Source organism: Chlorocebus sabaeus, chromosome 1 (assembly GCF_047675955.1).
Source record: "Chlorocebus sabaeus isolate Y175 chromosome 1, mChlSab1.0.hap1, whole genome shotgun sequence".
Lineage (NCBI taxonomy): Eukaryota > Metazoa > Chordata > Mammalia > Primates > Cercopithecidae > Chlorocebus > Chlorocebus sabaeus.
The window spans coordinates 6,648,109-6,784,715 of NC_132904.1; the positions used below are offsets into that span (position 1 = coordinate 6,648,109).

At 52.1% G+C, this 136,607-nt stretch overlaps 7 protein-coding genes and 1 long non-coding RNA gene across 20 annotated transcripts in view; 4 read left to right on the plus strand and 4 right to left on the minus strand.

Moving 5' to 3' along the window:
* Positions 1-4,022: 4,022 nt before the first annotated feature.
* Positions 4,023-41,331, minus strand: GSTP1 (glutathione S-transferase pi 1). Its single transcript, XM_007964474.3, has 8 exons — positions 41,103-41,331; positions 6,799-7,072; positions 6,485-6,520; positions 6,082-6,188; positions 5,880-5,967; positions 5,413-5,516; positions 4,466-4,573; positions 4,023-4,287 (listed from the first exon to the last, which is right to left on the minus strand). The coding sequence occupies exons 1-8, from the start codon at positions 41,232-41,234 to the stop codon at positions 4,099-4,101; spliced, it is 1,038 nt and encodes a 345-aa protein (XP_007962665.3). The 5' UTR covers positions 41,235-41,331; the 3' UTR covers positions 4,023-4,098.
* A 3,582-nt stretch (positions 41,332-44,913) lies between these two features.
* On the minus strand, positions 44,914-49,183 carry LOC103216792 (uncharacterized). 3 transcript variants are annotated; one of them, XR_012095155.1, is made up of 4 exons: positions 49,055-49,183; positions 48,154-48,267; positions 46,890-46,994; positions 44,914-46,102 (listed from the first exon to the last, which is right to left on the minus strand). It is a non-coding gene; the product is annotated as an uncharacterized lncRNA (long non-coding RNA). The 3 variants fall into 3 exon arrangements; XR_005240557.2 differs by having other exon boundaries at positions 44,914-46,719; XR_005240556.2 differs by lacking the exon at positions 48,154-48,267 and having other exon boundaries at positions 44,914-46,719.
* A 19,449-nt stretch (positions 49,184-68,632) lies between these two features.
* On the plus strand, positions 68,633-73,166 carry CABP2 (calcium binding protein 2). Of its 3 annotated transcripts, none has more exons than XM_007964602.3 (7): positions 68,633-68,795; positions 69,365-69,539; positions 70,097-70,127; positions 70,893-71,027; positions 71,923-72,032; positions 72,143-72,290; positions 72,914-73,166. In XM_007964602.3, the coding sequence occupies exons 1-7, from the start codon at positions 68,740-68,742 to the stop codon at positions 72,937-72,939; spliced, it is 681 nt and encodes a 226-aa protein (XP_007962793.2). In that variant the 5' UTR covers positions 68,633-68,739; the 3' UTR covers positions 72,940-73,166. The 3 variants fall into 3 exon arrangements, with proteins under 3 accessions (XP_007962793.2, XP_037853518.1, XP_072878816.1); XM_037997590.2 differs by having other exon boundaries at positions 69,365-69,535; XM_073022715.1 differs by lacking the exons at positions 68,633-68,795; positions 69,365-69,539; positions 70,097-70,127 and having other exon boundaries at positions 70,697-71,057; positions 72,914-72,939.
* Positions 73,167-84,400: 11,234 nt separating this feature from the next.
* On the plus strand, positions 84,401-86,602 carry CDK2AP2 (cyclin dependent kinase 2 associated protein 2). 3 transcript variants are annotated; one of them, XM_007964712.3, is made up of 4 exons: positions 84,401-85,091; positions 85,403-85,500; positions 85,595-85,727; positions 86,081-86,602. In XM_007964712.3, the coding sequence occupies exons 1-4, from the start codon at positions 85,010-85,012 to the stop codon at positions 86,146-86,148; spliced, it is 381 nt and encodes a 126-aa protein (XP_007962903.1). In that variant the 5' UTR covers positions 84,401-85,009; the 3' UTR covers positions 86,149-86,602. The 3 variants fall into 3 exon arrangements, with proteins under 3 accessions (XP_007962903.1, XP_007962962.1, XP_072868108.1); XM_007964771.3 differs by having other exon boundaries at positions 84,402-85,232; XM_073012007.1 differs by lacking the exon at positions 84,401-85,091 and having other exon boundaries at positions 85,246-85,500.
* Positions 86,603-87,724: 1,122 nt separating this feature from the next.
* On the plus strand, positions 87,725-102,157 carry PITPNM1 (phosphatidylinositol transfer protein membrane associated 1). Of its 4 annotated transcripts, none has more exons than XM_007965160.3 (24): positions 87,725-87,903; positions 88,884-89,002; positions 90,365-90,579; positions 90,670-90,791; positions 90,997-91,221; positions 92,660-92,986; positions 93,066-93,161; positions 93,245-93,352; positions 94,900-94,961; positions 95,055-95,305; positions 95,583-95,772; positions 95,881-95,988; positions 96,226-96,383; positions 96,469-96,674; positions 97,560-97,730; positions 98,336-98,500; positions 98,706-98,854; positions 98,975-99,085; positions 99,561-99,677; positions 99,851-99,999; positions 100,084-100,233; positions 100,329-100,512; positions 100,858-100,986; positions 101,628-102,157. In XM_007965160.3, the coding sequence occupies exons 2-24, from the start codon at positions 88,925-88,927 to the stop codon at positions 101,889-101,891; spliced, it is 3,735 nt and encodes a 1,244-aa protein (XP_007963351.1). In that variant the 5' UTR covers positions 87,725-87,903; positions 88,884-88,924; the 3' UTR covers positions 101,892-102,157. The 4 variants fall into 4 exon arrangements, with proteins under 4 accessions (XP_007963351.1, XP_007963265.1, XP_007963190.3 ...); XM_007965074.3 differs by lacking the exon at positions 87,725-87,903 and adding an exon at positions 88,022-88,309; XM_007964999.3 differs by lacking the exon at positions 87,725-87,903 and having other exon boundaries at positions 88,827-89,002; positions 100,370-100,512.
* A 641-nt stretch (positions 102,158-102,798) lies between these two features.
* AIP (AHR interacting HSP90 co-chaperone) lies at positions 102,799-111,344 on the minus strand. Of its 2 annotated transcripts, none has more exons than XM_037998953.2 (6): positions 111,099-111,344; positions 107,187-107,366; positions 104,442-104,630; positions 103,690-103,866; positions 103,459-103,592; positions 102,799-103,116 (listed from the first exon to the last, which is right to left on the minus strand). In XM_037998953.2, the coding sequence occupies exons 1-6, from the start codon at positions 111,195-111,197 to the stop codon at positions 103,044-103,046; spliced, it is 852 nt and encodes a 283-aa protein (XP_037854881.2). In that variant the 5' UTR covers positions 111,198-111,344; the 3' UTR covers positions 102,799-103,043. The 2 variants fall into 2 exon arrangements, with proteins under 2 accessions (XP_037854881.2, XP_007963579.2); XM_007965388.3 differs by having other exon boundaries at positions 103,451-103,592; positions 111,099-111,343.
* Positions 111,345-123,942: 12,598 nt separating this feature from the next.
* TMEM134 (transmembrane protein 134) lies at positions 123,943-128,921 on the plus strand. Of its 2 annotated transcripts, XM_007965537.3 has the most exons (7): positions 123,943-124,184; positions 125,114-125,178; positions 125,611-125,700; positions 125,813-125,889; positions 128,151-128,195; positions 128,395-128,448; positions 128,577-128,921. In XM_007965537.3, the coding sequence occupies exons 1-7, from the start codon at positions 124,011-124,013 to the stop codon at positions 128,657-128,659; spliced, it is 588 nt and encodes a 195-aa protein (XP_007963728.2). In that variant the 5' UTR covers positions 123,943-124,010; the 3' UTR covers positions 128,660-128,921. The 2 variants fall into 2 exon arrangements, with proteins under 2 accessions (XP_007963728.2, XP_007963790.2); XM_007965599.3 differs by lacking the exon at positions 128,151-128,195.
* A 4,265-nt stretch (positions 128,922-133,186) lies between these two features.
* The window catches only part of LOC103217640 (calcium-binding protein 4), a 6,265-nt gene continuing 2,844 nt past the window's right edge, over positions 133,187-136,607 (minus strand). Inside the window, exons 4-6 of one of the 2 annotated variants that reach the window (XM_007965949.3) lie at positions 135,958-136,067; positions 135,080-135,227; positions 133,187-134,967 (exon numbers count right to left, since the gene is read on the minus strand). In XM_007965949.3, the coding sequence (XP_007964140.1) occupies positions 134,939-134,967; positions 135,080-135,227; positions 135,958-136,067 (287 nt within the window). In that variant the 3' untranslated portion in view covers positions 133,187-134,938. The other variant, XM_073012121.1, reaches the window with a different exon arrangement.

Below are 136,607 nucleotides of genomic sequence, written 5' to 3' on the forward strand. Positions count from 1 at the left end.
AGCTACTCAGAAGGCTAAGATGGGAGGATCGCTTGAGCTTGGAAGGTCGAGGCTGCAGTGAACTGAGATCACACCACTGCACTCCAGCCTGGGCGACAGAGCAAGACTCCATCTCAAAAAAACAAAACAAAACAAAACAAAAAAAAAGAAAAAACAGTGCAAAAAACAAAAAACAAAAAACCAAAAAAAAAACAAATAAAAACAAATAAAAAACAGTGCAAAAAACAAAACAAACAAACAAAAAAACAAATAAAAAACGATCTTGGCTCACTGTAAGCTCCACCTCCCAGGTTCACGCCATTCTCCTACCTCAGCCTCCCAAGTAGCTGGGACTATAGGCGCCCGCCACCACACTTGGCTAATTTTTTTGTATTTTTAGTAGAGACAGGGTTTCACCGAGTTAGCCAGGATGGTCTCAATCTCCTGAACTTGTGATCCGCCCACCTCAGCCTCCTAAAGTTCTGGGATTACAGGCGTGAGCCACCATGCCTGGCCAAAAGTTTGTGTTTTTTCTGGCCTATATATGGACCAAATAGGGGCTTGTGGACTTTGGCTATTGTCCTCAAAGCAATACCATTCTGCTCTTGCATCCAACTTTGAGCTTCCTCAGGTCCTATCAACATATGTGTAACTAGTTTACTGAGGTCAGGGTGGAGCCCATTCACAAATAGGGCAGACAAAGCATTTTCTATGCCGGACAGGAATACCTTTCATTATTGCTCTTAGCTTAAGATTTTAACCACGGCATAAGGGTAGTTAAAGAAACAGACATGGTTGATTTGACAGCCTAACTTTTATAACTTATCTAGCTGGGTTTTTTTTCATTGCATCATCAAGGTGGGAAAGTAACCAAGCAAAGAAGTGAGCAGATTCAGAGGAGGCAGAGGAGGCTAGTGAGAAAGAGGGAGAACTTAGAAGCCTCTGCTTGCCAACCAAAAATACATCCCATTATTTCTGGGGTGTTTGGGATCCTCCCTCTTTTTTTTCAATGCAGTCTGGAGATGAGCAGTTTTGTTCAGGTTAAAACTTCCCCACTGTGGCCACCAAAATTCTAAATTATTTTTGGTAAGATTCACTCATTTCTCTAGAAGAGCATGAGTCCTGCGATGGAGTCCCAGACCCCCTGGATTTAAATGAACCCAGAATTGTTTGTTTTCCTGGAACCTTACCTATTAGAGGTCTTTTACTAAAACCATTTCAGTTTCTGTCTGACCCAGTCAGATACCTGAAGCCTCCCTACAGGATTCGTTAAACTTCTATCACAACTTCCAAACCCAGTCCAGATCAGCAAAACTCAGAGAACTCAATTAAAGTTCTGGAGTTTGTATGTGATATGGTTTGGTTTTGTCCCCACCCAAATCTTATCTTGAATTGTAATCTCCACGTGTTGAGGGAGGGGCTTAGTGGGGGGTGATTGGATCATGGGGGCGAATTTCCCCCTTGCTGTTCTCCTGACAGTGAGTTCTCGTGTGCTCTGTTGGTTTAAAAGTGCGTGGAACATCCCCCCTCACCTCCCCTGCCACCATGTAAGATGTGCCTTGCTTCCCATTTGCCTTCCACCACAATTTAAGTTTCCTGAGGCCTCCCCAGCCATGCAGAACTGTGAGTCAATCAAGCCTTGTCACCCAGGCTGGAGTGCAGAGGCATGATCTCGGCTCACTGCAGCCTCTGCCTCCTGGGTTCAAGGGATTCTCCTACCCCAGCCTCCTGAGTAGCTGTGATTATAGGCATGTGCCACCATGCCCAGCTAATTTTTTTGTCTTTTTAGTAGAAACGGGGTTTCACCATGTTGGCCAGGCTGGTCTCCAACTCCTGACCCCAAGTGATCTGCTCACCTCAGCCTCCTGAAGTGCTAGGATTGGCCGGGTGCAGTGGCTTACGCCTGTAATCCCAGCACTTTGAGAGGCCAAGGCGAGTGGATCACCTGAGATCAGGAGTTTTGAGACCAGCCTGGCCAACATGGTGAAACCCTGTCTCTACCAAAAATACAAAAATTAGCCAGGCGTGGTGGCATGTGCCTGTAATCCCAGCTACTTGGGAGGCAGAGGCAGGAAAATCACTTGAACCCATGAGGTGGAGCTTGCAGCTGAAATGGTGCCACTGCACTCCAGCCTGGGTGACAGAGTGAGACTCTGACTCAGAAAACAACAACAAAACCAAACCAAAGTGTTGGGATTACAGGTATGAGCCACCACACCCGGCTTAGCCTCTTTTCTTTATAATCACCCAGTCTCAGGTAGTTCTTTACAGCAGTGTGAGAAGGGACTAATACATCTGAGTGGGAATTACCGGTGATGACCTTGAAATATGCTGCGGGAAGCAGCATGCAGGGGGCTCAGTGAAATGCCTACACCTGTTTGCTCACTGCTCCTGGAGGCCATCATTAGGCCCAGGATGGGGAGAAATCCTTCAGATCCTTCTGATGTCCTTCTGAAGGATCCTACTTCTGACATCAGATCTGCTGAAATATAAACTTAAGCCCATTTACATTTTAAAGAGTTTATTTGAGCATTCAGTGACACATGGATTAAGATGGCAGCAGATCAAAGCAGCTAGTGCCTTAGACAGGAAGCAAAACCTAATCATGGATTTGCAGAAGCCAAAGAAAACAATTTTGACTGGTTAGAGTGAAAAGTCCCAAGTTAGAGGTTAGCTGGCAGTTTCTGATTAATATAGTGTATTAGGCTGGGTGTGGTGGCTCACGCCTATAATTGCAGCACTTTGGGAGGCCAAGGCAGGTGGATCACCTGAGGTTAAAAGTTTGAAACCAGCCTGGCCAACATGATGAAACCCCATCTCTACTAAAAATACAAAATTAGCTGGGCATGGTGGTGGGCACCTGTAATCTCAGCTACTCAGGAGGCTGAGGCAGGAGAATTGCTTGAGCCTGGGAGGCGGAGGTTACAGTGAGCAGAGATTGCACCAGTGTACTCCAGCCTAGGCACCAGAGTGAGACTCCATTTCAAAAACAAACAAAACAAAACAGTGTATTAGTCTATTCTCACACTGCTATAAAGAACTATCCGAGACTGGGTAATTTATGAAGAAAAGAGGTTTGATTGACTCACAGTTCTGCAGGCTTAACAGGAAGCATAACTGGGAAGCCTCAGGAAACTTACAATCAGGTGAAGGGGAAACAGGCACATCTTTATCAAGGCGGCGAGAGAGAGAGAGAGCACGATTCTCCTGCCTCAGCCTCCCAAGTAGCTGGGACTACAGGTACCCGCCACCACGCCTGGCTAATTTTTGTATTTTTAGTAGAGATGGGGTTTCACCATGTTGGTCAGGCTGGTCTTCAACTCCTGACCTCAAGTGATCCATCTGCCTCAGCTTCCCAAAGTGCTGGGATTACAGGCATGAGCCACAATGCCCAGCCTAGATAAATTTCAATGCTTTTCTCCTGCTCAAGTCTTTAGTTCTCAGGCCCAGCCAAAAAACCCTAAAAGGACAGAGATAAAATTTTGCCTGCCCTACAGTATCTTAATGGCTTTGTTTCTCTGGAGAATCCTAATAATCCTAATGTCATTGCTTGCCTAGGACACACCAAAACTCACAATTCAGCAGGAAGCCAGGAGAGCCCCCATCCAAGCAGAATGACCCTCCCATCCACTTGGGCTGCTTGGAGCTACTCAGCTAATCCTCCAAAGTCCCAGGACAGGGAACTCCTCACATCCCTCCTTCCTAGAACCCCTCATTGCCCTCCTTCCTGGAGTCTGTCCCTCTGACAGGTGCCTCCTGGGCCTAGAAAGCATGTTTCTACACGACACTTCTCCTTCTCTACACTGTGTGGTGCTCCAGGACGGTGACCATGGTTATTTCTCTTTGTTTCTCTCTCTCTTTTTTTTTTTTTTTTTTTCCAATTCCGGGTTGTGAGGTTCAGTAAACACAGCCAGGCTGAGGGCTCCAGGAAGCCACTGACTATGCTAGAGCAGCCGTTTTCTAGCCCTCTGCTCTGCCCTCCCCCCGACCTCCAGGCTGAGAGCCGAGAACCCCTTCCCAGGAAAGACAGTGCTCACAGCAGCTTTCTTAGAAATTGTATTGGTCCTGGAGAAAGGGAGGCAAGCAGCCCCTGCCTCCCGCTCAGAGTCCCCCCAGCCCTCACTGTTTCCCGTTGCCATTGATGGGGAGGTTCACGTGCTCAGGGGAGGCCAGGAAAGCCTTGAGCTTGGGCCGGGCACTGAGGCGCGCCACATATGCCGAGAGCAGGGGGAACGCATCCAGGCAGCCGGGGGCCAGGACCTCATGGATCAGCAGCAAGTCCAGCAGGTTGTAGTCAGCGAAGGAGATCTGCAGGGCAGGAGGGCCGGGGACTCAGCCAGCAGGAGCAGGCTGGGGAAACTGGGGGTGGAGGGCCTGATCCCATCCCCTAGGTCTGCCCCACTTTGCTTGAACAAATGGCTCACACGTATGTCCATCTGTAAGCAGACGGTGGCGAGGAAGGCACAGGATGGGGCCAGATGCTCACCTGGTCTCCCACAATGAAGGTCTTGCCTCCCTGGTTCTGGGACAGCAGGGTCTCAAAAGGCTTCAGTTGCCCGGGCAGTGCCTTCACATAGTCATCCTTGCCCGCCTCCTGCCAGACACCACCATGTATCATCCTCCTACTCTCATCCCTCCCAGCCCCTGAGACGCCCCCTTTGTCTGCCCCAGGCCAGAGACCAGAGTCTCAGATTCTCCTCTGCTCGCTCCCCACAACCAGGCTAGTACCAAATCCTGTCCATTTCAGCTGCCAGTTCATCTCTATTCCATTCTGCCTGTCCATCCTTGCTGGGATTTCTCACCAGATGATTGCAAAAGCTTCAGAGCTGGCTTCTCTGGAGGATCCTTCCAGACCTCACATTCAGACACAGCCCTGTTCAGACTTCTCCATGGCCCCCATGGCCCTTAGGAGACTCCAAACCAGCGGGTTCAAGGCCTTCAGGACCTGGGCCTGCTCCCTGCATCTCTATCTCCTTACCCACCCCCGACACACAAGGAAGTGTACACACACACACACACACACACACACACACTCTGCCTCTGCTAAACTGGTCCCAGGTCCCCAAATGTGCTCTGTGTCAGCATACTTTGCTTAGCTAAAAGTGCCAGCACCTCCATCCAGAAACTGGTGACAGATCCTCCTCCGCCTCTGGCTACTCCAGGAAGCCCTCGCCACCCCAGGAGATCAGAAACCACCAGCTGCTGGAGGTCTCTGTCCTTGCACTCTCCCCCACGACCCGTTACTTGACTGGTTCATGTCCCAGGCAATGAGAGTGCAGGTTGTGTCTTGCCCCTGGCCCAGAGTTGACCCAGCCCCTGCACCCTGACCCAAGGAGGGGTCAGCCCGAGCCACGTGAGGGGTAGGGGGGTGAGGGCAAAAGAAGCTCCTTTCTTTGTTCAGCCCCCAGTGCCCAGCCTGGTGCAGATGCTCACGTAGTTGGTGTAGATGAGGGAGAGGTACTTGCAGCGGAGGTCCTCCACGCCGTCATTCACCATGTCCACCAGGGCTGCCTCCCGCTGGTCCTTCCCATAGAGCCCTGGGGTTGGGTCGGGGGGAGCAGGCAGCGTGACTGGGCGCCTGATCAACACACAGTCACCGGGGATGGGCCAACCACGGGGCTGTCTGTGAGCCCCAGCCTGGGAGGAGGGGAAGAGGAAGTGCATGGAAGGATGGGAGACTGCCACACAGGAGGTGCTCAGAGCTCAACTGGCACCTGAGAGGCAGCCTGGCACAGGGGAAGGGCTGCAGGCACCCAGGCTTGACCTTGGGCAAGCTACACAACCTCAGTGGGTCTCAGTTTCCTCCACTCCAGAGGGCTGCGGGGCAGCTGATTGAAAAAAGGGGTCCGGGGGCAGAGGCTTGCCCACCCTTGCCCTGGACTTGGAGGTTCAAGACTCACCAAGAGTGCGGCCCAGGTGACGCAGGAAGGTATTGGACTGGTACAGGGTGAGGTCTCCGTCCTGGAACTTGGGGAGCTGCCCATACAGCTGTGTGGGGAGGCATGGCTCAGTGAGGGGCACTGAGCTTGGCCGTCCCCCGATCCTTGTCACAGCCCCCTAAGGCGCAGCACCCCCTCCCCTTGCCCGGGCATGGTCACTTACGCAGGAGGCTTTGAGAGAGCCCTCCTGCCAGGTCTCCACTGTCACCACCTCCTCCTTCCAGCTCTGGCCCTGGTCTGCCAGCAGCATGCGCAGGGCCGCGCAGCGGCCTGCGGGGAGGGAGAAGCACGAGATGTGGGGACCGGGCAGACCCCGCCTCGCAGCAACCCGGAGGAGAGGTCAGGAGTGCAGGGAGGGAACAGGGGAACAGAGATTCCACACAAGATTTCACACAACACTGGGGAGGGGAGCAGGCATGGCGGGAGAAGCGGGGCACAGGGAAGGAGGCCCGGGGTAAAAGTCACACGACGGAGGGATGGGGGGGGGTTCGGTTCTCTCCGCGTGCGCGAGGGGCCGTGGGCTGCAGCCCTAGCCCCTGCCTCCCCTCCCTGCCAGAGGCTCCTACCTCGAACTGGGAAGTAGACCACGGTGTAGGGCGGCACTGCAGCGGACAAAGAAAGGTTTGCTGGAGCCCGGGGGAGGACGCCAAGGCGCGGTGCGCGCAGCCTGCCCTCCCCGGGTCCCATCCCTGCCCGAGGCGCTGCGGACCCCTGAGAGCCGCTAACGGCACTGGGGACTTCCTGGGTACTCTGGGACCCCGTCCCGGGTCTCGAGGTGGGCGAGAGGCCCTGCCGGGAGCACGAGCCTTATGCTGTGGGTTGGCCCCATGCTGGGAGATCCGAGCCCCATCCCCCGGGGGCGCGGGCCGCGAGGACTCACTGATGGCGCACGCGGCGGCGGCGACGACGACGAAACTCCAGCGCAGGCCTTGCGGCCTCCGAGCCTTATAAGGGTGGTCCCGCCCAGCTCCGCCCCAGTGCTGAGTCACCGCGCCGGCCGCGCCTCTGGAGGGTCCCGCCGGCTCCCGCCGGCCCCAGGCCCGGCGGCCGCTGCACCCCGGGCGTCGGCCGCAGAGGGGCGCCTCGGAGCTCCCGGAGTCGCCGCGCAGCTGGCCTGGGAAGCCTTTTCTTCTTCCCCAGGTGCCCAGCGGGGCCTAGGGAGTAAACGGACAGCAGGAAGAGGACGGCAATGAAGTGCGCACAGCTACTGGCGCGTCGGGGCATCGCGGGGGGAGATTCCCTAAGAACTCTGCGATCCCGGAGCTTGCACACACGATTCGCTGGGCAGGGGAGAGGGAGGGGTGGAGGTCACTTAGGGGAGGGGAAATGGCTTTTATTTTATTTTATTTTGAGACGTAGTCTCACTCTGTCGTCCAGGCTGGAGTGCAGTTGGCGCGATCTCGGCTCACTGCAACCTCTGCCTCCCGGATTCAATCAGTTCTCCTGCCTCAGCCTCCCGAGTAGCTGGTGCATGCCACATCTGACTGATTTTGTATTTTTAGTAGAGACGGGGTTTCACCATCTTGGCCGGGCTGGTCTCAAACTCCTGACCTCAGGTGATTCGCCCGCCTTAGCCTCCCAAAGTGCTGGGATTACAGGTGTGAGCCAACGCACCTGGCGCTCCTTCAACTTTTATTTAAAGTTCTGGGGTACGTGTGCAGGACGTGCAGGTGTGTTACATAGGTAAGCGTGTGCCATGATGGTTTGCTGCACAGGTCATCCCATCACCCAGGTATTAAGCCCAGCATCCCTTAGCTATTCTTCCTGGTACTCTCCCTCCCCAGCACCCCGCTCAACAGGCACCAGTGTGTGTTGATCCCTTCCATGTGACCATATGTTCTCATTGTTCAGCTGCCACTTATAAGTGAGACCATGTGGTCTCACTGGTTTTCTGTTCCTGTGTTAGCTTGCTGAGGCTAATGGCTTCCAGCTCCATCCATATCCCTGCAAAGGACATGATCACGTTCCTTTTAGTGGCTGCACCTTACACTATTTTCTTTGGCTTTAATGCATGCTTTCTGTTGATTTGCAGATCTTCATTTATTCTAGATATTGATCTCTTGTTGGCTTTCAATATGACAGACAGCTTCTCCTATTCCATCAACTGTCAAGTTTGTCCAAGGAGTCTTTCATTAAACAAAACTCCTTAATTTAAGTGGAATCAAATTCATCAAGGGATTTTTGTGGTGGGGAAGGGGTTGGTGTTTACATTTTGTGCCTTTAAAACTTCATTTAATGCAGCCATAAAAAATAACCAAGATCATGTCTTTTGTGGGAACATGGACGGAGCTAGAGGCTATTATCCTTAGCAAACTAATGCAGGAACAGAAAACCAAATACTGCATGTTCTCACTTGTAAGTGGGAGCTAAATGAAGAGAACTTGTATCACAAAGAAGGAAACAACAGACACTGTGGTTTACTCGAGGGTGGAGGGTGGGAGGAAGGAGAGAAGCAGAAAAGACAACTATTGGGTACTGGGCATAATACCTGGGTGATGAAATATTCTGTACAACAAACACCCATGACATGAGTTTACTTATGTAACAAACCTTCACATGTACCCCCAAAACTAAAATAAAAGTGAAAAAAAAAAAAGAAATTTCCTTTAAAGTCTTTTTCTTTTTTAAGAGCTGTATGTTGCCCTGGCTGTTCTCAAACTCTTGGCCTCAAGTGATCCTCCTGCCTCAGCATCCCAAAGTGTTGGCACTACAGGCGTGAGCCACAGCCCCCCGCCTTCAAAGTGTTTCTTGACTGCCCTGGGTCACAACAATATTCTCCTATGTTGTCTTCTAGTAACTGTGTCTCTTACCTTCACATTTTTTTCTTCGTATTTAGAGGCCACTCTAGCATGTGCTGTTGGCTAGGAAACCACTTTTATTATTCTCTAAGTAAAGGGCCATTTTCTCCAGCACCATCGACAGAACAATCTGATCTGACTTACGTGTTTTTGTTTTGTTTGTGTGTCTTTTGAGACAGGGTCTCGCTCTGTCACCCAGGCTGGAGTGCAGTGGCACAAGGACAGCTCACTGCAGCCTCAACCTCCTGGGCACAAGCGATCCTCCCACCTCACCACTCCCTGCCCCGCCCTGAGTAGCCAAGACTACAGGCCCAGCATGCCACCACGCCCAGCTGAATTTCTGTTGTTTGTTTGTTTTGAGATGGAGTCTCACTCTGTCACCCAGGCTTGAGTACAATGGTGTGACCTCAGCTCATTGCAACCCCCACCTCCTGGGTTCCGCCAATTCTCCTGCCTCAGCCTCCCAAGTAGCTGGGACTACAGGCACATGCCAGCACACCCAGCTAATGTTTGTATTTTTATTAGAGACAGGGTTTCAGCGTATTGGTCAGGCTGGTCCTGAACTCCTGACCTCAGGTGATCCAACCACCTCGGCCTCCCAAAGTGCTGCGATTACCCCCGTGAGCCACTGCACCCGGCCATTTTTTTGTTGTTGTTGTAGAGACAGGGTTTTGTCATGTTGCCCAGGATGGTCTCAAACTCCTGGATTCAAATGATCCACCTGCCTCGGCCTCCCAAAGTGCTGGGATTATAGGTGTGAGCCACCGCACCCGGCCTCCTGTGTTGAGTTGCCGTAGGTAACTGGGTCTGCCTGTTGGTTTTCTGTGCCGTTGTATTCATGGTCTATTTGCTCTGGTGCCTGTACCACATTTTTTTTTGTTTTTTTAAAATCACTATGGTGTTATAAATCTGGTCGGGAAAAGCACACCCTCCAGCTTCTTTTTCCTTTTCTTTTTTTGACTTTTTCTTTTAGTTATTTTTGGATCTTTATTCACCTACAAAAATGTGATAGTAAATGTATCAAATTTCTTGAGAAAATCCAACATTTAAAAAAATGCTGTTAAAAGCCAGACAAGGTGGCTCATGCCTGTAATCCCAGCTACTCAAGAGGCTGAGGCAGGAGAATTGCTTGAGCCCAGAAGTTTGAGACCACCCCGGGCAACACAGCGAGACATCGTCTCTAATCTACCTGCATCAACTGTGTCTGTTGAGAAGTCTGATGTCACATGGAATCTTGTTATTCTGTGAGTCATCTGTTCTTTCCGGAAGCTTTTTAAAAATTATTTTCTCTTTTTTTGTTTTTTCATTTTTAAATATTTTAGAAAAGAGAGACAGGGTTTCACTGTGTTACCCAGGCTAATCTTGAACTCCTGGGCTCAAGCAATTCTCCTGTCTCAGCCCTCCCAAGGTGCTGAGATTGTAAGTGTGAGTCACCATGCCCAGCCTATTTTCTTTTCTTTTTTCTTTTTCTTTTTTTATTTTTTGAGACAGGACCTTGCTGTGTCACTCAGGCTGGAGTGCAGTGGTGGGATCATGGCTCACTGCAGCCTCAACTTTCCAGGCTCAGGTGATCCTCCTCCCTCAGCCTCCCAAGTAGCTGGAACTACAGGCGTGTGCCACCACACCCAGCTAATTTTTGTATTTTTTATAGAGACGGGGTTTCACCATGTTGCCCAGGCTGTCCTTTTTTAAAATTATTATTATTTAATTTTCACCAAAGAACTGTGATCACAAAGAAGCTTTTATAATTTTTGTCACCTTGGGTTTTCTTTAATTTCACTCTAATCGTCTAGGTTTGGTGCTCTTCCTGGCTTGCCAAGCTCTTTCTCTGATTTGGCCTCTTGGCCCTTCGGTCTGAGGTTGGTCATCTTTGTTCAGTTTTGATATCAGTTTTGAGAAATGTATCTCCATTGTTTCTTCTGAGATTCCCTCTTCTCCATCTTCTTCCTCCTCCTCGTCCTCTTCCTCCTCCTCCTCCTCCTTCTCCTTCTTCTTCTGACTTGCACTATCTATATAACAGCCCTTCTAATCTATCTCCTATCTCTTTACTGCCTTTTTTTTTTTTTTTTTTTTTTTAGACAGGGTGTCGCTGTACTGCCCAGGCTGGAGTATAGTGGCACCATCTCAGCTCACTGCAATCTCTGCCTCCCGGGTTCAAGCAATTCTCCTGCCTCAGCCTCCTGAGTAGCTGGGATCACAGGCTTCCGCCACCACGCCCACCTAATTTTCATATTTTTAGTAGAGACAGGGTTTCACTATGTTGGCCAGGCTGCTCTCAAACTCCTGACCTCAAGTGATCTGCCTGCCTCAGGCTCCCAAAGTGCTGGGATTACAGGCGTGAGCCACTGCGCCTGGCCGCTTCACTGTCATTTGTGTTTCTTCTGGTTTATCTTTCCTGGGAGAGTTCCCCAGCTGACCTCGTCACTCACCTCTTCATCCTTAAGTCTCATACCTCGTATGATTCATCCCATCTGTTATTGGCTTTCTTTGATTATTGATTTTATATCTACTCTTTCTTTTTGTTGTTTTTTGTAACTTCCTATTGCCAGTGCCTTTTCTCATGTCCTCGTGCATTTCTCTTGTGTGTATTCTCCATCTGTGTGCTCCACTCATTCAGCATCAGGGGATATCCTTGTCCCCTGAGATGTCTCCCCTGGAACCGGTGAGCTTGTGCCCTTCCCCTGGTGGGACTGGTCATTCTTTTGGGTAATATGCCAGCCTGTGGCTTCAAAGCTAAGGAAGGAGATACGCGCCACCAGACCACAGCCAACCTCTCCCCTTTGCTATCACTCTTCAAACAGAGCTTGAGGTCAGACCTTCCCCTTCCCAACCTTGCGAAGCAGTGCTGGGGGAGGTGGCTCCCCACATTCTAATGTGCTGGTGCTTGGTGTTTCCAGGGAAGTGCGGGAGGGAGGGAGAAAGCCCACCCCAGTCAGTCCCACTGTTCTCCCCAGTGCCTCCCCCAGCAGAGGGTAGCAGAGGCTAACTTCAGTTTAGCCTGCACCAGGGTCAGTGTTCAGCAGTGACATCCCCTCAACAACTGCAGAGAGTAGTAAGAAAGGAACTGAATGCAAACTCCTTCCTTCTGGCATCCTACCATGGCCACCTCCAGCCACGCTCAGCCTCCACACACACACACATCTCCACGCACATCTACTCACATCCCTGTACACCCGGACACACACAGGTTCACAACAGCCTGCAGCCTGCAGGAGGGGCTACATCTCACTTTATTTGTTTAATTTTACTGTTTTCCTGAAATCTCTGTTTCTCTCTGTGGTTTCTCCCATATTCCTACCGGAGAGGGAACTGAAAGCTCATGATGGTTCACCATCTAAATCAAGGGTTGGGACACTACGGGCCTTGGTTCATCACCTGCTTTTGTAAATAAAGTTTTCTTGGACCCCAGCCATGCTCACTCATGTGTACGTTATCTATGTTTGTTTTTGTGCTACAATGGCCCAAATGAGCAATTGCAACAGAGACTATGTGGTCCTCAAAGGTTAAGATATTTTCTATCAGCATTTTCAAGAAAAATTTGCTGACCCCTGATCTAGACCAACGTCCAGACCCCAGCCTCAGGAAAAGCTAGACTTCTAATGTCACCCATTCGACCTTCGCCAACAGTGGCTCCATAGCAATGCCATCTTCCCCTTGCAGTGCCCAGCGCCTCCCTGATATCCTGGTAGCACAGGAGGGTTCCAGGCCAGGGTGGGAGCCATTGAGGTGCTCCTGAAATGTACTGTGAGGATGAGCAGATCTGGTCCAGCTTAATCTTTGTAGTTCTGAACTCTTATCCAAGGGGAAGGTTCCCCAGTGGCCTCACTGAGCCCAGGCACAGGGATGGATGGGCCGCAGGCACGGGCTCATGCTTCCCTGAAAAGAGTTGAGGATGCCCATCTCAGGGCTGGGAGCTCTACGTGGTGCTTGGAGCACCAGTTGTCCTGAGCAGGTGTACTGAAGCTGGGAAAGCCCTTGGCCTCTGTCCCTTTCTTGGTCTTGATCCACGGCTGTCCTGTGCCCACCACGCTGCTATGTGCAGCCAGCCCAAGGGCTGGGACTCCGTCAGGGCAGCAAAGGCTGAGCCGAGGTTGACTGCCCAGCTCAGCAGGGCATCGAAGCAGGCTTGGGCTTGAGTCCAACACTTTCCCAGAGGCAGCTAGCGGTGTGGGGGCTGGATGTCCAGTGCTCCAGGCCTTTGCCCATATCATTTGTGGTGTCCCAGCCAAACCTGACTCACCGGGGCTGCATTTAGTGGCTTAGCACTCACAGTCATCCTCCCCAAGCCTCCCAGAGTAACTGGAAGCCCAGTTCATCTTCTGTCCTTGCTGGAGGAGGACCCATGGGTGGCAGTGAGCGTTTTCCAGGGAGTCTCCACTTGGTGCCAGGATGCTGGCGTTGGCGGTGCTTCGGGGATGGTGGGAACAGCCTCAGACCCCGCTGACAGTCACATTCCTTCAGACTGCATCTGAAAGTAACCTTGTCATCCAGATAGACCAACCCTCACCTCTGCATCAACTCTCCAGGGCTGGTGGCCAGTGTCCTGCCTGCTTTCCTGAGAGCCTGGAAAGATGCAGTTAGCGGAACAGCTCTTCAAGGAATCCAGCGGTAAAGAAGGTAAGTGCCTTGCCCTGGTGGCGCTAAGATATCATCTCCCATCCATGGCCTCAGGGGTGAGAGCGCAGCCTCTAGGCCGGGTGGTCTGGGATCAATTCCCGGCTCCTCCTTCACGTCACTCTCCGCAATCTTGGCCGTGTGACTTGCAACCTCATGCTCCCTTTCCTCACCTGCAGTGAGGACAAGCTGAGGGCTTCAAGAGACGACCCTTCACGCACAGCGAGTGCGTGGTAAATGCCAGCAGCAGTCACTCATACCCTGCCTGCCTGGTCCTCTGGGGCTGCGTGGCCCCATCCTGCTGAGCCCTCCCCAAGGAGACCCTCGGCTTCTCCTCCTCCTGCCTGAGGGGACTCTGCAGAGGGTGGGGGCTCAGAGTCCCCTGGGCTGAGCCCTGTGGTCCTCACCTGGATATTTCCAAATGCCAGTTCTGCTTCCAGGATCTCTGCCCGCTCCAGGGCTGGCTCCAGGGAGTGAGGGCCCTGACATGCTCTGGGTTCAATCCCAAAGCACCCCCGAGAACCCTCCCACACCTACCAGGGGCCAATGAGCTTCATCCCAGAGTGGGAGAAGCCCCAGCCTCAGGACTCAGGCCCAGAGGAGGCTTTTTCCTTCCTGCTCCCAACACGCGTCTTAGGATACTCACCAGGAGCCCCACCCACCTCGCCCCTCCTCTCCAGGCTAAGCCCCAGGCATCGTCCATCTCAGACCCAGTCCTGCCTGTCCCAGACCCAGTCTCCAAGGTTCTAGAACCCTCCTGAGGCAACACCAAAGAGTGCAGAAGCCAGGACAGCTCCACTTGGGAAAGAGATGCAGCTCCAGTTTGGAGGGGACCCAGAGCAGTAGAGCTGCCCCTCCCCACCTTCCTCCTTGAACACAGGTTTCCTGGGTACCTACTATGTGCCAGGCATGGCTGAAGGCACTGGGGACACAGCAGGGAAGGAGACAAAGTCCCCGCACTTTGGAGTTTGTGTTTTATCTACTTATCCATGCGGAGGAAGACTGTCAGTAAGTCTTCACAGGAAAAAGGTGTCAGTCCCTCTCTCTGTGTTGGCAAAACTTCCCAGAATTATTTCTGTAATCACCCCCTGCTGTCTTAGGCTGGGTCTCTCAAAAGGCAGAGCCCAAGACGGGGCTTGAATGTCGTAGCTTGTTTTGGGGAGTGGTTCCAGGGCACGGGAGTGGAGGATCATGGAGAATGGGACAGGGCAGGAGAAGAGCCCCTCTGAGGTGCGTCATCGGGCTGGCACTGCAGTGGCACCTGAGGCTGCTGTCCTCTAGGGACTTCTGAGGAGCCAGGTGGGACAGAGGAGAGGGGACTGTATGTCCTGCCTCCCCCCTTCACTCAAGGGCTCATGACTGCTGACGCCTGCACTCCAGGTCTCATCTGAGACCACCAGGGAGGTTCCAGGAGGTGACCTGTGCTAGAAAGTCCTCAGGGCAGAATCTGATAGCCACAGGTGCTCTGAGGCAGGGGCTGTCAGGTGGCACCAGTGGGAAGCTGACTGTGGCAGCCGTGGCTGGAGACCAGGCAGGCAGAGAGCATGGGTGGGGCGGGTGCGGCAGGCCCAAGGTCTCCACACGCCCCGTCTTCCTGATGTTCCTCCTTCCTCTTTTTTTTTTTTTTTTTTTGAGGCGGAGTCTCTGCCACCCAAGCTGGAGTGCAGTGGCACAATCTTGGCTCATTGCAACCTCTGCCTCCTGGGTTCAAAGTGATTCTCCTGCCTGAACCTTCTGTGTAGCTGACACTCACTACCACGCCCAACTAACTTGTATTTTTAGTACAGATTGGGTTTCACCATGTTGGCCAGGCTGGTCTCAAACTCCTGACCTCAAGTGATCCACCCACCTCGGCCTGCCAGAGTGCTGGGATTACAGGTGTGAGCCACTGCGCCTGGCCTGTTTGTTTATTTCTTTTCAGAGACAAAATCTCTCTCTGTTGCCTAGGATGGGGTGCAGTGGCACAATCACAGCTCACTGCAGCCTCTACCTCTGGGGCTCAAGTGATCCTCCCACCTCAGCCTCCTGAGTTGCTAGAACTACAGGCATGCACAGTCACATATGGCTAATTCTTAAAACTTTTTGGCCTGGTGCGGTGGCTCATGCCTGTAATCCCAGCACTTTGGGAGGCCAAGGCAGGCAGATCACTTGAGGTCAGGAGTTTAAGACCAGCCTGGCCAACATGGTGAAACCCCGTCTCTACAAAAATACAAAAAAATTAGCCAGGCATGATGGCAGGTGCCTGTAATCCCAGCTACTCAGGAGGTTGAGGCGGAAGAATCGCTTGAACCCAGGAAGCAGAGGTTGCAGTGAGCCAAGATCCTGCCATTGCACTCCTGTCTGGGTGACAAAGCGAGACTCTGTCTCAAAAAAACCAAACAAACAAATAAAAAAACTTTTCCATAGAGACAAGGTCTTGCTATGTTGCCCAGGCTAGGAGGCCCAAGTTTTTAAGTTAAAAAGACAGAGGCAGTTTCTAAGTTGTTTACCAAGAATTTATGATAAAATAACATAAGTTACTGACTGGCTGTACATTGTTCTTTGTGTCACAAATCCCAGAAACGTGAACAAAGTGAGGGAGGCAGGAAACAGGAATGAAATGCCTTTAAACAATTGCCCAGGCAGGGTGTGGGTGCAGGCGCGAGGGTCGCTGGAGTTTCGTGCTCACATCTCTCTGGGCCTGATGAATTTTTCAGACTTCACACAGCTAAGACTTCTCCGAGCTACTTTTCTTTGCTCATCTCCCTCCTTTTCATCAAGATCTTTCAAAAAAGAAAAAAGCATCACAAGTGAAATCATTTTCACTCCTTAGTCTTAGCCTTGTATCCCTAGGAAGGCTCCTCCCTGGCTGGTCCCATCTGACACTGTAGGGTGCCAGGGGAGAATAGGTCTCAAAGAGGAATTTTAAGAGCACCAAAAGCCAAGTTAGGATGGCATCGCAGGGGGCAAAAATGCGACCTCCGTCTGATTTATATACCTGTTGCCACTTCGTCTTGGTGTTCAGAATACAATGAGCGTAGTTTTCTCCGGAGTAAAACGGGCCAGGTGTGGTGGCTCACACCTGTAATCCCAGGGCTTAGGGAGGCCAAGGTGGATGGATTGTTTGAGCTCAGGAGTTCGAGACCAGCCTGGGCAACATGGCAAAATCCTGTCTTTACAAAAAAGTACAAAAATTAGCCGGGAGTGATGATGTGTGCCTGTAGTCTCAGCTACTTGGGAGGCTGAGGTAGGAGAATCCCTTGAGCTCAGGAGGCAGAGGCTACAGTGAGCCAAGATCACACCACTGCACTCCACCCTGGGTGACAGAGCCAGACCCTGTCTCAAAAAGAAAAAAAAAGGAGTAAAACAACAAGAGACCGATAGCCCAAATATAAGTGTACATAAGAATCACAACCGGCCAGATGTGGTGTCTCATGTCTGTAATCCCAGCACTTTGGGAGGCAGAGGCAGACAGATCACCTGAGGTCAGGAATTCGAGACCAGCCTGGCCAACATGGTGAAACCCTATCTCTACTAAAAGTACAAAAATTAGCCAGGTGTGGTGGCGGGCACCTGTAGTCCCAGCTACTCAGGAGGCTGAGGCAGGAGTAGCGCTTGAACCAGGGAAGCGGAGTTTGCAGTGAGCTGAGATCGTACCACTGCACTCCAGCCTGGGTGATAGAGCGAAATTCCATCTCAAAAACAAAAACAAAAAAAGAATCACAACCAGAGTTTGTCAGAATGACAAAAACAAAAAAAAAAACAAAACAAAAAAAACCCTATTCCATCAGGGACTCAACTAAAAACATCGTGAAGGAAATTAAAACCCAGTCCTTCTTTAGAGACTTGTGGCCAGGAAATGAATCAAGATTTAGTCAAAATTATAGGAAAACAATAAAATCTCAAAAACAATGGTCAGGGCTGGAATCTAATAACAGGTATGCCACAGTTTACTTTTGAAAGATTCATTCTCTCTCTCCAGTTCTGCATTTCTATCAAATAGAAATCTTAGTAGGACTGATCTTCTTGCTAAACAAGTTTTGGTCTTATACTGGCCTGATTATTTGCAAAAAGTGCAATAAGAACAGTGAGTGGCCAGATACGCTCTTTTTAATTGGCTTTGCTGGAGCTTTTTCATAAAGAATCTCAGGTTGGACTTTTGAAAACCTCCCCAGGCTTTGAAGCCAAGCCAAGGATTCATGATCAGCCTGTGCCTGTAATACCTGTATGAATTGGGTGAATTCCTCTCTTCTCAAGGTCCCAAATATCTTGAGGTTCCTGGGCCTGTCAGACAGTGACATTCTTTCCTTACCACAATGTAGGGTTCAGCCCTAGAGGGCCTATGGGTTTTTCTCTTCGTATGCGGAGTCGAGAGATTGTAGAAATAAAGACACAAGACAAGAAGATAGAAGAAAAGAGAGCTGGGCCTGAGGGACCACTACCACCAAGACTCAAAGACCGGTAGTAGCCCCGAATGCCTGACCGCGCTGCTATTTATTGTATACAAGGCAAGGGGGTAGGGTAAGGAGCGTGAGTCATCTCCAATGATAGGTAAGGTCATGCGAGTCACGTGTCCACCGGACAGGAGGCCCTTGCCTATTTGGTAGCTGAGGCAGAGACAGAGAGAGGGGACAGCTTATGTCATTATTTCTTCTATGCATTTCTCAGAAAGATCAAAGACTTTAATACTTTCACTAATTCTGCTACTGCTATCTAGAAGGCAGGGCCAGGTGCACAGAGCGGAATATGAAAGTGGACCAGGAGCGAGACCACTGAAGCACAGCATCACAGGGAGACATTTAGGCCTGTGGATAGCTGCGGGCAGTCCTGGCTGATGTCAGGCCTTCCACAAGAGGTGGTGAAGCAGAGCGTTCTCTAACTTCCCTGGGGAAAGGGAGACTCCCTTTCCCGGTCTGCTAAGTATGTGTGCCTTCCCAGGCACTGGCACTACCGCTAGACCAAGGTCTGCTAAGTAATGGGTGCCTTCCCAGGCACTGGCGTTACCGCTAGACCAAGGAGCCCTCTAGTGGCCCTTGTCCAGGCTTGATAGAGAGCTCACACTCTTGCCTTCTGGTCACTTCTCACCGTGTCCCTTCAGCTCCTAATTCTGTATGGCCTGGCTTTCCATAGGTAATAAGTATAGAACAGGTAATAATTATAGAACAGAGATTAATATAATAATGAAATAAAGAGTAATGCTACAAACTAATGATTGATAATATTCATATACAATCATGTCTATATTCTATTTCTAATATAACTATTCTTATTCTAATTGTTTTCTTTATTATACTGGAACAGCTTGTGGCTTCGGTCTCTTGCCTCGGCACCTGCGTGGCTTGCCGCCCACACCACAAGGTTAGGAAGCTTGTAAGGGAGCCATAAAAACCAGGTACCAGACCAATCTTTCCAAGGGCTTTTTACTGGCTCTATACAGTCAACTTCAACTCCTCAAAACAGTCTGGTCATATCTGAAAATATGCCATTGCAGTCAAAGCCTTGGTAAAATTACCAGTGTCTTCAATGTGCCCAGTTACAAAAGAAAACATTGACTTATAGAACTTACACAAATAACTATATTGCAATAAAATAAGAATAGTCACAAATAGTGTTCAAATTTTGGAGAAATCGGGTGGAGAGAAAGGTAAATATTTCCATTTTGCTTACAAAAGTATACTTTGCCCAATGGCTGTGAGTTATAAATAGCTCAAAAGAAAAAGTTTTCTTGTTTCTAGAAAACAAAATATAAAAAGAATCAGCAATGTTTCAAACAAACAAAAGACATAAAAATCATTTTAGTCCTCTATCAGTTCAGTCCTACATAATTAATTCTTGTTCTCCTTCATGCTGGGTTCACAACCTTCATGAATGCATCAGTTCTTTATTAGGGTTCTGGAAGTTTTTACTTAGTTCAGTGGTTTGATCTCTAAATTTAGTTACCAAAGCAGGGTGCAGTAGCTCATGACTGTGGTCTCAGTGTTACCGGATGGAAAGTCTTGACTGTGAGTTCTCCAGGTTCTTGGCATGTTGAACAAAGAACTGAACAAAATGCACAAACAAAGCAACAGAAGATGAAAGCATAGATTTATGAAAGCAAAAGTACTCTCCACAGAGTGGGAGCAGGCTCAAGCAGCCCTGATTACAATGTTCTTTAGGGTTTTTATTAAGCCAAAAGAATTTGGTAACACCGTAGGTGCCCTGTAGAGGCTTCCAATTGGTTACACCCTGTAAGGGATTGGCCTGTGGCCAATCAGAGGCTGAAGTGCAGACTCCGCCTGTGGTCAATCAGAGGCAGAAGTGGAGACTTCTGTCTCGTTATCACAGGAGTGAGGATGTGGCCTGTGTGCTGCCTAATCTTGCCTAGAACTGGCTGCCCCGCTGTTCTTTTGCTTATGCCTTAACCCTTTGTTACCCTAATTCCCTGTTCTATCTTACCAGCACTTTGGATAAGGCAAAAGGATCACCTGAGATCAGGAGTTTGAGAACAGCCTGAGTGACACAGAAAGGCTGTCTGTACAAAAAATTTAAAAATTAGCCAAGCATAATGGTGCATGCCTGTAGTCCCAGCTACTCGGGAGGCTAGGGTAGGAGGATTATTGGAGCCCAGGAGGTTGAGGCTGTAGTGAGCCGTGTTCACACCACTGCACTCCAGCCTGGGTGACAGAGTGAGACCCTGTCTCAAAAAACATACACAAGCAAACAAATATTTAATAAATAAATAAATTTACTGGAAACCTGTACTCAAGAGTACTTGTCAGGATCCTTTTCTGTGAATTTCCTTAAGAAGTCAATTTTGGACTGTAGCTGATTTTAAACTACTTTTTGAGAATCAAAGTAAAACAATAATTGTCTGTGGATGACAAAAAACTTAGACTAGCCGTGGTTAAAGATGCAACTGACAAGGAAACTTAGTTATTTCTGTGACATACAAAAATTTAACAACATTATCACTGAAAACATATACCAAGACATGTCATTTTAAGAATCTCATACAATTTTGGAACACATTAATAACACATTTATACAAATACAACTCAAAGAAAGTTAAACATCGGCTGGGCATGGTGGCTCATGCCTGTAATTCCAGCACTTTGGGAGGCCAAAGCAGGTGGACCACAAGGTCAGGTGTTCAAGATCAGCCTGATTAAATGGCAAAACCCCATCTCTACTAAAACTACAAAAATTAGCCGGGTGTGATGGCCCTCCCCTGTAATCCAGCTATTCAGAAGGCTGAGGCAGGAGAATTGCTTGAACCTGGGAGGTGGAGGTTACAGTGAGCTGAGATTGTGCCACCGCACTCCAGTCTGGGCGACAGAACGAGAGTCCATCTCAAAAAAAAAGAAAGTTAAACACCATTTCTTATTTGACAGTGCTCCATATATGATTTTAACATACCAAATAAGCCCAGTATTTCTCTCTCGGACTTCCAGGGATTCCTGTTTCTTGTGTCCAAGATAGATAAGATCAAAAAGACTTAATTTTAAAATTTGAAATTTGATTTTGGGAAATATGCCAAAATTTTTTTTTAATTTGAAATTTAATTTAGGTGTCTATGTGTGGTGGCTCACACCTGTAATCCCAGCAACTTGGGAGGCTAAGGCGGGTGGATCACTTGAGGTCAGGAGTTTGAGACCAGCCTGGCCAACATGATGAAACCTCACCTCTACCAAAAATACAAAAATTAGTCAGGCATGTAGTCCCAGCTACTCGAGAGGCTGAGGCAGGAGAATTTGAACCTGGGACGCAGAGGTAGCAGTGAGCTGAGATCACGCCACTGCACTCCAGCCTGGGCAACAGAGGGAGACACTGTCTCAAAAAAAAAAAAAAAAATTTTTTTTTTGAAATTTAACTTTGGGAAGAATGTCAAATATTTTTTAAAATTTGAAATTTAATTTTGGGAAGTATGTCAAATATTAAAGGTTCAAAACACTTGATATTAAAATAAGTAAGGTTTAAAACACATGATCAAAATAGGATACAGGTTAATATAAAATAAAAGTCATTAATTTAGGCCAGGTGCAGTAGCTCATGCCTGTAATTCTAGGACTTTGGGAGGCCAAGGCAGAAGGATCACTTGAGCCTAGGAGTTTGAGACCAGCCTGGGCAGCATAGTGTGACTCTGATTCTATAAAAACAAAAATGTCAAATATTAGCCAGCCTTGCTAATATTTAATATTTTTTAAAAACAGAGACAGGGCCACACTATGTTGCCCAGGCTAATATTATTAGCTACTCAGGAGGCTAACGCAGGAGGATCCCTTGAGCCCAGGAGCTTGAGGCTGCAGTGAGCTATGATCATGCCACTGCACTCCAGCCTGGTGACAAAGTGAGCCCCCATCTCTAACAATTTTTTTTTTTTTTGAGATGGCATCTCACTCTGTCACCTAGATTGGAGTGCAATGGCGCGATCTCAGCTCACTGCAACCTGCAACTCCCAGGTTCAAGTGATTCTCCTGCCTCAGTTTCCTGAGTAGCTGGGATTACAGGCACCTGCCACCACGCCCAGCTAATTTTCATGGAAACCAGGTTTCACCATGTTGGTCAGGCTGGTCTCGAACTCCTGACCTCAACTGATCCATCCACCTTAGCCTCCCAAAGTGCTGGGATGACAGGCGTGAGCCACCACGCCCGGCCTCTAAGAAAAAAATTTTTTAAAGTTATTAATTTAGCCAAAATTATAACTCAAAGATTTCAAAAAGCAAAAACCTTTACTCTTGGATTAGAGAGGAGACTCGGTTTCCTAAACAATTGAAATACCTAATAAAGACAGCCTGAGGCAAACTCTCCCACTCTTTTTTTTTTTTTTTGCAGTTTATTCAAAAGGTAAACAAATCTTCTACTATCTCTTATTTATGTATGTATTTATTTATTTATTTATTTATTTATTTATTTATTCGAGATGGACTCTTGCTCTGTCACCCAGGATGGAGTGCAGTGGCACGATCCTGGCTCACTGCAAGCTCCATCTCCCAGGTTCAAGTGATTCTCCTGCCTCAGCCTCCCGAGTAGCTGGGATTACAGGTACGTGCCACCATACCCGGCTAATTTTTGTATTTTTAGTAGAGGTGGGGTTTCACCATGTTGGTCAGGCTGGTCTCGAACTCCTGATCTTGTGATCCACCAGCCTCAGCCTCCCCAAGTGCTGGGATTACAGGCGTGAGCCACTGCGCCTGGCCTACTATCTCTTAACACAACACTAAATTCTTGTTCAAAGGAGAAAACCAAATTTTACCTTATATTAATGTATTATCAATGTGAAAGCTAATTTTAATAAAATATTATAAACAAATTCAACAAATCTCAGTCAGCTTTGACCACACAAAGTAAGATTTCCATAAATCTTTCATTACCTCTTGGGATTTTCTATTAAAGAGCAGATCACTGCAGGGAAAAACCTGTTATTCCCACACAGGCTCAGCCTCTGGCCTTGCATCAGTGCTTTTGATATTAATGCTCATTTTTAAAAAAAACTTATAAATAATTCCCTTCCAATTTTAACCAACTTGATCACACACACAAAATTTCTCTCACGAGATTAATCTTCCATCAATCTTCTACAACTTGCTTAAGCCTTCAGTTTTATCCTATACTTCCTTTTTTATGTTGGCATTCAAACTTAGAACAAAAATTTACTTTGCTTTTCCCCTTGTCAGTTTTTGGTTTTTCTGTTTGAGATGGAGTCTCACTCTGTCTCCCAGGCTGGAGTGCAGTAGCACAATCTTGGCTCACTGTCACCTCCACCTCCTGGGTTCAAGCAATTCTCATGCCTCAGCCTCCTGAGTAGCTGGGATTACAGGTGTGTGCCACCACGACTAGCTAATTTTTGTATTTTTAGTGGAGACAGGGTTTCACCATGTTTGCCAGGCTGGTCTCAAACTCCTGACCTCAAGTGACCCACCTACCTTGGCCTCCCAAAGTGCTGGAATTACAGGCGTGAGCCACCATGCCCGACCTCTTTACCCCCTTGTCAGTTTATGTGGGCGGCAAGTCACCCAGGTGCCAAGGCAAGAGACCGACGGCACGAGCTGTTCCAGTATAATAAAATATATAAAGTTAGAATAGCCATACTAGATATAGATCATAGACATGATTATATATGAATATCATTAATCATTAATTAGTAGCAATTACTCTTTAATATTATAATAATCCTTGCTCTACGATCATAACCTAGGAAAAGCCAGGCCATACAGAGATAGGAGCTGAGGGGACATAGTGAGAAGTGACCAGAAGACAGGAGTGCGAGCCCTCTGTTATGCCCGGGCAGGGACACCAGAGGGTTCCTTGGTCTGGCAGTAATGTCATCATCTGGGAAGATGCCCATTGCCAAGTGGACCATGGTCTAGCGGTAGCATCAGTGCCAGGGAAAAACACCCGCTACTTAGCAGAACGGGAAAGGGAGTCTCCCTTTCCCTGGAGGAGTTCAGAGAAGACTACTCCTCCACCTCTTATGGAGGGCCAGACATCAGTCAGGCCCACTTGCAGTTACCTGGAGGCCTAACCGACTCCCTGTGATGCTGTGCTTCAGTGATCATGCTCCTAGTTTGCCTTCATGTTCTATCCTGTACACCTGGCTCTGCCTTTTAGATAACAGTAGCAAATGAGTGAAAGTACTAAAAGTTTCTAATATGCAGAAATAATGGCATAAACTGTCTTTCTCTCTCTCTCTCTCTCTCTCTCTCTCTCTCTCTCTCTCTCTCTCTCTCTCCCCCCCCTCTCTTTCTCTCTGCCTCAGCTGCCAGGCAGGGAAGGGTCCCCTGTCCAGTGGCACGTGACCCACGTGACCTTACCTATCATTGGAGATGGCTCACACTCCTTACCCTGCCCCTTTATCTTGTATCAAATAAATATCAGCACAGCCTGGCATTCGGGGCCACTACCGGTCTCCGCGTCTTGGCGGTAGTGGTCCCCCGGGCCCAGCTGTCTTTTCTTTCATCTCTTTGTCTGTGCCTTTATTTCTACAATCTCTTGTCTCCACACACAGGGAAAAAACCCACCCACCCTGTGAGGCTGGACCCTACAAGTTCAACCACACACAGTTTTCTCATGCAAAAGAAAAACTAAAACTTACTCCCTCTTTTCAACTTATTTACCAAAAACGCATTTTTTTTTTTTTTTCTAGACCAGTTCTCACTCTGTCGCCTAGGCTGGAGTGCAGTGACATGATCATAACTCACTGCACCTGAAACTCCTGGGCTCAAGCAATCCTCCTGCCTCAGCCTTCCAACCAAAAATATGTCTTACTTTCTGTATACACTCTGTAGATTGAATTTTCTCTTATATTTCGTATTTTTACTTACATATATTAACTAAAATTTTAAGTCTCTTTTCTTTTCTTTTTATTTTTGAGATGGAGCCTCGCTTTGTCACCAGGCTGGCATGTAGTGGCACAAGCTCCACTCACTGCAGCTTCCGCCTCCCGGGTTCAAGCGATTCCCCTGCCTCCCCTCCCAAGTAGCTGGGACTACAGGCATGCACCACCAGTCCCGGCTAATTTTTTTGTGTATTTTAGTAAAGACGGGGTTTCACCTTGTTGGCCAGGATGGTCTCAATCTCCTGACCTTGTGATCCACCCACTTCGGCCTCCCAAAGTGCTGGGATTACAGGTGTGAGCCACCGCACCCTGCCAAATTTTAACTCTTAGTAACCCTAATTTGCAGTGAAAAACCTAGGAAGTATGTAATTTTAAACAGTTTTTTGTTGTTGTTGTTGTTTGCTTGTTTTTGGGACAGAGTCTTGCTCTGTCACCCAGGCTGGAGTGCAATGGAGTGATCTCAGCTCACCACAACTTCCGCCTCCCAGGTTCAAGCAATTCTCCTGCCTCAGCTTCCCGAGTAGCTGGGATTACAGGTGCCCACCCCCATGCCCGGCTAATTTTTGTATGTTTTTAGTAGAGATGGGGTTTCACCATATTGGCCAGACTGGTCTCAAACTCCTGATCTGAGTGATCCGCCCACCTCTGCCTCCCAAAGTGCGGGATTACAGGTGTGAGCCACCGCGCCTGGCCTTAAACTGTTTTATACCAGTATTTGTAGGTGAAAACCATCTCATAATTTTCAGAAAGATGTGTTATCGGTTTTTTGTTTATTAACAGATCTAAATATATTTAGTTTTTCTATACCATATAAACAACTCAGACATTTTATGATGATGAATTACTTAATATGTTATTAACATAACAGCATTAAGTTTCTGCAAAAGATGTTTGAAACTATGAAAAGTTCCTTTTTAAACTTTTACCCCATTGACATATATTTAATGTACTCATTCTCAACAATTATGCTTGAATAGTTCAATAAATAAAGCTTGCCATCCTCCTAAGTTCGTTCTTTCTTAATCATTCTTACAACCTTCAAATGTTAGGCCGTCACCACCTAAGAGCCCTGTTGAATGTCGGCATTCAACCTTAGAACAAAAATTTCCTTTACTTTCCCACTTGTCAGTTTTTGTTTTTTTGTTTGAGATGGAGTCTCACTCGGTTGCCCAGGCTGGAGTGCAGTGGCGCGATCTCGGCTTACATACATGGGTATTTTGCTGATCAGAAGACAGAGCTGGTTTTTTTGTTTGTTTTGGTTTTTGTGTTCTTATTATCTCTGGGAGCTGTTTTTATTAAGCCAACTCTAGTATTATAGCTGCAAATGGGGTCCAATCTACATTTCTGTCCAGCCACATTCCAGGATCTCACCTTTTTGAGACAGGATCTTGCTGTGTCATCCAGGCTGGAGTGCAGTGGCATGATTATGGCTCACTGAAACCTCAGTCTCCTGGGCTCAAGCTATCCTCCTACCTCAGCCTCCTGAGTAGCTGGACTTACAAGTGCACACCACTGTGCCTGGAGAATTTTTTTTTTTTGGTAGGGACACAATCTCGCTATGTTGCCCAGACTGGTCTCAAACTCCTGGGTTCAAGTGATCCTCTAGCCTCGGCCCCAAAAAGTCCTGGGTTTACAGGCATGAGCCACCGCGCCCAGCCAAGCCAACAATATTGAACTAGTCTTAGTTACCAAAAATGTACCCAAGTCATATGAACTAAAAGATGTTTGAGTTCGTTTCTGTTTTTCTGATGAAACATTTGATTTAAACATCTTCTTTTTCTTTAATTAGAGGTCTTTCATATATTTTGGCAGTGAAATATCACAAACACATGACATATAAAAATACATAGACATGGTCGATAGACATGGTTGGGTGCAGTGGCTCACGCCTGTAATCCCAGCACTTTGGGAGGCTGAGGCGGGCTGATCACAAGGTCAGGAGTTCAAGATCAGCCTGGCCAATAGGGTGAAACACTGTCTCTACTAAAAATACAAAAATTAGCCAGGCGTGGTGGCGCACACCTGTAGTCCCAGCTACTCGGGAGGCTGAGGCAGAAGAATCGCTTGAACCTGGGAGGCAGAGGTTGTAGTGAGCCGAGATCACTCTGCTGCGCTCCAGCCTGGGTGACAAAGCAAGCCTCTGTCTCAAAAAAATGTATCAATAGATAGATAGATAGATAGATAGATAGATAGATAGATAGATAGACAGACAAATGTAAAGACACACAGAAGAAGCAGAGTTTTTTGTTTTTGTTTTTGCTTTTGTTTTTTTTGAGATAGTCTTGCTCTGTTGCCCAGGCTAGAGTGTAGTGGTACAATCTTGGCTCACTGCAACCTCTGCCTCACCAGGGTTCAAGTAATTCTCCTGCCTTAGCCTCCTGAGTAACTAGGATCACAGGCGTGTACCACCACGCCTGGCTAATTTTTTTTTTTTTTTTGAGATGGAGTTTTGCTCTTATTGCCCAGGCTAGAGTGCAATGGCGCAATCTCGGCTCACCCTAACCTCCACATCCCAGGTTCAAGTGATTCTCCTGCCTCAGCCTCCCAAGTAGCTAGAATTACAGGCACCCACCATCATGCCCAGATAATTTTTGTATTTTTAGTAGAGACAGGGTTTCACCATGTTGGCCAGGCTGGTCTCGAACTCCTGACCTCAGATGATCCATCCGCCTCGGCCTCCCAAAATGCTGGGATCACAGGCGTGAGCCACCGTGCCTGGCCTTAGCTTGTTTCTTGGTTATATAACTGACTTCAGGATGAAGCTCTCTAATGAATAGCTCAAAGAAAGCATTCTCCATGCCTGGACTCAGCATGAATAGCTCTGAAAAAGAAGAAAGGCTACTTTACCTGAAGGCTATCATTTATAAACATTTTATTCACCTTAAAAAAAAAACAAAAGTTCCTTTTCAAGTGACTCACCAAAACCAGTTACCCTTAACCAAGGTTATGACTTAGCCAAGGACACACAAGACATCTCCAAAGAAGTGCAAAGTGACCCTCACAAGATCCCGTACCACCCTAAAGACAGCTCAGAGAAGTAAAAGTCTCACTGTTACTGGAAAGGGGTCCTGAGAGGGTTCTTGGATCTCACACAGGAGAGAATTCAGGGTGAGTCCATAAAGTGAAAGCAAGTTTGTTAAGAAAGTAAAGGAATGAAAGAATGGCTACTCCATAGACAGAGCAGTCCTGAGGGCTGCTAGTTGCCCATTTTTCTGGTTATTTCTTGATGATATGCTAAACAAGGGGTGGATTATTCATGCCTCCTCTTTTTAGACCATATAGGGTAACTTCCTGACAGTGCCATGGCATTTATAAACTGTCACGGTGCCGGTGGGAGTGTAGCAGTGAGGACGACCACAGGTCACTCTCGCCACTATCTTGGTTTTGGTGAGGTTTGGCTGGCTCCTTTACTGCAACCTGTTTTATCAGCAAGGTCTTTATGACCTGTATCTTGTGCTGACCTCCTGTCTCATCCTGTGACTTAGAATTCCGTAACTGTCTGGGAATGCAACCCAGTAGGTCTCAGCCTCATTTTACCCAGTCCCTATTCAAAATGGAGTTGCTCTGGTTCAAATGCCTCTGACATCACAAGCTGCAAATGGAGTGTGACCCACATTTCTGTCCAGCCGTATTCCAGGATGTCACCTCAGCCTACCACCTATGCATAAAGGCTCAAAATCCCCATATGCCCCCACAGATGGGGAAAAAAAACCCAGGAAATCAGAAGCTGCCCATGGAAAGGAAGAGGACCCATAACAAATGGCTACCCAAAAGGTGAAGAGTCACGCCAATAATTTAAAACAAACAAGACTGGTTCCCTGACCAGGAGTCCAACCTGAGCTGCCGCCATGAATGCCCAGAATCATAGCCAGTAGATCCCAGTGCTTTGTAAGGCCTGCAGGAGAAGCAAAGCAGGCAGTTTGAACATTGAAAGGATTTTAGCTTGTTTCAGATCTGATCTCAACTAGAACGCAGCTTAGCCAATTCCCTGGAAGTTAACATTTCAAATACCTGATAAGATTTACATCTCCAAGGGACTGTGAAGTCCAGCAGGGCTTTTAAAGGGTACTGTCCTATATTGGGTCAATAAATCATCAGTGCCATTCATTCGTCCTGGTTTAGAGAAAACAAATGTTAGATCTGTATTTTATAATGTCAGTACAGTCATTCTCATTGTGAAGGGGTTCCATTTGTTTCCTTTGTTCCAAATTTAGATGCATTCCCCCCTTTCAAGAGAAGGAAATGTGTGTATTGTGGAATTCCAAAAATCTCTGCCTCAGAGATGTATGGGAGCCGAGGGAACTAGCAGAGAGAGGTGAGTTCAGACCGCAGGGGAGGGGATGAAGGGGAGCTGGAGGTGAAAGAGAAAGCCTCCGAAGTCTTTCTTAATTTAGAACTAGTTTAAATATCCTTTCGTTTACCTCTTGAATGGAGGCAATTTTTTTCTCTCAGAGAGTCTTTTAGAAGCTTCTAGGTGCTGTTGGAAGTAAGTCTCTCATTCCATTTGTTTGTTTCTTTTTTTTGGAGACAGAGTCTCGATCTGTCGCCCAGGCTGGAATGCAGTGGTGTGATCTCGGCTCACTGCAACCTCCGCCTCCCGGATTCAAGCGATTCTCCTGCCTCAACCTCCCAAGTAACTGAGATTACAGGCGCATGCCACCATGCCTGGCTAATTTTTGTATTTTTAGTAGAGACAGGGTTTCGCCATGTTGGCCAGGCTGGCCTCGAACTCCTGACCTCGTGATCCACCCGCCTCAGCCTCCCAAAGTGCTGGTATTACAGGTGTGAGCCACCACTCCCAGCCCCATTTGTCTGGTCCTAAAACCAGCTTTTTCCAGTTGTGCATGCAGATGAACTCATGTAGTCATTTCAAAGTTCTCCATTTTTGGCCATTATAAGCTGGGTCACCACAAGTTATGCATGACCAGGTTTCTTAATATTTTCATGAGGAGGCACCACAGTGTTAAACACAAATCCAGCCGATGTTTTCAATGTGGATCTTTACTTCAGGGGGAACAGTCAGTTTTAGACCATCAAACCGAGCCTCATAACCTGGCCAGTTTAGAAGATTACAGATTTGACACTGAAGCCACAAAGATTTTACTTTCTCTTTTGGGAGAGAAACTATTTTCTCCCTGATCAAACTTTGAAATGAGAAAAAAGGTTGCAAACTCTAATGAGTAAGACAAACAAAATCTTAACCTCAGAGAAAACTGAAAATCATGACTATGTGATCAGCAGAGTCTCTAGAGAATAACAGATGAAACTCCCACCTCTCAGTAGAGTTTCAACTCCAACCCCCACTGAGTAAAGAATATGTGTAGCTTGAAGCAAGTCTGAATTCACAACCAAGCCTGGGAGGAATTCCACCCTAATCAGAAATTAGGCCTTATCAGAAATCCTTGCTGGCTTCGGCAAGGTAGGGTGAGTAAGTTGTTCATGCTGGTACCAAGGCTCTGGTTGCTGGTGAAGTGGTGGGATCACTGGAGGCTCCCTTCAGGTTCCATCTGGGGTGCCAAAATGTGGACTTTAAGTAACAAGACTCAGGCTGTGCGCGGTGGCTCACACCTGTAATCCCAGCACTTTGGGAGGCCAAGGTGGGTGGATCACAAGGTCAGGAGTTCAAGACCAGCCTGGCCAAGATGGTGAAACCCCGTCTCTACTAAAACTACAAAAATTAGCTGGATGCAGTGGCAGGAGCCTGTAATCCCAGCTATTCGGGAGGCTGAGACAGGAGAATCGCTTGAACCCAGGAGGTGGAGGTTGCAGTGAGCCGAGATTGCATCATTGTACTCCAACCTGGGCATCCTAGTAAGACGCTGTCTCAAAAAAACAAACAAACAACAACAACAACAAAAACAAGATTCTGAAAATATTAAGTATAGAGTCTAAAGCCTGAGAATGGCCGCCTGGGAGCATAGACTCAAGTTGCCCTAAATGTACACTCTGATTAGCAGCAGTTAGAAGCTGGTTTTTAAGGAAAAAGAAAAGAGGCAATCCCTAAGTTGTTTACGAGAATTTTTTTTTTTAGAGGAGGTTTTCAATCTATTGCCCAGGCTAAAGTGAAGTAGCATTATATCGGCTTGCTGCAACCTTCACCTTCCAGGTTCAAGCAATCCTCCCACCACAGCCTCCCCAGTAGCTGGGACTACAGGCGTACAACACCATGCCTGGCTAATTTTTGCATTTTTTGTAGAGATGGGTTTTGCCATGTTGGCCAGGCTGATCTTGAACTCCTGGACTCAAGTGATCCACCTGCCTCAGCCTCCCAAAGTGCTGGGATTACAGGCATGAGCCACCATGGCCTGGCCCCTTTACCAGGAATTTACATTAAAATAATAAGAGTTACTCCAAGCTACTTGGGAGGCTGAGGTGGGAGGATCACTTGAGGCCAGGAGTTTGGGGCCAGCCTGGGCAACATAGTGAGACCCTATATCAGTAAACTAACAGAAGCTGTTGATTGGCTATACGTCGTGCTTTGTACCACAAATTCCACAAGCATGAAGCTAATGGGTGAGGCAGCTTGTCAGTCAAAATGCTTTAAATGATTACCTCCCGGCCGGGGGTGTGCTCCTGAAGTCCACATCAGTGTGTCTCCTGGCCTGATTCATTCGTGCACCTCACGTAGGTCAGACTGCTCTGAGGGATTTTTCTTTTCTCAGACACTAAGCTGGTATCTGGAGAGTCAGAGAAGTGATTGCTGGTATTGGAAAACACCCCAGTGCATCTTTGATTTTCTTTTTCTTTTTTTTTTTTTCTTTTGAGACAGAGTCTCACTCTGTCACCCAGGCTGGAATGCAGTGGCACGATCTTGGCTCACTGCAAGCTCTGCCTTCCAGGTTCACACTATTCTCCTGCGTCAGCCTCCCGAGTAGCTGGGACTACAGGCGCCCACCACCATGGCTGGCTCATTTTTTGTATTTTTAGTAGAGACGGGGTTTCATCATGTTAGCCAGGATGGTCTCGATCTCCCGACCTCGTGATCTGCCCGCCTCGGTCTCCCAAAGTGCTGGGATTACAGGTGTGAGCCACCGCGCCTGGCCTGCATCTTTGATTTTCAGAAAATAAATGATCCCTTAGGCCTCCTGCCCATTGCAGATTTACTTAGAGCTCAGTCTGAACCCCAATTCCCAGGCCTCGGCAGCTCAAGGCCACTTCCCTCCTCTGTCGCAGAGCAAACCAAGCCTGTAGCTTTCTCCCCTCTTCCATCTCCATCATGGAGAACCCGCTTTCTCACTCCAGTCCTCCTGGGCATTGCAGCGTATCAGCCCGTGATGGAGGATCAGGGTGGGGCATGGAGAGGAGGCAGCACCTGGCATAGCCCAGTCCTCCATCTCCTCCTGCTGGCGCCCTCCACGCCTGCCTGCCTGGCCCCAGGAAAAGCTGTCAATAGGACATCCAGGCCCCAGGCATAGAGATGGCCCCTCTCTGTCCAAACCACCCACCAGTCTATCTCCAGTCTTCTCCTAGGATTTTTTTTTTATATATATATTTTAAATGGAGATGGGATCTCAGTGTGTTGCCCAGGCTGGTCTCAAACTCCTGGCCTCAAGCAGTCCTCCCACCGCAGCTTCCCAAAGCGCTGAAATTATAGGCGTGAACCACAGTGCCTGGCCAGGAATTTTTGAGAAATAAGTTTTCTCCACTTCATTACATATTGTTTTTATAATGAGCAGTACAGGAAAAAGCTGGCCGAAGGCATCGTCTGGGCACAGCAAAGAAGGCACAGAGGCCATCTTTGTCAGCCAAGCAGCCTTTGCCCCTTCCTTTGGTAACAGAACCTCTCTTTCTTGGGAGGAACCAAATCCATGTGATTGAACTGAAAGAGACCACTTCTGCCAAGGGGATAGGAACTGCATTCTCCTAGCCAAAGTGATTATTCAGGGAGGGGCAGGACCCAGGGAGCCAGGTCGATGAAAGGCAACCCCAGAACTCAGGCTGTCAGGAAAGAGTTGCCCTCTGTTTGCATCCAAGAAAGCCTTAAAGTGACTTGGCCATATTTGCCGCCCTGCAGGAACAGGCTGCCTGAGAATGAAGCCACAGAGAAGGAAGCAGTGTAGAGAAAAATAGTGCTGGCTGGATGCAGTGGCTCACGCCTGTAATCCCAACACTTTGGGACACCGAGGCGGACAGATCATTTGAGGTCAGAAGTTCGACACCAGCCTGGCCAACACAGTGAAACCCTGTCTCTACTAAAAATTCAAAAATTAGCCGGGTGTGATGGCGGGCACCTGTAATCCCAACCGCTCGGGAGGCTCAGGCAGGAGAATCGCTCGAACCTGGGAGATGGAGGTTGCAGTGAGCCGAGATCGCACCACTGCACTCCACCCTGGACGACAGAGCGAGACTCTGTCTCAAAAAAAAACAGAGAGAGAGAGGGAGAAAAAGAATGTTTGATGGGGAGGAAGAGTGAGAAATGATGATGAATTCGATGGAGCTCCTGGATCCAACGTGCGTAAAGCAGAAGCCTCCGTTATCTTCCAGTTAACTGAATGGGCACATTCGCCTTTGAGTTGGGTTTCTGTTGCTTTCAATCAAAATCAGCCCAATACAAGTCGAAGAATGGGTATGAGGAGTGAGCCCCGCCCCTGCTGCTGTGTGTGGCACATTTGCAGGCTCCGGGAGACGCTGGTTAGAGTCAGGGACAATCAACGCTGTGGACCCCATAGCCTGGCCTCAGCAAGCTGGAGCTGGGCCCAGACTTCCCCGGAATGAACCAGTAATGGAGCAGTCAGTGTGCCTCCCCGCCCCCCTTGATTCCTGAAATAACTGGTTAAATATAAATTGGCCGCACCCCACTGAAGTACTCAAGAGGGAGAAAAAACAGCTTCGTGATAACAGTGGAGTCTCCGTTGAGTGTTTCTGCGCTGCACATTCACTAGAAGTCACAGCCGGTTGCAAATCAGAAACGCCGTGCTGCATGGGGTATGCTGCGTGTTGCCAACAAGTGACTTATTTTATCATCTACACTGCAAACCTAGAAGATGCCTCTTCAAAAGGTGTTGTTCAGAGAACCCCCCATCCCGCGGGGCTGGAACATGGAGGTGACAGGGATGGCATCCTTGGCATGGCAGAGAGAGCAGCGGGGAGCCTGGGTCCCTAACACCACGGAGTGCCCATTGCTCTGCGCAGAGGACACCGGACGAGTTGCTGAGTGAAAACATACTTCTAGCTTGTTTTAGCTGCTGCTGTTGCGGGACTTTGTTACCTCAGTGGAATTTGTATGTGATTAATATACAACCTGAAGCGACAACAAGTATGACAGAGAAGCAGGAAATGGTTAGGACTTTTTTAGCCCCGGAAGGTGAATCTATTTCTGAAAACAATCTTTTGTTTTTCTTTAAATAAAAAGCGGCCTTTTAAAATAACGAAACACAGCCAAACTAAATACACGTTGAGCAAATATGTAAAGGCTTTGAGCCGGGCGCAGTGGCTCATGCCTGTAATCCCAGCATTTTGGGAGGCTGAGGCGGGCAGATCATTTGAGGTCAGGAGTTTCTGAGACCAGTCTGGCCACCATGATGAAACCCTGTCTCTACTAAAAATACAAAAAAAAGAGCCAGGTTTGGTGGCGCACACCTGTAGTCCCAGCTACTCGGGAGGCTGAGGCAGGAGAATCACTTGAACCCAGGAGGCAGAGGTTGCAGTGAGCTGAGATAGCACCACTGCACTCCAGCCTGGGTGACAGAGTAAGACCCTGTCTCAAAAAGAAAAAAGACTTTGAAGGGGGCCAAGTGTGGTGGCTCACGCCTGTAATCCCAGCACTTTGGAAGGCCAAGGCAGGTGGATCACTTGAGCCCAGGAGTTCAAGACCAGCTTGGGCAACATGGAAAGACCCCATCTCTACCAAAAAAAAAAAAAAAAAAAAAAGACTTCAAAGGGACAATAAATCACTAGCCTGTGTCCATATTTCATAGTCAAGTCCCTAATATTAAAAAAAAAGTAGCCTTAAGACAATTTGTGTGCCATTATTATACACCCTTTAAGCATATACAAAGGTGAAAACATGCTCAGTGTCATTAGTTGTTAGGGAAATGCAATTTTTTTTTTTTTTTTTTGAGATGGAGTTTCACTCTGTCGCCAAGGCCGGAGTGCAGTGGTGTGATCTCTGCTTATGCAATCTCCACCTCCAGAGTTCAAGTGATTCTCCTGCCTCAGCCTCCCAGGTAGCTGGGATTATAGGCATGTGCCACTATGCTCGGCTAATTTGTGTATTTTTAGTAGAGACAGGGTTTCACCATGTTGGCCAGGCTTGTCTCCAACTCCTGACCTTAGGTGATCTGCCTGCCTCAGCCTTCCAAAGTGCTGGGATTACAGGCATGAGCCACCATACCCGGCCAGAAATGTATATTAAAGCCACAGTGAAATACCACCGCACACAGCACATTAACAATTCCAACTGTCAGGCCAGGCGCGGTGGCTCACGCCTGTGATCCCAGCACTTTGGGAGGCTGAGGCGGGTGGATCACGAGGTCAGGAGTTCAAGACCACCCTGGCCAAGATGGTGAAACCCTGTCTGTACTAAAACTACAAAAATTAGCTGGGCGTGGTGGTGGGCACCTGTAAGCCCAGCTACCAGGAAGCTGAGGCAGAGAATTGCTTGAACCCAGGAGGTGGAGGTTGCAGTGAACGGAGATCGCACCACTGCATTCCAGTCTGGGCGACAGAGAGAGACTCCATTTCAAAACAAAAATCAAAACAAAACAACAACAACAACAACAACAACAACAACAATTCCAACTGTCAACAGGAGTGAGAGAAAATGGAACTTCTTCACACTGCAGATGGGAGGGACTGTTAAACTGTTCAGCCACACTGAAAAACTATCAGCTATAAAACTTCCAAGGTATATACTAGTCATGGGTGATTTTATGTGTTAACCTGGTCAGGCCCCAACACCCAAGTATTTGGTCAAACATTATTCTAGATGTTTCTGTGAAGGCATTTTTTAGATGAGATTGACAAATCAGTAGATTTTGAGTGAAGCAGATGACCCTCCATAATGGGGGTGGGCCTCATCTAATCAGCTGAGGGCCTTCAGAGAGACGACTGAGGTTCTCTGAACAGGAAGGAATTCTGCAGAGACGGCTCTCAGCCTCGAGTCACAGCATCCCCTCTTCCCGGGGTCTCCAGCCTGCCAGCCTGTCCTGTAGCATTGGGCTTTTTTGAACATACCCAGCCTCCACCAAGCACAAAAGTCAATTCCTTGGAGCCTCTCTCTGTCTCTGCCTCCCCCTTTCTCTGTCTCTGCCTCCCCCGCTCTCTGTCTGTGCCTCCCCGTCTCTCTGTCTCTGCTTCCCCCTCTCTCAGTCTCTGCCTCCCCCTCTCTCTGCCTCTGCCTCCCCCTCTCTCTGCCTCTGCCTCCCCCTCTCTCTGCCTCTGCCTCCCCCTTTCTCTGTCTCTGCCTCCCCCGCTCTCTGTCTGTGCCTCCCCGTCTCTCTGTCTCTGCTTCCCCCTCTCTCTGCCTCTGCCTCCCCCTCTCTCTGCCTCTGCCTCCCCCTCTCTCTGCCTCTGCCTCCCCCTCTCTCTGTCTCTGCTTCCCCCTCTCTCAGTCTCTGCCTCCCCCTCTCTCTGCCTCTGCCTCCCCCTCTCTCTGCCTCTGCCTCCCCCTCTCTCTGTCTCTGCTTCCCCCTCTCTCAGTCTCTGCCTCCCCCTCTCTCTGCCTCTGCCTCCCCCTTTCTCTGTCTCTGCCTCCCCCTCTCTCTGTCTGTGCCTCCCCGTCTCTCTGTCTCTGCTTCCCCCTCTCTCAGTCTCTGCCTCCCCCTCTCTCTGCCTCTGCCTCCCCCTCTCTCTGTCTGTGCCTCCCCGTCTCTCTGTCTCTGCTTCCCCCTCTCTCAGTCTCTGCCTCCCCCTCTCTCTGCCTCTGCCTCCCCCTCTCTCTGTCTCTGCTTCCCCCTCTCTGTCTCTGCCTCCCCCTCTCTCTGTCTGTGCCTCCCCGTCTCTCTGTCTGTGCCTCCCCCTCTCTCTGTCTGTGCCTCCCCGTCTCTCTGTCTCTGCTTCCCCCTCTCTCAGTCTCTGCCTCCCCCTCTCTCTGCCTCTGCCTCCCCCTCTCTCTGCCTCTGCCTCCCCCTCTCTCTGTCTGTGCCTCCCCGTCTCTCTGTCTCTGCCTCCCCCTCTCTCTGTCTGTGCCTCCCCGTCTCTCTGTCTCTGCTTCCCCCTCTCTCAGTCTCTGCCTCCCCCTCTCTCTGCCTCTGCCTCCCCCTCTCTCTGCCTCTGCCTCCCCCTCTCTCTGTCTCTGCTTCCCCCTCTCTGTCTCTGCCTCTCCCTCTCTCTCTCCACACACATCCCCTTGGGCCCGTTTCTCTGAGGGAAACTAATACAAAGCTCAAGGGAAAGAGCGTATGTGTCACCAAAAGACCTTTATAAGCACATAAAGACCTTTATAAGCCCATGTTTATGGCAGCATCGTTCACAATAGACGAGACATGGAAATCGCCTAGGAGCCCAGCGGATGAATGGACAAGGAGACGGGTACATACACACAATGGAATATTATTCAGCCTTTTGAAAGGATGTGCTGCAGCTGAGCACAGTGGCTCACGCCTGGAATCCCAGCACTTTGGGACACCGAGGTGGATGGATCACCTGAGGTCAGGAGTTCAAGACCAGCCTGGTCAATGTGGTGAAACTCCGCCTCTACTAAAAGTACAGAAATTAGTTGGGCATGGTGGCAGGCGCCTGTAGTCCCAGCTACTCAGGAGGCTGAGGCAGGAGAATCACTTGAACCCGACAGGCAGAGTTTGCAGTGAGCTAAGATCGCGTCACTGCACTCCAACCTGGGCAACAGAGCGAGACTCTGTCTCAAAATAAATATAAATAAACAAATAAATAAATAAATAGTACGAGCTCCTGCTATTTCCACAATATGGATGGACCTGGAGAACATTGTGCTAAGTGAAACAAGCCAGACACAGAAAGACAGATATTTCATGATCTCACTTATATGTGGAATCTTTTTTAAAAAGTCAAATGTAGAGAGATAGAGAATCAAATAGTGTTTGGGGCCCAACACTACCCCCAACACTACCAGGGTTGGGGCTCGGTATGGTGAGAAAATGGGGACACATAGGCTGGGCACGGTGGCTCACGAGCCGATTGTGGTGAGCCGAAATTGTGCCACTGGACTCCAGTCTGGGCAACAAGAGTGAAACTTGATCTCAAAAAAAAAAAAAAATATATATATATATATATATATATATAGTTGTTGTTGTTGTTTGAGACAGAGTCTCGCTCTGTCGCCCAGGCTGGAGTGCAGTGGCATGATCTCCGCTCACTGCAAGCTCCGCCTTCTGGGTTCACGCCATTCTCCTGCCTCAGCCTCCCAAGTAGCTGGGACTACAGGCGCCCGCCACCACGCCTGGCTAATTTTTTGTATTTTTAGTAGAGACGGGGTTTCACCCTGTTAGCCAGGATAGTCTTGATTTCCTGACCTCTCGATCCACCCTCCTTGGCCTCACAAAGTGCTGGGATTACAGGCGTGAGCCACCATGCCTGGCCAAAAGAATAAATTTTAATATATAATTAAGGTATACCACATGATGTTATAAGATACATGTATATAGTAAATGGTTACTCTAGTGGGGCAAATGAATGTATCCCTCATCTCACTGTTATCCATATTTTCCCCCTTGTGGCAAGAGCAGCTCTAATCTACTCACTTACCAAGAATTCTGTGTATCATATACTATTACTAACCATAGTCCTCATGCTGTGCATGAGATCACTGAACTTGTTCATCCTACAGATTTGCTGCTTTGCATCCCTCAACCTACATGTCCCCATTTTCTTTTCTTTTCTTTCTTTTGAGACAGAGTTTCGCTCTGTTGCCCAGTCTGGAGTTCAGTGGCATGATCTTGGCTCACTGCAACTTCTGCCTCCCCAGTTCAAGCAATTCTCTGCCTCAGCCTCTCCAGTAGCTGAGATTACAGGCGCCCACCACCATAGCTGGCTAAGTTTTTGGTATTTTTAGTAGAGATGGGGTTTCACCATGTTGGCCAGGCTGGTCTTGAACTCCTGACCTCAGGTGATCCACCCGCCTCGGCCTCCCAAACGGTTGGGATTACAGGCGTGAGCCACCGTGCCGGGACTCCAGCCTAGTAGACAAAGCAAGACTCCATCTCAAAAATAAAAATAAAAAAATACTGGGGACTGGGCAAGGTAGCTCACGCCTGTATCTGAGTATCTGGGACTACAGACGTGTGCCACTATGCCAAGCTAATTTTTGTATTTTTAGTAGAGACAGGGTTTTGCCATGTTGGCCAGGCTGGTCTCAAATTCCTGACCTCAACTGATCCACCCATCTCAGCCTCCCAAAGTGCTGGGATTACAGGTGTGAGCCACCATGCCCAGCTGAAGCTGGTTTGTTACAAAATATGTTTTCAGCCATTTATTGAGCACCTACTGTGTTCCAGACACTGAGATAAATGTTTTAGATGCATTATCTCATTTAGGCATCTAGCTTAAGGTCAGGGGCAGAGTTGGGACCTGAAGCCAAGCCCAGCACCTGCTCTCTTACACACTGCTCCTTCCTTCCTCTCCAGCGTGAATGAGCTGCAGCCACACAGACTCACAATCAGGAATCAGGGACCATCAAAGGAAAGACTCCTGTCTGAAGGATGTGCCTTTATCCCAGACACTGACAAACACCTTTGCCAAGAGAACTCAGAAACAACTGCAAACCCCAACCCAAAAAATTGGACTCTGGAAAACGGCTCATGAAATCTCAGCATCTGCCTTGTCCGGTGAACCTCATAAGCTACTCACCTCTGTTACTGAGACTTGATGGCATCGGCTTGGTTTGAACTCTGTATTACTTATCTGTTGCTGCATAGCAAATTACCCTAAAGCTTAGCTGCTTAAAACAACACGCATTTATTATATTCGTTTCTGAGTCACAAATTGGGGAGTGCTTTAGCTAGGGGTTTCTGCTGGGGTCTCTAATGAGGTGGCCATGAAGAGGGTGCCTGGGGCTTACGTGGAGCTGCAGGATCCGTTTTCAGACTGGTGCACTCACATGGAGAGTGATGTAGTGCTGGCTTTGTCAGAACGCCTCAGGTCCTCACCACCTGGACCGCCACAGGGCTGCTTGGGTGTCCTCATGACATGGCAGCTGGCTTCCCCAGAGCATGTGATTGAGGAGAGCAAGATGGAAGCCACAATATCTTTTATGACCTAGTCTTGGAAGTCGTGCAGCTTCACCTCCATGCACTAAGTCCAGCCTGTACTCAAGGGGTAGGAAATTGGGTTTACTTTTCTTCTTTTTTTGAGTGCAGAGACATGGTTTCCCTCTGTCACCCAGGCTGTGCAGTGGTACGATCACGGCTCACTGAAGCCTCAACCTCCCAGACAGGCTCAAGTGGTCCTCCTGCCTCAGTCTCCAGAGTACTGGGACTACAGGTGCATGCCACCACACTTGACTAATTTTTTTAATTGTTTCTAGAGATGGGGCCTCGTTATGTTGTCCAGGATGGTCTTGAACTCCTGAGCTCAAGAGATCCTCCTGCTTTGGCCTCCCGAAGTGCTGGGTTTACAGGTGTGAGCCAACGCCCTGGCCAGGTTCCAAATGTTGAGGGAGAAATCATCAAAGGAATGTGGACACATTTTGAACCTGTTGCAATCTCTTTCAGCTGAAAGTACAGAAACTTAACTCCAAAAGGGAGGCATTTATGGGCTCCACATGACCTAAACAGGGAAAGTGGAACTGGACTCTCACGGAATGGAACCAGCCACCTAAAAACTGCACCGCCACCTCTCTCTCTCTCTCTCTCTCTCTCTCTCTCTCACACACACACACACACACACACACACCTGCTCCACTCTCTCAGCTGTAACCAACATCACAGTCCACTCTGAATTCACCTTCTCACAGCCTCTTGACCTGAATAGAAGCTCCCATCTCAGAGGGAGCTCCTGGCCCACAGCCAGCTGTGTTTGGGATGGGCCAGGGAGGACTCTGATAAGCCTAACTCTGATCACGTGCTCTCCCAGCTGGACCAATTGCTGTTGCTGGAGCTGAAGCTCTTTGATTGGCAGGGTTTGGGTCAATCCCTGCATCTAGGGAGCAGGGCCTGGTACCAGCAGGGGACGCTGGGCCAGGGGTTAGAGGAAGAGAGCTGAGTGGCCATCCCAGTTGTGTGTGCAACTGTTGCTTTGGCTGGATTTATAAGCTAAAGGTCGCAGTTGTCCTATTTTTGGAATAGCAGGAAAAAGCAACTGCTTCAAACTCTGGCAATGGCAGTCCTCCACAGGAGTGGCCTAGTCGCTGGTGCTACCTGAAGACTTAAACCTATTGAGCCTGAACCTCCGAGAGGTCACCATCTTCTCATTTTAAGGTGGGACACACTTTTAAGCCAGGAGCCTGTGACGGGCACTCCAGGCAGGTGGGCCAAGGCTTGTATCGTATTTTCTGTCCTGGATGCTGCTTCTAAGGAAGGACAAGGCTCATGACGTTAAGTTTAAGGGGAAGCAAACAGTACTCACGTCTGCATCATCCAGGGCCATGTTCCTGACCTTGTTTGCAGCAGAAAATCCCATCTGGAACTGCAAAGGTCCCACCCTGACCCTGTCCAAAGTCTTCCAGCGGGGAGGTCTGGAGTTCAAGCGTGATTTCATCGCCAAAAACGACTCCCAGAAAAACACCCAGCAGTTCCCGGAGGGAACCGTCTCTGCAGGCGCAGGGAGACGAGACTTCCGGCTGTGCTTCAGCACCCTGACTTCACTCCACATATTTCACAGCTGGCTTCCCACTGTGCTGGCTGTGAAGGCCAAACTGCAAAATGGGCCAGAGGTGTGCGTGACCCTGCTTTTGCTTCTGAAATTCCTGGGGCTTCAACTTAATTTCAGTCAGGATAGTTAACATTTAACTAACACTAAATTTTTAAATAACCACTTCCGGCCACTTCATCCAGAGGGTTTTTTGTTTCTGTTTTTGTTTTTTTGGTTTTGATTTTTTTTTTAAACGGAGTCTCGCTCTGTCGCCCAGGCTAGATTAGAGTGCAGTGGCGTGATCTCGGCTCACTGCAACCTCCACCTCCCGGGTTTAAGCGATTCTCCTGCCTCAGCCTCCTGAGTAGCTGGGATTACAGGCGCCCACCACCACACCCCGCTAATTTTTGTACTTTTTTAGTAGAGACAAGGTTTTGCCATGTTGGCCAGGCTGGTCTTGAACTCCTGACCTCTGGTGATACACTGCCTCAGCCTCCCAAAGTGCTGGGATTACAGGCGTGAGCCAGGCACTGCACCCAGCCAGAGCACTTTTGAAAGTATTTTCTGAGGCTGTTTGGGATAGGATGAAGGCTTGGTAATCAGCCTCCTGGGTACAAATTCCAGTTCTGACCTCAGTTTTTTCATCAGTAAAATGGGTGTCTGCAGACCTGCCAAGTGTCTGGCATGTAGGAGGTATGTGGTAACAGGATGGCACTTTGTGATGGATTCAGCTGTTGGAGGAAGAAACAGGCCCACAGGCGCAGATGCTCACAGCTATAATCCCAGTACTTTGAAAAGGTGAAGTAGGAGGATCACTTGAGCCCAGGAGTTCAAGACCAGCCTGAGCAACACAGGGAGACCCTCCCGCTTTCTACAAAAAAATTTTAAAAAATAACCAAGCATGGTGGTGCACACCTGTAGTTCCAGTTCCTCCAGAGGCTGAGGCAGGAGGATCACTTGAGTCCAGGAGGTCAAAGCTGTAGTGAGCCGTGATTACACCACCACATTTCAGCCTGTGTGACAGAGCAAGACCTTGTCTGGAAACAAACAAAAAGAAACAGACCCAGAGAAGGCTGACCACTTTTCCAAGGTCACACAGCTGGCTAAAGGCAGCCATGAGCCCCAATATCTAGCTGCAGGTCCCCAAGCAGGGCTAGGAAGGGTTCTCAGGCCACTTATGAGGGTGGAGAGAAATGGAGCCCGAGTCTGAGCCACAGCCAACTGGGACCTTGGCCAAGCAGGGAACAAGCAGGGGAGGCAGGGGGAGGGACAGAGAGGGATGGAGCCAAATTCCTGCAGCTGCCCTGCCCGGATGGTGCAACTGGGGACCAGACCTGTGGGCTGAGACCTGATGCCAAGGCCTGCAAGCATCCTCACGTTTTGCCCCTGAGGTCTGGGGTCACTCTCTACACCCCTTAGCCCTCCCTCCCCATGCTGGTACCCCAGACCTCTCAGTCCCAGGGCTACTACCAAAGGGCAAACCCCTGGGTGAACGGATGCCAGCCCCCTGGATCTGCCCCTTCTGCCTGCTCCTGAACAGCAGCTGGCCAGGGCCAGAGGCTCCAGCTGAGAACAGCAGCTTTTTATCTGTAACCTGCATGTTCCTCCTCCCCAGCCAGGGAGCAAATCCAGCCACTAGTTCCAAATGTTCCAACCTTCAAACCAAATCTGGTACCCCTCCCACCCCCATCCTGATTGGCTGAAGCCGAGCTTTTCTCTTGGGCTTCCTGTCCTCCATATAAGGAGGGGGAGTAAACAGAGTTACCGGCCTCCTGCAGTCACTCTGTGCCAGAATTTAAGAATAAAACAAAAAACAACAACAACCACCAAAAAAACCAGCAGCTTCAGCCCCCACCTGTGGCAGAGGTGATTCAAGCACAGGTGTGGAGCCAGAAAACCTTAGCTCAAATCCTGGGTCGGCCTCTGACCAGCTATGTGAACTTGGGCAGTTACTTTACCTCTCTGTGTCTCTGTTTCCTCATCTCTAAAATGGAGATAATAGGTTGGGCGCGGTGGCTCACCCCTGTAATCCCAGCACTTTGGGAGGCCGAAGCAGGCAGATCACTTGAGGTCATGAGCTGGAGACCACCCTGGCCAAAATAGTGAAACCCCATCTCTACTAAAAATACAAACTTCAGCTGGGTGTGGTGGCAGGCCCCTGTAATTCCAGCTACTCTGGAGGCCTAGGCAGGAGAATCTCTTGAATTCAGGAGGGGGAGGTTGCGGTGAGCCAAGATTGCGCCACTTCACCCCAGCCTGGGTGACAGAGCAAGACTCTGTCTCAAAAAAAACAAAATTAAAAAAATAAAATGGAGATAATAATAGCATCCACCAAGTGGATTTTTTCTGCTGATTAAATGAGTTAATATATGTCAAGTGCTTGGGACATTGCCTGGAGGAAACTTACCCTCCTCCCTCCCATATGCTGCTAGGGAGTCCCAACCACATGTCCTGGGTGTCACCTGTCAACTTTCCAGCTAGAGAGGCTCCCAGCCTCTCACCAACGACCATCTGGTCACTTCCACACCTTGCAGCACTAGCTCACACATGTGGCCTCATGCCAGTCCTGAGGCACCCAGACACAGGCCCAGTCGTTTTTCCTGGCCACAGGGAGCCTTTCCTTCCAACTTCTTGCAGTCTCAGAGCTACACAGTCAAAATGCCCAGCGCAGTCACCCTGAAGAGCGAGAGTGATTGTCTGCAGGAAGCTTTCTTTTAAACATATTTTTAGCCAGGCACAGTGGCTCACGCCTGTAATCCCAGCACTTTGGGAGACCAAGGCGGGTGGATCACTTGAGGTCAGGAGTTCGAGGTCAGCCTGGCCACCATGGCCAAACCCCATCTCTCCTAAAAATACAAAACTTAGCCAGGTGTGGTAGCATGCACCTGTAATCCCAGCTACTTGGCAGGCTGAGGCATGAGGATCACTTGAACCCGGGGGGCGGAGGTTGCAGTGAGCCGAGATCACACCACTGCACTCCAGCCTGGGTGATAGAGCGAGACTGTCTCAAAAAATAAAATAAAAAATACTTTTAGAGATGGGCTCTCGCTCTTTTGCCCAGGCTGGAGTTCAGGGGCGCAATCATAGCTCACTGCAGCCTTTACCTCCTGGACTCAAGCAATCCTCCCACCTCAGCCTCTGAGTAGCTGGAACTGCAAGTGGGAGCCACTGCATCCAGCTCCTGTGGGAAGTTTTGAAAAGAGCAACTTCTGTCCTCCTGCTGTTCTGGAACCTGCAGGATGCTCAAGTGTCCCCCAGGTCTGCTCTGTGGCACAGTGAACCACTGTGGTCCAAGGAGTCCAGCCCTCCCCATGCCAAGCCACTGGTAGGGCTGTCTGCCCTCAGGCACCAGGGCATCCCAAGCATACTCCAAGCTCTGGCCCAGGCGAGGCTGGAAGCTGAACACGCCCTCCTGAATGCTCAGGGGACTGAGGAGGCTCACAGGCCACAGGCTGCAGGCCCTGGGCCCTTCCTGGCAGGCTCCTTGGGGCAGGGTTACAACACCCACCAGAACAGCGCCCCCCTCAGGCAGCAGTCTGTCTTCCGGGCCGCGGAAGCCTCAGGATTTCACTGAGATGACGGGTCTGCAGCACTTTCTTCTTGGGGACTGGGAGGGGATTCTTCCTGGAGCATGCCTCCCAAAAGGGGTTAGCTCTCCTTCACCAGAGACAGAACTACCAGTCAGCCTCTCAAATCCAAGGTGCGTAAGACCCCTCCCCATGGAGCCTCTGCTAAGCATCTCAGTCAGGCAGAGGCTCCTTTGAGGGGCAGCCAGGCCTCCAGCCTGGGAGCTTAGGACCCAGGACACCAACTCGGCCCATCTACCCACTTGCTTAGTGAACCTAGGCGGTCCAATCCCCTCTCTAGGTCTCAGTTTCCCTATCTATTAGGTGTTGAGTTAGGTAGTGCCCAAGGCCTCCTGAGCTGTCACAGGCTCTGATTCCTAAAAGTCACCATCTCTGCTCCAAAGCCTGCAGTGGCTCCCTAGTGCCCTGAGAGTCGCCAGGGCCCCTGTCCACTCAACCCCTGGGAGGGTCATCTGTAACCTCCGGTCTTGCCTATGCCTGAGTCATTCCCAGGCAGCCTGGGATGGAGTAAGGGTCCTTTGTCCACCCAGCCCCTCAGTGACCTCAGCACAGCTTTCCTCTCATTGCTTTTATTGATTCCCAAGGGCAAGCCTGCTCCCATGGGGAGGCTAAGTGGGTTCACATCTTGTAGCCTCCAAAGATGGGGCAGTTCCCATACTCAGGGGAGGCCAAGGAGGCCTTGAGTTTAGGCCAGGCGCTGAGGCGTGCCACATAGGCTGAGAGCAGGGGGAGCGTACCCAGATGGCCAGGCACCAGTGTCACTGGTAAAGGGTTGTGACTGCAAGTTGTCCAGGTTCATGGTGTTTTGAACCAAGAATTGGACAAAATGCCCAGCAAAGCAAAGAAAGAATGAAGCAACAAAAGAACGAAAGCAAGGAATTTTTTTTTTTTTTTTTTTTTTTTGAGATAGTGTCTTGCTCTGTCACCCAGGCTGGAGTGCAGTGGTGTGATCTCTGCTTAACGCAATCTCTGCCTCCCACGTTCAAGTGATTCCTGTGCTTCAGCCTCCCGAGTAGCTGGGATCACCGCCGTGTGCCACCACACTCAGCTTTGTGTGTGTGTGTGTGTTTAGTAGAGGCGGGGTTTCTCCATGTTGGCCAGCTGGTCTCAAACTCCTGACCTCAGGTGATCCACCCGCTTTGGCCTCTCAGAGTGCTGGGATTACAGGAGTGAGCCACCACGCCTGACCTAAAAGCAGAGATTTACTGAAAACAAAAGTACACTCCACAGCGTGATAGTGGGCCCAGCAGCAGCTCAAGGGCCCGGATACAGAATCTTCTTGGGTCCAAATACCCCCTAGAAGTTTCCCATTGGTCACTTCATGCTCACCTCATGTAAACGAAGTGGTAGCCCACAATCTGATTGGTTGCAGAAAGCAGCCAATCAGAGGACGTGAAGTTACAAAGGTCACATTCCTGTGCCAACATCTGATTGGATGAAACCTTTGCTAGGGTTATGTTACAAAGTTATATGAAAACGAAGATTTCACCCGCAATCAGTCTGGTTGTGGACAGCAACCATTCATAGGCTGGAGTGAAGTTACAAAGTTGCAAACGAAGACCCCACTCACAACCAGTCTGATTTGTTGGGGACAGCCAATTTCCCATCTGCTGTGCAGAAAACGTCAAATGGAGCAGCATCTGGTCCTTTTGTTACTTAGGCTGGAAAGTTTTCCTTTCAATTTAGTTCTAGGAAGTTGGCGTGAAACAGCCTTAGGTTCCCTGCCTCCAGACGCTATTCTCCTGCCTCACCAGGACCTGGTGGGCCAGCAGCAAGTCCAGCAGGTTGTGGTCGGTGAAGGAAACCTGCAGGGCAGGGGGTATGAGGGAGCTTGAGCCGCGTCAGGAGAGAGCAGCTTCAGGAGCCAGAACCCTGGCTGCTTCTGCTGCAGTGAACTGGCCCACTCTGGGCCTCAGTTTGCCCTTCTAAGAAATGGACCTACAATGATCTGGGAGGGGCTGGAGCCAGCGCTCACCTGGTCGCCCATGATGAATGCCTGTCATCCCTGGTTCTGGGCCAGAGGGTCTCAAAAGGCTTCAGGTGCCTTGCAGCTCCCAAACACCCTGAGTTTGCGCTCCTCCTGTGAACAGGAGTGACTCCCGTTGGAGGTGTGCGGTGAGACTGACCAGGGTGACCTCCTGCCCCTGACCACACTGTCCCAGAGCACCAGCCCGCACCCCGGCTCACTCAGAACCCTGGTGGATAAGGCAGCTGCAGTGCCCGCCCACGACGGTCCTCCACCCTGTCATTCACTGTGTCCACCAGTGCCTCCTCCCACTGGTCTTTGTCGTAGAGCCCTAGTCAGCAGCCAGGCAGTGGGCTGAGATTCTGTCCTCTCTCCACAAAGCCCACAGGTGTCACACCTGGGCCTCCAAGACCTCTCTCTGACCCCGGCTTTGGAGGGCCTTCTCTCCCAGCCTCTGCTACTCCCACCTCCACAAGGTGAAAAGGCTGTAGGCCCACGCCTGTCTTTGGGGCCACACCCTGGCTCCCTGGCACTCAGGAATTCCCTGCCCTAAACATGCCAAGCCTCCCTACCCCCCAGATCTGTCTCCCCAAAGAGAGGACCAAGCCTCTGCTCTGTGTCTTCCTAGGCCCGAGTCTGACTTTTTGTGGGGACCAGAAGAGAACTTGGACATGAGGGCATAAAGAGGTGGCAGACCCCAACGGGGGTGTTCTCCTCTGTTCTCTCTCCTGGGTCCTGCAGAAGTTGGGATGGGCCTGTACCTTGGCTGCTCCCCCTGTTCCGCTGCACCCCCATTCCTGGTTGCTATGCCCTCCTGGGACCCCAGACTTTCCTGGACCCTCAACCTGGCCGAAGGGGAGACAGCATCTTCCTGAGCCAGGCTCCTGCCACCCTTGTGTGGGGGCTTTCTAGATTTAGGTACGACCAGAGTGGGAAGAAATGGACAGGAAGGTCTTTTTGGAAGCCCCTGGCCCCAACCAAAGTGGCCTCTGGCCTGCACCCAAACTCCTGTAAGCTGTTGTCTAGGAGATGGCCGCAGCGACTCCACCTGGTGCTGCCTGGTTGGGGGCTAGCCCAGCCGCACAGCCCCTGCTGTGCTCATGTGCACCCACAGCCCAAGCCACACAGCCCAGAGTCCTTCTGGAATGCAGGCCCTGCACCTTCCTGCCTCTCAGCTGGGCAGGACTTTGGTGGCTGCAGGTGCAGCAGCTCAGGCCCCAGGCAACTATCAGGTACCTTTCTGAACTGGGCCACCCCAGGCCTCAGGACTCACCAAAGGTGCAGCCAAGGTGATGCAGGATAACACTGGACTGGTACAGAGTGAGGTATCCTTCCTGGTACTTGGGGAGGTGCACAGCTCACTGCACACCCTCAACTGGGACCACTCCTGTTCACAGGAGGAGGGCAAAGCCCAGCTGGGGGTGGCACGGCTCCATGAGGGGCATTGAGTTCAGTTGCCCTCCACTCTAGTCCTGACCAAGGCCCAGTCCCTTCTTGGTAGGGTCACTCACACAGGAGGCCTCGAGTGGGACCTGCAGCCTCATCTCTTTGGTCACCACCTCCTTCCAACTCTGGCCCTGACCTGCCAGCAGCAGGCCATGGCCTCGGGGCGCCCTGGCGCAGGGGGAGTGGACAGGACGGGAATGTGGGGACATGGAGAGACCCATCCTCACAGCGACCTGGGACGGGGCGAGAAGGGTGGGAGACAGGACACGGAGACAGGACAGAAACCCTAGCTTGGGTGCCTCTTAGAGAGGGGACCATGGCCCCAACAGTGCCTTGGAGAGAGGAGTGGACAACTCAGCCCCACGGAGGGACAGAATGCAGCTGCCTCCGGAAGTTGGGGTGGGCTGCGCCTTGGCAGCACCCAGGGTTTCTTTACACTCTTCCCTGGTTGCCACACCCTCCTGGGACCCTGGGCTTTCCTAGAACCCCCAAGTTCGCTAAAGAGGGGGTAGAATTTCCCTGGGCCAGATTCCTGCCACCTTCAAAACATGACTCCGTGGGGCTGAAGACACAGGAAAGGCAGGTCCAGGCCCCACCCCCACAATCCCCGCCCCTCCGGCCCTGGCCCCGTCCCCTCTCCTCCGGCCCCAGCACTGGCGCAGGGAGGGGGCTCAGCGGCCCGGCGGCGGCGTGTGCCCTTTGTCCTCCTGAAGGAGCTGGGGCTGTACCTCGGGTCGGGAAGTGGACGATGGTGTAGGGCGGCGCTAGGAGAGACAGACAAGAGGATGAAGACTGTGAAAGAGCTTCGCCCATCGCTGGAGCTAAGGAGCCCAGGGGCAGGCAGCCCAGGGGGTCAGACCCCAGAGACTGGGTTAGACTGATGACTCAGCCTGGGCCCCGCCTCCTACCCGGTCCAGACCCTACTGACTCGCAGGCAGTGAAGTGGAAGCGCAGCAGGAAGTGGGGAGGCGCCCAGAGGCCTCCTACTCACTGTTCTGCCCCGCCCCCACAGCCCTCCCGGCCCCACCCCAGGAATGTGCCAAGTCAGGGAGCAGGTCAGGGCAAGGAGACGTCGGGCGTGATGAGGACCGGGCCGGGAAAGGGCCACCTGCCCATCTGCGTGGATGTACCCTGCCTGCAGGGCAGCAGCTTTGCAAGAGGCACCCACACCTAACATCACACATTGACGCACTCCCATGCGCACCCCCAAACCACACAGAGGGCCAGGACTGAGGACTTCGCGCATTCCTGGGTCCGCAGCACCAGTGCACCGTAGGTGCTCAAAAATGCTTATTGCATGGATGAATACAGTTCTAATAAATAGACATACCCATTTACACATCCTCTCTCTGTGTTGATAATAACAAAAAACTCTTAAGGCCTGAATAATAGGTTGAGGGCTTTACATGTATAACAACCCTAAGGCTCATTTTTATTTTTTATTTATTTATTTATTTATTTTTTGAGACGGAGTTTCGCTCTTGTTGCCCAGGCTGGAGTGCAATGGCGCAATCTCGGCTCACCGCAACCTCCGCCTCCCATGTTCAAGCGATTCTCCTGCCTCAGCCTCCTGAGCAGCTGGGATTACAGGCATGCGCCGCCATGTCTGGCTAATTTTTTGTATTTTTAGTAGAGACGGAGTTTCTCCATGTTGGTCAGGCTGTTCTCAAACTCCCGACCTCAGGTGATCTGCCTGCCTCGACCTCCCAAAGTGGTGGGATTACAGGTGTGAACCACTGCGCCCCGCCTTTATTTATTTTTTGAGACAGTCTTGCTCTGTTGTCCAGACTGGAGTGCAGTGGTGTGATCTCTGCTCACTGCAACTTCTGCCTCCTGGGTTCAAGCGATTCTGCTGCCTCAGACTCCCGAGTCGCTGGAATTACAGGTAACAGCTAATTTTCATATTTTTAGTAGAGACAGGGTTTTGCTGTGTTGGCCAGGCTGGTCTCAAACCCCTGACCTCAGGTGATCCACCTGCCTGGGTCTCCCAAAGTGCTGGGATTACAGGCGTGAGCCACCGTGCCCAGCTCATCTTCATTTTGTAGAAGAGGAGATTGAGGCACAGAGAGGTTAAATGACATGCCCAAGGTCACACAGCTAGTGAACAGGATTTGAACCCAGGTCTGGCTCCAGGAGCCTGTGCTGCTCCACTCTTGTTCTTTCCTCCTTGAGGACTTGTAGTTGAAGAAAACCAGAATTTGTCACCCCCAAATATGCCTCTTTGACATAAAATTATTGAGCTGAAGGCAATTAAGAAGGAGCCAACAGGCCAGGCACCGTGGCTCACGCCTGTAATCCCAGCACTTTGGGAGGCCGAGGTGGGCAGATCACCTGAGATCAGGAGTTCGAGACCAGCCTGGCCAACATGGTGAAACCCATCTCTAATAAAAATACAAAAATTGACTGGGCGCGGTGGCTCACGCCTGTAATCCCAGCACTTTGGGAGGCCCAGACGGGTGGATCATCTGAGGTCAGGAGTTCAAGACCAACCTGGCCAACATGGCAAAACCCCATCTCTACTAAAAATATGAAAATTAGCCAGGCGTGGTGGCAGGTGCCACCAGCTGCTCGGGAGGCTACTTGGGAGGCTGAGGCAGGAGAATCACTTGAACTCGGGAGGTAATGTTGTAGTGAGCCGAGATTGCACCATTACACTCCAGCCTGGGCAATAAGAGTGAAACTCCCATCTCAAATAAATAAATAAATAAATAAATAAATAAATAAATAAAATACAAAAATTAGCTGGGTGTGGTGGCTCATGCCTGTAATCCCAGCTACTTGGGAGGCTGAGGCAGAGAGTCACCTGAACCTGGGAGGCAGAGGTTGCAGTAAGCTGAGATCGGGCCACTGGACTCCAGAGTGAGACTCCGTCTCAAAAAGGAAAAATAAAAATAAAAAGAAGCAATGAACGGAGAAAGAGCGCTACCTATCCTTCTCCTCTCCTGCCTAAAGGCAGGATGTAAATTCTCCTTAATTAAAGACAACTCTAGATTCTCAGCTCCAAGGATGTGTTACCAGAGAAAAACTGCAGTTCTTTCACCTGGCGAGTAACAAACGACTTCAAGAACGCAGGTTTAGATGAACAGGGGTTTTATTACTCTGTATAAGTAAGGAGAACACAGAGAGGATTCTCCAAAGCAGCATCTCCCCACAGGAAAGTGACAGGAGGGTTTTATGGGGTGATGGAGAGGGGAGAGGGGTCACGATGACATGCAGAGGAGAGGTCCCAGCTGCGCAGACGCAGTGAGTCATTATGCCTATGTTCCCAGAAAAAGCGGTCCAGATTCAGATCCCAAGAGAGGGTTCTTGGACCTCGCGCAGGGAGGAATTCAAGGCGACTCACAGGGTGCAGTGAGAAAAGACAGCCTATTGAAAGCCACTCCATTACAGAGTAAGGCGTCCTCAGAAAGCAAAAGGAAGGATGCACCATATTTGTTTTAAGTTCTTCTTATATAGGATTCTTATCTATGCAAAGACTAAACTAAGTTGTGCCTAAGTGTGAGTGGGCTGACAGCACGACAAAATGTATCATTTTATTGATTTAAAGAAAACTATCCTTGACATTTTAGTGTGTGAGTGCATCAAAGCATAACTAATTATCTTGAAAGCATATGTTGTTACAGGTATTGGGACATCTGGACTTTTTGTGGCTGCAGGAATGTGTTCTTGCAGACAGTACCAAGCCAATTCTTTAGCTGTAAGCATCTTAGAACCATGGGTCATGACTAGTGTGGAAAGTGCCTTGCTAGTAATTTTTTTTTTTTTTTTTTTTTTTTTGAGATGGAGTCTTGCTCTGTCACCCAGGCTGGAGTGCAGTGGCAGAATCCCGGCTTACTGCAAGCTCCACCTCTTGGGTTCACACCATTCTCCTGCCTCAGTCTCCCAAGTAAGTGAGACTACAGGCACCTGCCACCATGCCCAGCTAATTTTTTGTATTTTTAGTAGAGACGGGGTTTCACCGTGTTAGCCAGGATGGTCTCGATCTCCTCAGCTTGTGATCCAACCACCTTGGCCTCCCAAAGTGCTGGGATTACAGGTGTGAGCCACCACGCCTGGCCGTGCCTTGCTAGTTTTAAGATGGATTTAATTTTAAAATGGTGTCACTCGGGCTCTCCCAGGCTCCTGCTTCCCTAGCATTCCCCCTACCTACTTATGAGAGAACCCTGAATCTAAAGGAGAGAAGAGTGAAGATGGTTCTCTGAAACTTCTTCATGCTGATGGGGGGTTTTGATCTTTGCAACAGGATTCTCTCATAAGGGTTTGCAGTTGGAGCCAGGGGAGGTCCTCATTCACGTGGACCTCCTAGTACTGGAGGAGGAAAAGTCTCTGGATGCCTGATTTACGGGGCCTAAAGGCAGGATGTGTTTATTTCCTGGCTCAAAGATGGAATGGGTCAGAAGCCTTGTGCCAGCATCATCTTTATGTGGAACTGTCGTAATCTATTAACAGAAGACATGGACTTTACCAAGGGGTTAAACAAGAAAGGGCCAAAGATGAGTAATAACAAGATAAGCTACCAAAGGCCCTAGGAAGGGCAAAAAGCGAGACTCCAGAGGGCGATTTTAATGATTGACCAGATAGCTGGAATGGTGCCTTTGTTATATTTATGCAACCAGGCAGCTTGTTCATATATATTCTGTATATCTTCTTCTATCTGACCTGAGGTGTTTACATAAGTGCAGGAGGTTTATTTATTTATTTATTTATTTATTTATTATTTGAGATGGAATTTCACTGTTGTTGTGCAAGCTGGAGTGCAATGGTGCGATCTTGGCTCACTGCAACCTCCACCTCCTGGGTTCAAGCAATTCTCCTGCCTCAGCCTTCTAAGTAGCTGAGATTACAGGCATGCGCCACCATGCCTGGCTAATTTTTTTGTATTTTTAGAAGAGACGAGGTTTCACCGTGTTAGCCAGGATGGTCTCGATCTCCTGACCTCATGATCCACCCACCTCAGCCTTCCAAAGTGCAGGGATTACAGGCGTGAGCCACCATGCCCAGTCGTTTTTACATTTTTAAAGGTTTATTTTAGTTCCCTTTGACCAAGAGAGGGGTCTGTTCTGTTGAGGGTTTTAGGGTTTTATTTATTTCTTTAGTGTATATATCCCCTTTTTTGTCAAGGTATGCCAGAGGCAGCATCAATGGCCAAGCTTTTATTATTTCTTATTTATTTATTTTTGAGACAGAGTCTTGCTCTGTCACCAAGGCTGGAGTGCAATGGTGTGATCTTGGCTCCCTGCAACCTCTGCCTCCCGAATTCGAGCAATTATCCTGCCTCAGCCTCCCTAGTAACTGGGATTACAGGTGCACACCACCATGTCTGGCTAATTTTTGTATTTTTAGTACAGACTTGGTTTCACCACGTTGGCCAGGTTAGTCTCGAACTCCTGACCTCAGGTGATCTGCCTGCCTCAGCCTCCCAAAGTGCTGGGATTACAGGTGCAAGCTACCACACCCGGCCTGACCAAGCTTTTATTTTGTCCCGTATCGATGCCACGGTGGTGTGCTACCTGTCCTGGGTCCATTATGTCCCTTGGTGGGACTTCTATGGCCAAGAGACTTAGAGTCAAAAGATGTATAGTCAATTAAACATTCTAGGTCAGGTGGGAATGGAGGTAGGCAGGCATTCATCAACTTTAGGACCCCCTTTAAGCAATGTAAGAGCCTAAACTCAAAAGCCAAAATGCAAGGTTATAAAATTAACTTATCTATAAACTCCATGCATTGAGCCGTTGTAATCTTGGCTTGTAGCAATTAATTACACAAAACACAAGCATTTTGTTCAGCTGCTTAGGCATCTGTGTGCCCATCTTTGAAGGTGGTGCACACCTGTAATCCCAGCTACTCGGGAGGCTGAGGCAGGAGAATTGCTTGAATACAGGAGGCAGAGGTTGCAGTGAGCTGAGATTGTGCCATTGCACTCCAGCCTGGGCAACGAAAGCAAAACTCCATCCCCAGAAAAAAAAAAAAGCAAACAAACGAACAAAAAAAAACAGGTTTAATCTTGGACAGGTGTATCCCGCTAGTGATTCCCTGAAGTTTAATCTTTGATTAACTTCAGTGAGCTGAGAACTAGTTCCTGACTAGCTTCATGTTGCAGTGAGCTGAGATTGTGCCATTGCACTCCAGCCTGGGCAACAAAAGCAAAACTCCAGAAAAACAAACAAACAAAAACCAGTTTAATCTTGGACAGGTGTACCCAGCTAGTGATTCCCTGAAATTTCCATCTTTGATTTGGAGGGTCTGAACTAATTTTATCCCTCAAAATCAGCTTTTACAATCTCATATGATAGTCTCTGGGCCTGGAGGGATTGAATCATTTCAAATTCTGGAGGTAAAACAAAATATAAGAAATTAACAACATTTTAAACAAGAGGTCATAAACCATGCCTAGTTGTTTTTTGTTTTTTTAGTGAGATGGGGTCTCACTATATTGACCAGGCTGGTCTTGAACTCCTGGCCTCAAGTGATCTTCCCATCTCAGCCTCCCAAAGTGCTGGAATTACAGGCGTGAGCCACCACACCTGGCCAGCCCTGCCTAGTTTTGAGAATGGCAGGAAAGGAAGTTCACAAGTAGCCAAACATTTAAATTATTTAGCCTCAAGGCATATAATAAATTAGATTGTTCCAGATAGAGGAAAAATTATTAAATGGATCTTAATGTTTTTGAATACAGGCCTGTTCCTGTGTTTCATGAGAGCAATTTACTTTGTCACCTTTGCCCAATTCTAAAGACAAGGCTTTGGCTAACTTGAGTTTGGCATCAGATACTTGGCAGGAGTTGACGCCTTCTTTAGATGAGTACACCCAGAAGTCAAAGCCCTATAATTTAACAGTACAAGGATTAGTTAATGCCACCTCATAAGGACCTTTTTCAAGGGGCTGAAAGTGGCGATACTGGTCTTCATGGTCTAACTAGAAGGTGTTAAAAAAAATCTACAACCTTGGCTGGGCGCAGTGGCTCAAGCCTGTAATCCCAGCACTTTGGGAGGCCGAGGCGGGTGGATCACGAGGTCAGGAGATCGAGACCATCCTGGCTAACACGGTGAAACCCTGTCTCTACTAAAAAAGATACAAAAAACTAGCCGGGCGAGGTGGTGGGCACCTGTAGTCCCAGCTACTCGGGAGGCTGAGGCAGGAGAATGGCGTGAACCCGGGAGGCGGAGCTTGCAGTGAGCTAAGATCCAGCCACTGCACTCCAGCCTGGGTGGCAGAGGGAGACTCCGTCTCAAAAAAAAAAAAAAAAAACAACAAAAAAAAAACTACAACCTTGCAGCAATTAACTTTTATAGCTTTAATAAGCCCCAGCAATAAAACTAAGTTAGGGACTTAACAGGATTTTGATTTTGAGGATGTTTGTTAAAGATGTTAAAAGGTTAAAACATTTGATCAAAACAGAAGCACAGGTCATTGCTAAATAAATAGTTACTCATTTAACCAAAGTGGTAATTAAAAATCATGTAACTGGCCAGGTGTGGTGGCCCACGCCTGTAATCCCAGCACTTTGAGAGGCTGAGGTGGGCAGATCACCTGAGGTTGGGAGTTCAAGACCAACTTGACAAACATGGAGAAACCCTGTCTCTACTAAACATACAAAAAATTAGCCAGGCGTGGTGGTGCATGCCTGTAATCCCAGCTACTCAGGAGGCTGAGGCAGGAGAATCGCTTGAACCTAGGAGGAGGAGGTTGTGGCGAGCCGAGATTATGCCATTGCACTCCAGCTTGGGCAACAAGAGCAAACTCTGTCTCAAAAAAAACAACAACAGCAACAAAAACATGTAACCACTCCATTACAGAGTGGATAAAACCTAAAACCTTTTAAATCTCAGGGTTTTTTTTTTTTAGCAATCCAAAACCTAATAAAGACAGCAGAGGAATTATAAAACATTGTTTCCTTTTTTTTTTCTTGAGACTGAGTCTCACTCTCTCACCCAGGCTGGAATGTAGTGGTGTGATCTCAGCTCACTGCAACCTTTACCTCCCAGGTTCAGGCAATTCTTCTGCCTCAGCCTCCCAAGTAGCTGGGACTACAGGCATGCACCACCACACCCAACTAATTTTTTTTAGTTTTAGTAGAGATGGGGTTTCACTGTATTGGCCAAGCTGGTCTCCAACTCCTAACCTCGTGATACACCTGTCTCAGCCTCCCAAAGTACTGGGCTACAGGTGTGAGCCACCATGCCAAGCCAAAGTCTTGTTTCTTAAGCCAGCTACCAAAAAAGCAAATAAAACCCTTCGGCAGTGACTGCTTCTCCTTCTGGGAAGCCCATTTACAAAAATTGAAATTCAAACTCAATAAAAAAAAGTGTTTGAATTTAACCGGACACAGGAAGAGTGTGTTCAAAGCTATGCATATAGCAGGGGAATACCTGACTCTCAGAAACAGTGTGAGAAGTTTTCTGATTACATTAGAAACTTAGACATACCAAGAAAAGCCAAGAGTACAGAATCAAGTTATCCTGCTCAAGGAGAAAAAAACAAGACATAGCAAAAGTTGAACTTCTGAGATATGATTCTGAGTTTTCAAAAGAAATAGGTTATAAAATACAAGTAAAATATCTTGCAATTTTATTGAGAGCAAAGCCATAGTTTAAAAAAAATATTGTTGTAACATAGGGGACCAATCTTAGAAGGACTATTATAAATGATTTCCTTTTAATTATAACCAACTTAGTTACATCCAAAGTCACTTTCATAAATTCCCCTTCACAAAGCTTATCATGACTTACACAGACCGTCTACAACATGCTTGGACTTTCTGTCTTGTCCTAAACCTCCTAAATAATCAGTCATTTTACTTTAGGACAAAAATTTACCATACAAGATCCTTTTTCATACAAAATTATTATCTTTTCTTTATAATCTTCCTTACCAAAAATACATCTGTGTGTCCATAACTTTCTTTGTACTTCTCTCTCCCTTACTTACTGTTCCTTTCTACTTTGTTTAACAAGTAATCTTCAAGACCTTAACTGACTTTTAGATAACTTCTGAATTGGACAAAATTACTCTTTTTCTCAATGAGACTAGTTCCTGGGAGGCTTTTGGCCTCCAGTGCCACCCAGAGAGATGCCAAATTAAACAACCCAAAGAACGAAAATCATTAAGACCAGAAGGGAAATGCTAGGTGTAAGCTCCAGGGTATGGAAGTGCAGGGTGACATGTGTCACTAGTGAGGCACAGACAGCAAACGTGGCCAAAGAAAGGGACAAGGAGGATGGAGAATCAGTAGATACTGGCACACATCCCTCTGAGCCTCAGTTTATCTGACAGGGCAACATGGCAGCCCTGGACCCATAAAGGCCAAAAGCCCCATGCAACAGGGTGGCACCCAAGCCAGAGGACCCTACAACTCCAGGCTCTCTGGCAGGCATAGCCCACAGGATCCAACAACTCTGAGTGGGGGGGGCCTATAACCCCCAGTCCCCAGAGAATATAAAGGAACACGAGCATCCCTGTGTCCCCTGGGGCTCAGTAGGCTGAGCACAAAAAGAGACAATGAAGGAAAAGGAAGGGACAACAAAGAGCACTCATTCATCTGTGACTCCGAGAACTTAGGAAGCAAGAAACCCTGAACTGTTTGTCACATGTTAGTTTACAGAGAAAACCATCCCACAACTGTAGAAACATATTTTCCCATATCATAAACTTTTCTTAACTGAGAATGACCCAGACATCTGACAAGCTATCCAAAGAAAGCTGTGGACCAACATTTTGGGTAAAGCAGACTTCATGGAAGTGTTTTTTGTTTTGTTTTGTTTTGTTTGAGATGGAGTCTTGCTCTGTTGCCCAGGCTGGAGTGCAGTGGTGTGATCTTGGCTCACTGCAAGCTCCGCCTCCCAGGTTCACGCCATTCTCCTGCCTCAGCCTCCTGAGTAGCTGGGACTACAGGTGCCTGCAACCGCACCCAGCTAATTTTTTGCATTTTTAGTAGAGACAGGGTTTCACCATGGTCTAGATCTCCTGACCTTGTGATCCACCTGCCTCGGCCTCCCAAAGTGCTGGGATTACAGGCGTGAGCCACTGCACCTGGCCGGAAGTTTGGTTTTTAAAAAGCCCTTTTCACCTTTTTTTTCCTTCAGATTCAAAGGCATTTCTCATGTTTACATTTTAGCCAGAACAAAATCTCCATGTAACCTTGTACAGCAAGTTTTATCTCAACACCAGTAGCCTAATAATAGCAGATTCAAAGCAGGCAGAAAAGAAAAGAGAGAAACAGCTTTGGAAGTGGTAATCAGAGGTGAGTGAACCTGTGGGCCAGCCATGCAGGGCTGCCATAAGTCCACAGTAAAGTAAAGGCAACAAGCTGGGAAATGGCAAGAACTGTAGCTTTCCCACACCTGGCAAAGGGGACAAGGTAGATTAGTTCACAGCACACACTGGCAAATGTCTTGCAGGGCTCCTTCTATTTTTATTGTGCCCCAAGGACTCTAACCCCTTAGGCAAGGACTCCAACCCCATGGACTGGGACTCTAACTTAAATATTAGCCTTGCCTAATATGATACCAAGACAGACCCCACTTTCCAGAGGTGGCCAATTAGTGCTGCACAGACTGAATTTCCTTGGCATAGGGTCTTGTCTGTTCTCACACTGCTAATGAAGACACACCTGAGACTGGGTAATTAATAAAGGAAAGAGGTTTAATTGACTCACAATTCTGCATGGCTGGGGAGGCGTCAGGAAACCTACAATCATGGTGGAAGGGGAGGCAAACGTGTCCTTCTTCACATGGTGGCAGCAAGGAGAAGTGCCAAGCAAAAAGGGGGAAAAGTCCCTTATAAAATCATCAGATTCGTGAGAACTCACTCACTACCATGAAACAACATGAAGATAACCACCCCTATGATTCAATTACCTCCCACTGGGAACCTCCCATGACACGTGGGGATTATGGGAACTACAATTCCAGATGAGATTTGGGTGGGGACACAGCCAAACCATATCAGTCTCTTAGTGGTGGTCACCAGAAGATGCTACCGGAAAAAGAGGTTCTGATCCAGATCCCAAGAGAGGGTTCTTGGATCTCACGCAGGAAGGAATTCAAGATGAGTCAAAGAGTGCAGTGAGGAAAGAGTTTATTGAAAGCTACTCCATTACAGCGTAGGGCATCCTCAGAAAGCAATAGTAAGGGTGCACCGTCTTTGTTTTAAGTTTTAGACAGATAGATAGATAGATAGATAGATAGATAGATAGATAGATAGATATGTCTTGTCTATGCAAAGGCTAAACTAAGCTGTCCCTACATGCAGATGGGCTGATAGAATGACAAAAATTATTTTATTGATTTTAAGAGAACTATCCTTGACACTCTATTAAAGTGTTATTTTATCAAAGCACATTTATCCCAAAGTGCTGGGATTACAGGCGTGAGCCACTGTGCTCAGCCAATGTCTTGATAGTCTTGATTTCACTTTGGGAGGCCAAGGCATGAGAATTGCTTGAGCCCAGGATGCCATAGATTGGAGATCAGCCTGGGCAATGCAGTGAGACCCCATCTCTATTTAAAAACAAAAACAAAAACGGCCAACATGGTGGCTCATGCCTGTAATCCCAGCACTTTGGGAGGCCAAGGCAGGCAGATCACTTGAGGTCAGGAGTTCGACACCAGCCTGGCCATAGTGAAACCCCGTCTCTACTAAGAATACAAAAATTAGCCAGGTGTGGTGGCGGGCAACTGTAATCTCAGCTACTCGGGAGGGTGAAGCAGAGGAATCTCTTGAACCTGGGAGGCAGAGGTTGCAGTGAACCGAGATCACACCACTGCACTCCAGCCTGGGCCACAGAGAAAGACTCCGTCTCTAAATTAATAAATAAAATACCAAGGTGGACGTGATTTAAAAATGGTGTCACCCTGGCTCTCCAAGGCTCCCTAACATCAGCCCATGGGCCGCATGTTATGGTCATGAAGCTATAGCTCCTTCCGGGCTGGAGACTTTAGCATGGTCATGAGGAAAGTTAAGTTCTATAAGTTGCTGGGGTCTATTAGAAGCTGGTTCCAACCAACAAGGTGGCCACTTGCCACACGGGGTTTGGGGAAAAACAGGCTGCAGGACAGGCGGCTATAAAACACGCAATTATGTAAGTTGATAATATTCCTATAATCCCTGGAGACCCTTCTTGTCTGCTTTCAGAACCTGTAAATAAACTCCCCGCCATTACTTTTTTGCCATAGATTTACCTTCCCACAGTAGTCGCTCTTGGAAGCCTAAAGCTGCTTTTTTCTTTTTTCCTGTCATTTCTCTAAAATGTATTGCTGTTTGTTGAAGACACCATGAGAGTGAAATCTCATCACTGCTTGGAGTTACTCTTCACTGAGGTTTCTCCCGCATGATTGTTGTTTTTTCTTTTGGTCTTCTGTAACAGGGGTCCATTCCAACTAACAACTCATGAATGTTGAGGAAAAGGTTATTTTTTCTCCCCCACGTAGTCTGCAAACCATTTCTTGACTGAGTATGGAGGCAAATGCAGCCTTCAGATGCGGCTGGCCAGGGGCTGGGATGGGCGGGGCTTCCTGGACCCGGGAGGGCTGTGTCCCACCAGGCGGAGCCCAGTGCTGCCTCATTGCAAGCTCACCTGGCCCCCCGTCCGGGTCTCCTCCTGGCTGCCCCTCCCCCGGAAGGCTCAGAGCCATAAGGAGGAAAGAAGGTGTCCTTCCCAGGTGCAGAACCGCCCACCCAAAGCCAGGGAAAAAAAATAAAAACATCTCCCTGACAGGGGCACCCCCTGCACCGAGCGCTCAGGGTTGGGCGCGCTTCCCCTCCTCCTCATTTGAGCTCCCAGCTGCCTGGGCCTGGGGGGAGGAGGAGGTGGCGCCAGGGCTGGGATCTCATCCCTGACTCACAGCTGGAGGAACATCTGCCCAGCATGTAGCAGCTTACAAAGAGCTTTCATAGAAAATTATCTCATTTCATCTCCACGCAACCTGGGAGGGAGGGAGTCCTCTTCCCATTATACAGATGAGGAGACCAAGGCTCAGAGGAACCTGCTCTGGCCTGGAGCACCCGCTCCTCCTTTGTGCAGAAGCATCACAGACCTGAGAGAACGAGAGGACCCCTTGTTGTCCAGCGGGCTGCCCGTCTCCCGCCACCAGATGGGCTGAACCTCCAGATGGCTTGCCGCCAGGGTGCTGTGGTGTTCCGGGTGGCTGCTTTTACCCACAGCCCTCTGGCTCCATGGGCCTTCCCTGTGGTCTAGCTCCGTGGCTACCCTGGGGCTGCCTCCTCTTCCTCCCAGAAGCACAGCTCTTCCCAGTCCTTCCCCCAACTCCACAGCATGTACACATCAGCACTTTTTTGGTGGGTTTTAAAGTATATATAAACAGATTTTGTTTTGTTTTGAGACCAGGTCTTGCATTGTCACCCAGGCTGGAGTTCTGTGGCACGATCTTGGATCACTGCAGCCTCGATCTCCTGGGCTCAAGCGATCCTCCCACCTCAGCCTCCCGAGTAGCTGGAGCTACAGGCACATGCTACCATGCATGCCCAGCTAATTTTTGTATTTTTAGTAGAGACGGGGTTTCACCATGTTGCCCAGGCTGGTCTTGAACTCCTGAGCTCAAACGATCCACCCACCCTGGCCTTCCAAAGTGCTGGGATTACAGCTGTAAACCACTGCATCCAGCCTAAACAGCTTTATTGTTACATAAGATTCACCCTTGCAAAGCCTGCATTCTGTAGTTTTCCATATATTCAGTGTTGTGCAATCATCACCCTATCTAATTCCAGAACACGTTCATCATGCCGAAAAGACACCCCATGCCCATTAGCAGTCACTCCTCTTTCCTCCTCCCCCCAGCCCCTGGCAACCACTAATCTACTTTCTGTCACTATGGATTTGCCTATGCTGGACATTTCACATAAATGGAATCACACAGTATTTGTCCTCTTGTGTCTGTTTGTCACTTAGCATAATGTTTTCAAGGTTCATCTATGCTGTAGAATGTGTCAGCACTTCATTTCTTTTTATGGCCAAGTAATATTCCATTATAGTGATAGACCACCCTTGTTTACTCATTCATAGTTTGTTTTTTGGAGTTTTGTGGGGTTTTTTTGCTTTTTTTGTTTGTTTGTTTGTTTTTTGAGATGGAGTCTCTGACTCCTAGGCTGGAGTGTGGTGGTGCAATGTCGGCTCACTGCAACCTCTGCCTCCTGGGTTCAAGCAATTCTCCTGCTTCAGCCTCCCGAGTAGCTGGGACTACAGGTGTGCACCACCACGTCCAGCTAATTTTTGTATTTTTAGTAGAGATGGGGTTTCATGATATTGGTCAGGCTGGTCTGGAACCCCCGACCTCAGGCTATCCACCTGCCTCGGTCTCCCAAAGTGTTGGGATCACAGGCGTGAGCCACCGTGCCTGGCCTTTACTCATTCATAGTTGATGGACTTTTAGGTTGTTTCACTTTTTGGTCTACTATGAATAATGCTTTTAGGAACATTTCTGTAGAAGTTTTTGTGTGAACTTATAGGAGTTTGCTTTTTTTTTTGTTTTGTTTTGCTCTGTTTTGTTTTGTTTTAGAGATAGGGTCTTGCTCTGTCACTCAGGCTGGAGTACAGCTCCTGAGTGGCTGGGACTATAGGCAATCATCACTGTGCCTGGCTAATTTTTATATTTATTGTAAAGATGGGGTCTTGCTTTATTGCCCAAGCTGGCATTGAACTCCTGGCCTCAAGTGATCCTCCTGCCTTTGCCTCCCAAAGTGCTGGGATCACAGGCATGAGCCAAACTTATGTTTGCCTGGCCCCAAACTTATGTTTTTGGTTCCCTTGACTATATATATACCTAGGAGTGGAATTGCTGGGTCCTGTGATAACTCATTTTGAGGAACTGCCAAATTCCTTTCCAAAGTGGCCGCACCATTTTACAATCCCATCAGCAGAGACTGAGGGTTCCAACTTCTCCACATCCTTACCCACTGTGGTCGGTGTCTGTCTTTTTTACTTTACCTGATGGTTACAAAGTAGATTCTCAACATGGTTCTATTTGGAGTGCTTACCAAGTACCAAGTTCTAGGTTCGACTTGTGGGAAAAACAGGGGAGAAGGAACCATCATCTTTGCCATTAGAGGAATCACAGTAAAGTATGGAGGGAGATAGATAGACACAAGTCTTCATTCATGCATTGATTAGTATATGCCAGGCAATGAATGGGTTAGACACCACGGGAGACACCAAAATAGGCAGAATATAGTCTGCACACTAATGAACTCTTTTAATGAAGAATATGGGACCTTTGTCGGGAGCCTTGGCTCATGCCTGTAATCTCAATACTTTGGGAGACCAAGGCAGGAGGATTGCTCTAGGCCAGGAATTCAAGACTAGCCTAGGAAGTATAACAAGATGTCAACTTTGCAATAAATTAAAAAAAGATGGCTGGGCATGGTACCACATGCCTATAGTGCCAGCTACTCAGAAGGCTGAGAGAAAGATTGCTTGAGCCCAGGAGGTCAAGGTTGTAGTAAGCCACGAGCCATGATTGTGCCACTGCACTCCAGCCTGGGTGACAGAGTGAGATCCTGTCTCAAAACACACACACACACACACACACACACAGACGACCTTCACCAGCAGTCTATCCTCCCAGCCATCTATTCACTTCCATCTATCTATCCATCTAAACCCTCATCTACCCAATCATCCATCCACCCATCAATCAAACATTCAATAGCCAGTCCATCAAGACATTCACCTATCCATTTATCCACCTATTCATCCAACTACCCATTTACCCATACAATCACTGGCCACCTGCCTATCCATCCATCTTCCATTCATCCCTCCATCTATCCAACCATCTACCTAACCAACTATCTATGCAATCATCCACCCATCCATTTACCAACCATTGCACCACCAGCCCATCAGATCACCTACCCATCCTTCCAGCCAGCCAGCCACTCACCTGTCCATCCATCCAACTTCTCACCTACTAACCCAACTATCTGTCCTCCTGTCCATCCATTCATCTTTCCTTCCATCTGTCCATTTAAACACCAGTTCATCAAATTATCCACCCATCCATCCAACCACCCATTTTACCCAACCAACCATCCTTCTACCCATCCTTCCCTCTGTCTACCCATTAGTCAAGTCCCTGATCCACCCATCCTGGACACTGGAGCCAGGACCCCAGCTTAGCTAAGTCAGGCTGGGCAAGTAGAGGGCACCAAGCTGAGTGCTCCACGATGCTGCTGATTGAACACAAGCCAGGGGGATCTCCAAGCCAGGCTTTCTCCTCCACTTAGAAGACACAAGGCCGGCCGGGCGCGGTGGCTCAAGCCTGTAATCCCAGCACTTTGGGAGGCCGAGACGGGCGGATCGCGAGGTCAGGAGATCGAGACCATCCTGGCTAACACGGCGAAACCCCGTCTCTACTAAAAAAATACAAAAAACTAGCCGGGCGAGGTGGCGGGCGCCTGTAGTCCCAGCTACTCGGGAGGCTGAGGCAGGAGAAAGGCGTAAATCCGGGAGGCGGAGCTTGCAGTGAGCTGAGATCCGGCCACTGCACTCCAGCCCGGGCGACAGAGCCAGACTCCGGCTCAAAAAAAAAAAAAAAAAAAAAAAAAAAAAAAGAAGACACAAGGCCTTTGCTCCCTGAGAGAAAACTCTTTTACCCCCTATACTGTGAGCGGTTACAGACCCCACTGTTTTGGATTATACTTTGGGACATACATTTCTCACCAGTTTCCCCTTTCAAAGATGGTTCTTTAGACATGGAATCATTCATCATGTGTGGTGCCCACCACATTCTGCACCTTCCTATGTGCCAGGAACCTGCCAGGTCCTGTCATCTAATTTCCACAGTGGCACTGGGAGACAGATGCTAGGTCAACCTCCACTTTTCAGATGAGAAAACTGAGGCTCAAAGAGGTGACATACCTTTCCCAGGGTGACACAGTGTGTGCATGGGGGAACCCAGGCCTGCCAGCCCTTTCTACGGTCTTGCAGAGGAGAATTCCTGTCTCCGAGGAATGTTTCCAGAGATGTTACCACCTGGGAGACCAGGCTGCTCCTGCTCTCTGTGTGCAGAGGTGGGACTGAAGGACATTGAAGGTTGAGGCAATGGGAATGATCACAACCAGCCTTTCCACTCACCTCTCAACCCCAGCCTGCCCTCAGATGTGGAGGCTTTCCTCTGTCTGTGAGGCCACCCCCTCCCTTTGCTCAGCCATTCCCATCATCCTCTGCTCCTGGTTAGCATGTCAGTTCCTCAACTCCCATCAAGCAAGGCCTCCCTCTTTTTTTTCCTTTCTCTCTTTCTTTCTCTCTTTCTCTTTCTTTCTCTTTCCTTCCTTCCTTCCTTCCTTTCTTCCTTCCTTCCTTCCGAGACAGAGTCTCAGTCTGTCACCCAGGCTGGAGTGCAGTGGCACGACCTCTGCTCAATGCAACCTCTGCCTCCCAGGTTCAAGTGATTCTCATGCCTCAGCCTCCCAAGTAGCTGGTATTACAGGCATGTGCCACCGCGCCAGCTAATTTTTGTATTTTTAGTAGAGACGGGGTTTTGCCATGTTGGCCAGGCTGACCTCAACTGATCCGCCTGCCTTGGCCTCCCAAGGTGCTGGGATTACAGGTGTGAGCCACTACACCCGGCCAAGGCCTCCCTCCTGACAACTTTGGCCCTTCCTGCGCTTCCCTGGCCATTGTCATTCTGGTTTGCTGAATGTGCATCTCCCAGCAGGTGAAATGTTCCAGGAAGCAGGGACTGGTTCCCACACCCAGGAAGGTACAGAACAGGTGCTGGACAAATGTTTGCTGCAGATTCAGCCTCTCTAAAATTTTCTCTGACTTCTTGCCACCCATATCCTCTCCAGAGGCCCCTAACCCCTTCCTCCCTCCCAAGAGCCTCCATCCAACACACCTGCCAGGTTCCAGCTCCTGGGGCACTCCACGTTCAAGGCTGATCCCTGCCAGGGACCCTGGCTCTCACCCAGGGCCAGGCACAGGTTAAACATTAATAGGCAATGCCTGCAGCGTTGCCTTATCCCCTCACCTCCTCCATGAAGCCTCCCTGATGCCTGGGCCAATGACCCCAAGCACTTGGAGAATGTCTGGTGGCTCTTTTCCTGGTTAGACATGCCTGAGAGTGGGCTTCTCTACACAGATGGGGTCTGTCACATAGCCCCAGGAGCTGGCCCAGCCAGCATCAGCTGTTTGCTGAGGGAATACATGAATGGATGGCCGTGTGTGGCTGAGAGAGGCCAGAGCCACCAGCTCAGGTGGCAGCACCTAGTGGGATCTGGTTCCCTTGGACAAAGGCCAGTGTGGGGGGCAGGTGAATAAATCATGAGGGACCTGGAATGGAACTGGGGCAGGATGATGACCTCATTCTGGGAGTTGAAGAGTGGGCAGCTGGGTGGGGAGTGGGCTGGGGGCATGGCAAGGAAGCCTAAGAGGCCAGCAGGGGCTGCCCGGCTCACCTCCACCTGTTTTCCTTGAGAAGCAAGAGGTTGAAGGTCAGCAGGACTAGGTGGAGGTCCTGGCAGGACGCAGGGAGGTGGGCAATGCAGAGGGACCCTGGGGAGGAGGGAGGGAGGCAGGGTGCAGTACAGAGGGAACCTGGGAAGGAGGGAGGAGGGTTGGCAGTGCAGGGAGACCCTGGGGAGGAGAGAGGGGCTAGCACAGAGGGACACTGGGGAGGAGGGAGGGAGGCAGGGAGGTGGGCAGCACAGAGGGACCCTGGGGCTCTGGGCTGGGGAGGTGGGGAAGGCCTTTCCAGAATTTGGGAGCTCTCCTGGGAGCAGGATGGCGGGGAGAATAGGAAGAACAAGGAAGGACAGACAGAAAGACGGACCAATGCAAGAAAGGGCTTGCAGCAACAGAGGGAAGGAGCCATTTGAGAGATGGGCTGAGTGGGTCAGAGACGGCAGAGACACCACTGGACCCAGACTGAGAGAGATGGTGGCGGGTCAGAGGGGATGGAGACGGGGCTGCAGGCAAAACAGGCACAGAGACACAGGGGGCAGAGAGGGGCAGGGGTGAGATGGAAAGTGAGCAAGGAGGGTGTGTGGGGCAGCAGGGGACCCGTGAGCCAGAGATGGAGGCAGAAGGCTGCGGGGAGGAAGCCACAGGCAAGCGGGAGGGCCAGCCACCGGGGCCGCAAGAGTGATCAGGTGGAGCCCCGGGCACAGTCTGTGACCAGCATGAGGGGTTCACCAGGCTGACAGGGCCGCACGAGAGGCCACGGGGATCTAGGGAGGATATGAGACTCTGGGAGACTCTGGGAACATGGGGCTCTCCCAGTTTATGGAGGAAGGGACAGAAAGAAGAGCAGCAGGGACCTGGGCCACACCTGCAGCTGCCCACAAGGCCACTCTCCCGCAGGACTGGGGAGGCCGGAGGGGAGCAGCGTCCCTCAGCCAGGAGGAAGTACCAAGCCCTCATCTCCATGGCCCAGCCCCAGGACCCAGCAGAGGGCAGCCTCCCAACGGGGGACCCCAACCCCTCTGAGGGCACTCCAGGAACCAGCCAGGCCCCTGCCAGCCCACCAGCCACCCAGCGACGAGCGCTCCTCCGGGAGCTCGAGGCCCAGGTGCAGGCAGCCTACGGGCAGGTAATGCGGCAGGGGTGTGAGGGGACCAGGAGCGAACAGCAGGGACCCCACACCCCAACCGGGGACCCCAGAGGACAGACCCGGGACTCAGTCCAGGGAGGGGACCCAGAGGCCGAGGCCAGTGGGGGAGTCTCTCAGGTCATCAGGGCTGGGGTAGCTTCCCTTCCCAATCTCCGCCCTCGCCGAGCCCTGCCACTGCCCAAACACCAAGGCGGTTCCCTTCTGCTCCTCATCCAAGGGCGGGGCACCAGTCCAGGCAGGGAGTGCCAAGGGCAAGCAAGTTGGCCCCCCCCCAGGTGAGGAGCCCAGGGCCCAGCTGGGGTCCTGGCAGAGAGAGGCAGGGGCTTCCTGGGCTGGGCCAAGTGGCTTCCTCTTTCCGAGAGGCAGTGTGGGAGGGCCTGCGTGTCCATACTAACTGGCATCTGTGCCATTCGGAGGGCACAGCCCACCCTGGCACACTGTGCGCCTGCCTTCCTCCTCCTGGGACCCAGCCCTGCTTCTGAAGACATTAAACCTCCCCTGATTGGGAGAGATTAGAGGCAGGGCTTGGGGGAGGGTGCTGGAGAAGGGGTGTCTGGAAGACCCTCAGGACACAGTCTGGGGCGTCTGTGCTCTCCAGGGGGCCTTGGGCCCAAGTGGCCCCCCTCAGCAGCGGAGACGTTCAAAGATAATCCCGGATTAGGACCCAAGCCCCGGGCCCAGGTCCCCCGCCTGCCCACCCGCCCCCGATCTTCCCCACAAAACCCCGGGAAAATCCCCGGCAGTACTCCCAGGCTCTCACCGGGAGCAGCTGGGGGCTGGCAGGAGTCCGCGGGCAGCAGCATCCGCTGAAGCCCAGCCTGGGCCACCCCCGGGGTTCCAGGCCTGGCATGGTTCAGGGCCCATGGGGAACTGTGCCAAGAGGCCCCGGCGCCGGGGCCCTAAGGTAGGAGGGTCAGGGGAGAGCCCAGGCCAGGAGGCTGGAATGGACCTTGAGGGTCAGATGGGATGGGCAGAGCCCTGTGAGGGCCGGGCGGGGTTGGGGGCTGCCCACTGCCCCAGGTGGAGATTTTTTTTCCTGGAAGTCACAGCCTCTGGCCACCCTGATCTTGGCTCCCACAGACCGCTGGGTCTTCCCTGCCAGGCTCACCAGATCCCCCAGCTGCCCATCCAGCTGCCCCACCCTGGCTGCAGGTCCCCGCTCTCTGCTAGCCAGCCTCCATCTAGGAGACAGAGCTGGGCACAAGGTCCCTTTCTGCCGCTGGCTCTCTCAGTGGCCTTGGCCAAGTCTCTTGCCTTTTCTGGTCCTCAGTTTGCCCAATAGAACAGTTAGAGGATGGACCCTTTCTGCCTAAAGTGCTCATGGGTGAGGGTCCTCTCTCTACCCCCCAGACCCTTCCCTACTGTCCCGTGCTGGGCTCCAAAGGCAGGAGCAGCTGGTGAGAGGAGTGGGGAGGGCCATCAGGCCTGGAGCTCGGTGGCCACTGCCCCAGCTCATGGCCGGCTCTGCTGCAGGACCCCTGGCAGTGGCTCGGCTCCCCACCAAGGGGCTCCTGCCCCAGCCCCAGCTCCAGCCCCAAGGAGCAGGGGGCCCCCAGGCCAGGCATCCAGGGCTACTCAGTGCTCAACAGCCTGGTGGGGCCTGCCTGCATCTTCCTGCGGCCCAGCATTGCCGCCACCCAACTCGTATGTACGGCCACCCGCCCGCCAGCCTGCCTGCCCTTACCCCTGTCCCGCCAGCCCGCCTGCCCTTGCCCCTCACCTGCCAGCCCACCTGCCCTTGCCCCTCGCTTTGCCTATCCTGGAGCTGGGGGGAAGAGGATTGAGTGGGGACATCAGAGCAAAGGCACACAGATCTGGGGTGGGGGTGCAGAGAGAGGAGAGTGCAATGACCCCAGAAACGGAAGAAATCAACAGTGACATTGAGGCTGGTGGGACCAAGTCTGAGGTTCTGCCCAAACCCCAGATCCACCACCAGCAAAGGGAGCACCCTGCCCCAGAAGAGGGTGACAGAGTAGGTGGGGACGGCCCGAGGAGTGACCTAGGCCAGAAGCAGGGAAGGGGGCACCCGGTCGCCCAGGCCAGTGAGCAGGACTGGGTGGGAACCAGAGCTGAGCAGTCAGACAGACACAGGCCCTGCGTATGCGTGTTGCAGTGTGGGGCTGGGTGGGGAGCCCTGAGAAGCAAGGAGGAAGGGCACAGCCATCAGGAGGAGCGGGGAATTCCTAACCCCTCTGTGCCCTTCAGGACCGGGAGCTGCGGCCCGAGGAGATTGAAGGTAAAGGGTTGGAGAAGGAACTGGTTCCCTGGAGGGGAGGTGGGCATGGGGGGCATAGGGTGGGGACACAGGGTTGGGGGGGCATCGGGTGGGGGCCTCAGTGTTTCCAGGAGGAGGTAGGAGCAAGAAGGCTGCAGGGCACTGGTTCAGGGAAATGGGGACAAGACTGAGCAGGGAGGGGATGACAGACCCCCACCCAGCTGTCATTTCTTGGTCTCACTCACCAGGCAGGTGACAGGGCCCCTTTTATATTTTCTCATTCAGCTGACACTTCCTGGGTGCCCACTGTGAGCCTGGCCCTGGCTAAGCACTGGGAAACATGGCCGGCTAGGCAGATATGGCCTGTGCCCTCTGGAGACCAACGTCAGTTAGTCGGCTACAAGTATAAATTGTGAACGTGCTTTCCAGGAAAGGAAAAAACGGGCTGGGGAGGCCACATGTAAAGGGATGTCTTCCTTTAGTAGGTGACAAAAGACCACATCTCCAAGCGGTCGTGATTTGTTTCCCCCACTTTCTTTCTTTCTTTTTGAAAAACTTCACTGCTATATCCCCAGTGCCTAGAGCAGAGCTTGGCACATAGTAGATACTCTTCAAATACTTGCTGAAAGAACAAATAACAGGAACAGCATGTTCAAAGGCCCTGAGGCAGCAAAGAGAATCTGATGTTCAGAAGGAGGGATGATTAGACCAAGGGAGAAGGGTAGGTGGGTCCAGGCCAGGATCAGGGGGATATGGGGGAAGGACTGACCCCACCCTGCCTGGCAGAGCTGCAGGTCGCCTTCCAGGAGTTTGACAGAGACCGGGACGGCTACATCGGCTGCCGGGAGCTGGGTGCCTGCATGCGGACCCTGGGCTACATGCCCACCGAGATGGAGCTCATCGAGATCTCACAACAAATCAGTATGTGCCTCGGGCCTGTCCCCATCCCCAGTCCTCCAGATGCCCTGGCTGGGCCCAGGAAGCCAAACCCAGATACAGAGGTGACTGCACAGGCTGTCCCCAGAGCCCATGACCTTGGTCATTCTCAAGGCAAGCTCTCTGCCCCTGGAGAATCTCACCCGCCTCTAGGAGGTGGGCACAGCAAGGACTGTGATTCCCATTCTGCAAATGAGGCAACTGAATGGTTAAGGGACTTGTCTAAGGTCACACAGCAAGTTCCTTGGAGCCAGGACTTGAACCCAACCGAACTCTTCAGGAAAATTAAGGAAAGTTCCAAGAAGTTTTTTGGGGGGTTTTGTTGTTGTTGTTGTTGTTTTGGGTTTCTTGTTTTTGTTTTTTTGTTTTTTTTTTTTTTTTTTTGAGATGGGGTCTTGCTCTGTCGCTCAGGAGTGACAATGGCGCTATCTCGGCTCACTGCAACCTCCACCTCCTGGGTTCAAGCAATTCTCCTGCCTCAGCCTCCTGAGTAGGTGGGATTACAGGCACCCGCCACCACGCCCGGCTAATTTTTGTATTTTTAGTAGAGACAAGGGTTTCACCATGCTGGTCAGGCTGGTCTGGAACTCCTGACCTCAGGCGATCCGCCTGCCTCAGCCTCCCAAAGTGCTGGCATTACAGGCGTGAGCCACCGCGCCCCGCCCAAGAAGTTTTGAGCGTGGTTTTCCTTTCACCTTTGGCCAAATCTGTGCCTTGTTTGGAGGGCGATTCCCATTGGGAAATGTAGATGACCCAGGCTTCAGATGCAGAGGGAGGAAAGGATCCATTCACGAAGGAAAGGCAGAGGGCAGAGGAGGGAGAGCCAGGGGCAGGGCAGGGGTCTCTGGTGCCCTGGGTCTGTAATGGACGGGACCTCCAGGTGGCGGGAAGGTGGACTTTGAAGACTTCGTGGAGCTGATGGGCCCCAAGCTGCTGGCAGAGACTGCAGACATGATCGGCGTCCGGGAGCTGCGGGACGCCTTCCGGGAGGTGCGGCCACTGGGGCTGAGGGCGGGCGGGGCTGCGTGTCTGCCGTGAGTGAGGGGCTGCGCGTGTGAATGACTGTCAGTGACCAGACGCCACGACCAACGCCGCCACAGTTCGACACCAACGGGGACGGCCGCATCAGCGTGGGCGAGCTCCGGGCGGCCCTCAAGGCCCTGCTGGGGGAGCGCCTCAGCCAGCGGGAGGTGGAGGAGATCCTCCAGGACGTGGACCTCAATGGTGACGGCCTGGTCGACTTCGAAGGTACCCCCTGCCGCACGTAGCAACACACGCCCTGGAAGGCTCCTAGCAGATAAGAAACCGCACAGCAAGCATCACCACTGTGCACCAGACCCTGTGCCACGCACACCAATGTCCTCTCCTAGTTAATCATCATGCAGAACCCGAGAGGAAGGAATTGTTATCCCCACAGGCAGGAAAAGAAAATCCATTCTCAGGAAAGCCTAGGCACTAAGCAAAAGCAGGTAGATGGAGCCAAGATTTGAATCTGGGCAGCCTGATCCAGAACCCAGCTCTTCCTCTATGCTGCGTTTCCATAAAGGGGAAAAATGATTAAATAATAATAGAAGCCAAGGAAAATTACTATGTGGAAATGCATTCCCATAAGTAGGCCCCAAAGTTGCTCCTGAGCTTCCTACCTGTCAAAGCAAAAAGGAAAACAAGTTCCATTACAAGGGTTTGTTTTTTCCCCCATAAGACAAAGCCCCCTCTTCCTGGCCCTGAGACCTATTCCCTATCAGATCCAGAGGATGCCCTTGAAGACCCTCCCCTCAACCACACTCCCACCTGCCCCAAGGCCTGCAGATGGTCCTCACTCCTAGTGCAGTCCAGAGAACAGACCCAAAACCCTGGCTTCATCCTGGCAGAGTTTGTGCGAATGATGTCTCGGTGAGCCTGTACAGAAGCTGGAGGCAGCAGACAGGACTCAAGGACCACAGCCTCTGCCCACCAGCATGTTCTTTGAAGCCCATCGCCTCCAGCAGGGACACCCCTCTCCTCCCCATCCCACCTGTGTGCAGCGCCCTTGCCTGCCTTCACCCCCACCACCACTTCTCCAATAAAGCTGCCTGGCCTTGTCTCTGTCTCTCTGACAGTAAAATATCTCCAAGCCTGGGGAGATGGCTTTTGCCTCTCACTTGCTCATCCTGGAGGCTCCAGTATTTGGCCCCCGAAATCAAGGACCGGGACTGTCCTCTTGCATCACAAATCCCTTCCATTGTGAGCTCCAGGGAGATGGGGACCCTCTCTTCTTCCTCTCTGGATCCTGGACCCAGCCCAGAGCAAGCGTCAGGAAACATCCCTAGCCAGTAAACAGAGCCTTCTTGGCCCGAGCTCAGGCGTGTGTTGGCCTCCACATTTCCTGCCGTGTATCCCGAGAACAGCTCCTGCTAGCTCCATGATGACATTTGAGCGTGGAGAAAGTACCGCAGAAAGACTTTTCCCAAGCTTGATGTCACTTTTCCTGCAGTAGCCTTGGGGGCACACTGCTCAGAGCTCCCCTCAAGAACGTGCAATTCAACTTAGAGGATAGAGTGGGTGAGTTAGCAGAAGGGCTCAGCCACTGGCCCCTTCAGGAGACACCTCAGCTTTTGGGCTGACACCTCACTCCTCCAGGGAGCCCCCAGCCACTAACTGAGCACAGCGTGGGGAACCAGGACCTGGACATTTCTCCCTAACGCGAGGCTCCTCTAATGGGCAGTCTTTGCTCCGAGCTCCCCTTTGGGGCAGCCAAGGCAGACAGATCGGCGTGGAATCAGAGGCTTGCCTGCCCGGTGCTGCTTCCTCCCCCTTTACCTTCCTCCCTAACTCCATCTCAGCATCTTCCCCCTGGAGCACCCTGGACACCCATAGCATACCCCAGTCTTCAGGGCCCCATTTTCCAGATTGAAGAAATTGACGGGCTGAGTGCCCTTGTCTCTTCCTGCTGCTATAACAACATACCTTAGACTGGTATTTTATAAACAGCGTGAATTTATTGCTCACAGTTATGGAGGCTGGGAAGCCCAGGGTCAAGGTGCGGGCAGTTGGGTGTCTGGAGAGGGCCAGGCCTCTGCTTCCAAGATGGTGCCTTTAGCTGCTTCCTCCAGAGGATGCCTCACGTAGCAGAAAGGCAGGAAGGGCATGAGGGCCTGGCTACTCCCCCCACCCCACCGCCACCCCCAGCCCTTTTATAAGGCACTAATCCTATCCATAAGGGCAGAGCCCTTGTGGTCCGATCATCTTCTGAAGGCCCCACCCCTTACTGTTGTTCCACTGGGGATTGAGTTTCAACATGCATTTTGGAGGGACACAAACATCAAGGCCATAGCACGAGGGCCGTGTGAAGTGGCTCATGAATGCAACTCCAGCACTTTGAGTCCAGGAATTTGAAACCAGCCTGGGCAACAGAGCGAGACCCCATCTCTACAAAAATAAAGCAAAAATTAGCCAGGTGTGGTGGTGCATGCCTGTAGTCCCAGCTACTTGGGAGGCTGAGGTGGGAGGATCCCTCGAACCCAGGAGGTCGAGGCTGCAGTGAACTATATGATTGCACCACTGCACTCCAGCCTGGGCAACAGAACAAAACCATGTCTCTAAAAACACTTTTTTAACTAAAAATAACATAAACAATAGCACCAAGTCTAAGTGATCTGCTAGAGACCACGTGGCCTCACTGCCCTCTATCCCCACACACTGCCAGGTTATTCTTCCTAAAATGCCACTTGTGTTTTGTCACACCCCTGTTCAGGACCTGGCCATGACTTTCCATTACCCCCAGGTTAATCCAGGGCCTTTGCCTGCACAGACGCTCCAGGAGGACACAGGACCGGCATAAAGCCGCACACAATCAGGATGAAGGGCGGTGGGACTTGCACCCAGGCCCGGGGACTCTGAAACCACCGTGCCAACTATGGAGGGCGCCTCAGGGTCAGGACAGGCCCAGGCCAGATCTCTGCCTTTTCTAGCTATGGCACAGTCCTCATCTGCAGCTCCTGCCTGGTGGGAGCAAACAAGCCCTGTCCTTCCTCGTCACGAAGGGGTGAGAACTCCCAGTGCCTGTGCCTGGTCCTCACATGGCACCTGCCAACAAGATGGCCCTGGGGCAAAGCAGGCAGGCGGCCTGGAGATGCGTTCTGGAGACTGGATGCCGAGGTGCTAGAGCTGGCTGCAGGGGCCTTAGCACCACTCTCCTGGCAGATCTCAATTAATCCTTAATCCTCAATTAGGTAATCACCTCTGCCAATCTGGCAGAACTGGGGATAAGGATAAGTTGCCCCAGGCTCAGTGGCTTCTCTGGGAGCCAGGGTCCACACTTCCACCCTTCCTTCCACCACCCTCACGGCTGGTACAGATGGTATTGCTGCCTGAGAAGATGTCTGTCCCTGCTGCAGGGGTAGACATTATTGCTGAGGGGTAGTGATGGCCATGAGGAAGAGGGAAATCAGAACCCCACTCAGGTCAGCCTCCCACCACCTCCCCAGGCCTCAGCCTGGCAGGCTCTGTGGCTGGAGAACTGGGAGTGGCTGTGTAGTGTCTGAATCGGGGCAATGTGTCTGCTGGCAAAAGAAGTGCTTCCAGCTCCCCCAAATCTCACACACACCTCCCAACAGACAGCAGCTGGAGCAGGGGATCCCTTAAGCCTGTGAGATTGAGGCTGCAGTGGGCTGGGGAAGGAACAGTGGGAAGGGTTGAAACTACAGCGAGTCCAGAACCCGTGCCCCTGCTACAGGGGGCACCTGCTGCCCAGCTCCTCTGACTCTTGCCAGTCAGAGCAGCCCCAAGCTATAAGATCTTCTGATTTAGGCCAGGTACAGCGGCTCATGCCTGTAATCTCAGCACTTTGGGAGGCTGAGGTGGGTGAACCACCTGAGGTCAGGAGTTTGAGATCAGCCAGCCAGCATGGTGAAACCCTGGCTCTACCAAAAATACAAAAATTAGCCAGGCGTAGTGACAGGTGCCTGTAATCCCAGCTACTCAGGAGACTGAGGCAGGAGAATTGCTTGAACTCGAGAGACAGAGGTTTCAGTGAGCCAAGATTGTGTCACTGAATTCCAGCCTGGGCAACAGAGTGAGATTCATCTCAAAATAAATAAATAAACAAACAACAAACAAACAAAAGAGCTGTAGGCTTACAGAATGACTGTGAAGATAGCACAGACGGTTTCCCAATACCACATGCCTAGAGTCCCCTATATATTAGTCAGGGTTCTCCAGAGAAACAGAACAATAGGAGATCTCGGTAGATGATTGATGATTGATTGATAGATAGATAGATAGATAGATAGATAGATAGATCCATAGGAAGTCTTTCAATTGGCTTTGTGTCCCCATCATTGTGTATGTTTGTTTTTAGCACTTTTTACGTTTTGGCACTACAAGCTGCTCCAGGATTATTTGGTATATTTCCTGCCCCGTCCCAGAATCAGTCATTTCTCCAAGGAGCCCTGGTTCATTTTAGTGGAGAATGGTATTAGACACCAAGATCTGGGGTGGGGCATTGTGCCTAATGCCTGTAATTCCTATACTTTGAGACACCAAGGTGGGAAGATCACTTGAGCCCAGGAGTTCAAGACCAGCCTGGGCAACATAGTGAGACCCCATCTCTACCAAAAAATTTTAAAAATTAGCCAGGTGTAGTAGTGTGTGCCTGTAGTTCCAGCTACTTGGAAGGCTGAAGCGGGAAGATCACTTGTCCCAGGGTGTTCAAGGCTTCAGTGAACTAGGATAGTGCCCAGTCCACTACACTGCATCCTGGGCAACAGAGCAAAGCCCTGTCACTCTTTAAAAAAAAAAAAATGAGGGCAGGGGCCGGTCACAGTGGCTCACACCTGTAATCCCAGGACTCTGGGAGGCCAAGGCAGGCAAATCATTTGAGGTCAGGAGTTCAAGACCAGCCTGACCAACACGGTGAAACCCTGCCTCTACTAAAAAATGCAAAAAGTCAGCCGGGCGTGGTGGCAGGTGCCTGTAATCCCAGCTACTCAGGAGGCACCATGCCCCGCCCCAGAGCAGGAGAATGGCTTGAACCCGGGAGATGGAGGTTGCAGTAAGCTGAAATCCCACCACTGCACTCCAGCCTGGGTGACAGAGAGAGACTGCATCTCAAAAAAAAAAAAAAAAAAGAAAGAAAGAAAGAAAAGAAAAGGAAAGGAAAAGAAACCAAGATCTGGACACTACACTGGGTGCTTATTGCTAGTGGGTGTGGGGCAGGGAGGACAATTGTTTCCAGGTCTTCTCTGCTGATAACATGAGGAGATATGTGTGTGTGTGCATTCTATTCTGTGTATACAGACATTTATAAATGTTCCAGTACGTAAGCAACTGAATCTCTGTTAAGCCGTACATGAGTTCATCCTGATGCTTCCAACTCCAGTCCATTACCCCATGGATCATTCTAGCCACCCCACTTGCTTATCTGTAACTTTTCATTCCAACAGTGACCCCCATCATCCATCCTCTGTTTACTTCATTGTTCAGTTCCAGCTACATGTGCAGTGGTTTTGGAACTGTTAACCCATACTCCTGTGGGACACCACTTTTTCAACTCCAGTGCGGTGCTTATGTGCAGTTGCTTTTGCATTTAGTCTTATAGACTCCCTTATTTCTAGGTCAGCACCTTATTCCCCCAGCCCCTACAGTGAGGTTGTTGCATACATTTGTAAGGTAGCTAGTTTCTTTGGTTGCATTCTGCATTCCATCCTGGGATCCACTGACCTCCAAGATTAATTTTTTTAAATTTGCATACATTAAAGTTTACTCAGCCGGGCACCGTGGCTCACGCCTGTAATCCACTTTGGGAAACCAAGGAAGGAGGATTGCATGAGCCCAGGAGTTGGACACGGCAGTGAGCCACGATCACACCACCGCACTCCAGTCTGGGCAACAGAGCAAGACCCTGAATCAAAAAAAACACACAAAAAGTTGGTCAGGCGCAGTGGCTCACGCCTGTAATCCCAGCACTTTGGGAGGCCAAGGCGGGTGGACCACGAGGTCAGGAGTTCGAGACCAGTCTGGCCAACATGGTGAAACCCCATCTCTATTAAAAATACAAAAACTAGCTAGGCATGGTGGCGTGCACTTGTAGTTCCAGCTACTGGGGAGGCGGAGGCAGGAGAATCGCTCGAACCCGAGTTGCAGAAGTTGCAGTGAGCTGAGATTGTGCCAGTGCACTCCTGCCTGGGTGACAGAGTGAGACTCTGTCTCAAAAAATAAAAAACACACAAAAACAAAAACAAGAAGTTTCCTTATAGAGAAGAGTTTCATGCCCCTATGCCTCACCTATTCAGTCCTACTCCCTCTACCCCAGGCCCCAGTAATCAATGGTCTGTTCAACTTCTATATGGTTTTCCCTTCTCTAGAATGTCATAGAATTGGAATCATACAGTATGTGACTTGTTCAGACTGACTTCTTTCACTTAGCAATACGCATTTAAGATTTATCGATGTCTTTTCATGGCTAGATAGGTGATTTCCTTTCATTGCCCAATAATATTCTATTGTATGGATATGTCAGTTTGTTTATCCATTCACCTTTTTTTTTTTTTTTTTTTTTTTTGAGACGGCATCTCACTTTGTCAGCAAGGCTGGAGTACAGTGGCGCAATCTCGGCTCACTGCAACCTCTGCCTCCTGGGTTCAAGGGATTCTCCTGCCTCAGCCTCCCCAGTAGCTGGGATTATAGGCACCCACCATCATGGCCGGCTAATTCTTGTATTGTTAGTAGAGAAGGGGTTTCACCATGTTGGTCAGGCTGGTCTCGAACTCCTGGCCTCAGGTGATCCACCTGCCTCGGCCTCCCAAAGTGCTGGGATTCCAGGCATGAGCTACCGCGCCCGACCCCATTCATCTATTAAAGGGCATCTCATTGCTTCTAGTTTTGGAGATTATAAAACCGCTATAAACATGCACATGTTTTTGTGTGGTCATACATTTTCAAATCAGTTGGGTCAACACCCAGGAACACAACTGCTGGATCATAGAGTAAGTCTATGTTTACTTTTGGAAGAAGCAACCCAACCATCTTCCGAAATGGCTGTACCATTCTGCATCCCTACCCACAGTAAACGCAAGTCTCTGCTGCTCCACAGCCTTGCCAGCAACTGACATTGTCAGGTTTTACATTTTAGCCATTCTAACAAGAATGTAGCGGTAGCTCCTTGTTCATCTATTTTTTTTTTTTTTGAGACGGTGTCTCGCTGTGTCACCCAGACTGGAGTGTAATGGCACGATCTCGGCTCACTGCAACTTCCGCCTCCCAGGTTTAAGAGATTCTCCTGCGTCAGCCTCCCCAGTAGCTGGGACTATGGGCATGTGCCACCATGCCTGGCTAATTTCTTGTATTTTTAGCAAAGACAGGGTTTCACTGTGTTAGCCAGGATGGTCTTGATCTCCTGACCTCGTGATCCACCCACCTCGGCCTCCCAAAGCGCTGGGATTACAGGCATGAGCTACCGTGCTCGGCCCATCCATTGATTTTTCAACATTTTATTGCAAAACTTTTCAAACAGGCCTGGCATGGTGGCTCCACACCTGCAATCCCAGCACTTTGGGAGGCCAAGGCGGGCAGATCACTTGAGATCAGGAGTTCCAGACCAGCCTGGCCAACATGGTGAAAACCTGACTCTACTAAAAATACAAAAAAAATTAGCCAGGCGTGGTGGTGCACACCTGTAATCCCAACTACTTGGGGGGCTGAGGCAGGTGAATCGCTTGAACCCAGGTGGTTGAGGTTGTAGGGAGCCGAGATCTTGCCACTGCACTCCAGCCTGGGTGACAGAGCAAGGCTCTGTCTCTAAATAAATAAATAAATTGGCTGGTCGCCGTGGCTCACGCCTGTAATCCCAACACTTTGGAAGCCAAGGCAGGTGGATCACCTGAGGTCAGGAGTTCAAGACTATCCTGGCCAACATGGCGAACCCCATCTCTACTAAAAATACAAAAATTAGCCAGGTGTGGTGGCACACGCCTGTAGTCCCAGCTACTCCGGAGGCTGAAGCACAAGAATCGCTTGAATCCAAGGGGGCAGAGGTTGCAGTAAGCCGAGATCAAGGCACTACACTCTAGCCTGGGCGACACAGCAAGTCTACCGTCTCAAAATAAAAAACTTTCAAACATACGAAAAAAGTTGAAAGGATTGTATAGAAATACAATGCTGGTCACTAAAATGAAGTTTTAATTCACTAGGCAAGCCAACGAGAGCCCATCTATGGCTGAATTTAGCCCATAGATGGGAGGGCCCCACTTTTCAACTTCTGATTTGGAGGCTGCAATGGTTAAAGGCTGCAAAATCCAGGGGATGAGCTCTGGGTCTGAGGGCTGAGACCAGAGGGGAGCCCCTGAAGCGTTGTACCAAGGAGCCTGTGCTACCTTCCCTCGAGTTAGACAGAGTCCTCTCTCTAAGATAGGCCACAGTTGTTACCACCCACCCCTCTCAGAGAACTCTGTGCCCCTCCTGCCATAGCCCACTGCTCCAAGGAGGAGGGACATCTGAACCTGCTGTAGGGCCAAGCCAGCGGCTCCTGCCTATAATCCCAGCACTTTGGGAGGCTGAAGCAGGAGGATTCCTTGAGCTCAGGAGGTCAAGACTGCAGTGAGCCATGTTTGCACCACTGCACTCAAACCTGGGTGACAGGGTAAGACCCTGTCTCAAAAATAAATAAATAAATAAATAAATTCAAGATTAAACCCCTCAGGCACCTCCCAAGCAAATCCCTTCCCCCAAACATAGGTGTTATGGACTAAATGTTTGTGTCTCCCCAAAATTCATATGCTGAAGCCTAACTCCTAGTGTGGCTGTGTTTGGAGATAGGCCTCTAAGGAAGTAATTAAGGTTAAATAGGCCATAAGGGTAGGGCTCTGATTTGATAGGATTAGTGCCTTTTTGTTTGTTTGTTTTTTCACTTTCTTTTTTTTCTGAGATAGGGTCTTGCTCTGTTGCCCAGGCTAGAGTACAGTTGCACAATCAAGGCTGCAGCCTCAACCTCCTGGGCTCAAGTGATCCTCCCACCACAGCCTCCCAAGTAACTGGGACTATAGGCATCTGCCAGCACACCCAGCTAATTTTTGTATTTTTTGTAGAGACAGGGTCTCACTATGTTGCCCAGGCTGGTCTTGAAGCAATCCTCCCACCTCAGCTTCCCAGTGCGCTGGGATTATAGGAGTTAGCCACCAAGCCTGGCCCTTCTGTTTTTTAGATGTGGGATCTCACTATGTTGCCCAGGCTGGACTCAAACTCCTAGGCTCAATCAAGTCTTCCATGTGAGTCTCCCAAGTAGCTGAGATTACAGTCTTGCACCTCTCTGCCCAGCTTCCAGGATTGATGCACTTATAAGAAGAGATATTAGAAAGCTTGTTCTTTCTCTCTGCACCAAGGAGCACATATGAAGACATAGCCAGAAGGTGGCTATTTACAAGCCAGGAAGAGAGCCCTCACCAGAAACCAACTGTGCTAGCATCCTGATCTCAAACTTGCAGCCTCCAGAACCATGAGAAAATAAATTTTAGTTGTTTAAGCCACCCAGTCTATGGCATTTTGTTTTGTTTGTGGAATTAGGCCAGTGGCTCTTGCCTGTAATCCCAGCGCTTTGAGAGGTTGAGGCAAGAGGATTGTTTGAGCCCAGGAGGTCAAGACTGCAGTGACTAATATGATGGGCAGTGGAGTAAGTAGGAAGGTCTAAGGTGTGGAAATGTCAGAGACGTTTGAACCAGAGCAACTCCATCTTGAATAGGAGCTGGGTAAAATGAGGCTGAGACCTACTGGGCCGCAGATGGTTAAGGAATTCTAAGTCATAGGATGAGACAGGAGGTCAGCACAAGACACAGGTCATAAATACCGTGCTGATAAAATAGGTTGCAGTAAAGAGGCCAGCTAAAACCCACCAAAACCAAGATGGTGATGAGAGTGACCTCTGGTCGTCCTCGCTGCTACACTCCCATCTGTAAACTGATGCCATGGCAATGTCAGGAAGTTACCCTATATGATCTAAAAAGGGGAGGCATGAGTAATCCACCCCTTGTTTAGCATATCATCAAGAAATAATCAGAAAAATGGGCAACCAGTAGCCCTTAGGGCTGCTCTGTCTATGGAGTAGCCATTCTTTTATTCCTTTACTTTCTTAATAAACTTGCTTTCACTTTACTCTGTGGACTCGCCCTAAATTCTTTCTTTTTTTTTTTTTTTTTTTTTTTTGAGGCGGAGTCTCGCTCTGTCGCCCAGGCTGGAGTGCAGTGGCTGGATCTCAGCTCACTGCAAGCTCCGCCTCCCGGGTTCCCGCCATTCTCCTGCCTCAGCCTCCTGAGTAGCTGGGACTACAGGCGCCCGCCACCTCGCCCGGCTAGTTTTTTGTATTTTTTTAGTAGAGACGGGGTTTCACCGTGTTAGGATGGTCTCGATCTCCTGGCCTCGTGATCCGCCCGTCTCGGCCTCCCAAAGTGCTGGGATTACAGGCTTGAGCCACCGCGCCCGGCCCCTAAATTATTTCTTGTGCAAGATCCAAGAACCCTCTAGTGGGATATGGATCCAGACCCATTTCCTGTAACAGAGGGAGTTGGGGCTTGGTGGTTCCCAAAGAAGGTGTAACTTTCAGTGTCTCCTCTTCACCTACTACCCACAGCAGATTTCTCTGGCGCGCACCCTCAGTGCCACCGGTAGGAGCAGAAGACCTTGGGTGACCTAATCAACACCTTTTCAACAGTAGTTCAGTTTGAATATGTATTAGAAAACTATAGTGAGCACACGATTAAATGGACATTATTCCTTTTCCTTTCCATTTAAGATTTTTAAAAGTGAATTAATTAAAATGAAATGTTAAATAGATGGCAAAACTGATGGAGTTTTCCTAATGGCTGGAGTTAGGGAAGCACTGGACTCCGTGGTCAACTCAGCTTCCTTACATCCAGGTCACCTAAGGTGCCCTTCCTGCCCCTGCGGTTATGTCCACGGCTCCACCTCCACTTCCCAGTGAACTCTCCGGCAGAAAAAAAAGGAAAGAAAAAGGCTGGTTCTCAAGCACATGTTGTGCTCTCCCATTTCCTAAGATTTTGCACATGCCAGTCCTTCTACCTGGAGTGTCCCCTCGGTCTCTGCTTCCACCCTCACCTACTCGAATGCCACCTGCTCTGGAGAGATTTCTGTGATGCTACCCGGCAGGCCCTTCCTCTAAGTTCCAATGCACCCTGTCCCGTTCTGCCTTGTGGCCACTGACTTACTGCAATGTAAGGAAGATGTTGCTTCCCTGTCTCAGAGAATAAGGCCTCCTTGAGTACAGAGGCCATGGCCTGTTCATTTCTTTAACCTCAGGGTTCAGTACAAAGCATGAGATGGAGGAGGGTGTCAGAACATGGTTTTTGTGTGGTTTCTTGGGTTTTGTTTTGTTTTTGTTTTTGTTTGAGACGGAGACTTGCCCTGTCACCCAGGCTGGAGTGCAATGGCACGATCTCGGCTCATTGCAACTTCTGTTTGAACGATTCTCCTGCCTCAGCCTCCCGAACAGCTGGGATTACAGGTGCCCGCCACCACGCCCAGCTAATTTTTGTATTTTTAGTAGAGACGGGTTTCACCATGTTCGATCACGAGGTCGAACTCTTGACCTCGTGATCAGCCTGCCTCGGCCTCTCAAAGTGCTGGAATTACAGGCGTGAGCCACCGCGCCCGGCCAGAACATGTTTGTTGGATGTATGGATGAATGAATGAATGAATGAATGAATGAATGAATGAATGACTGTCCTGGAGATGAAGATCTACAAAGCTGGGAGCATGAAGGTACACAAGGCCAGAGAAGTCTGAGTTTGGGGAAGGAGCCTGGGAGAAAGGGTTAGTGAGTGGAGGAGGGTCTGAGGTCTAAGTTTATGGCGAATGAGATTTGAGGGGAGGGGTCTGAGTGGTGGAGTGGAAAGGTATGGGGGCCCTGGAGTGGGACAGGAAGCTCTTTATGACTATTCATTTAATCCACACAACCCAATGAGATTGTCATTTTCCCCATTTTACGGATGGGGAAACTGAGGCATACTGAGATGAGAAACTTGCCTGGGGGAAATCGCTAGTGGGGGTGATACTGAGATTCGAACACAGGCAGTTGGCTCCAGTCTGTGCTCTTGACCAGTTTGGTCCGGGGCCCGGCACACAAGTAATCCCGGTTTGCCCTACGGCCATTGTCACTAACTGAGGCAGCGGCGCGGGGCCTTGGGGGTGAGGGCAAAGGGGTCCTTGAGGTCGCCCTTGGACCTGAGGACAAGCCAAGCCGCAGGAAGAACGGTGCGCGGCGGCATAGATGAAGGGCCCGTTGCCATGGGAACAAACGCAGGCCTCGGGCGGGCGCATGCGCAGATCGGGGAGAGGGTGTTGAACCGGTGAAAGGTGACGTAAAAGCGCACGGGGTGGGGCGCGGGGCTCGGGACGTCAAAGCCCTGCGTCCTACGGCCCCCAGAGCGGAGAAGCGCGCACGGCAGCGGTGACAGCGGCCACGGCAACGGCGACAGCAACCCCTGCTGGGCCGAAACTGGGCAGAGCAGAGCAGACGTCTGAAGCAGCGCTAGTGAGGCGCGAGGGTAGCGCCCGCGCCCGGGAAGACCCCCTCGGCGCGAACCGGCGGCCCAGCCCCGGGTCCGGGTTCCCGAGGCCCCGCCTCTAAGGCCTGGGGACTAATCGGATTGAAAGCGCGCCGGCCCGGGCCGCGAACTCGCCAATTGCGGAGGGCGGTGGCCACCGCCCAATCCGGAGCAGACAGGTGCGAGGTCCGGAAGGCGGAGGCCAATCGGCGGCGGTTGCGACCTGCTGGGGCAGGTCTCGGCCAATAAGGAGGCTCGAGTGACATCTTCGCCCACCAATCGGGAGTGAGGGAGCATTCGTGCCCGCTCGCCCTTCCGGCCAGACCTCTATTTACCAGGGGCGTGCAGCCCGCTTGCCAATCAGAGCGCGGCTGAGCGGCCCGGCAGCCAACCCCCGAGGAGCGGCCGGCTGGCGTCCGCCGCGCCCAGGAGTTGGGGATGTCCTACAAACCCATCGCCCCTGCCCCCAGCAGCACCCCTGGCTCCAGCACCCCTGGGCCGGGCACCCCGGTCCCTACAGGTGAGGATCCAGCTCCACCCCTGCTCGCCTGCCGGGCGGTCGAGGTCTCGAAGAGAAGACGGCCTGAGTTCTGCAATACTGGGCTTGCCGCCTACCCTCGCTGAGCCTCAGTTTGCTGGCCTGTGAAGTGGGCGTGGTCACGTAAGGGCTTGTAGGTGGAGCGCAGTGGGAGGGATTTGTCCCTGAAGTTGATCAGCCTGGAATGAAGCATCCTTTGGAGGGAATCGGGCGAACCCGGTCCTGGGCTTGGAAAAGCTGGGAGGCGGCGTTCCTGCCCCGCGCTGACCTCTTACTCGCGCCTGTTGCTGCAGGAAGCGTCCCGTCGCCGTCGGGCTCAGTGCCAGGAGCCGCCGCTCCTTTTAGACCGCTGTTTAACGACTTTGGACCGCCTTCCATGGGCTACGTGCAGGTGAGTGGGGCCAAAGGCTTGCTTATGGATGGGGACTGGAGTCCCCCTCCCCGCCAGGTTTCTGAGCTCACTGCCCTATTCTCTTTTGACATAGGCGATGAAGCCACCCGGCGCCCAGGGCTCCCAGAGCACCTACACGGACCTGCTGTCAGTCATAGAGGAGATGGGCAAAGAGATCCGGCCCACCTATGCTGGCAGCAAGAGCGCCATGGAGCGCCTGAAGAGAGGTAAGTGAGGCCAGGCCGCCCTGCTTAGGAAACCGACACTGGACTATCTTCCATTAGGGAAAGAAAGACATCCGGAGGCCACCTGAGCCAAGCCTAGAGGAGGGCCAGTATTACTACCCAGAGAGGTGTTCTGAATCGAATTGAAATTGAGTCCATTTCCAGGGAAGAGCCTGGGAATTTGTACTTCTACAGGGCAACCTTGAGGATTAACCAAACCTCTAATCTCATCTAGCCGTCATTAGATTGGAATTTCTCTTGCTGAAAGGGGAAAGGGAGTGGGGAGGCAGGGGTCCTCCTCTGGAGGGCAGTGGGTGGGGCTGTGGAGGGTTGCTGAGACCCCACCCCACCACCAGGTATCATCCATGCTCGGGCCCTAGTCAGAGAGTGCCTGGCAGAGACAGAGCGGAACGCCCGCACGTAACAGGAAGCGCCTCGGCCTCAGCGTCTGGACCTTTCCCGGCCACTGCAGAGCACCCGCTTCTCCCTGGCCTTCATCCCGAGTTGCACTAACCATCCTGGGCTTCCTGTCCTGTGTCCCTTGGTGGGTCCCCTCCAGGAACCAAGGAGCGGCTCTCACTCCAGGTGGCAGCACTAAGGACATCCCCCCACAACAAGAGTTAGCAGCGAGGTCCCCATGAGTCCCACCCATGACCTGCCAACAGTGTTGCCCACTGGAACTTTCTATGGTCCCCACCGCTCAGCCCTTCCCAGCCCTTCTCCCACTTTGTCCCGAGCCTCCTTCTCCCCCAGCAGGGGCTCAGGCCTGGCACCTCACTGCCTTGTGTCCTGAGCCATAGTGACTCTTTTATCTGTGTGTCTTTTGCTAAATATGCCCTTTTTATATTAATAAAAGATGATTTGGAGTTGTGCTCTCAGCTCTGAGCCTTTCTGGGTCTGGTTCTTCAGCTAAGCCTGGGTGGGCCAGGCAGAGAGAGGGGAAGAGGAGACTAGGAGTGGGGAGGGTGTGACTAAACAGGGTTTGACTTGCCTCTGTGGGCCATCAGCCTGAGGTGGGAACCGGGCCCTCTCCGCTCCAGCCGTGGCGCTGAGAGCCCTGGGCCTTCCTGTGGTGCCACCAGGGGGCAGCAGAGGGCCTGGCTGCTTCCACAGCCCTTGGCGCTGTGGGCAGCCTGGGCCTGGAGGGCGCTTCCTCTGGATTGGCGGTGATGCCTGGCAGCATGGAAATGCCAGTTCACGTAAGCCACTCCCTCAAACGCCCTAATGCCCTGACAACACCCCAGCCTCTGAATCAGCCCTGAAGGTCTCTGACTCCTCAGAGAGAACGGGCACTGCTGCTTCCAGCACTTGGCCTCACGGTCAAGGGGAGGGGCTGGCCGGGTGCTGCTGTCACTACCCCAGCACCTTGTAGCAGGCTGGGTGGGATCCCATGAGCCCAGCCTTGCGGTGCCTCATGAGGCCTTTGCCCAGACTCCAGGTGGCTGGGTGACCAGACTTGTGGACCCGGAAGGCAGAGGTGGGGGAGGCTTTGTGGCCCCATGCAGGGACTAGCCCAGCCACTCAGAGTGACAACCCCCTTCTGCCTGGGCGTGTAGCTGGGTGACCGTAGAGGCCTGGGGCCCTGGAGCCCAGCCCTAGGTGGAGGCACGTCAGAGCCGCCAGCTTCTGGCTAGACTGGTGGGGAGGCATTTCCTCTATCCTGGGTCCCAAATCTAAGGACTGGGTGAGAAGAGGAGAGTGGGCCTGGGACCCCCTTTATCAAACTCCACCTTGTCACTGTACACAGGAGGGCTGGGCTAGGGTAGAGATAGGAACTAAGAGTCTTTGGGGACCCCAGTCAGCACGGAGGGACTAAGAAGTGCCAGAATTTAGGCAATGGCCTCTTTCCCACTGCCCGGGAGAAGGAAGGCAGGGGCCTGCCTCCCTGCCTCCTCCGCTGCAGGCGGGGCTGCCCAGACCCCGCCGGGGTGGGGAGGGCCAGCCGGGCCCAGGAAAGGGGCGGGGCGGCCGCAGTGACGCGGCGGGCTGCAGGGAGGGACGGCAGGGGCGCGGGCGGGCGGATCGAGAGGAAGGTCGGGGCCATGGGCCGGCACTGCGCCTCGGGAGGGTCCGGCCACCGCTGGAACCCGAGGCCGGGGCTGGGGGCGCTCCGGGCTCCGACCCACGGGCCGGCCGGCCCTGCCCGGGCTGGGTGAGGGGCGCCCGCCTCAAGCTAGAGGTGAGCCGGGACGTCGGCAGGCGGGCCGAGAGCGCGGCAGGGGACCGGGACGCCGGCTAGCAGAGGGAAGTGGGGACAACGGGGCCTCTCGCTTGCTGGCGGGGTGCGAGTGGGGGATGGAGGGGTGCCTGCAGCGGAACCTCGGTGCCAGTCTGGGGCGCAGGTGGGCGGAGCGGGTCTCCAGGGCCAGGGCCCATGGGATACCAAGTGGAGCCACTCTGGCCTCAGCCTGAGGAGGGCTCACCCCCCCACCAGAAGAGGACGGGGTGGCTGCCTAGGCGCGTGGAGAGCCAGCGAGGGCCGGGGGTCCAGGAAGGATGCCGGGAGTGGGAGGTCGAGGACCCGGCTGCCCTGCATGGTGAAGAAGGCAGATCTGGAGGGCGGAGGGGATTCCTAGTCCCTGAAGGTAGGTTCGGGCGCAGGGCATGGGGAACCCTGGCAGAGATGCTGGGCGCACGGGGCCACTCGGCGCAGAGACACTCGGGGAACAAAGCTCTAGGTGGACGTCTGAGAGTGGGGGATCTGGGACCCCGCCGACTCCGGGAAAGGGATGCAGGGGGCGGGTCCCCAAGGGGCCGGTCGCGGAAGGCGGGCCCGGAAGAAGGGGCCCCGAGGCTTCGGAGGGCGCGCCCCCGAGAGATGCCGTTTCCTGGGGTTAAGACGCGGTCGCAGCGGGAGAGGCAAGGTGGCCCTCCCGCTCGCCGGCCCGAGCCTGGCGCTCCGGGGGGCCCGCGTCAGCGCGCGGTTGCCATGGCGACGGGCGGGCGGGGGGCGGGGGCTGCGCGGAAAAGAGGTCAGCGCTCAGCCTAGCTGCTGTTCCGGGCCCTGGCAGCGCGGGCGGCGGCGCTGGGCTCGCCTCTGCTTCCCCCGCGGTGGGCCCGGGCATGGGGTCCCGTGGCCTGAGCACCTCGGCCGGCGCGCAGGGCTCGGGGCCGCGCGCCGCCTCCCCGCACTGACTGCTGCGCCGTGCCCTGCGCCAGGAGGAGCGGAGGCCGCGCGCGGCCGGCCGGGCGCCTTCAGGATGCTCATCAAGGAGTACCACATTCTGCTGCCCATGAGCCTGGACGAGTACCAGGTGGCCCAGCTCTACATGATCCAGGTGAGGGCGGCAGGGAGAGGGCACCCGGGCAAGGGGTGGAGCCCCGCCAACCCCGCCAGCCCTGCCACAGGGCTGGGACCGGCTGGGAGCCCGGAGGAGGCAAGAGAGGCCCCCTTCGGATGTGGGGATGGGGAAGGGCTGTGGGGAGAGGGGCAGGAGAGCCGAGTGGTGCTTCTCACCCGCTAAGTGCCCAGCCCTTCTCTGATCTCCTGTAATCCTCCTCAGGATCTGTAATCCCATCGGGGAAGGAAAAAGCGCCCAGGAGGCGGCAAGAATGAGGAGGGGGGCCTCCGCGGCCGAGGAGGGCGGGAGGGGGTCTGGAGAGGTGCAGAGTCCTGGCCACCCCTGGAGGTCAGGGAGATGGGGTGAGGACCAGGCGCCAAACCTGGAGCAGGGACAGGGCAGCAAGGATCGGAGGGCGAGGGGGCTCTCGGGTAGGGTAGTGAGAAGAGTTGGCCAGGGCAGTCCCTCAGCAGTGGCCTGGTTGGTGCAGGGCCCCGGGGAGTCTGCTCCAGATCTCTCCCCAGCACAGCAGGACCACAGTCTCATAAAGCAAGAGGGCCCGGACCCTGCCTCGGGGTTGAAAGGGCCATCTGAGCCCCAGAGCGATAGAAGGCAGGATCTGGGGGCTCTCAAGCTGTGAGGGGTGTGGCAGGAGCTGGGATTGGGAGGTGGCCTGGGCCTCCCAGACAGGGAGGGGGCCAGGGTCCCCTTTTCCTCTCTTTGTCCCTTCTTCCTTGCCAGCCACCCTGGCCTCCTTGCCACCCGCCAGCATATCCAGTACCCTCCCACCTCGGGGCTGCACTGGCTTCCCCCTGCCTTGAGCACCTCCTCCCACCTCACCTCCTTAAAGTCGTGTTCAAGCCATGGTCACTTTATGTTCTTAGCAAGGCCTTCCCTGACTATCAGATCAAAACTGCAGCCCCCAACCCTGATCACCTGTACCCTACTGTAGGCTTTCTTTTCCCATAACACTTAGCGCCTTCTAACGCACCATATAATTTGCTTTTTCCTTTTGTCTGTCTTCTTCCACTAGAATGTAAGCTCCATGAGGGCAGGGGTCTTTGTTCTATTCATCAATATATCTCAATTGATAGAATCCCAAACACTGCCTGGGGTGGAGCAGACACTCAATGAATACTTGAATGACTGAATTGAGTGCTGGGTTGCAGACCCCATGCAGGGCTGGGCTGCATCTGTGATTCCGATCCCAGGGAGCTTCGGTGGGGCAGTATCTGGTTTCAGGGAGTTGAAAAGACTGGGACCAGGGCCCCAGAACTGCGCAGAACACCAGCCTAAGCTGGGGATCCCAGATGCTAAGCTGGGGCTGAGCTCCCTATTCTGCTCTCCCTTGGGCCACAGAAAAAGAGCCGGGAGGAGTCTAGTGGTGAGGGCAGCGGCGTGGAGATCCTAGCCAACCGGCCCTACACAGATGGGCCCGGGGGCAGCGGGCAGTACACACACAAGGTGTACCACGTGGGCTCCCACATCCCAGGCTGGTTCCGGGCACTGCTGCCCAAGGCTGCCCTGCAGGTAGAAGAGGAATCCTGGAATGCCTACCCCTACACCCGAACCCGGTGAGTGGGTGAAGTGGGCATGGTCTGGGGCCAGGAGGGGAGCAGCCCTGGTGGGTACGGCAGTGAGCCTCACCCATGCCTTCTGCCCAGGTACACCTGCCCTTTCGTGGAGAAATTCTCCATTGAAATCGAGACCTATTACCTGCCTGATGGGGGGCAGCAGCCAAACGTCTTCAACCTGAGTGGGGCTGAGAGGAGACAGCGCATCCTGGGTGAGGCCTGGAGCTATGGAGGGACCCTGGCGCCCCTCTCAGTCTCCTGGCTGCCTCAGTGGGCAGCCTCTGAGAAGTCCCAGCCCTCTCCAATCCTCATGTCCTATCTGCAAAAGGACAGGAACTGTCACCCAGTCCCAAGAGGGTGCCAGGAGCGGGGGCTTAAAGGGGCTGGCACTGCTCAATGCTTGCTGAACTCCCTCAGACACCATTGACATCGTGCGGGATGCAGTGGCCCCAGGCGAGTACAAAGCAGAAGAGGACCCCCGGCTGTACCGCTCAGTCAAGACTGGCCGAGGGCCACTGGCTGATGACTGGGCGCGGACGGCGGCGCAGACGGGGCCCCTTATGTGTGCCTATAAGCTGTGCAAGGTTGAGTTCCGCTACTGGGGCATGCAAGCCAAGATCGAGCAGTTCATCCATGATGTAGGTGAGCACCCAGCCGCGGGAGGTCCCGCTTACCCAGCATGCCCGTGTTTAGGGCCAGGGATGCTCCCATCCACTGGGGACACAGAAGCAGAAAGCCATCATTTCCAGTTGAGGCGGGGAGCACTGGGGCAGAGGTGGCTGCACAGCCTAGCCAGGCATCCACAGAGCAGGAAGCTGGTAATATGAGCTACAAGGTCCATGCTGACTCTGACTTTCAGAAATACTGCTGCTTCCATTAAGATTCTAAGATTCTGCGTCATCCTATGAGTTGGGTGAGACTTAGAGATGCTCAGGAAGGTCACCTGCTCTAACTAGCAGCATGCTAAGGAGTGCAGGCTGAGGCTGTGACTCTGATGTCATTCTCTCTGGGATTCCCCCCCTCCACTCCCAGTTTCTAGTGTTCCAGCCTTTGGCCCTGGTGTTCAGGAGCCCCAGTTCCACACCTCCCCTCAACCTGACCCCACCACACCTGCAGCTCAGCCCTGCCTCAGTGCCCAGGTCATCTGCACACAGAGGAATGATCTCTAGTTGGGGAGACCAGCGGCCTGGCTTCTGTCCCACTACTGACCCATGGTTCCTCCAGCAAGGCGCTGGCCATCTCTGCACTTTAAATTTCTCTTCAGTAAATTAGGAGGGGGTTGAGTCAGATATGAAGAGCTAATACTGACAGTGAGAGCAACACACAGACCCTTTGCTAATTACTTTCTGTGCAAGATCTCCCTTAACACCCACAACACCCCACCAGGTAATGACGATGATTATTCCCATTTTACAGGTGAGGAAATTCAGCTTATGGAATAATGAGGACTCCGTATCTTGCATTTGGAAAAATACCAAAAAGCACAAATAAGAAAATTAAAATCACCCACGTATAGCCACTACTAAGATTCTGATATATCTCCTCACAGAAGCTTATAATTATCATTCAACCATCATTACCTTATTTCCTAGATATTTAAGAGTTTCTAACTTTATTCTTCTGCTTTAGATAAAAATATCCCAGAATGGGTATCATCTTTCGCTACAACCGTCATTGAGTGCCAACACTTCCATTAACTATTAACACCTTCATTAACCATCAACAATTTCATTAACTGTTAAACGCTTAATTAACTGTTAATTCCTCAGAAGTCAGCAGGAAGCCAGCCAAAGGGAAGAACAAGCACTGGTCCCTGCTTCTGGAGTGATGGGGTGGGGACAGTGCTGAGAGTAAGGGTGTGCAGAGAGAGGAAAGGCAGTGGGCGGAGGGGAGTCAGGCAGGAAGACAAATGCCCCACTTTCCACTCCCGTTCCTGGACTGCACTGGCCCTGCCCTACTTTGTGGCTCTGGGTGGGTGGTGTCCCCAGGGGAGCCATTACCCAACCTCAAGGCTGGGCATGTGGCGGCAGTGCCAGGGAAGCAGTGGGAGGGGACAGTTCCGATGCCTGGGCACCTGCAGGTCTGCGTCGGGTGATGCTGCGGGCCCACCGCCAGGCCTGGTGCTGGCAGGATGAGTGGACAGAACTGAGCATGGCTGACATTCGGGCACTGGAAGAGGAGACTGCTCGCATGCTGGCCCAGCGCATGGCCAAGTGCAACACAGGCAGTGAGGGGTCTGAGGCCCAGCCCCCCAGGAAACCAAGCACCGAGGCCCGGTCTGGGGCCAGCAACACTGGCACCCCCGATGGGCCTGAGGCCCCCCCTGGCCCAGATGCCTCCCCCGATGCCAGCTTTGGGAAGCAGTGGTCCTCATCCTCCCGTTCCTCCTACTCATCCCAACATGGAGGTGAGGCTGGGACACAGGGATGGGAGGAGCAACCCTCCCCAGGCTGGGCTCCCAGGCTGAGGCTGAGCCGGCCCGGCAGGGGCTGTGTCTCCCCAGAGCTTGTCCGAGTGGCGCATGCAGAACATTGCCCGAGACTCCGAGAACAGCTCCGAGGAAGAGTTCTTTGATGCCCACGGTCAGCACCGAGGCCCTTTTTGGGAGTGGGGATGTCCCCGAGCAGCTCCTCCCACCCCATGACACAGCCCCCTGTCCCCTCAGAAGGCTTCTCGGACAGTGAGGAGGTCTTCCCCAAGGAGATGACCAAGTGGAACTCCAATGACTTCATCGACGCCTTTGCCTCCCCAATGGAGGCAGAGGGAATGCCAGGTAAAGATCCCACCTAGGACACCGGCCCCCAGCACCCATGTACAGCAGGTCATAAGTTTAATGGCATCTTAAGATGAAAGGCAATCTGAAGAGGTGCTCATTAAATACACAGATGAATAATGAAAGATGGATGGATGGATGGATGGATGGATAAGTGGATAAATGGATGAATGGGTGGTTGGGTGGGTGGGTGGGTGGGTGGGTGGATGGATGGATGGATGGGTGGATGGGTGGATGGATGGATGGTTGGGCGGGTGGATGGATGGATGGATGGGCGGGTGGATGGATGGATGGATGGGCGGGTGGATGGATGGATGGATGGGTGGGTGGGTAGGTGGGTGGATGGATGGGTGGATGGATGGATGGATAAATGGATGGATGGGTGGGTGGGTGGATGGATGGATGGGTGGGTGGGTAGGTGGGTAGATGGATGGGTGGATGGACGGATGGATGAATAGATGGATGGGTGGGTGGGTGAATGGATGGATGGATGGGTGGATGGATGGATGGGTGGGTGGATGGATGGATGGATGGGTGGATGAATGGATGGGTGGGTGAATGGATGGATGGATGGGTGGATGGATGGATGGGTGGGTGGGTGGGTGGATGGGTGGGTGGGTGGGTGGGTAGGTGGGTGGGTGGGTGGGTGGATGGATGGGTGGGTGGGTGGATGGATGGGTGGGTGGGTGGATGGATGGATGGATGGATGGATGGGTAGCTGGGTGGGTGGATGGGTGGATGGATGGATAAATGGATGGATAAATGGATGGATAAATGGATGGATAAATGGATGAATGGGTAGTTGGGTGGGTAGATGGATGGATGGGTGGGTGGGTGGGTGGGTGGATGGATGGATGGATGGATGGATGGATGGATGGGTGGTTGGGTGGGTGGATGGATGGATGGATGGATGGATGGATGGATGGATGGATGGATAAATGGGTGGATGAGTGGGTGGGTGGATGGATGGATGGATGGATGGATGGATGGATGGATGTGTGGATGGATGGATGGATGATTAGAATGTAGTCACGATTCAGACACAACACAAAGAATGAAGGAATTAATTTGGATTCCCTGAATGCTTCACATGAGAGGTAATGTCTATGCTGGCTTTGGAAGATTTGGGCCAGCACTGTCCAGCAGAACTTCTAGGTCCATGCTGCCCAAGGTGATAGCCACTAGCCACACTGGCTCCCAGGCACTGAAAATGGGGCTAGTGTGACCGAGGAACTGAAGATTTTATGTATTATATTTTAATTCATTTAAATTTAAATACCCACTTGTGGCTAATGGCTACCACATTGGACAGGGCAGGGTTAGAGAAGTTTGCCAGGCAAACAGGCGTGTAGAGAGGCAGCCCTGACTGCAATAAGACCAGTAGGAGCAAAGGCCTGGAAATGCAAACTGACCTGGGAAAGTTGGTAGGAGGAGAAGTTTGGAGGAAGGTAGGGACTGGCAGATGCCAGAACTGGGTGCCTGAAGTGCCAGATGAGGGGATCCCAGTGGTCTTCTCCATCCCTCTCACTGGCTTCCTTGCCCTACAGAGCCTGGAGCCGAGGCAGCTAAAGGCATTGAGGATGGGGCCCAAGCACCCAGGGACTCAGAGGCGAGTATGGTCAGCCACCCCATATCAAAGCTCCCTCTACTCACTGGCCTGGCCACTGCTGTGACACCCATTGCACCCCATTGTGCCCCCCAGGGCCCGGATGGTGCCGGGGACCTGGGGACTGAGACATGCGCAGTCCATGCCCTCTTCCTCATCCTGCACAGCGGCAACATCCTGGACTCAGGCCCTGGAGACGCCAACTCCAAGCAGGCAGATGTGCAGACACTGAGCTCTGCCTTCGAGGCCGTCACCCGCATCCACTTCCCTGAGGCCTTGGGCCATGTGGCGCTGCGACTGGTGCCCTGTCCACCCATCTGTGCCGCCGCCTACGCCCTTGTCTCCAAGTACTAGCCACGGGTGGAAGGGCAGGGAACTCCTAGGATCAGGGAGGCCTTGGGGCAGGGGGAGGGGGAAAGGGGTCAGGAAGCCAGACACCTGGGTCAGTCACTGGCATGGCTGGACCTGTTCTGGAGAATAGCTCCATTTCAGTTGCCTCTTGTGGCTAACACTCCCCACAGAGGACCCACAGAGCCAGGGCTTGCCAGCAGGCCCAGGGGACTTGGATGTCAGGAGTGGGTCTGGAAGCCCTTCACCCACCCACCACATTTCCTCCTCCTGCAGCCTGAGCCCCTACAGCCACGATGGTGACAGCCTGTCTCGCTCCCAAGACCACATTCCACTGGCTGCCCTGCCACTGCTGGCCACCTCATCTTCCCGCTACCAGGGCGCCGTGGCCACTGTCATTGCCCGCACCAACCAGGCCTACTCAGCCTTCCTGCGCTCACCTGAGGGCGCTGGCTTCTGTGGGCAGGTCAGCGGTTAGGGACAGTCCATCTGCTGCCCTCCACTGCAGCCCCCATTGTGGCCTGGCCTGGGCGAGGACAAGGCCTCTCCTGATGGTGCCCCTGCTCCCACACAGGTCGTGCTGATTGGAGACGGTGTTGGTGGCATCCTGGGCTTTGATGCACTCTGCCACAGTGCTAACGCAGGCACTGGGAGTCGGGGCAGCAGCCGCCGTGGGAGCATGGTCAGTAGAGCCAAACCCAGCCTCCTCAGGAGCGGGAAGGCCCTCTCCGTCTCTAGGTCTCTGCCCCCTGGAATGCAACCCCTCTGCCAGCAGGCAGGCCCCCTGCTGCCCCGCCAGTTCCTGTCTTCTCTGGAATTCTGCTCTGCCCGACCCCCAAGCCTCACTCCTCACTTCTAAGTAAGTAGAATTTGAATGGTCCCCAGGACTGAAGATGTTTCTGTCCCCCGTTCCATCCAGAACAATGAGCTACTCTCTCCGGAGGTTGGCCCAGTGCGGGACCCCCTGGCAGATGGTGTGGAAGGCCTGGGTCGGGCCAGCCCAGAACTCTCAGCCTTGCCTGCCCAGCGCATCCCCAGTGACATGGCCAGTCCTGAGCCCGAGGGCTCTCAGAACAGGTGACGTCCCTGCCCCATCACCCCTACCCTGGGTGCATGGTGGACTACAGAGGCAGCAACACTGAGCATCCCTCCTCCCCCACAGCCTTCAGGCAGCCCCTGCAACCACCTCCACCGGGGAGCCCCGGTGGGCAAGCACAGCCTCCTGCCCACCCGCTGCCAGTTCCGAGGCGCCTGACGGCCCCAGCAGCACTGCCCGCCTTGACTTCAAGATTTCTGGCTTCTTCCTCTTCGGCTCCCCACTGGGCCTGGTGCTGGCTCTGCGCAAAACCGTGATGCCCGCCCTGGAGGGTGAGTCCTAGGGGCTGTGGGGGCACCTCTAGTCTCTGTCTGCCCCTTCCTTCCCCACCTCATATGGCCTTCCCTCTCGCCCAAGGCACGGGCAACTTCCCCACTGTAGTCATTCAAAGGCCTGGCTACAGAAGGGGAACCTGGGGCCCAGAAAGAAGGGACTCGCCAAGGGTGAGTCTCCCAGAGCCACCGGGAGGGGCTTCACACCTGTGGGATGTTCTGCACTAGAAGGGGTCCAGCGGGCACCATGGCAGCAAATCGAAGCCTCTGCCCTCTTCTCAGCATTTTTTTTTTTTTTTTTTTGAGATGGAGTCTCGCTCTGTCACCCAGGCTGGAGTGCCAGTGGCCTGATCTTGCTCGCTGCAACCTCTCGGGTTCAAGTGATTCTCCTGCCTCAGCCTCCCAAGCAGCTGGGATTACAGGCACCCGCCACCATGCCCAATTAATCTTTGTATTTTTTTTTAGTAGAGATGGGGTTTTGCCATGTTGGCCAGGCTGGTCTCAAACTCCTGACCTCAGGTAATCACCCACCTCTGCCTCCCACAGTGCTGGGATTCCAGGCGTGAGCCACTGAGCCCAGCTCATTTTATTTTTAGTGGAGATGGGGGTTTCACCATGTTGGCCAGGCTGGTCTCGAACTCCTGACCTCAAGTGATCCACCGGCTTCTGCCTCCCACAGTACTAGGATTCCAGGCATGAGCCAAGGCGCCCGGCTCCTGTCTCACTTTAAGCAGGGCCCTACTGACTTCCCAGGGAGTGCAGTTTGGGAAGTGCTGGCTCAGGGTCACACGGGACATCAGGGTGCTGCTCCCACACCCCCTACTTCCCAGAGTGCCCAGCTGACACTCCCACCCCACAATCTTTCTCTATCTTCTGGGTACCCAGTGGCCCAGATGCGCCCAGCCTGTGAGCAGATCTATAACCTCTTCCATGCGGCTGACCCCTGCGCCTCACGCCTTGAGCCCCTGCTGGCCCCAAAGTTCCAGGCCATTGCCCCACTGACTGTGCCCCGCTACCAGAAGTTCCCCCTGGGAGACGGCTCATCCCTGCTGCTGGGTATGCCCCCAAACAAGATAAAGGGGAGAAGGAGGAGGGCACCCACAGGAAGGGAGGAGGTAGCAGAAGACATGAGGAGGCTCCCACACAATGGGAAACCTCTCAGGCCACCACTCCCAGGACCAGGAACTCCTTTCCCCTGGGATGGTCTGGATCCCCAGGACCCTCTGACCTCCTGGGCCCAGAAGTTGGGTGGGGGAGGTTAGCCAAGCTAGAGAGGGTGCCCCCTGGCAGCATGATTCTGGTGCACTGCCGTACGAGCAGCCAGCGTGTGTGCACTGCTGCATCTGTGGGGGGTGTGCTGCAGGCATGTATTGGGGGGTGTGCTGCAGGCATGTATTGGGGGGTGTGCCCAGGTATGTATGGGTCAAGCAGGCCTGTGCTGGGCACAGGTGTGCAGTGTTTGGGGCAGTGGCAAGAGGCATTCTGGCAGAAATGCAGCTGGCCACTGGGCTAGCTGAGAGGAGAGAATGCCACAGTGCAGCCTCAGCCAGGACCTGACCACAGGGGCCGCAGGGAAGATGGCAGAGGTGCGGAAAGCCCTGGGTGAGAAGATGGGAGAGCCACCGGGCCGGCCCCTGCTGAGCTTGCCCTCCCTCCCCCAGCCGACACTCTGCAGACGCACTCCAGTCTCTTTCTGGAGGAACTGGAGATGCTGGTGCCCTCGACACCCACTTCTACTAGCGGTGCCTTCTGGAAGGGCAGTGAGTTGGCCACTGAGCCCCCAGCCCAGCCAGCCGCCCCCAGCACCACCAGTGAGGTGGTTAAGAGTAAGTCAGCCAGCCTAGGCAGTCCAGCCTGGGGGTGGGGGAGGCCTGTATTCCACTTCCAAAGCCCAAACCCTTTCCCCCAGCACCCAGCCTGAACTGGGCAAAGAGCAGGCTGGGTGGAAAGGAGGGAGGGAAGAGCACCCAGCGCCCAGGCAGATGGGTGTGGGGCAGGAGGCCATCCTGACTCGCTGCCATGGCCGCGCAGTCCTGGAGCGCTGGTGGGGGACCAAGCGGATCGACTACTCGCTGTACTGCCCCGAGGCGCTCACCGCCTTTCCCACCGTCACGCTGCCCCACCTCTTCCACGCCAGCTACTGGGAGTCCGCCGACGTGGTGGCGTTCATCCTGCGCCAGGTGGGCCTGAGAATTTGGAATGGGAGATGAGAATGGGACGGGGATGGGCTGCTGTGGGGCGGGGGAGGGGCAGCTCTCCCGCCCCTAAGAGAGAGAGGCCTCGCCCCCTGTCCCGCGCAGGTGATCGAGAAGGAGCGGCCACAGCTGGCGGAATGCGAGGAGCCGTCCATCTACAGCCCGGCCTTCCCCAGGGAGAAGTGGCAGCGAAAACGCACGCAGGTCAAGATCCGGGTAGGTGCCCTGCCCCTTGCCCCCTCGCCCCCTCACCAGAGAGGCCCTGTCCCTCCCCCCAGCACCCCGCCTCCTCGGGCCCTAGCCGACCCAACTCTCTTCCAGTCCTACCCCTCCCTGGGGTCCTGGCCCCACCTCATTGCCCCAGCCCGGCCCCTGCGAACAGCTGGTCTCCCCGCCCCCTCCCCCGCTCTGAGGCTAGTTCGGGTCTAGGGTCTGGATCTGCGCTGGTCGGCACCTGCCTCATCCACTGCATCCCGTCCTGTCACAGCGCTACCCCTGGAGCCGCGGCCCACACCCAGGCTCTCAGGCCGGGGTCCACAAAAGTGCGCCCCCTGGACTTGGCCTTTTCCCTCAAAGCCCTGCCGCCTCCAGGCCCCGACCCCCGTGTTTGCGCGTGATCCTCACCCGCTTCCTCTCCCCAAGCATCCCCGTCGTTTCCTGGCCGCGGACTCACGCCCTCTCCTCCCTCCAGAACGTCACTTCCAACCACCGGGCGAGCGACACGGTAGTGTGCGAGGGCCGCCCCCAGGTGCTGAGCGGGCGCTTCATGTACGGGCCGCTGGACGTCGTCACGCTCACCGGAGAGAAGGTCAGGACCCAGAAGCCCTGTCACCTGGTCCCACGGCCCCAACTCCTGTCCTCGGAACAGCTCCTGATCCCTGGTGGTTGTGCCCCTAGACCCACCCATCCCCGACGACAGCCCAGCCTCTGCCCTCCTCCACGCAGGGCCCCCATGGACCTCCCGCCCCTTCTCCCCTCCAGGTGGATGTCTACATCATGACGCAGCCGCTGTCGGGCAAGTGGATCCACTTTGGCACCGAGGTCACCAACAGCTCGGGCCGCCTCACCTTCGCAGTTCCCCCAGAGCGTGCCCTGGGCATCGGTGTCTACCCCGTGCGCATGGTGGTCAGGTGAGCGCAGCTGGCCGGGCCTCTGCGGGAGGGCTCCGCCAGGCCTCGCCCTGCGCCACTCACGCCCCGCCCCATGGGCCGCAGGGGCGACCACACCTACGCCGAATGCTGCCTGACTGTGGTGGCCCGCGGCACGGAGGCCGTGGTCTTCAGCATCGACGGCTCCTTCACCGCCAGCGTCTCCATCATGGGCAGCGACCCCAAGGTGCGCGCTGGCGCCGTGGATGTGGTCAGGTAGGAGCCACCACCGCCACCACCACTCATCTCACCGGGGTGACCCGCACCCCACCCCCGGCCAGCGGAGCTGACCGCTGCCCCCCGCCCCACAGGCACTGGCAGGACTCCGGCTACCTGATCGTGTATGTCACAGGCCGGCCGGATATGCAGAAGCACCGCGTGGTGGCCTGGCTGTCGCAGCACAACTTCCCCCATGGCGTCGTCTCCTTCTGCGATGGCCTCACCCACGACCCGCTGCGCCAGAAGGCAGTGTTTCTGCAGAGCCTGGTGCAGGAGGTGCGGCGGCTGCGGAGGCTCCGGGTCCTGACCCCACCCCTGCTTCCCCTGACCCTCCACCCCCGGATCAGCGGAGGCCCATCTGTTCCCAACCCAATCCGCCCGGGCCCTGCCTGACTGCAGTGGCCCCTATGGTCATGCCCCCCCCAGTTTGAGAGGCCCCGTGTACTTAGGGGCAACTAGGGAAATGCAGCTGGTCCCGCCCCTGTCCCCGTGCGACTAGAACCTGTCCTCGCGTCAGTCTGCCTGGACCCACCGCCAGAACAATCTGGGGAAGTCCAACAGACCCCGCCCCCAGCTGCACGGCTCCGCCCCGGGGCGACTGATTGGCATCTCCGGCCACAGGTAGAACTGAACATCGTGGCCGGTTATGGGTCTCCCAAAGATGTGGCTGTATACGCAGCGCTGGGCCTGTCCCCAAGCCAGACCTACATCGTGGGCCGTGCCGTGCGGAAGCTACAGGCGCAGTGCCAGGTGAGGGCCAAGTGAAGGCCAGGAACAGGACCCCACCAGGGAGCAGGGGCCTGAGTCCCAGGCCTTAGGGACCACCGACTCTGGGGAAGCTGTGAGGTGGCCTAACCGGCCTCCAGGGAACCTGGGATCCTCCGAGGACAAGGGCCATGAGCAGCTTGAGCTGCCAGCTGCCAGGCAAGCCAGAGGGGATGACCCACACTGGAATGTGCTCAAGACCCTGGGCGCTGGTTCCACTCAGCTGTGGGTTTCCACTCTGACATTTCTGAGCCTCGGTTTCCCGTCTGTAAATGTAAATGATCATGGCACTGCCCATGCCGGCTTATGAAGATCACATCATTTACTGCACATCAGCAGGCACAGGGCTGGGCACAAAGCAAGTGCTGGCTAAACATTGGCTGCTGTTATGTTTCCTCTAAGACCTCATTTTCCAGATGAGGAGACTGAGGCCCAGAGAAGGGCAGAGCTAGGAGCACAGCTGAGGTGCCCTGGCTCCCAGCCTGGGGTCCTATCTATTGAGAAGGCTTCAGCTTAGGCTATGCCAAGCCTGCCACCAGTCCCCCAGCCTGCCTCAGGTGCCTGTGGAGGGCAGCATGTGGGCCCTTGGCCAGCACCCCCTCATCACTGCCCACCTCTGCCCACAGTTCCTGTCAGACGGCTATGTGGCCCATCTGGGCCAGCTGGAAGCGGGCTCGCACTCGCATGCCTCCTCGGGACCCCCAAGGGCTGCCTTGGGCAAAAGCAGCTATGGTGTGGCTGCCCCTGTGGACTTCCTGCGCAAACAGAGCCAACTGCTTCGCTCCAGAGGTCCCAGCCAGGTGGAGCGTGAGGGCCCAGGAACACCACCCACCACCCTGGCACGGGGCAAGGCGCGGAGCATCAGCCTGAAGCTGGACAGCGAGGAGTGAGGCCCACACCACGCCTGGACCTGGGTTATTTATTGACACAGCCAAGGGGCCAGAGGGGCTGCATGTGGGAGGCTGGGGACCCAGACTTGGGGCCCCAGTGCTGACCCCCCCAGCCCCACACCCTACATCTCCGTGTGCCCCTCGGTGTTACTTCCCTTTCATATGAGGGGACCCAGCGCCAGAGGGAGGGAGGAGGGCGTGGGCGTGGGCGCAGAGGCTTTTCCAGTGTGTATAAATCCATGAAAATAAACGCCACCTGCACCCAACCCACTCGCCCCGTGCCTGGCATCACAGGGCGGCCAGCCCAGTTCCCACCCACTCACCCCGTGCCTGGCATCACAGGGCGGCCAGCCCAGTTTCCAGTTCAACAGGGGACACTGATGTGCACAGAGAGGCCAACACGCACCCAGGGCCATCCAGGTCACAGGCAGGTTGGGATGGGGGCCTGAGCCTCAAAAGATCTCACGAAGTGCTCGGCCCTCGCGTCTTTCTGGACAGTCAGCCCACCCCAGCCCAACCCAGCTCACTTCAGCCCCAGCGTAGCTTCTCATGGAAACCCTGTCCCCAGACACCAAGGCCAGGAGACCATGGGATCTGAGGCTGGAGGGGGAGGACAGCACCAGGAGACCACCTTCCTCAGGCACCCAGCTACCTGGCTTGTAACCACTTCATCTCCCCCTTAAGACTGGGGGCTCCTGGGGCGCCCTAGCCCTGGCCAACGAGAGACACTTCCTTGGTGAAAGAGCTCATCGTAATTTCTCTAACAGGGACACTGAAGCCTCAGAGATGGCAGGTGGAGGGGCTAGCATTTGAGCCCTGATTCTTTGCCTCCCAACAGCCACCCAAGTACCAGGAAATGCCAGGTGATGACCCGGCTCTCCCAGTGGACCAGCTCGGCAGACTCGAAGAGAGATAAATAAAGGCCTTTATGTACACAGAAGCATGACGTAGCAGGGGCAGGAGGGCTGGCAGCTGCAGCGGTGGGCTTGGCAGGTATAAGGCAGGGCCGAGTGCTCCTGTCAATGGGAGAAGATCCCCCGGAACCGGGCTTTGTCCTCTTCGTCCTTCTGCCGGATTCGTGCCTCCAGGGCCCGCAGCTCTCGGCTCACAATGGGTGCCAGGGCTGGGTCCAGCTCCAGCACTTTGGCAAAGTCAGCCTGGGCCTCCTGGGCATTCCACACGGCCGCGTGGGCCTTGCCCCGCTTGAAGTAGGCCTTGACGTTGTCTGCAGAGGATGCCAGTGGGCAGTGGGCATGCAAGGGCATGAGAGGGGATCCTGGCCAGCTGCCTGCCCTCATGTCTCCTGGCACCATGGGCCCACAGGGGAGAGAGCCCTCCCTGACCTGAGGATGCCACCCTGCCCCACCCCCAATACACCATTCATGCTTCATTGGCACAAGGGGACCCACGGCCCTGCCGAGTAGGGGCATTTAGTCAGGCCCCCATGGGAGCTCAGAATGGAGGGTATGAAAGACTAGGTCTTGAGCCCCAGCAGTGACAGGAGAAAGGCCACACTCTGACCACTCGCAGCCCCCAGCAGCCCAGTGCCCAGTGCTCACCGTCGTACTTGTTGAGGATGGAAGAGCAGTGGTCCAGCACCTCGTAGTACTCCTCGGCCACCAGCTTGCACTGGCAGTAGTTGAGCAGCAGTGGCGTGATCTGCTGGTCCAGCTGGATCCATTCAGGGGACCCAGGCTGTTCCTGGGAGCACAGGGGCAGGGAGCGGGGAGAAGCTGTAGACCTGGGCACCCTGGCTCCACACCCCCCTCCATCCTCCCCCTCAGCCTCCGGGCAGCACCTTCATCTGCAGGTTCTTGAGGCAGGCAATGGCATCGTAGTACTTGGCAGCAGCCTCCTTCACATGCCCCTCACGGTACAACCGGTTGCCCTCCTGGTGGATAAGCGGCACTGCCTTTGCCTTCTCTTCATCCGTCATGGCCCATGGGTCCTGCTGGTATGTGCCAGGGCTCTCCACCTGCAGGGCACAGGGCATATCACAGTGGGGCCCGGGGACACCACAGCTGCTTCAGCAACAGATCTGACCCACATCTGGGCTGGCTGGGCCCTCAGACATCACACACCAGCAGCAGAGCTGCCTGTCACTCAAAAAGCATTCAATAAACATCAATGTCACATCTCCTGTGTGCCCAGCACTGTGCCAAGTGCTAAGAATAGAACAGTGAACGAGACGGTGAAAAGCCCTGCCCTCCCTCACAGAGATCATGCTCCATGGCAGATTTCCTAAATGGACAAGGAAATACATGAATTCCCAGGGACTTCAAGGCATGGCAGAGGCTACAAAGGAAATGAGCTCCTCCAAGATAGAGAATGAGGAGGCTGGGTGGGCAGGGCCGGCTTCTTGGAGGAGGTGACATTTGAGACATGAAGGAGGAGAAAAGGAGACCCAGAGGACTGCCAAGGGTCCTGCACAGGTTTTCTTGTCCCTGTCCACTGCCCCAGCAGTCCACCCACGGATCCCATCACCCCTGAGCGGACAGGCCTGCACCATCCTGAGGCTGGGCGATGGGGCCAGGCTCAGCGGCCCCTTACCTTCAGCATTTCCATGTGGAAGATGAGGGGCTGGGGGTTCTGCTGCAGGGCGTCCAGGTCAGCGTGGCCCAGGGAGCTGTGTTCATGCATCTGTGCAACACCGCAGCAGTGCCGCTGACCCTCCAGGGGGTCCTTGCCCGCCGCGATGTTGCGGAGACTCTTGGCCACCAGCGGGTACAGGACCACGTGCTGCAGGAAGGCAAGGATGCTGGGGCTCTGTCACTGTGGGCTGGCGCCAGTCACTCAGCCCTCTTTCCCAAGGAAGTCCCAGCTTCTGCCATGTTCTCTGGTCACCAAACAGAGCGCCTATCCCCATCCTCAACCCCACCACAGACACATGCCTACCATCAACCCCTGTCTGCCCAGTAGAATTCTAACCTCCTCTCCCTCCCGAGGATAAAGCCCACAAGCTGGACTATGCAAAGTGCTGGGGCCCCCACATTCTGTTCCCAGCAGCTCCTCCTTCTCCTGCCTCACTGAGGGCTTACCTCAGAGCCTGGCCCAAGGCAGCCACTTCAAAACCCTCAGGGAGGCCAGACGTGGTGGCCCACACCTATAATCCTAGCACTGGCCGGGCGCGGTGGCTCAAGCCTGTAATCCTAGCACTTTGGGAGGCCGAGACGGGCGGATCACGAGGTCAGGAGATCGAGACCATCCTGGCTATCACGGTGAAACCCCGTCTCTACTAAAAATACAAAAAATTAGCCGGGCACGGTGGCGGGTGCCTGTAGTCCCAGCTACTCGGGAGGCTGAGGCAGGAGAATGGCGTAACCCGGGAGGCGGAGCTTGCAGTGAGCTGAGATCCGGCCACTGTACTCCAGCCTGGGCAGCAGAGTGAGACTCCGTCTCAAAAAAAAAAAAAAAAAAAAAAAAAACTCCTAGCACTTTGGGAGACCAAGGTGGGCAGATCACCTGAGGTCAGGAGTTCAAGACCAGCCTGACCAACATGGTGAAACCCCATCTCTACTAAAATACAAAAATTAGCCAGGCATGGCCGGGCGTGGTGGCTCAAGCCTGTAATCCCAGCACTTTGGGAGGCTGAGATGGGCGGATGACGAGGTCAGGAGATCAAGACCATCCTGGCTAACACAGTGAAACCCCGTCTCTACTAAAAAATACAAAAAACTAGCCAGGCGAGGTGGCGGGCGCCTGTAGTCCCAGCTACTCGGGAGGCTGAGGCAGGAGAATGGCATGAACCTGGGAGGCGGAGCTTGCAGTGAGCTGAGATTTGGCCACTGCACTCCAGCCTGGTGGAAAGAGCGAGACTCTACAAGACTCCGTCTCAAAAAAAAAAAAAAAAAAAAATTAGCCAGGCATGATGGTGGGCGACTGTAATCCCAGCTACTTGGGAAGCTAAGGCAGAGAATCACTTGAACCCGGGAGATGGTGGTTGCAGTGAGCCGAGATTGCACCACTGCACTCCAGCCTGGGCAACAGAGTGAGACTTCGTCCAAAGGAAAAAAAAAAAACCCCACAGGGAGACAGGCATAGGGGACCTAGCCTCTAATCTCTTGCTTGGCAAAGCTGCTCGGCTGGTGAGAACCAGATTCCTCCCACCCAGGTCCTCCCCACTCCTCCCCACTCCTCCCACTGCCCTGTTGTCTGGACAGGAGCTAACTGCCGGGTTGCCATCAGCGGGTATTTCCTGAGTCTTGGCTCTGGACTGGCTCACACTGGGCATCCCAAAGCTAGAAGTAAACAGGCCAGATCCCTGCTCTGCAATAGCCTACGACAAGGCAGAAGAGCAAATCCTGGCCATGCAGGGCATGAGGGTTGGAGGACCCAAAGGTGGGAGTTGAGCCAACCACTAGCAGTCAAGGAGGGCTTCCTAGAGGTGGTGACCCAGGAATAAGCTTTGAAGGAAGAGGGAAGATCTTGGCTAAGAAGGGGAATGGAAAGGAAAAGCAGGGAGGTTGAGTAAGAGGGTGAGACCGCAGGGGCCAGCCCCAAAAAGCTAAGTAAGCAGCTATAGTTTATACAGTTTAAGCCCTCAATGTCCTAAGTAGGTTCTCGGAAACTGTAGGCGAAACAATACATAATGAAACCAATTTTTCTTCTCATCAATGTTTTAACAAAACTATGCTGAGAGAAATGATGGTGGCTGAGCACCTGATGTATGTTTTTTCTCTTAGTCACAGTTTCCAAGAACGTATCAGTGACATAAAGTGAGGACTTACTGTGCTCTATCCTGACAGTGACCAGGAGCCATAGAGGTTTGAAACAAAGGGATGTACAGGTCGTTTGCATTTGAGAATGAGTCCCCTGGCCTCAGTCTGGCTAATAGGGGAAGGCGGAATGGAGGCCAGGACGCCATCAGCAGGTTGGTGGTCTGGAAAGAGTGGGTGGGCCAGGCATGGTGGCTCACGCCTGTAATCCCAGCACTTTAAGAGGCCAAGGTGGGTGGATCACCTGAGGTCAGGAGTTCAAGACCAGCCTGGCCAACATGGTGAAACCCCGTATCTACTAAAAATACAAAAATTAGCTAGGCGTCATGGTGGGTGTTTGTAATCCCAGCTACTTGGGAGGCTGAGGCAGGAGAATTGCTTGAACCCAGGAGGCGGAGGGTGCAGTGTGCTGAGAGCATACAACTGCACTCTGGCCTGGGCGACAGATCGAGACTCCGTCTCAAAAACAAGAAAGAAACAGTGGGTGGCAGTCTAGCAGAGGGTGGAGGAAGGAGGAGCCCTGGGGATAGGGAATAGGGCTTGGCTGGACAGCCACCGCAGACAGGTGCAGGACAGACACCTTGATGTCACAGAGGAACTGGGCAATCTCCCCTTCTCGCATGGTGCACACGATGGTCTCCCACACAGGCAGCTTGAACTTCTTGCCAATGATGAGCTCCATGGGCTTGCCACGCACCCGGCTGTCGTCCAGCACGGTGCCCTCGTTGTCACTGTGCAGCGTCCGGTAGTGGAATGTGGCCTGTGGGCCACATGCGAGGTCAAGCAAGGGCACAAACCCTCACCCTGACCCCCAAGGACAAGTCCAGTCCCCGGCCTGCAGACGGCACAAGGGACGGGGCTTCCCCAGGGACACCACCTGATCTTACACCTGGTTTTATCCTCCCATGCTGGTGAGAAAACTAAGTCACAAGGAGGGGAGGAATAGGCCCAAGCCACACGGCTAGTGGGTGGCTGAGTGGGAACAAGAGTCCAAGCAGTCTGACTCCAGTCATCTCTCAACACATATTTACTAAGCACCCACTATGTGCCCAAGCTCTGTGCTAGACACCAGAACATGGCAGTGAGCAAAACACAAAAAAGGCCCTGCCCCCCTGGAGCTCACAGGGCGCTTGTAGAGGGAGGCGATGGGCGTCAAACAAAACAATGTGTCATGGCAGGTGAAGCCACGTGCTTGGGAAACAGTAGGGCAAGGGGGTTAGGGCTGGATTACACAGAGTTGCGGGTGGGGGAGTAAGGAAGAAAGCAAGCCAAGTGGATCCTGGGATAGGAACTTTCCAGGCCGAAAGAACAGCAGGTGTAAAAAGCTTTGCAGTGTGACAATGTGATATTGAAAAAGGTGCTGGGAAGGGAAGAGCGTGGGCCTGTTAAATAATATGGAAGGGCAGAAGGGAAGTGCTGAGTAGAGGAGGGCATGGTCCCTGGGTAGGGCTCCACCCCCACGGACCTAGGTCAGAACAGGCATTTCCTGCCCAAATGTTGCATTTCCCAAGACCACCCTGGCCTGCCACACCCCTATCCTGTGCCTATAAAAACCCAAGACCCTAGCGGGCGGGCACAGGCAGTCAGATGTTAGAGGAGCCCATCAGCAGAAGACAACACGAGCACCTGGTCATTGAGAGGCCATCAGGGGAGCAAGCAGCAGCAGATCACACCGACAGGCACCTGCGCGCTGGCAGGTCATCAACTGGCAGGAAGAGGTGGAGTTCGGCTGGGGCAGTCAGAGGAGAGCTGGGGCCACCAAGTGGCCCAACCCCAGGGGCAGACCATCTCCAAGGCAGGTGGATCACCTGAGGTCAGGAGTTCGAGACCAGCCTGGCCAACCTGGCAAAAACCCGTCTCTACTAAAAATACAAAAATTAGCTGGCCATGGTGGCAGGTGCCTGTAATCCCAGCTACTTGGGAGGCTGAGGCGTTAGAATCACCTGAACCTGGAAGGTGGAGGTTGCAGTGAACTGAGATCACGCCACTGCACTCCAGCTTGGGCAACAGAGCAAGACTCTGTCTCAAAAAAAAAAAAAAAAAGAAAAAGAAAAGGTGTTTGAAACCAACTTGGCCAACATGGTGAAAGCCTGTCTCTACTAAAAACATTTAAAAAATTTAGCCGGGCCTGATGTCGGGCAACTGTAATCTCAGCTACTTGGGAGGCTGAGGCAGGAGAATTGCTTGAACCTGGGAGGCAGAGGTTGCAGTGAGCCGAGATTGCGCCATTGCACTCCAGCCTGGGCAACAAGAGTGAAACTCTGTCTCGGAAAAACACTTTGCAATCATTCTCCAAGCCCACATGTGATCTAATTCTCCCATACATCAAGGCAAGAATCCCCAGGCTACAGAAAGCCCTCTGTCCTTGTGATAAGGAAGGGGGTCTAATTGAGCTGGTTAACATAAGCCGCCTATACACAAACTAAAAGAGCACCCTAGAACACACAGAGCTGTAAACATTCACCCCGAGACACTGCCATGAGGTCGGAGCCCCACAGCCTGCCCATCTGTATGCTTCCCCAGAGGTTTGAGCAGCGGGGCACTGAAGAAGCGAGCCACTCCCCATCACACACCCTGCGAGGGGGACAAGGGAACTTGCCCTTTCAAACGCATGATGTGTTCAACAGCAGCAAGGCCAGTGTGGAGGAGCAGAGTGAAGGAGGGGGCAGGGTACACCACAGGGTCAGCAGGGGAGCTCACCCAAGTCAGTAGGGGTAGACCTCACAGGGCCTGTAGGCTATGGTGAGGCCTCTGTTTTTTACTCTGAGATGGAAGCCACTGAGTGGCTCCAAGCAGAAAAGGAATTGAATCTGGCATAGATTCTGCTGCTGGGACGAGAACAGACCATAGAGGGACAAAAAAGGCAGGAGGAGAGTTAGAGTTCGCTGCAGTAACCCAGACAGGAGATGAGGATGGCCTGGACCCAAGCACTGATGGCAGAAATGGTGAGAACTCAGATCCTGGCTGGATATTGAGGATGTGATGTGGGATGCAAGACTGGGAGGACCACAGAGACACTAAGGTTTTTGCCCTGAACAACGAGAAGTTTGTTGGTTCCCCTAACTGACACGGAGAAGCCTCAGGTGGAGCAGGTTAAGTGTGAGTTGCCAACCAGGCTTCCAGGTGGAGATGGTGAGTAGAGAGCTGTATGTCAGGTTTAAGAGACAAGTAATGACTGGAGAGCTGCATCTGGGAGTAATCTTGGCAGGGAGAGTTTTTAGAGATAACACTGGGGGTGGGTGCAGAGTAAAGAGGTTTGAAGATTGAACCCTCGACAGGATATGGTTAGACTGGCCCACGCTCTTAACTGCACCATGCTGCATCTCTGAAGTCAGTTTCCGCATCAGTAAAACGGAATCAACAACAGTATCTATCTCACAGTGTAGGAAATAAACGTGTGAAGCATGTAGCACAATGCTTGAATAGTGAGCATTCAATCAGTGCGGGGATTGGTTATTTAACACCACCTGTTCCTGATCTTGGGGTGCCATTGTTCACATCTCTCCTTCTGGTGTCTGTTCCATCCAGGATCTTCCTTGCCAGCCCCTTCTTTCACCACCAACACCCAGTACATGGGGGCATGAACCCACACCACACATCCAGTCTCTTCTTAGAGAAGATCTCTTTTCATATAGCGGATCACTCCAGCCATGCAGCTCCCCTCTACTCTCAGAGCACTTATGCTGCACTGGGCTAGGATGCTTAGCTGCCCGATTCAGCACAGGGCTGGCCAGGGGGCATGTGCTCATTTGCAAAATGTGCATGTCTTGCCTGACTGCTCTGCTGGGCACAGGGGCTGCCCCTGGGAAGTTCCCTACTCTGCAGACAAGTAGCAACTGGAAAAGCACTCCGGGAGGAGGCAACTGCAGAAGCAGGGAAGCCTGGAGTTGTAGGTTGGGGGAGAAGGGAGCAGAGGGGCTGGATCTGGGGGCCTGGTAAAAAGGAGACAAGTGGGAGGTTCTTTACTTCCCAGCCCTCATCTGTCCCAAACAAGCCACTAGTGCAGCAGGAAGACTGCCAAAGGGTCCCTGTCTGGGAGACCTGACCTCTGGGCCCCTTCTCCGGCTTTGCACATCCCAGGGCCTTGGGATGTTCAGAGTGGCAGTTGGTCTAAGTGTTTTCGGAAGGCCCTTCCATCTACAAAGGATCATAAGCCTTGAAATCCAGGTGCCCTAGGACCACTCCCCGCCCTCGGTTTCCTCCAGCTTGGTGTCTGCCCAGACACTGAGATCAACCCCCAACCCCAACCCGCTTGTGATGACTGACGGCTTCCCCTACCAATGCTGCTACAAGGCCGAGCCAGGGGGCGGGGCAGACAGGTCCGAATTCACCCCTACTTAAATTCAGCCCAATCAGCGTCGAGCTCTGCATGTGAGCGGTAGGGTCACTGGCCGCTGCCCTCTGGGCATGCGCAACCTCTCGCCTAAGGCCTCCTCCCGCCTCGCATGCGCACCACGCCGCAGAGGGGGAGCGGGGAGGGGTAGACACGAACCTTGGTCCCATCCTGAAAGTCGGGGAGCTCTCCTCGGCCTTCCTGTATCACACGTTTTTGGATCCCGTCCTCCCGGAGTCTTGCGATGATATCCGCCATCCTCCTTCCCCGCTGCTCCCTTTCGGCAACTTCCGGACTCGCTCGGTAGCTTCCGGACTTGCTTCGGCAACTCCTAGAACCTCGGCAGCTTCCAAGCTAGCGCCATTTTGGTTGAGGGCAGAAGCCAAAAGGGACCGAGCGTGGGAATGGTTGGTGATTGGTTCTCTGCGCTGCGACTGAGCGCGCGCGTATGCTAGGGGGCGGAGCCTGGGAATGTCTCGGGGCGGGACCCGAGCCTGTCAAGGAGGCGGGGCCGGGGTCCGCCCCCCGGGCGGGAAGAGGACGTCCCTAACAATTGTGTCACTGAATTGATTGGGACTGCGGCCGTGCGGCACTTTGTTTGAAGTTGTGGATGTAATATAACAGCATTGCAGAGTTAGGAAAATGAAAAAAAAAAAAAAACACCCGTAAGCCACACCCTCAAAGCGTTATGATTTTTGTGTATTTTCTTTCGGCTTTTTTTCTTTCGCATATCTAGTATGATTGTCGGGACTCTTGCATCCTGGATCTCTCTCTTTCAAAAAATAAAAAGAGGAAGAGAGAAAGAAAGGTGGAGAAGGAGACCAAGAGGGCCCACTGCGGTGTCGGAAATGAGTCATAGTGGTGCCCAATTAATATTAGGGAATAATAGATGGATGATAGAAATGAGGTGCTTTAGCGCCGGGCGCGGTGGCTCATGCCTGTAACCCCACCACTTTGGGAGGCCGAGGCCAGAGGATCGTCTGAGCCCGGGAGTTCGAGGCTGCAGTGGGCCGTGTTCGTGCCACTGCACTCCAGGCTAGCCGACAGAGCGAGATGCTGTCTCAAAACAAAACCAAAAAATAAAATTAAATTCAATAAAAGAAAAGAAAAAAGAGAAGTGAGGTACTTTGGGGCTAAAACAACTTTTTTTTTTCTTTTTTTGAGACGGAGTAGAGCGAGATGCTGTCTCAACAAAACAAAAAATAAAGAGAAGTGAGGTACTTTGGGTCTAAAACAACTTTTTTTTTTCTTTTTTTGAGACTGAGTCTCGCTCTGTCACCCACGCTGGAGTGCAGTGGCGCGATCTCAGCTCACTGCAACCTCTGCCTCCCGCGTTAAAGCAATTCCTTGCCTCAGTCTCCCGCATAGCTGGAACTACAGGCATGCTGCCACGCCCGGCTAATTTTTGTATTTTCAGTAGAGATGGGGTTCCAACATCTGGCGCAGGCTGGTGTTGAATTCCTAGACCTCGTGATCCACCCTCTTCGGCCTCCTGAAGTGCTGGGATTACAGGCCTGAGCCCCCGCGCCGAGCCCTAAAACAACGCTTCTGTGCGCCTTTAGAAACTGGCCGTGAATGACAGCAGTAAGCTTCTTCCTTTTCCGAGGTTTAGCAAATCCAGTACAGGCAGGGCATGGGCTTTCTGCACTCCCTCCTCCAGTCATCACCACCATCGTCGCTGTAAAGGAGTATTGTCTTTCTAATGCGACCCAGGCGCTAAAGGCTTCACATGCATATTTATTTACGTATGTATTTACTTAGTTATTTTTTCTTTAGAGACAGGGTCTCACTTTGTCCCCCAGGCTGGAGTGCAGTGGTAAGATCACTGTTCACCGCAGCCTCCACCTCCTGGGTTCAAGAGACCCTCCTGCCTCAGCTTCCAGAGTGGCTGGGACCACAGGCCTGTGCCACCACACCCAGATAATTTTTTTAAAAATTTTTTTGTAGAGATGGAGTCACTATGATGCTGGTCTCAAAATCCTGGCCTCCAGCGACCCTCCCACCTCACCCTCCCAAACCAATGGGATTACAGGTGTGAGCCACAGTGCCCAGCCACTTCACATATTTGTACTGGTTAATTTCCCAACAAGAGGTCCTCTGACAGGACCTCTGTGGTGAAAGGGAAAAGTGTGTGTTTGTTTCTACCAACACAGAAACTTTACCGGTAAGTTCTACCAAATGTTGTTGTTGTTTTAAGATGGAGTCTCACTCTGTCACCCAAGCTGGAGTGCAGTGGCACAATCTCAGCGCACTGCAACCTCCACCTCCCAGGTTCAAGCGATTCTCGTGCCTCAGCCTCCTGAGTAGCTGGACTACAGGGGTGCCACCACGCCCAGCTAATTTTTGTATTTTTAGTAGAGACGGGGTTTCACCATGTTGGCCAGGATGGTCTAGATCTCTTGACCTCGTGATCCGCCCACCTAGGCCTCCCAAAGTGCTGAGATTACAGACGTGAGCCATCGCACCCAGCCAAGTTCTACCAAATGCTGAAGCAACAAGTAGTCTTATACAGACATGAGGCTAGTTTAATCTTCTTAAATAAAATAGGTAAGTACACCACAAGATAAGACAAGCATACATCTATTTTACTAATAGATATAGATATAAAACTTTTTTTTTTGAGATAGAGTCTCGCTCTGTCGCCTAGGTTGCAGTGCAGTGGCACAATCTCAGCTCACTGCAACCTCCGCCCCCTGGGTTCGAGCAATTATCCTGCCTCAGCCTCCCTAGTAGCTGGGATTACAGGCATGCACCACCACGCCCAGCTAATTTTTGTATTTTTAGTAGAAACAGTGTTTTGCCATGGTAGCCAGGCTGGTCTCAAACTTGTGAGCTCAAGGAGATCCACCCACCTCCACCTCCCAAAGTGTTGGGATTACAGGCGTGAGCCACCGCGCCCAGCTGATATGAAACATTCTAAATAAAATACTAGGCTAATTGAATTCACTAACGTCATGTAAAAATGCATCAATATGGGCCAGATGTGGTGGTGAATGCCTCTAATCCCAGCACTTTGGGAGGCCAAGGTGGGTGTATCTCCTGGATCTCCTTGAGCTCACAAGTTCAAGACCAGCCTGGACAACATAGCAAAATACCATCTTTACCAAAAATACAAAAATTAGATGGTGTGGTAGTGCATGCCTGTGGTCCCAGCTACTCAGGAGGCTGAGGCTGGAGGATCGCTTGAGCCTAGGAGATAGAGGTTGTAGTAAGCCAAAATCACACCACTGCACTCCAGCCTGGGTGATGGAGTGAGACCCCATCCCAAAAAAAAAAAAATCAATATGCTAAGTGAAATATCAGTCACATACAGGAAAATACTGTATTATTCCACTTATGTAAGGTATCTAGAGTAGTCAGATTCATAAAGACAGAAACCAGGGCCGTGGCTCACACCTGTAATCCTAGCACTTTCGGAGGCCAAGGCAGGCAGATCACCTGAGGTTAGGAGTTTGAGACCAGCCTGGCCAACATGGAGAAACCCATCTCTACTAAAAATACAAAAATTAGCCAGGTATAGTGGCACGCGCCTGTAATCCCAGCTACTCAGGAGGCTGAGGCAGGAGAATAGCTTGAACCCAGGAGGCAGAGGTTGCAGTGAGCCAAGATCGCGCCACTGCACTCCAGTCTGGGTGACAGAGCGAGATTCCATCTCAAAAAAAAAAGACAGAAAGCAGAATGGTGGTTGCCAAGGGCTGGGGGAAGGGGGGTGGGAAATAGAGAGTTGTTCTTTGATGAGTGTAGAGTTTCCGTTTTGAAAGACGAAACTGTTCTGGAAATTGGTTGCATAACAGTGTGCATATACTTAACGCCACTGAGTATATACTTCAAAACTGTTGAGATGGTAAATTTTATGTTATGTTATGTGTATTTTGCCACAATTAAGAATAATTTTTTCCGGCCTAGCGTGGTGACTCACGCCTGTAATCCCAGCACTTTGGGAGGCAGAGGCGGGCGGATCACGAGGTGAAGAGATCAAGACCAGCCTGACCAACATGGTGAAACCCCGTCTCTACTAAAAATATAAAAATTAGCCGGGCGTGGTGGCAGGCGCCTGCAATCCCAGCTACTCAGGGAGACTGAGGCAGGAGAATCGCTTGAACCCGGGAAGTGGAGGTTACGGTGAGCCGAGATCACGCCACTGCACTCCAGGCTGATGACAGATCGAGACTCTGTCTCAAAAAAAAAAAAAAGCCTGGCATGGTGGCTCACGCCTGTAATCCCAGCACTTTGGGAGGCTGAGGCAGGCAGATCACAAGGTCAGGAGATAGAGACCATCCTGGCTAACAGGGTGAAACCCCATCTCTACTAAAAATACAAAAAAAATTAGCCGGGCGTGGTGGCAGGCACCTGTAGTCCCAGTTACTCAGGAGGCTGAGGCAGGAGAATGGTGTGAACCCAGGAGGTGGAGCTTGCAGTGAGCTGAGATTGCACCATTGCACTCCAGCCTGGAAGACAGAGTGAGACTCCACCTCAAAAAAAATAAATAAATAAAAATAAGAAGAAGAATTTTTTTTTCCAAAAAAATGCATGAAGATCAAGTAGAGTTTATTCCAAGAATGTAAGAATGGTTCAACATTATAAACATCTATTACTGCAATTCACCATGTCGGTGAACTAAAGGAGAAAATGGTTATCTCAAAATATGCAGAAAAAGCATTTTATGAACTTCTGTGACGATTTATGATAAAAACTCACAGGAACAAAGAGTAATTGTCTCAGGCTGATAAAAGCTGCATACAATTAAGTATAATGGAATAAGTATCCACAGTTTTCTTGAAGATCAGGAACAAGGCAATGATGCAATGATGCTCTCTATCAATGATGCTGCTCAGTAAGTGTTAGAAGTCCTGCCTAGAATCCCAGCACTTTGGTAGGCTGAGGCAGGAGGAGCGCTTGAGCCCAGGAGTAACAGCCTGGGTGAGATAGCAAGACCCTGTCTTTACAAAAAGAAAAAAAATAAAGAAAATTAACTGAGCGTAGTGGCACATGCCTGTAGTCCCAGCTACTAAAGAGGCTGAGGCAGGAGGATCCCTTGAGCCTAGGAGGTCGAGGCTGCAGTGAGCTATGATCTCACCACTGCACTCCAGCCTGGGCAACAGAGCAAGACCCTATATCCAAAAAAATAAATGAATTTTAATTTTTTTAAAAAAAGAAGTCCTGGCCAAAACAATAAGCCAAGAAAAAGAAATGAAAGTAAACTGTCATTGTTGGCAGATTATATGGGTATAGAAAATCCAACATAATCTACAGGCTACTTTAACAAATTAGAAGGCCAGGCATGGTGGCTCATGTCTATAATCCCAATACTTTTAGAGGCCAAGGCAGGAGGATTACTCGAGGCCAGGAGTTTGAGACCAGCCTGAGCAACATAGGGAGACCCCGTCTCTACAAATAAATTAAAAACTGTAGTTGGGCATGGTAGCACACACCGTGATTTTAGCTACTTGGGAGGCAGGAGGATCCCTTGAGCCCCTGAGGCTGAGGTTGCAATGAGCCACGATCAGACCACTGCACTCCACCCTGGGAGACAGAGTGAGAGTCTATCTCAAAAACAGAAACAAAATAAAAAACCCAGAGTTCAGCAATGTTACAGGGGGAAAAAAAAAAAAGTGGCCGGGCGCAGTGGCTCACACCTGTAATCCCAGCAGTTTAAGAGGCCAAGGCGGGCGGGTCACCTGAGGTCAGGGGTTCAAGACCAGCCTGGCCAACATGGTGAAACCCCCGTGTCTACTAAAAATACAAAAATTAGCCAGGCGTGGTGGCAGGTGCCTGTAATCCCAGCTACTTGGGAGGCTGAGACAGGAGAATCACTTGAATCCAGGAGGCGAAGGTTGCAGTGAGCTAAATGCCACTGCACTCCAGCCTGGGCAACAAAGAGTGAAACTCCATCTCAAAAAAAAAAAAAAAACAACCGAAAAGTATAACAGAATATAAGGGACCAGGCATGGTGGCTCACACCTGTAATCCCAGCACTTTGGGAGGCTGAGGCAGGCAGATCACTTGGGGTCAGGAGTTCAAGACCAGTTTGGCCAACATGGTGAAACCTCGTATCTACTAAAAATACAAAAATAAGCCAGGCGTGGTGGCACATGCCTGTAATCCCAGTTACTCGGGAGGCTGAGGCAGGAGAATCGCTTGAACCTGGAAGGCGGAGGCTGCAGTGAGCCAAAATCACAACACTTTGCTTCAGCCTGGACGATAGAGTGAGACTCCATCTCAAAGAGAAAAAAAAAAGAGACTAAAGTATCATTCACAACATCAATAAAACCCATGAAGTAGGAAATATAAACACAACTCAGAACTTTTTGAACAAAATTTTTTTTTTTTTTTTTTTTTTGAGATGGAATCTTGCTTTGTCGCCAGGCACGATCTCGGCTCACTGCAACCTCCACCTCCAGGGTTCCAGCGATTCTCCTGCCTCAGCCTCCCAAGTAGCTGGGACTACAGGCGCCCACCACCATGCCCAGCTAATTTTTTGTATTTTTAGTAGAGACAGGGTTTCACCATGTTGGCTAGGGTGGTCTCGAACTCCTGACCTCAGGTGATCCGCCTGCCCTGGCCTCCCAAAGTGCTGGGATTACAGGTATGAGCCACTGTGCCCGGCCTGAACAACAAAATTTTATAACACAAAAGATCTCAATAACTGATATGACATATCTTGTTAATAAACAGAACAACTTAACACAAAGATGTGATTTCTTCTGAAATTAATCTGTGAATTCAATGAAATCCGAATAGAAATTGGGAGGATTTTTTAAGAACTTGGAAAACATTTTGGTACCATTTCTATAAAGAATAAAGGTCCATGAAAAGCTAGGTCAAGTTTGAACAAGATGACCAAGGAGAAGGGGCTGGGTCCTCACATTAAACCACACCAAAAACCATAATGATGACAAGCGTAAGATACTGGTGAGAAATAGTGAAGTGGGCCAAAGAACCAAAAAGAGAGCTTAGAACAATATATATGTAGGCAGCTCTATAAGTGCTGTATGATAAAAATGGCACCACAGTCCAGAGGGAAAAAGAACTGGTTGTTTGGACCGGACAGGGGTAGTGACTCACACCTAATCCCAGTACTTTGGGAGGCCGAGGCAGACAGATCACATGAGGTCAGGAGTGCAAGACCAGCCTGGCCAACATGCTGAAACCCCATCTGTACTAAAAATATAAAAATTAGCTAGGCTTGGTGGCGGGCACCTGTAATCCCAGCTACTCGAAAGACTGAGGCACGAGAATTGATAGGACTTGAGAAGCAAAGGTTGTAATGAGCCGAGATTGCGCCACTGCACTCCAGCCTGGGCAACAGAGCAAGACTCTATTTTAAAAAAATAAAAGGCCGGGCGCGGTGGCTCAAGCCTGTAATCCCAGCACTTTGGGAGGCCGAGACAGGCAGATCACGAGGTCAGGAGATCGAGACCATCCTGGCTAACATGGTGAAACCCCGTCTCTACTAAAAAAAATACAAAAAAACTAGCCGGGCGAGCTGGCGGGCACCTGTAGTCCCAGCTACTCGGGAGGCTGAGGTAGGAGAATGGCGTAAACCCGGGAGGCGGAGCTTGCAGTGAGCTGAGATCCGGCCACTGTACTCCAGCCTGGGCGACAGAGGGAGACTCCATCTCAAAAAAAAAAAGAACTGGTTGTTTGGTAGGTAGCTCTGTGAAAACTCTACATTAAAATAAATCTAAATCCCTCTTTGCACCATATTCAAAGATGGAATCCATAGAGTTAAGAATCTTAAAATTGATTAGAGTAATACCTAACATTTCTCAAGTGCTCCTATGTGCCAGGCACTGTGCTGTGCTCTTTACTGTGTATTAACTCATTTAATTAATTTATAATTAAGCAGATGCCTGCTATGAGGAAAGCATTATCGTTATCTCTGACAGATGAGGAAACTGAGACACAGAGAGGCAAGGCTGGGACTAGGGTCAAGGACTAGGGTCAAGAACAGAGTCGTGCAATGTCAAATTCCATCCTTATTTAAAATTTTGGGCCGGGCGCGGTGGCTCAAGCCTGTAATCCCAGCACTTTGGGAGGCCGAGACGGGCGGATCATGAGGTCAGGAGATCGAGACCATCCTGGCTAACACGGTGAAACCCGTCTCTACTAAAAAAATACAAAAAAAAAATTAGCCGGGCGAGGTGGCGGGCGCCTGTAGTCCCAGCTACTCGGGAGGCTGAGGCAGGAGAATGGCGTGAACCCAGGAGGCGGAGCTTGCAGTGAGCTGAGATCTGGTCACTGTACTCCAGCCTGGGCGGCAGAGCGAGACTCCGTCTTAAAAAAAAAAAAAAAAAAAAAAAAAAAATTTGAGGAGGCTGAGGCGGAAGAATTGCTTGAACCCGGGAGGCGGAGGTTGCAGTGAGCCGAGATCACGCCACTGTTCTCCAGCATGAGTGACAGAGCGAGACTCCATCTCAAAAAAAAAAAAAAATTACAGGAGGTGGCTCACGCCTATAATCCCAGCACTTTGGGAGACCGAGGCAGACGAATCACCTGAGGTCAGGAGTTCAAGACCAGCCTAGCCAACATGGTGAAACCCCGTCTCTACCAAAATACAAAAATTAACCGGGGGTGATGGTGGGTGCCTGTAATCCCAGCTACTCAGGACGCTGAGACGGGAGAATCACTTGGACTCCAGAGGCGGAGGTTGCCGTGAGCCGAGATCGCGCCACTGCCCTCCAGCCTGGGTGGCTGAGTGAGACTCCATCGCAAAAAAAAAAAAAAAAAAAAAAAAAAGAAGGAATCTTGCCCTGTTGTTCAGGCTGGAGTGCAATGGCACAATCTCGGCTCACTGTAACCTCTGCCTTCTGGTTCAAGCGATTCTCCGGCCTCAGCCTACCGAGTAGCTGGAACCACAGGCACCCGCCACCACGCCCTGCTAATTTTTTTGAGACTTTGTCTTAAAAAATAAAAATAAAAAACTTGGAACAGAGGTGAATGTATAATAGCTGCTCTTGCCCCTCCAGAGGCCACAGTCTGTAACCCCATAAGACCCAAGAACACCAGAAGTAAGTGGCAATAGGATTAATTTTGGTGGGAATCAGGGCAGCAATAGGACTAGTGGCACCCTTGGGTGGCTCTGCTTACCACGAGTCAACCATGAAGAACTTGATTCAAACCCTAGAATCCTTAGCCACCCACACAGGTCAGGCCTTAAAAGGAATTCAAGAATTCAAGAATTTCTAGACTCTTTGGCAGGCGGATCACGAGGTCAGGAGACTGAGACCATCCTGGCTAACACGGTGAAACCCCGTCTCTACTAAAAATACAAAAAATTAGCCAGGCGGCCGGGCGCGGTGGCTCAAGCCTGTAATCCCAGCACTTTGGGAGGCCGAGACGGGCGGATCACGAGGTCAGGAGATCGAGACCATCCTGGCTAACACAGTGAAACCCCGTCTCTACTAAAAACACAAAAAACTAGCCGGGCGAGGTGGCAGGCGCCTGTAGTCCCCGCTACTCGGGAGGCTGAGGCAGGAGAATGGCGTAAACCCGGGAGGCGGAGCTTGCAGTGAGCTGAGATCCGGCCACTGCACTCCAGCCCGGGCGACAGAGCAAGACTCCGTCTCAAAAAAAAAAAAAAAAAAAAAAAATTAGCCAGGCGAGGTGGTGGGCGCCTGTAGTCCCAGCTACTCGGGAGACTGAGGCAGGAGAATGGCATGAACCCGGTAGGCAGAGCTTGCAGTGAGCTGAGATCGTGCCACTGCACTCCAGCCTGGGCGACAGAGCGACACTACGTCTCAAAAAAAAAAAGTTTAAGGTGCTGTCTAACACCACCAGCTCACCCTTGAATTCTTTCCCAGGTGAAGTCAAAAACTCTCTTGGGCTAAGCCCCAGTTTTGGGGATCACCTGCCCCGCATCAGCCTTGCTGTGCTGAGGCTGATCTTGAATTCCTGGGCTCAAGTGATCCTCCTGCCTCAGCTTCCCACACTGCTGGGATTACAGACATAAGCCACTGCACCCGGCCTGAGAAGGAGTGATTATTCTTTAACTAAGAGCATGTTAGACAAGGAGACAAAGGCAGACATATAGGAAATATGTTCAAGGTCATAAACCAGCAAGGAATTAATGATTAGATATTAGATATGCAAATTAGTAGGAAAAAGGCTAGAAACCCAATAGCAAAAAGAAGGACAAAAGATATGAAGAGCCAGTTCACAGATGAGGGAATCCCAATGGCTGACAAGGGCACAAAGAGTGGCTCAAACTCTCCAGCCATCAGAGAACTCAGAGGAACATGAGGTACCACTTTAAATTCATCAGATCAGCAAGCCATTAAAAAGTTGGATGGTACCAAGTCCTGAGAGAACCAGAAGCCTCCAGGTCGAGCGTCAACTCTCACAGCCACTCAGGAGAGCATCTGTGGTACTTTGTGAAGTCATGAGTGCGTGTACTCTATCCTGGAAATCCCACTCCAAGGGGAATTCTCCCACAGTCCATAACGGGACAGCAGGAAGATGTTAACTGCAGGGATGCCTGTGATGGCGGGGTTGAGGCCAGTTTGAGTGTGCAACACTGTGGAGGTGAGGTGGATCATAAAGGTGCTAGATACTCAACATGGTATAACATGCATGTAGCTTGTAGAAACAACAAACAAGATGCATGTGGAAAACAGCATCGAGAGCGAAAATGTAAATGTGTAAATAACAGAATTGAATTTCCTGCATGACATCAGGCACGAAAATTACAAACACATCCACATAAGAGACAGTGCCATGCATGGTACAGAGCCAGGCAGGTTTCAAGGACGCCGACTGAGCGTGCTGACATGGGGTCTGATGGATGGCAGGGGAGAGGAAGGAAGCTGGGAAGTGAAAGAGGGAAAGTGAATTAATGTAACTCGAGGGGGCCCTTGTTCATAGTGTTGATGTGTAACAAACTGAGAAGTAGACTTGACTCAGCTCTGTATATGAGGCCATAAAATGAACCATGGAGGCTGGGTGTGGTGGTTCATACCTATAATCCGACTCACGCCTGTAATCCTAGCTACATGGGAGGCTGAGGCAGGAGAATCACTTGAACCCAGGAGGCGGAGGTTGCAGCGAGCCACGATCTTGCCACTGCACTCCAGCCCGGGTGATAGTGCGAGACTCTGTCTCAAAAGAAAAACAAAAAGTTAGGCAGGGTGCTGTGGCTCATGCCTGTAATTCCAGCCTCCTTGGGAGGCCGAGGCAGGAGAATCACTTGAACCTAGGAGTCGGAGGTTGCAGTGAGCTGAGATCGCGCCACTGCACTCCAGCTTGGGCAACAGAGCGAGACTCTGTCTCAAAAAAAATAATAATAATATTTTAACTCTTGACTAAGGTCCACAAAGCTCTCAAGGCTCTCGGGCCCGTCTACTCCTCCCAGGCTCAGGTCACCCCTCCCCTTTCCTCGCTGCTCAGCCTCACTGGCTTTCTCACATTCTTCCTCCACAGGCCAAGCTCCTTCCCACCTCCTGGCCCTTGCACGTGCTGTTCCCTGGTGCCAGGAAAACACTGAACCTAGCTTTTCTCAGAGCTGGCTCCTTCATCATCGGCATTCCTGCTCAAATGTCACCTCTTGGAAAGGTCATCTGACGGCGGAATCTAAAGTCAGTTTTGCATCACACAGCACTTGAAATTGTCTCATTTTGCACTGTTTTATTCACCACTGTATCTATAGTACCCAAAACAGTGTTTGGCCCTGAATAGATGTTTAATAAATACTTGGGGCAGAAATGAATGAGGGGTTTGCCAAAGTCCCAAATACTTCCAAGTGGTAGAATGGGGATTTGAACCCAGGCCAACCTAATTCACAGAGCATTTCTGCTTTCTGCTCTCTTCCACCCTCACCCTCACCAGTCCCCATGGTTTTTTGTTTTTTTTTTTTAGACGGAGTCTTGCTTTGTTGCCCAGGCTGGAGTGCAGTGGTATCTCCACTCACTGCAACCTCTGCCTCCAGGGTACAAGCGATTCTCCTGCCTCAGCCTCCCAAGTAGCTGGGATTACAGGCACAGGCCACCGTGCCCGGTTAATTTTTGTATTTTTAGTAGAGACTGGGTTTCATCGTGTTGGCCAGGCTGGTCTCGGACTCCTGACCTCAAGTGATCCACTCACCTCGGCCTCCCCAAGTGTGAGCCACATGCCCTGCCAAGAGTTCAGATTTTATTCTAAGTGCAATGGAAAACCAAGGGAAGGTTTTTTGTTTGTTTGTTTTGTTTTGTTTTGTTTTGTTTGAGACGGAGTCTTGCTCTGTCGCCCAGGCTGGAGTGCAGTGGCTCAGTCTCGGCCCACTGCAACATCTGCCTCCTGGGTTGAAGCAATTCTTCTGCCTCAGCCTCCCAAGTAGCTGGGACTATAGGCATGCGCTACCACGCCCGGCTACTTTTTGTGTTTTTAGTAAAGACAGGGTTTCGCCTGTTGGCCAGGCTGGTCTGGAACTCCTGACCTCAAGTGATCCACCCGCCTCGGCCTCCCAAAGTGCTGGGATTACAGGAGTAAGCCACCGAGCCCGGCCAGCAGCATAATTTTTAAAAAAGGTTTCATTTAAGAATAACACAGAGATAAAAAGATTCGTTTTAAAAGATCACTTGGGCTGCTGCGTGAAGACTGGACTGGAGAAGTGGAAGACACATAAGCTCTCTGAGTCTCGGTTTCCACATTTGCAAAAATGGGGAGAGTACCTCTGCGGTTCAGGGCTGTTGTGAGTAAGGTGGGGAAACAGTTTCCAGGAGTCTCCTTGGCACTCGAGGAACACGCTGCGGTGCAAAAGGCCCTGTCAGGGTCCTGGAGGTTGGGGCGTGGAAGCCCCTCCAAGGCCCCCACCTACAGGTCTGGGGGCTGTGTCAGAGCCCGGCATCGGCTGTCGCTCGCCATGGCGGCCACTGAGTGGCGTCACTGGCCAGGAGCGCTCAGTCTTGAAGAGGCTCCCACCCATCGGCCCGCTCGGCGCTCGGCAGCTCTGGCCTGCTTAGGGCGAACGGGGGCGGTGCCGGCGTGTGGGGCGGAGCCATGGCCGGAGGGGCGGGGCATGTGGGGGCGGGGCCGCGGCGACGCTGGGCGTGTGGGCGCAGATGGCGGCGGCGCACGGCGCCTGAGCGGGCTGGGGCCATGAGCGCCGCCCGGCCCCAGTTCAGCATTGATGATGCCTTCGAGCTGTCCCTGGAGGACGCGGGCCCTGGGCCCGAGTCCAGCGGGGTCGCGCGCTTTGGGCCGCTGCACTTCGAGCGTCGGGCCCGGTTCGAGGTGGCTGACGAGGACAAGCAGTCCCGGCTGCGCTACCAGGTGAACCGCCCGGCCCACCTCACCCCCTGTCCCCGGCCGGACGGGACCCCAGGCCGGGCCCCAAAGGCCTCAACTCGGGGGAGAATCTGCCTAGAGGCCCCAGCTGAAATGCGAGACCGCCCCCCACCACCCCCGGACGTGACTCTTGATCCACAGCCCTGCCCAGGCCCTCCCAGTTCCGATGCTGGGCCCCAGCCAGCCGGGAAGAGTCCACAGCCCAGGCCCAGGAGCTCATCCCTCAGCTCCAGCTGGGGAACCCAGCCGATTCCCTACTCATCCTGGGTATCGCCCCTGGCCCCCGCTGGGTTGGGGGAGCTCCTCTGTATCTGAACCAGACCTTGCCCACACGCAGGAGCATCCCCTGTGCCCCAGGCCAGCTAAGCTGATGGGAACCCGCACGCCTTTCTCTATTCTGAAAGCCGTCACCCTAATCCCACTATCACCCCTAAGAGCTGGAGCCCCTCTGACATGACCAGTCCTTGCCCACCCTTTGGCTCCCACTAAACCAGAAATCAATCCCCATTTTCCCAGAAAACCTCCACCAACCCTAGGCTGCTTTTCTTGGAGACCTGGACCAGATCCCTGTACCTTCAACCTGGGAACCCTGGGCCTGGCCTTCCCTGGCACCCTAATTCCCAAGTTCCCATTCTAGGCCACTGAATGAGAGCTCCACCCTGACTCCCAAAGTTGGGAGCTCTCCTTTCCCTGGGACCTGTGCAGGCTCCTGTTCCCCAAAGCCCTGGCATCCACCCACCTCCTACCTGGTTTCTGTGATTCACCAAACCCGTTCTGCAGGGAGGGCGGAGGGCCAGGTGAGCAGCTGCCAGGCGGCCAGGCAAATGGTTGTGTAGGCCTGCTGTCTCTCCCTGGGAAGGGATGAGGAAGGGCCCCAGCCTAGCAACCCTCCTGAGACCTGTGTTCTGCAACAGAACCTGGAGAACGATGAGGATGGAGCCCAGATCTCTCCGGAGCCGGATGGGGGAGTCAGCACCAGGTTAGGGCCAGGTGGGGACCCAACCCTGTACCCCAGCCCCAGCTCCTATCCCCAGGGACCCTGCTCAGTCGCCCACCCCACTTCACTCACTTCCATCCCGTCCTATTGATTCCTAGTCTGACCCTCACTTTCCTCACAGGGTCCCCTACACTGCAGGGTCACCCTACCCTAGTGCCCAGCTGTACTCACCTCTTTCAGAAACCCCTAGTCTGGTCTGGTCCCCACCTTCATATAGGTCACCTGTCCTAAAGACACCCCTAGCTCATCCCCAGTCCCTAAATTCATCCTCACCCACCGAGGCCTCTCAGAGTCCACTGTCCTGCAAGGGGCCAGCCCCAGTCCCTGCACCACACCCTGTACTTCATCAGGACTTCTGTCCCAAAGCGACCCCATCCTTGCCTCCCTGCCCCTCACTGGGTGCCTGTCCTGCAGGGATTCCGGCCGAACTTCCATCCGCAGCTCCCAGTGGTCCTTTAGCACCATCAGCAGCGGCACCCAGCGCTCCTACAACACCTGCTGCAGGTGAGCCTGCCCACCTGAGCCCCCAGCCAAGCAGCCCTGGCTCTACCCCTGCAGCCTCCTGCACCCCCTCCCTCCACCTCCTTCACATTCACCCTGCTCTCCTGCCACCCAGCTGGACCCAACACCCTTTGATCCAGAAGAACCGTCGAGTGGTGCTGGCCTCCTTCCTGCTCCTGCTGCTGGGGCTGGGTGAGTGGCCCTGAGGGTTGGAGTCAAGAGGGGCCCCGTGGGAGGCTCTGCCCTCCTTTTGTTCAGGCTCTGCCTCCCCCTTGACACTGAGCCTCCCAGCATCCTGAGGGGGCAGCTGGCTGCCATCATCACAGCCCCAGTTTACAGGTGAGGAGACAGAGGCCTTGCAACCTGGGCACACAGTCAGGAAATCACACATAGCTGAAAATGGAACCTGGCTTATCACTCCAGAGACTTTTCCTTTTTTAAAAAATTTAACCTGTTTAATCCATTAGAGGACAGAAGAGTAGCAGCTACCATTTATTCTGTGTCTACTTTGGGCAAGGTACAGGGCAGTTTTATTTTCCCACCTTACAGAAGTCCCACAAGTGAGGTGGTGCCCAGAAGAGCCACGTGTAGGGGCTCAGGGATGCCGAGTTCCCAGCCAGTGCAGAGCCACAGGGCACCTGGCACTTCCCCTTATCTGGCATCTAGGCGCTGACAAGCACCCCTCTCCTACCCATTGCTCAGATGGGGGAACTTTTGGTCCAGAGCAGGCAGATCTCACACCAGGTGTCCTCTGGCTCCCAGGCACCTTGTTCTTTGGGGTAGAGGAGGCAGAGTCCCCAGAAAGGATCCAGGGTTGGGGTCACAAGTGACCCATAAGGAGGGACCAACTGTGGCTGCTACCCTGGCTCATCTCTCTGCTTCTCCAGGAAGGCAAGGCTTCCTAGCCAGCCAGGCCCCCAGCACACAATCTGGCCGCCTCTCTGGGTGTTTGAGTGCATGGGAGGGGGCTGCCACTTCCCGGCACCGCTGCACACCGGCCCTGGTAGTGCTGCCAAGTTCTTTCATTTGTCCCCTCTCAACCCAGCAAGGCAAGTCTGGGGCTACCAGAGCTCCTTAGAGGGCCTTTCTAGGGTGCAGGGAGTGGGTTTCAGCCCCCATCATACCCTATACCCCTCCCCCCTTTTTTTTTTTTTGAGAAGGAGTCTTGCTCTGTCACCCAGGCAGGAGTGCAGTGGCACAATCTCAGCTCACTGCAATCTCCATCTCCTGGGTTCAAGGAATTTTCATGCCTCAGCCTCCAGAGTAGCTGGGATTGCAGGCGCCCACCACCACACCTGGCTAATTTTTTGTATTTTTTTAGTAGAGGTGGGGTTTCACCATGTTAGCCTCAGGTGATCCACCCGCCTTGGCTTCCCAAAGTGTTGGTATTACAGGCGTGAGCCACCATGCCCAGCCCTTTTTATTTTTTTAGAGATGGGGTCTTGTTCTGTTGCCCAAGCTGGAGAGCTGTGGTATGATCGCTGCAGCCTCAAACGCTTGGACTCAAGCCATCCGCCCAGCTGAACCTCCCTAGTAGCTGGGACTAGGGACATTTTTTTTTTTTTTTTTTTAATAATAATAGAGATGGCCGGGGGTGGTGACTCAAGCCTGTAATCCCAGCACTTTGGGAGGCCGAGACGGGCGGATCACAAGGTCAGGAGATGGAGACCATCCTGGCTAACACGGTGAAACCCCGTCTCTACTAAAAAATACAAAAACCTAGCCAGGCGAGGTGGCGGGCGTCTGTAGTCCCAGCTACTCGGGAGGCTGAGGCAGGAGAATGGTGTGAACCCGGGAGGCGGAGCTTGCAGTGAGCTGAGATCCGGCCACTGCACTCCAGTCTGGGTGACAAAGCGAGACTCTGTCTAAACAAAAAAAAAAAGAAGAAGAAGAAGTAGGCGGGCCAATGCACAAAGCACACAGCAGTCCATGGTGGCCCCCCATTCCCCCAGGCTTACTACCCACCCTTGTTGCAGAGCCCAAAGTCCAGCTCCTCATTCCCCCATCCCTCTTCTAACTGGGGACCCCCGACTCCTGCACTGCCCTCTTCTTACCACCCATATCCCGATCACCTGTACTGTTAACTTTCAGGTTCTTATTGGTTCCTCCACTAAGGATGGGCCATGAGGGCAGGGACCTTTTCTGCCCTTCAGGGCGGAATTCCCAGTACCAGGCACTCAGTAGGTGTTCCATAAATGTTTGTTGAATGACTAAAAGCCCACCCCAAGGAGCAAATAAAAATCTCTCAAGTTTCACACACTTCCCAGGGCCTGCTCAGTGCCTTGCTCTGGAAACAGAGCTTGGTGAGCTTCCTGGAGAGGGTCTCTGCCTAGGGCACCTTCAGCTCAGGTGGTGGGGGGCATCATTCCTTAGGGCTGAGCCGGGCTGGGGGTGGGAGCCCCCGCCCTCACCACTGCTCCTGCCCCCACCCCTGCGGCTCCGTCTGTGTGCAGTGCTGATCCTGGTCGGCGTGGGACTGGAGGCGACCCCCTCTCCAGGTGAGCGACCCTCCCGCCCCCACATGCAGAGGACACCCCTGTCTTGTGTCCACGGGTCCACGGCAAGCCCTCCCACCTCCCGGCAGTACACGGCCACTTTTCAGCCGGGAGAGAGGCTTGCCCGGGCAGTCAGCGGCAGCCCGGAAGGCCTCGCAGCCCCCGCCCCCTTGCCCTGACCGGGCTGTGGTCCCTCCCGCAGGTGTCTCCAGCGCCATCTTCTTCGTGCCGGGCTTCCTGTTGTTGGTGCCTGGAGGTGGGAGCGGGCACCAGGCCAGAAGGGGCGGGGCCGCGGGGAGAGGAGGGGAGGGGCTGCGGAGCGGGACTGAGGGCGGGGTTGTGGGGAGGGGAGGGGCCTCTGCGCTGACAGGCCCCGCCCCACAGTCTATCACGTGATCTTCATCTACTGCGCGGTCAAGGGCCACCGGGGCTTCCAGTTCTTCTACCTGCCCTACTTCGAGAAGTGACCGCGGCGCAGCGTGGACTCCTTGCATCCACGTGGGCGTCTCTCTGACCCACGCCCTGTTCCGTTCCCCTCATCTCAAGGGAAGAGGCCCTCCAGGGCCCTCGAAACCCCAGCCCCTAGGGAGTTTGCTCAGGAAGTTTGGGGAATGCAGGCCTGGCCCTGGGAAAGCCGCCCCTCGCCTGCTCTGTGCCTTAACTTATTCTCGGGCCGTGCGGCTGCTAGATTGCTATTATTTTGTGCTAATAAAAGAGTAGTTAATTCCACCAGAGGCAATTGCTCTCCTCTTGCCCTGCCACCACTAGCCCAGCCCACCAGCCTGACCACAGCCCCCCTCCCAAGGACTGACCCTGAGGCTGAAGGGCTTGGAGTACCACCAAATGCGTGGCAGCCCTGATGCTGAGGCTTGCCCAAAGGTACGGGGCATGTTAGGGGCAGAGCTGGCCGTAGAAAGCCTGCCTTGCCAGCCAGGAGGCAGCCAGAACAGCCTGCCCCACCCCCAGCCCTTGGATGATTCAACCAGCCTGTCTCTGTCTGGTGGCCCTGGCCGAGAGCACTCAGAGATGACGCAGGCCTGGGGCCTGGAGGCTGGTATCCTAGTTCCAGCCTGGCTCTGGGGCCCTGGGCTGCCACAGCCAGCCCTGAATGTGGGCCATGCCAAGGCAGCGGCCCAGCCCCCTCCACCCACTGCCTTCCTTCCCAGTCCCAGAGGTTGGGAGAACCTGGGGGCAGAGGGCATAGGAAGCCGTGTCTGACAGACACCCTCAGTGATCAAAGACTTGGAAACGCAGAATGTTAGAAACAAACCATCTCAGAATTTTAGAAAATCAGAGCATTTCAGAATCTTAGGAACCAAGAAACAGAATCTTTGAGAAGCCTGAAATCTGAGATCATAGTAGCTACCAGTTATCAAGTTGTTAAAAGGCACCAGGATGGCCTGGCGCAGTGGCTCAAGCCTGTAATCCTAGCACTTTGAGAGCCCAAGGTCGGAGGATCGCTTGAGCCCATGAGTTCGAGACCAACCTGGATAACATGGTGAGACCCCATCTCTATTTAAAAAAAAAAAAAAAAAAAAAAGGATTAGGCCCTGCGCTAAGCAGTGAACACGGGTTATATCTCGTGATTTTCATTACCTCAGTCCCATTTTACAGATGAGGACTGACTCGCCCAAGGACAGCCAGCAGGTGGTAGCTAGAATTAGGAACATAACCCAGGGCTCTTCCCATGACACTGTGGGGGAGGGAGAAGGAAACCAGCACTGAGCTGGTCTCCCCTACCAGCCAACCAAGAGGCTGGCTGAGTGAGCAAGAGTTGGGAGGCCCTGTTGGTGCACCTGCCTGCACAGTCTATCTCCCCCACCGAAACATGGGTCCCACGAACCACTGCAGCACCCAACACAGCGGGGCCTTCAGGGTTCTGAGTTAGATGAATGGACACCTAGACTCCTGCTGTCGCTCCCACCTTTCCAGGCCCCACAGACTTCCCACCCTCAACCCCCATTCAAGGCACTTTGGGGGTACCCATTGGATGCAGGAACTCCTAAACCAGTGGTCTTCCAACTAGCTGTGGTAAAGGACTAGTTTTTATTTCTAATCTGTCATGGTCTGGTACTTTCATAAGAAGAACTAGCCGGGTGTGATGCCTCATGCCTATAATCCCAGCACTTTGAGAGGCCAAGGTGGGAGGATCACTTGAGCCCAGGAGTTCGAGACCAACCTGGGAAACATGGCAAAACCCCATCTCTACAAAAAATACAAAAATTAGCCAGGCATGGTTGGGCGCCTATAGTCCCAGCTACTTGGGGAGCTGGGGTGGAAGGATCACTGAGCCTGGGAGGCTGCAGTGAGCCATGATTGTACCCCTGTACTCCAGCCTGGAAGACGGAGTGAGATCTATCTCAAAAAATAATAATAAAAACAGAAATTTTAAAAACTAGAAAAATGAAATAATAAACATACAGAGGCCAGGCATGGTGGTTTATGCCTGCAATCCCAGCACTTTGGGAGGCCGGGGCAGGTGGATCACGAGATCAAGAGTTCCAGACCAGCCTGACCAACAGGGTGAAACCCCATCTCTATGAAAAATACAAAAAAATTAGCCAGGTGTGGTGGTGCACGCCTGTAATCCCAGCTACTCAGGAGGCTAAGGCAGGAGAATCGCTTGAACCCGGGAGGCAGAGGTTGCAGTGAGCTGAGATTGCGCCACTGCACTCCAGCCTGGGCGACAGAGCAAGACTCTGTCTCAAAAAAATAAATAAAAATACAGAATACAAGCCCACAGTTTATCAGGTTAGACATAAAATTACATTTCAATAAATATAATCAGAAGAAACATAGGAAAAAGGAAAAATGACAAAAATCATTGAATATTAACAAATGGCAATTAACACAGAATCGCAACTAACAACTTATCATTCTTTTTTTTTTCTTTTTTTTTTTTTTTTTTTGAGACGAGTCTCACTGTGTCCCAGGCTGGAGTGCAGTGGCACAATCTCGGTTCACTGCATCCTCTCCCAGTTGAAGCGATTCTCATGCCTCAGCCTTCCCAGTAGCTAAGATACAGGCACATGCCACCATGCCCAGCTAATCTTTGTATTTTTAGTAGAGACAGGTTTTCACTATGTTGGCCAGGCTGGTCTCCAACCCCTGAGCCACCTCACCAGACTTCATTCTACAATCCTAACAGAAAGCAATTTCAGAAGTGGTGATTTACATCATTAGAAGTCTGCATTAGGAATCAGCAAGGTATAGTCCACAGAATGGTTTTTATATTTTGTAATGGTTGGAGAAAAGTCAAATAATAAGATTTTATAACAAAATTATATAATATTCAAATTTCCATGTCAATAAATGAAGTTTTACTATTATTTATTAAATTTCCGACATAGCCTCACTCATTTGTTGATAACTTGACTTTGCACTATAAACTTTGACAGCAGGTTGTGTGAGCAGCTCTTTTTTTAATAAGATTTGCTTTTTCTGCAGTTTCAATAGGATATATCCAGATATATGCTTATTTATTTATTCATTCATTCATTTATTTTTGAGATGGCGTCTCGCTCTGTCACCCAGGCTAGAGTGCAGTGGCGAGATCTTGGCTCACTGCAAGCTCCACCTCCCGGGTTCACACCATTGTCCTGCCTCAGCCTCCCGAGTAGCTGGGACTACAGGCGCCCGCCACCACGCCTGGCTAATTTTTTGTATTTTTAGTAGAGAGGGGGTTTCATCGTGTTAGCCAGGATGGTCTTGATCTCCTGACCTCATGATCCGTCCACCTCAGCCTCCCAAAGTGCTGGGATTACAGGTGTGAGCCACCGCACCCGGCATATACATTTATTTTTATTTACCCTACTCTGGCTTCAGTTTGTTCCTTCAGTCTGGGGACTTGAAGTCTGTGGAAGTCTTTATGGAAAAATTTCAGCCATTATCTCTTTGATTATTGCTTATCGCTCATTCTCTATATATTTCCTCCACCTGAGACCCCCAAGGACTTATCTGTCTTCTTCTTTGAAGCAGGGTCTCGCTTTGTCACCAAGGCTGGAGTGCAGTGGCATGATCACTGCAGCCTCCAACTTCTGGGCTCAAGTGATTCTCTCACCTCAGCCTCCTGAATAGCTGGGACTACAAGCATGAGCCACCACACACCACACCCAGCCTTTTTTTTTTTTTCTTTTTTTTTAAGAGTCAGGGTCTGGCGCAGTGGCTCACACCTGTAATCCCAGCACTTTGGGAGGCTGAGGCAGGTGAATCACAAGGTCAGGAGTTCGAGACCATCCTGGACAACATGGTGAAACCCTGTCTCTACTAAAAAAAAAAAAAAAAAAAAAATACAAGAGTCAAGGTCTTGCTGCTAGCCAGGCTGGTCTCAAACTCCTGGCCTCAAGTGATCCTCCTGCCTTAGCCTCCCAAAATGCTGGGATTACAGGCATGAGCCACCACACCCAGTCTTCTAGTGACTTTTACCTACCCTTTAATATTTTCCATCTTGTCTCTCAGTGTTACATTATAAGTGACCTCTTAGATATAGCTTCTTGATTAATTTTTAAATTGTGTTTAATCTGCTGTTTAGCTTATCCATTATTTTTTCATTCCTATATTTTTTTTTCTTTTTTTTTCTTTTCTTTTTTTTTTTTTTTTAACAGAAGCCGTGGCTTTTTTTTTTTTTTTTTTTTAAAGACAGATTCTCACTGTGTTACCCATGCTGGAGTGCAGTGGTGTGATCTCCGCTCACTGCAACCTCTGCCTCCTGGGCTCAAGCGATCTTCTCACCTCAGCCTGCAGAATAGTTGGGACCACAGATGCAAGCACAACCACGCCCATCTAATTTTTGTAGTTTTAGTAGAGACAGGGTTTCACCATGTTGCCCAGGCTGGTCTCGAACTCCTGAGCTCAAGCAACCCGCCCACCTTGGCCTCCCAAAGTGCTGGGATTCCAGGCATGAGCCACACACCTGGCCTGTTGGGTTACTTTTTAAATCTTCCGGTTCTCTGTTGATGTTATTCTGTTACTGCATGTTAATCTCTCTTCTCCTTTTAGCCCTCTTTTATTTGCATGTATCTTGTGGTCTCTTAGGCGGTTGTATTATGTACACTGATATGCCAGTCCTCTTGTTTTTGTCTCTGCCTCGTCTCCTTCGTGGTAGTTTCTTTACTTTTATAATCTGTAGGGTTTTTTTTGTTTTGTTTTGTTTTTGAGACGGAGTCTCGATCTGTTACTCAGGCTGGGGTGCAATGGCGTGATCTCAACTCACTGCAGCTCCACCTCCCAGGCTCAAGCGATTCTCCTGCCTCAGCCTCTGAGTAGCTGGGATTACGGGTGTGTGCTACCTCGACCAGTTAATTTTTGTATTTTTAGTAGAGATGGGGTTTCACCATGTTGGCCAGGCTGGCCTCGAACTCCTGACCTCAGGTGATTCACCTGCCTCAGCCTCCCAAAGTGCTAGGATTATAGGTGTAAGCCACCACTCCTGGCCCAATAATCTGTAGTTTTTATCACAAGTTCCCCTTTGGGAGCAGCAGGGTTTTTTTCCAGTTTTTTTAGCTTTTCACACCCTGGAGAGAGACCACACTCCTGCTTGAAGGGCAGGCCCTGGAGTTCCAGGCTCTTTAGGGTAGCTGTTTCCACTCCCGGCCCTGAACATCTGTTCCTTGCCACTTTCTCCAACTGGTCAGTGCAGACAGATTAATATCTTAGCCTTTGGAGACCCTGGAATGTATCCAGGGGGTTTGTTTCTTGCTCCCCACACTCCTACGGTTCTTCTGTCACTCATGGGTGTAGGAGTCCAGGCGCCCAAGCCTCTAGGCGGATCTGAAACCCCTCAGGGTCAGCTCACTCCTGCAACCCCAGCTTCGATTTCTTTGTCTTTGATACATGGAGCCATCCCTTTCTTTCTTTCAAGCTCGCTGTTTTTACGCTTGGGTTTGTTTGTTTGTTTGTTTGTTTTTTGAGACGGAGTCTCACTCTGTCACCCAGGCTGGAGTGCAGTGGTGCAATCTCTACTCACTGCAAGCTCCGCCTCCTGGGTTCACACCATTCTCCTGCCTCAGCCTCCCGTGTAGCTGGGACTAAGGCGCCCGCCACCACACCCGGCTAATTTTTGTGTTTTTAGTAGAGACGGGGTTTCACCGTGTTAGCCAGGGTGGTCTTGATCTCCTGACCTCGTGATCCGCCCGTCTCGGCCTCCCAAAGTGCTGAGATTACAGGCGTGAGCCACCGCGCCCGGCCTGTTTGTTTTTTGTCTTTTATTTCTCCTTTTTGTGGAGAATGGGGGTCTCAATATATTGCACAGGCAGGTCGCAAACTCCTGGACTCAAGCTGTCCTCCCGCTTCTGCCCCACTAACAGCTGGGATTACAGGTGTGAGCCACCACACCGGGCTCAAGTTCATTCAATAAAAAAAAACCTATAAATATAAGTAGTGGGAGGGGTCCAGCCATCCTCTCCATTCATCATGCCACTGGGGCGTCCCCACTGAATGCCACCAGTGCCAGGGAACTCCCTACCTCCCAGGGGTCTGGAGAGACCCAAATCTTGCTCACACTGAGGAACGGTGGACAGCTGAGGGCAGGTCTTCTCCAGGCAGCTTGAGTAGGGGGAGGTAAGGATGAGGATGGATGGGTAACATAACAAGCAGACCTCGAGGCCAGGTGTTTTCAGGGACAGAAGAAGTCTGGGGGCTGCTGGGTCTCCTCCATCTCCATCCTGGAGGCTCCTGCGGGAGGGCTGTAGTCTGGGTCTGGCCGGTGTCTGGGGCCGCAGGGGCAACAGACATTCCCTCCTGGAGCCTCAGTGGCGGGAAAGCATCATCACAAACTCTGCGGGAGAGAAGGGCAGGGCTTGGGCCGGTCCACGTCAGGGATCCCAGGAGGTGCTGGGCTCAGCCTGGGCCCTGGAAGGACGGGAGGGTTTTCTGGGAAGGAGACTCACCGTCAAAGTCTACGGTGCCATCTCCATTGAGGTCCACTTCTCGGAGCATCTCGTCCAGCTCAGGACCCGCCAGCGGCTCCCCGAGCAGAGCCGGTACAGCCTCCCGCAGCTCCGCTACCGTAATTCGTCCATCCCTGTCCCTGTCAAACTAAGGTCCCGGCAAGGCTCAGCCCCTCCCACCCAAAGCTGCCTCAGCCTGCAGCCAGCTCCACTCTTCTATTTTTTATTTCATTTTATTTTATTTTTTATTTTTATTTTTTCTATTTTTTATCTATTTTTTAATTTTTTTTATTTATTTATTCTGAGATAGAGTCTTGCTCTGTCACCAGGCTGGAGTGCAGTGACGCGATCTCGGCTCACTGCAACCTCTGCCTCCAGGGTTCAAGTGATTCTCCTGCCTCAGCCTCCTGAGTAGCTGGGATTACCGGTGCCCACCACAACCCTCGGCTAATTTTTATATTTTTAAGAGAGATGGGGTTTCGCCATGTTAGCCAGGCTGACCTCGAACTCCTGACCTGAGGTGATCTGCCCATGTTGGCCTCCCAAAGTGTTGGGATTACAGGCTTGAGCCACCGCATCTGGCCAGCCAGTTCCACTCTTACCACTGCCTGTACCTAGATGCTCCCCCACCCACCATCTCTGCCCATGCACACCTTCCCCATCTTCCCACACCAAGGTGGTTTGCCTCCTGCTCCAGGAAGTCCTCCTGGATGGATCCCCTAGCTGAGAGTGAGCTGAACCCTCTCTGACCCATCCCTGGGCCCCAGTCCCAACTCCTGCAGGGCTCTGGGCCTTCCCAAGGCTGAGACCTGAGTGAGAGGCCAGCAAGGATGCCACCCAGCCCTGCCCCCCTCTGCCCACCTCACCACACTCCGCACCTCTCGGAAGGCGATGCGCAGCTCTCGCACCCCCAGCATATGCGCCGTCTCCTCCCTCAGCTTTGGGCCTATCAGTTCTACAAACTCCTCAAAGTCCACACGGCCACCCACTGCGGACCCAGGAAGAGTGTCACAATGGTGAGGGCATAAGGGCTGAAGTCAAAGGAGGGACATCCCACAGGCCCCACCCCCAGGCTCTGCACCTAGGAAGAAACCCCTGTCCACGCTTGCAGCAGATAGGAGGCCGGAACCCCCGTCCTTGGCTGCTGGGGTGCCGGGGCTGCTTCTGCTCTTAGCAAAGAACCCAAGTGTGCGAGGAAGAGACTAGGCTTTGGAGCCAGATAGTGCCCGGTGCAAATCTTGGCCCTGCTGTTGATGTGCGTGGCACTGGCTGACTTACTGACCCTCCCTTCCTCATCCTAGGAGTGGGGCGAGGAGCCTACTCCATGGGGTTCAAGTTCATGGCCATGAAGTACTGGAGCCCAGTGGGCAGCAATAAATGCCACTTCTGAACACACACATGCGGTCTGTGCCTCAGTTCTAAGATGCCATCAGTCACACAAAGCACTCATGGTCACACAACTGCTTTGGGGACAGAAAAGAAGCATGACACTAAATGTCCACCTCAATTGTAAATCACATCCACACTT

Coding starts and splice junctions, on each gene's coding strand:
- GSTP1 (XM_007964474.3), bottom strand. CDS start 41,234: ATGAAATCACGCTTGAACTCCAGACCTCCCCGCTGGAAGACTTTGGAC. Junction 7,073..41,102: donor TGGCCCTGGATGATGCAGAC/GTGAGTACTGTT, acceptor TTTACTCCCTAG/GCCCCGCTGGGCACCTGGGG. Junction 6,521..6,798: donor CGCCGCCGCGTGCGCCATCA/GTGAGTCCTCGC, acceptor TGTCCGCTGCAG/TGCCGCCCTACACCGTGGTC.
- CABP2 (XM_007964602.3), top strand. CDS start 68,740: ATGGTTCAGGGCCCATGGGGAACTGTGCCAAGAGGCCCCGGCGCCGGG. Junction 69,540..70,096: donor TGCCGCCACCCAACTCGTAT/GTACGGCCACCC, acceptor TGTGCCCTTCAG/GACCGGGAGCTGCGGCCCGA. Junction 72,291..72,913: donor CGGCCTGGTCGACTTCGAAG/GTACCCCCTGCC, acceptor TCATCCTGGCAG/AGTTTGTGCGAATGATGTCT.
- CDK2AP2 (XM_073012007.1), top strand. CDS start 85,294: ATGAAGCATCCTTTGGAGGGAATCGGGCGAACCCGGTCCTGGGCTTGG. Junction 85,501..85,594: donor CTTCCATGGGCTACGTGCAG/GTGAGTGGGGCC, acceptor CTTTTGACATAG/GCGATGAAGCCACCCGGCGC. Junction 85,728..86,080: donor CATGGAGCGCCTGAAGAGAG/GTAAGTGAGGCC, acceptor CCCCACCACCAG/GTATCATCCATGCTCGGGCC.
- PITPNM1 (XM_007965074.3), top strand. CDS start 88,099: ATGGGATACCAAGTGGAGCCACTCTGGCCTCAGCCTGAGGAGGGCTCA. Junction 93,353..94,899: donor GGAGGCAGAGGGAATGCCAG/GTAAAGATCCCA, acceptor CTTGCCCTACAG/AGCCTGGAGCCGAGGCAGCT. Junction 100,987..101,627: donor AGCTACAGGCGCAGTGCCAG/GTGAGGGCCAAG, acceptor CTCTGCCCACAG/TTCCTGTCAGACGGCTATGT.
- AIP (XM_007965388.3), bottom strand. CDS start 111,197: ATGGCGGATATCATCGCAAGACTCCGGGAGGACGGGATCCAAAAACGT. Junction 107,367..111,098: donor ACTTTCAGGATGGGACCAAG/GTTCGTGTCTAC, acceptor TGTGGCCCACAG/GCCACATTCCACTACCGGAC. Junction 103,593..103,689: donor TCAAGAACCTGCAGATGAAG/GTGCTGCCCGGA, acceptor CTGTGCTCCCAG/GAACAGCCTGGGTCCCCTGA.
- TMEM134 (XM_007965537.3), top strand. CDS start 124,011: ATGAGCGCCGCCCGGCCCCAGTTCAGCATTGATGATGCCTTCGAGCTG. Junction 128,196..128,394: donor GGAGGCGACCCCCTCTCCAG/GTGAGCGACCCT, acceptor TCCCTCCCGCAG/GTGTCTCCAGCGCCATCTTC. Junction 128,449..128,576: donor CCTGTTGTTGGTGCCTGGAG/GTGGGAGCGGGC, acceptor CCCGCCCCACAG/TCTATCACGTGATCTTCATC.